This window comes from Microcaecilia unicolor, chromosome 3 (assembly GCF_901765095.1).
Source record: "Microcaecilia unicolor chromosome 3, aMicUni1.1, whole genome shotgun sequence".
NCBI lineage: Eukaryota > Metazoa > Chordata > Amphibia > Gymnophiona > Siphonopidae > Microcaecilia > Microcaecilia unicolor.
The window spans coordinates 254,381,828-254,505,408 of NC_044033.1; the positions used below are offsets into that span (position 1 = coordinate 254,381,828).

General features: G+C 47.3%; 2 protein-coding genes and 1 long non-coding RNA gene across 5 annotated transcripts; 1 reads left to right on the top strand and 2 right to left on the bottom strand.

Moving 5' to 3' along the window:
* Positions 1-1,142: 1,142 nt before the first annotated feature.
* LOC115466570 lies at positions 1,143-32,947 on the bottom strand. The gene is made up of 9 exons (XM_030197900.1): positions 32,851-32,947; positions 12,460-12,510; positions 12,006-12,281; positions 8,137-8,475; positions 6,644-6,745; positions 4,644-4,671; positions 3,286-3,347; positions 3,082-3,116; positions 1,143-1,950 (listed from the first exon to the last, which is right to left on the bottom strand). Exons 3-9 carry the CDS (start codon positions 12,193-12,195, stop codon positions 1,786-1,788), a joined length of 921 nt encoding a protein of 306 aa, XP_030053760.1. The 5' UTR covers positions 12,196-12,281; positions 12,460-12,510; positions 32,851-32,947; the 3' UTR covers positions 1,143-1,785.
* Positions 32,948-35,170: 2,223 nt separating this feature from the next.
* On the bottom strand, positions 35,171-41,651 carry LOC115465022. 2 transcript variants are annotated; one of them, XR_003941304.1, is made up of 5 exons: positions 41,346-41,651; positions 40,858-41,115; positions 40,283-40,605; positions 36,661-36,787; positions 35,171-35,949 (listed from the first exon to the last, which is right to left on the bottom strand). It is a non-coding gene; the product is annotated as an uncharacterized LOC115465022 (long non-coding RNA). The 2 variants fall into 2 exon arrangements; XR_003941303.1 differs by lacking the exon at positions 41,346-41,651 and having other exon boundaries at positions 40,858-41,328.
* Positions 41,652-57,678: 16,027 nt separating this feature from the next.
* On the top strand, positions 57,679-119,777 carry TTYH1 (tweety family member 1). Of its 2 annotated transcripts, none has more exons than XM_030195420.1 (14): positions 57,679-57,985; positions 59,856-60,025; positions 98,312-98,423; positions 99,372-99,592; positions 99,725-99,820; positions 100,285-100,357; positions 102,773-102,848; positions 102,941-102,996; positions 115,501-115,593; positions 115,818-115,910; positions 116,358-116,500; positions 117,797-117,982; positions 118,855-118,933; positions 119,290-119,777. In XM_030195420.1, exons 1-14 carry the CDS (start codon positions 57,860-57,862, stop codon positions 119,353-119,355), a joined length of 1,590 nt encoding a protein of 529 aa, XP_030051280.1. In that variant the 5' UTR covers positions 57,679-57,859; the 3' UTR covers positions 119,356-119,777. The 2 variants fall into 2 exon arrangements, with proteins under 2 accessions (XP_030051280.1, XP_030051281.1); XM_030195421.1 differs by having other exon boundaries at positions 117,797-117,845.
* Positions 119,778-123,581: the final 3,804 nt, after the last annotated feature.

The following is a 123,581-nucleotide window of genomic DNA, read 5'->3' on the forward strand; positions in this document are numbered from 1 at the left end:
TGAGCCCAAAGTGAGTGGGCCTGGGCCCACCCTTGGCTACGCCACTGCTACAGCAAAAGTTGTATCATGAATCTTTTTTTTTAATATTATATAGGAACTTAGGGCTTCTTTTACTAAGCTGCGCTATGAGAGGAAGCCCATTCAGTTCCTACGGGCTTCCTCTCATTTTCTGCGCGGGAATCGCTAGCGTAGCTTAGTAAAAGAAGCCCTTAGTGAAATAGTCTAGTGTTCAAATGCAAATAGCAGTTCTTTGCAAAAAATCATTACTCATTTGTGAAGTCCGGTGTCCCCTATGGTGTCAGACCTCAGACAGATACCTGATTTGTTCCGTCTGTAACACCATTGGTTCTGGAGTTAGTAAGCGCTGGTTAGGACAGGTGGTGTAATGTTCAGTTCACTGAGTATGTGTGTTGTGGGGGGGAGGGGCAGGAAGAAGTGTGGATGCATTTCTGCTTCTCTTTCTCTGGTCAGGCTTCTTGGGGTTTCCAGCTCAGTTGGAGGGTGGCACAAAATTTTGCCTTGCCCTGCCCTACCCCACTCTTTGCCCCTGCCCTGCACTCCATGCCTCCTCCCATGACCCCCAATTCAACCTTTAAATACCTGAGCTGGCAGGAATCCTCAAGCCATGCCAACCCCCTCTCCCCCCTGCATGCTTAATTTTCACGCATGTTCGAAAACTGAGCATGGACTAGGGGTGGCGTATTTGCGGGGCTTATTTATTGGGATTTATTAACCGCCTTTATGAAGAGATTCACCCAAGGCGGTGGACAGCAGGTATAGTTTAATATGAAACTTACAATTTTGTTAACAGCAGAACAATAGTAAAATAACCGAGAATAAACATAAATACAGTAAATGAGGTAAACTTGAAAACAGTAAATTGAAACGTAATAATAGAAATACTGTGAAACAGTATAAAAAATGTACACATTTAACAGCACTGGAATTCAAATACAAGAGATAGAATACAATGTTAGCATAATACTAATGATACACCTAATAAGCATCATTACTACTACTACTACTACTACTTAACATTTCTAGAGCGCTACTAGGGTTACGCAGCGCTGTACAATTTAACAAAGAGAGACAGTCCCTGCTCAAAGAGCTTACAATCTAATAGACAAGTGAACGGTCGGTCCGATAGGGGCAGTCAAATTGGGGCATTCTGGATTCACTGAACGGTAAGAACATGCATTAGAACATGCAACCAACATATAGATATGATACTAAAGATTTTCTACAATACAGTTCACCATATAGCTGAGGAACAAAGAGCAGATATATGATGGGAAGAAGATGCATGGCTTGGGGCTTCCCACCAGCCGTAGCAATGGTGCTGCAGTTTTGGAAGGGAGGGGACCTGAGCTCAAAGTGGGAGGGCCTAGGATCCCCAGGTCCCCCCATGGCTGTGCCACTTGGATGTGTGCCTAGTTCTTATTCTGTGTTTAATGAGTGTCTCTCCATGTCCTGGGTGTATTGGGCCCAGTGTAATATTTACAGTGCTGCCTCTTCATAGGTTTGTGATGCCCTGGGCATCCCTACATGTGAGTATTACACAGCTAATAAACAACGTATTTTATGTGGATTCAAGATATGTCCAGGATCTGAGCTGCAGAAATTAACTAAAAAGATTGTTGGACCAGGAACCATTTCTCCATTCTGCTCAGGGTGCAGGCAGCTGAGTGCTCAGTGATACACATTAATGGCTTGCAAACCCAGCAGTCCACAGTCCTTCCTTACCCCCCAGTATCTTCTGGCCATCCTTCCTTCAGGCCTGCACTCTCACTTCACATTCACTGCTGCATATATATTGGACTCAGGCACTGGGGTAATGGGCGCTGGACTCTTCTTCTTCAGCACCTCAGGATTTAATGTAGCGTATGTCACATCCCCGTGACATCTGTCCTCCTCCTCCTCTGTCTCATTTTCTCTCTCATGCATCGGAACCTGGAAGTTCAAATATCCCCATGCTATGATTGGTACAACTGCCACCTGAGTGAAAGGTTAGTGTCATGGGAGGCAAAGCAAATAGTTTTCTGTGCCTGTGGTTAAAGGGCTAGTCTTCTTTAGAAGGTGGGTGATGTGGTAAAAGCAGTTGGCTTAGCAGGGTTTTAAAAAGGTTTGGCTAATTTCCTAAAAGAAAAGTCCAAAAGCCATTATTAAGATGGACTTGGGAAAATCTACTGCTTCTTTCTAGGATAAGCAGCATAAAATCTGTTTTACTGTTCTGGTATCTTGCCAGGTACTTGTAACCTGGATTGGCCACTGTAGGAAACAAAATACTGGGCTTGATGGATTTTCGGTCTGTCCCAGTTTGTCAATGCTTATGTACTTATAATGTGACTTGTATAACTGTATCATCTGGCGGTATAATATGACTGATGAAATTGTTTGTTATCCTACCATGTAATATGACTGGCATAGCTGACTTTTATCACACTGTTTAGTATGATCAGTATTGCTGTCTGTTATCATACTGTGTGTTTTCACACCATATAATATGACCAATATATATTTGTATTATCACACTATGTAATATGCCTGACATAGCTGAGTGTTATCACAGGGGATAATATGACTGGTATAGTCACACCATATAATATGACCACTATATTTATGTATTATGATACTATTTAATATGATTGGCATAGCTACATAAGAACGTAAGTATTGCCATACTGGGCAGACCGAAGGTCCATCAAGCTCAGCATCCCGTTTCCAACAGTGGCCAATCCAGGTCACAAGTATCTGGCAAGATCTCAGAACAGTAAAACACTAATATAGCTGTCTGTCTGTTAGCACACTGTGTAATATGATTATTATTGCTGTCTGTTAGCACACTGTTTTATATAGCTGTGTGTCACCACATCATATAATATGACCAGTATATTTCTGTATTACGATACTGTGTGATATGATTGGCAGAGCTGTGTGATATCTCACTGTATGATATGAATGGTATAACTGTTTATTATTAAACTGTGTACTGTGGTTTCTGGCAGGGAGCATGCCCTGGGGAGGGGAGGCTGGGTTTGTTTTTGGGCAGGTTTTTAGCAGCCTAGAGGCCATGTTACTTACAGCCAGGTTCTCTCTCTCCTTCTCTGCAGGCACATCTGAAAAGATAAAGGCTGGGGTGAGATTCCTTCGCACAGGTATCACTTGTGTCACAGACCAGACTCGGGTACCCGCCCATCCAGTTCAGAAATGCCACAAACCCAGTCACGATCCGGGATGAATCTTAGTCTGGACACAGGGTGCTCGCAACGTTTGCTTGTTACTTACTCAGGGTTTTGGCAGAAGCGGCTGGTATTGTGGTCACCCCATTTTCCTCCCATGGCATCATCCTGAAAGAGAAGCCAGAGGTAAGTACAGATCTCGGAGAGATTTCATGTTACCCTTGAATAATTATCAGCAACCTTTCCCCCACCCAGCCCCTTGGTAATGGAGAAGTCACTCCATACTGACGACCTAACATTTACACTCTCCCGTCCTCTCATGACCTGCTGGGGCTGGTATTATATGGAATTTTCTTAAGGGAAATTAGAAGTACAGGTCCAAACATGCCTGGGTCAGCATGGGGTGGGGGTTAAATGACATGAGCTGCAACCCTCTATTTAAAACCCAGAACCCCAGATGAGCTAGCTCCTCAAGGGAGACTTCTGGCTTTGAATGTACAATCCAATGCATTGTGCTTTTATCAAGTGAAATCAAGGCTGTGGGTCCCTGAATGTACCAGGGTGGGATTGTTAGAAATCCAGGACTGGCCCACAGTCTCCCTCCAGGAAATTGGTCACTTGGGAGGTCTGTAAAGGGGGTAAAAGCCAAAGACAGACACCATGAAAGCATAGAAAGGTCTTTGTGAAGTGACCATCCTACAGGTTGCCTGGTGGCCCAGCTGAAAGACAACCTTCCCCCCCTTCCCCCATCCCTCACTGCTTCCTTCTTTCCTGCTCAGTTCCGTGGTGGGGGGAGGGGGATTGGTAGATGTTGACAACTCAGCACTGAGGCTTGGTGCTATTTCTGGAGAGGTAACTATGGTAAACAAAGGCTTTAAAAGGAACAAAATCCTATGAGAAGGAGGAAGGAGGTGAAGTCATTTCAGGAAAAGAAGAAGTTGAATGTTGTAAGACAATGTAGTCTTGCTTTCCTTAGGACACTATAGATTTTGCTTCGCTTTTAAATCTCCACTACTACAGAATCAAGCTGGCTGAGAAGATGCAGCTTCTTTCTCTTGAATGTCATTTTCCACCTGTACCATAACCTTGCTGATCAAGTTGGAATCGGAGCCCTGATAATGATATATGAAATGCAGAAAGAGCTTCTTCCACCAGGTTAGCTTTGCAGTAACCAAGAGAGTCACAGAGTGTCTGTGACAACTGCACTGGGGAATTCTGGGTATGACAAGCTCAAAACCAATAATGTTTCATTTCATTGACTCTCTCGTTGAGGAGTTGGTCATCAATGCAAGAGATGAGCAACCCAAGACCAGACCAGACTGGAATCTGAATGGCCAAGAACCATCTTTACAGTGCTGGTGGTGAGAAACCCAGGACTGCAGTCAGGATGGATTATGAATTGGGTTTACACTGCCGGTGGCTGTGTGAAGTCCAGTGGTTGGAAAAGCTCTGACACAGTTTTACCTGGGAGGCTTCTTGGCAGTTGCTTTCTCTGCAGAGAGGAAGAAATAGAGATGCCATAAGAACCTCACAAGAAGTAAACACTCTCTGACGGCTCTCTTACAATCAAAGTAACATATTGGAGGAGATGAGAACAGAAATAGACATTATCCCACTGTCACCCCTCTCCCCCTCCTCCCTTACAAATATTTTTCATAGAAACATAGGAAATGACACAGATAAAGACCATACAGCCTATCCAGTCTGTCCATCCACACCAACTACTAATCTCTACAATCCTTTCCTCACCCTCAGAGATCCTCTGTACATAGAAGCATAGAAAATGACACAGATAGAGACCACACGACCTATCCCTACACCATCCACCCAACTACTAATCTCTACAATCACTTCCTCACCCTCAGAGATCCTCTGTACATAGAAGCATAGAAAATGACACAGATAGAGACCACACGACCTATCCCTACACCATCCACCCAACTACTAATCTCTACAATCACTTCCTCTCCCTCAGAGATCCTCTGTACATAGAAAATGACACAAAGACCATACGTCCTATCCAGTCTGTCCATCTTCCCAACTATTAATCTCTACAATCACTTCCTCTCCCTCAGAGATCCTTTGTACATAGAAACAGAGAAAATGACACAAAGACCATATGACCTATCTAGTCTGTCCATCCACACAACTATTAATCTCTACTATCTTTCAGAGATCCTCTGTACTTCTCCCAAGCTTTCTTGAATTAAAATGCAGTCATCTCCTCCACCTTCACCTGGCTGCCATTCCACACATCCATCACCCATCATAAGGAAATATTTCCTTAGATTACTCCTGTCCTCTTTCACTGCATTCTATGCCCCCTGGTTCCAGCCTTTCTGTCAAATAGAAGAGGCCCACCTCATGTGCTTGAATGTCTTTATGGTATTTCCCGTCTCTCACCTCCTGTGCAATACAGATATAAACAGTGCACCAAATCACGCTTCTCAAATGTGCTAAGTCATGTGGTTTGGGTTATAAAAGTGACCATTCCTGGGATTTTCCAATGAGGGCATCAGGGGCGTAGCTACGGGTGGGCCTGGGTGGGCCCAGGCCCACCCAATCTCGGCCCAGGCCCACCCAGTCTTTTGCGACCTTCTCCACGACGATGACGACAGTCTTCTTCTTGCCCGCAGCGGCGAGCGGGTGGGTGTAAAAGCAGCAGCAAGCAGCCAGGCTCGACTCCGTCCTTCGCTTCCTGCCCGCTCTCTGTGTCCCGCCCGCCCAAAAGGAAATGACATCAAAGGAAGCGAAGGACGGAGTCGAGTTAAGGTTCTCTGTGCCTCCCGGCCACGCTTTTCTTAGAGCAGTAGGAGGAGGGAAGGGACAGGAGATAGACGGTGTTGGCGCTGGTGGCGGGTCTCCTCCTGATCTGCTCTCGGAGTCAGAGCAGATGATCAGGAGAGGGGGTTCCGCGGCCATCAGAGAAGAGGATGGAGCCAGAGCGAACTATGAGCTGCTGCAACCAGTTCATGTTGTGCTTTATTATTTTTATTTAATCTCACTTAGTGCGTGCCCACCCATATTAGCTCTGGGCCCACCCAAAATCTCAGGTCTGGCTATGCCACTGGAGGGCATTACATTTAATGTCCCTTTCCCTCCCCCAGTGCTGCTGGTCTCAGCCTTTGGGTGAGTGAGAAAGGGCAGAGTAAGGAGTCAGGTTTAACCCTGTCTTTACTGGGTGTTTATGGGTTTTTGGAGATCATAAACTGTAGGCCCCCTTTAAATACCCAATGTACCTGAATGTAACTCACCTTGAGCTACTACTGAAAAAGGTGTGAGCAAAACCCAAATAAATACATTTAACACAGTTGTTTGCTTCTAAGATTGTGTTGTGTTGTATCAGGTGTACTGTGTAATATGTGATAACAAACACACACACACGGATGTCCAGCTCATCAGCATGTTATAAGTGAGCCCATGTTATATGGAGCCGCATTATTTGGGGTCTAATTTGTACTTACTCGTTCTGGAGGTGAGGTAGTACATGAGGGTCACCAGGAAGAGGACGAGCAGGACGATGGCACAGGGGATGGATATATAGAGGATGAGCGAGGAACCATCATCTGAAAAAACCGAGAGACAAAGAAACTGATAAACGATCTGACACACGAGAGACTGCCAGTCCTGTTACAGGACCACAGAGCACAGGCCTGGCCTTCGCTTCACTTCATCACCAGCAAGAATTCTCTGTGCTTAACCAGGGCTTCCATTACTACTTCCTCCACCTCTGCTGAGACACTACTGAATGCATTTACCTACATCAACAAGAGAAACCCTAACTGTACTCATGGCCTTTATCAATAAGAGACACCCAGACCCTGCTCACAGCCTCTGTCAATAAGAGAGACACCCTAGCCTTATTAACAGCTTACATGTTTTAAGAGACACCCTCACCCCTCTTGCAGCCTCCATAGATAAGAGACATTCAAACCCTACTCATAGGGGGAAGGGGCTTGATAATACTGCCTTTCTGGGTTACAATCAAAGCAATTAGCAGGTACTTATATTTTACCTGGGGCAATGGAGGGTTAAGTGACTTGGCCAGAATCACAAGGAGCTGCAGTGGGAACTGAACCCAGTTCTCCTGGTTCCCAGGCCACTGCACTAACCATTGGGCTACTCCTCCACAGCCACCATCTACAAGAGAGATCAACGTAAGAGACACCCTTACCCACACTCATAGCCTCCATCAATGAGAGAGATCAGTGTAAGTGACACCTTCCCGCTGCTCACAGTCAACCATTAATGAGGTCAATGAAGTAGAAACAAGCAGCTCACTCTCCATCTCGGTATCATTGACATATTTTCTTACCTTCTTGCCTTCCCACCAACTTTCTTTGAGATATTCGGTGTATCATTCAGCAGCAATACCCAATGGAGAGGCCTAGGGACCACATTACCTGGCCTCTGGAGGAAGCTGAGGTTTGCTCTGGTAAAACACTGTTACCGCACATAGTTGGGTTTAATGGAAGGGGGATATGGATTATGGATGAAGGGTCCTGGTGCCGTAGCCTAACAGAAGATGACCCTGATGAACTGAAGGCTCAGAGGAGCAGAAAGAAACCAGCAGTGGTTGTGGAGAGGACTGGAAATCTGGTGCTGCTTTTACTGAGGCACTGAGCTGTTCCATAGAAACCTTCCTTCAATCACTGAATGTGTCTGTCTCATCTTTCAATATCTAACCTGAGGGGGTGAAAATCTAGATCCAATTGGCTGAAACATTTTCCTTTCTGGTGCATTTATATAATAGCTCTCTAGTTTCACTGGGGAGAAACTTAACCTGCTAACTTGAATTTTTCTCCACTAGGTATTGACCACCAGTCAGTGTCTGAGCACAGGAATTGCAGCCTTACTTCAGCTGTTGCATCAGAGCTGGTGAGGTTGCAGCTGAATTTGTCAACTGGCTATGATGTAACCAGCTATTACTGTAAATGTTCCCTTCATATGCACGTACCTGGAGCAGAATTCTCCGTCGGACCGGCCTGGAGTTGTACATCTTTACCGATGAGCACTGTGTCACTATACGGGGACTCCAGCCTCTCTCCTGTGATTTGATAGGAGCACCTGCACATTCCCTCAGTACCACCTGTATCTCTGGGAAGAATGAAGATCCCATCTTTAATGGGAAAATGTTTGATGCCAGTTTTAACCTTCTGGGGTTTGTTGTTGGGATCTTGTCCGCAGTGTAAAGTAAATTGTTTTTCTGCATTTATCGTAGTCTGTGAGCAGGTTACCCGGTATCCTCCTGTTCCCCCAGGGTCTTTTTCCATGGATATCGTGGGCTTGGGAAGATCTGAAAGAGCATCAGAAGAAGTGAACTGCAAACTCTTTAAATTAAAATAAACAGGAATCAGAACAATCTCCAAATGCAAATTGTTGATGTGGACTGGGGCAGGAGGTTTCACATGGAGAACAGCGTTATGTGCCATGTCAGAATCAATTACCCCTCATAAAATCTTAATATTTTCAACATTAGATTGGAGGAACATGAAATTTGTTCAGAATAACGGACTTCATTGCTTTTCTACCTTAAGAAACCTGCAGAAAGGGACTGTGGTTAAAAGCACATGGATAACCCTTCTTAAAGTCTGCGGCTCACCTGTATTTGCCATTTCAAAACTCCATTCTGCCTCCAGTGCTGCCCACAAAGGGTTAGACACAGCCCTTATTTACTTCCTTGAGGCCTCTGCCTCGAATAGATTTAGTCCCACTTGGACTAAGTCCAGGCATCTTCCCAGCCCCGGCCCTTTCCCAGGGGAAGAAACATAATCTCTGTGAGAAGGACTGGGAGTCAGCCTGTGCCCCCCCCCTATGTCAGCAGAAGAGAGCACTCATGTCACTATCGCTAGCTTACGATAACCTGTGGTGTGTGGGATGGGGGAAGGGGGCCATCACTGAGCACAGCTGAAAGTTGTCAGCAACTCATTTCCCATAATGGGCAGCAGCCTGTATACAAGGGGGGCAAAGAGGGAAGAGTGGTGCCCTCCTTTCCACCTGGTCTAATTCAGATGGGATGGGAATGCACTTGCGATGCTCCTCGGTGGCTCTAAGCTTGTACCTCCTCTTCTGTACACGTTACAGGAGATGCACTGAGTGGGAGAGGAGGGACCTACACTCTATTCCCTAATGACTTTGGGGCTGTCAGGCATGCTCAGGTGGGTTTAGTTACTCTGAGAAACCAAGTAGTCATGTTAAGAGGACTGCAGATAGTACCATAGTCTGAACATCAGGGTCTGCGATCATCTCTTGTTATTATTTATTTACACTAGCTATACCACCTTCATTAACTGGCAGAGCAAGGCAGTTCACAATCTAAAAATTACAAACAAAAACACTGGAAAAGGAACTATAATATTTTGATAGGAAAGAAAATCTCATATGCATGAGAAGAATCATACAGGAGAGAAACCAGGATGGCAGGAAATTCCTGAAAAATGGAAGGGCATAGGGGAGGAAAGGGATAGAAAGGGGGAAATGGGACTTGATATACTGCCTTTCTGAGGTTTTTGCAACTACATTCAAAGCGGTTTACATATATTCAGGTCCTTATTTTGTACCAGGGGCAATGGAGGGTTAAGTGACTTGCCCAGAGTTGCAAGGAGCTGCAGTGGGAATCGAACTCAGTTCCCCAGGATCAAAGTCCACTGCACTAACCAACAGAATTGGTACCACACACCCCTAGGCAGGGTTGAATCCAAGTGTAAAAAGCCAGGTCTTCAAGGCAATTTTGAATTGCTTCAACGATTGTTCAGCATGGATAGCTAAAGGTAATGAATTCCAAAAAAACAGTGCAGTGAAAAAGAAAGCCCAGTGTCCGGTTGAGTCTAAAGTTGCCTGTTTCGGACCTGGGAGGACCAGGCGATGATCATTCACAGATTGGAGGGAATGGGACGGGGAATATGGGATTGTAAGGGAAGATAAATATGCAGGGAGACCAACCAGGAGAGCCTTAAAATTTAGCTACCATGTTTTATAAATGATTTGCTTTTCGACGGGGAGCCAGTGGTAACCCTGGTGCAGAGGGGAAACATGATCAAAATGACGGATGACCTAGAAGTCTTATGGCAATGTTCTGGAGAATGAGTGAAGACAACTGAGATTAAACAATATTGCAATATTCTAATTTGAAAACGAGCAGGAAGAGAATGAGAGAATGGAGGGCGTCATGATCAAAGTACCTGTCCAAAGCAGGTAAATGCCCCAGCATGTGCCATGATGTCCGTAAATGAAGGCTGATTCCCTGATAACTATCCTCATGTTCTGGTCACAGGCTGTCTCTGTTATATGAAAACCAGGAAAGGCTGGACTCAAAGAGGGGTCCAGGGACTAAAATCCGCAGCCCACTTATCTTGCAGTTTTTACTGTCACAGTGCTGCCTCTGTGATTAACCTCTTCTTCCAAAGAAACAGTCCGTGGGGGGATGGGAGTCTGGAAGTCAGCAAAATACTGGTTTAAAGATCCCATCAATTTATAAATGCTACTAGTTACCAGCCACCCTTTATGAAAACTGGCTAAGCCATCAAAATATGTCCGGTCAGGAACTGTAATGGTTTGCATTTTTACACTCATATTTGTTTGTAAAGTTTGCAGCTTATATATTGTAACTTCCAGGACTCCTTCCTCCCTCCGTTCCTTTCACAGAGGCACATTCAAAGCACAATGTTTATAAGTAAGAGCTTTTATTTTCTTGCTTCCACTCAACCTAACCGCCCAGGCACACCTTAACTCCAGGTTGTTTAGGGCTTGCTGCCCAAAGCACAAGTCAGGTTCAAAACAGTCCATATAACTTCACTTTACCTAAAATTACTTCTCTTAGGGAACAGTACATTATCAGAAAACAATAGCGAACTAGATTTTGCATTCTCTCTGTTAGGAGGGGATCAGGGGAGAGGGAAGGATGTAAAGGGTGTTGGAGGGGGTTTGGGGAGTTTTCAAGGGTTCTGTGAAGGGGAGGAAGCAAACGAACTGCAGCCCGGCTCGGTGATGGCGTTGGCAGCAGCAGCTCATTTGCTTCCCCCCTTCACAGATCCTTTGAAAACTCCCCAATCCCCCTCCCAACTCCCTTTACATCCCTCCCTCCACCCCATCCCCTCCTAACAGAAAGAATGCAAAATCTAGTTAGCTATTGTTTTCAATGGTGTTTGCTATTGTTTTGGACAAGCCAAGATGGCGGCTGCTGGGGAAACTGGCTTCAACGTTTTGACATCATGCCCTCTCCTGACATAAAACTTCCTTGGTCTTTGGAGAGAATCAGTGAAATTGGCAGGGAGGGGGAGCAATTAGTGGGGGAAAGGGTGCCATCCTGGTAGAGAGTTTTTTCCTAATTATTCATCATTCTTGTTTTTATAGTACTGTAAACCATTTAGATTCTTTATTGGCCAAAATTTTTAATAAACATAAACCTACCTGTATTCCAACCTAGTTCTCGGGGCAGAAGGATTTCAGGATATCCACAATGAATATACATGAGATAGATTTGCCTGCACTGCCTCCTTGGTATGTAAATCTGTCTCGTATATGTTTATTGTGGCTATCCTGAAAACCTGATGGGATTAGGTGTGCCCCGAGGACTGTGCAGAATGGCTAAGGGCTCAATATAGTGTTAATCTGGTCCCAATTGAAGGTTAACATTTTTTTACGGATGGAAGAGAATTATTTGAAGGTGCTTGAAAGTGGCGCTATTTTATTTTATATGGTTGGGGTTTTTTTTTGTTTTTTTTAAAGAGTGTACTGATATCCTGATGGGAAATTGCAGCCTACATGTGTCCCTATGGTGCACAGGGTCACTGTTTTTTCCAAAGAAAAACGGAGAACAGGACTCACTTCTCACATTTACTGGATTACTGTCTGAAGAGAAGTAATCGTCAGAGCGGTGTTGGTTGCTCCCAAGGTACTGACACGTGTATTGGCCTTCTGCTCGGACACAGAAAGTCGCAGAAGGAGACAACTGATTGGGTTCAGGTGTCAGGTCACCTGGAACTTCAATATTATTTTTTTTTAAGCGAAACCACATCTCATCATACTGAACAGATGCTGAGCACTTGATCCTGTAGCTTCCTGGTTCCTCTGGGTCTCTCCACACAGAGATTGAGGGTTTATCTGCAAAGGAAACAACCCAAAATATAAAACTTCTTTCACAGATCCATGTAATTTGAAGCTGTAGTTTATTTATTAGGATGAGAGGAGAAGCCAGAGATCAGAGACCCTCTTGTGGTATAAGAGATCCTCCATTCCTTTCACTCCCAGAAACTGACAGGTACTGAGGGAAGAGAATTACCAGTGTGGGGAGACACTCCTCCCTGTACTCCGGTCCAATCCAGGATATAGTCTGAGAGAAAAAGAGACAGCAATGGGTTAAACAGTCTAACAGCTTGAAGGCAGGTGAGTGGTGCAGTATACAGATCCGCCAACAGTGGGCAGTGTTGTCATTTTTTAATAACTCTTCCCTTTTCCTCCCCTTCCCCCATGGTTTTCAGGATTTGCTGAGCCTCATAAATAACAGACACTCAGGGAGATTGTTCTGTTCTTTGACAGCCTTGCACTAGTTTATAATGTGACCCTAAAATGTGTTTAATGCCTTTACTGTTATTCTCATTTCTAAGGATTTTCATTGCTGCAGTTCTCACTGCAAAGACACGTGAGCAATGCATTGTGTGTAATGTAGTTCACAGGCAATGCAGCCACACTTGCCTGTCTGTATAAGAACTGTTACCAGTGGTTTGTGCTGCTAACCAGACCTCCTCTCTTTCTCAGCCAAGCTTGGCTCCTTTGTCTACCTGCTATCATTTCCTGGTCAGTCTTACTATCTCTGTCCTGAGAGGTCAGCCAGGTATGACCTTTGCCTCAAAACGAGGGCTGTCCTCTAGGAACACCCCTTGCTACCCCATGGCAGGCTCTGTCCCCATTGGTCTTTACCTCCTCCTCCCTGGACCTGTGTGAGCCTTCTTGACCTCCCTGTCTCTCTCGCCATGAGGCATTCTCCATGTTGCTTCAGACAGCACTTGTCCTGCTTCAAACTCCCTGGAACAAACTTGTTTTTTTACCTTGAATATATCTTCCTAATGAGATATCGCACTCTCCAGTCTCCCAGCTCTGAGCCACTTCTATCTGTTCAACTATTTCTCACCTCTGCAATAAAGCTGCCTCTCTTTGGATTTCTACCTCCAACCACTGCTACAGCTCTCAGAATTACGGAGTCTCTGTGCCCTGGGGCAACACTTCTGAACATTATTATTTATTTCATTTGTATCCCACATTTTCCCACCTATTTGCAGGCTCAATGTGGCTTACAAAGACCTCTTGTGGCATCGCCATAACAGGATAATGTATACATTTGGTGTTACAAAGAAGTCAAGGAAGACAAGAGGATTTGATCAAGCAGCTGTAGAGAGATACATTCTGACTGAAGTTGGAAAGGTGTTGTGTTATAGTTAGCTATGGGTTCTCGTGGTAGGCTTTGTCAAAGAGGTAAGTGTTCAGAGATTTGCGGAAGTTAGTTAATTCATTGATCGTTCTCAGGTGAGTTGGAAGTGCATTCCACAGCTGTGTGCCCATATAAGAAAAGCTGGTCGCATGCGTTACTTTGTATTTTACTCCTTTACAGCTGGGGAAGTGTAGGTTGAGAAAGGAGCGGGAAGATTTTTTAGCGTTTCTGGGTGGTAGGTCCACTAGGTCTAGCATGTAGGTCAGGGCATCTCCATAAATGATTTTATGAACAATCGTGCAGATCTTGAATGCGGTACGTTCTTTAAGTGGGAGCCAGTGTAGTTTCTTTCTCAGGGGTTTTGCACTTTCATATTTTGTTTTCCCAAATATGAGTCTAGCTGCGGTATTCTGGGCTATTTGAAGTTTTTTGATGGTCTGTTCTTTACAGCCAACATAGAGTGCATTGCAATAGTCCAGGTGACTTAATACCATTGACTGTACCAGGTTCCGAAAAATGGCCCTTGGGAAGAAAGGTTTTACTCTTTTGAGTTTCCACATGGAATGGAACATTTTCTTAGTTGTGTTCTTCACGTGGTTTTCAAGTGTGAGATTTCTGTCAATGGTAACACCCAGAATTTTCAGATTGTTTGAGACAGGGAGGGAGAAGTTTGGAGTGGTTATGGTGGTGAATTTATTTGTGTTGTGTTGTGAGGTAATTGTAAGATATTGTGTTTATTCTGCGTTGAGTTTTAGTTGGAATGCATTCGCCCATGAGTGCATGATTTGGAAGCTTTGGCTGATTTCATTGGTGATTTTCTTTAGGTCATGTTTGAATGGGATGTAAATCGTGACATCGTCTGCATATATGTATGGGTTGAGATTTTGGTTGTCTAATAGCTTGGCTAGTGGTGTCATCATTAGGTTAAAGAGGGTTGGTGAGAGGGGGGATCCTTCTGGTATCCATGGGTTTGATATCTCTGCGTTAGTTGTTACTTGGTAGGATCTTGTTGTCAGGAATCCTCTAAACCAATTAAGAACATTGCCTCCCACTCCAAAGTATTCCAGGATGTGTAATAATATGTCATGGTTAACCATGTCGAAGGCACTGGACATGTCAAATTGTAAGAGAAGTATGTTATTGCCAGTTGCAATTGTTTGTTTGAATTTATTCATTAAAGTTACTAGTACTGTTTCTGTGCTGTAGTTCGATCGGAATCCTGATTGCGATTCGTGCAGAATTGAGTGTTTATTTAGGTGGTTAGTGAGTTGTTTCGTCACTACGCCTTCCATAAGTTTGGTTATCAGCGGGATAGACGCTACTGGGCGATAGTTGGTTAAATCATTTGTACTTTTCTTTGCGTCCTTAGGTAAAGGGGTAAGTAGTATATTTCCCTTATCCTTTGGGAAGAAGTCACTTTGTAGCATGTAATTTAGGTGTCTCGTGAGGTCTGTTATGAATTGTTGAGGGGCAGATCTTATCAGATTACTAGGACAGATGTCCAGTTTGCATTGCGATTTGGTGTATCTTTTGAGTGATTAAGAGATGCTTTCAATCGATAGTGAGTCAAAGTTGGTCCATGATCGGTCTGCTGGATATTCCCCATGTGTTGGGTCTAGACATTCAAGGAGGTTTACATAATCAATTGTTGTTAGGTATCATAGTTCGTAGCTTTATGATTTTTTCTTTGAAGTAGTTCGCAAGGTTGTTTGCTGATGGGGTATCACTGTTGTTAGAAGTGACCGGCGTGGTATTTAGTAGGTTATTTACGAGTTGGAAGAGTTTATGTGTATCCTTGTAGCCTGGTCCAATTTTAGTTTTAAAATAAGATCTTTTGGTCTGTCTGATAGTGTATTTGTATTTTCTTTGTAGTTGTTTCCATTCGTTGAGCGCAGAGTCGTCTTTTTTCTTATTCCATGCTCGTTCTAATCTTCTGATTTGTGTTTTTAGCTCTTTCAGTTCTTCATTAAACCATGGTATTGAGTTTTTTCTATGTGAGGTTCTGGTTTGGAGTGGTGCTATGTTGTCTAATATGATTCTGCATCTGTTGTCCCAGTCATGGAGAAATTGGGGTGAATCCGTTGGTGTTGTCCGTTCGTTGTCATAGAATTGTTGTCAAAATTTTATTGGGTCTATTTTGCCTCTTGTGGTATAGGTTGATTGTTCTTGTTTGTGTTGTGAATGTTTTGTTTGCCAGTGAAGGGATATGTTTACTTTGTAGTGATCGGACCATGGTATGGCTGTCCATTTTGTGTCTTTTAGTGTGAAATTTAGTTCCTGTGAGAATTTGTATGTAATTATGTCTAGTGTATGTTCTTTAATATTAGTGGGTTGCATGTTTGGCCAATGGAGCTTCCATAGTTGAAGGAATTCTTTGCATTCATTCACATTTGTTAGGTTGGTATCCTCGAGGTGGAGGTTGATGTCGCCTGCTATAATAAGGTTTTGGGTAGTGACACATGTGTTGGCTATGAAATCCATGAAGTGTGTTTGGCAGTCTTGCCAGTTGCCTGGCGGTCTGTAGAACAGGATAAGGTTTAGGTGGTCTTGTAGGGTTGGGTGGTTGATTCTGACTGAAGCGATTTCAAGTTGGGGAAGTATGGATTCGGCTGTTGTTGTGACAGTGAATTGGGATCTATAGATTATAGCTAATCCACTTTCTCTTTTTCCGTTCCTTGTCCAATGGGTGATTTTGTATCCTGGAGGGCATAGTTCTAGGATTATGGGGTCTTTGAGGTCGTGGATCCAGGTTTCGCTTATAAAGAGAAAGTCAAGATTGTCTGTTGTGATCCAATCGGTTATTGTCATAGTTTTGTTAACTGCAGATCTGGCGTTTATATAACCCATTTGTATTAGTCGATGGGGTTCAATTAGGGTCTGGGATGTGATGATTTTTATTAGCTGTCTGTCTTCTTGGTCTTTGAGTTTGTTGTGTCCTTTTTTTCCTCTATGTTGGTTGTTTCCTTGGGTGGAAGGTTGTCCATTCCATTTCTTAGTCTTTTGGTTGGGTGTATTGTATTTGGGTTGTGTGCATGGTTTGTGTATTGTAGGAAGGGTATTGTCTGCTAGAGGGGTTGTTAGTGCGTGGTAGAGACAGTAGATGATTAGGAGTAGTTTGTTAGTGTTCATGTTAGCGTTAATGTATGCAGTGTTCAGTCGTGTAGTTCAGTGTGTGATACAATGGAGCATAGGAGGTGGTTAGTGTCAGCTTTAGCAGATTACAGTTCTAGATGCAGTGTAATGCTATGATGTATAAAAAGCATTTAAAAGCATTTAGCAGAATACAGTTCTAGAGTCAGCATAGTGGTATGAGTTGCATAATAAGCATTTAAAAAGCATTTGGCAAATTACAGTTCTGGATATAGTATAGTATTATGAGAAGCATAATAGGCATTTAAAAGGCATTTAGCAGAATACAGATCCAGATTCAGTATAGTGCTATGAGATGTATGATGAGCAATTAAAAGCATTTAGCAGATTGCAGTTCTAGATTTAGTATAATGCTGTGAAGTTCAATGCTATAATAATACAATTATTTACCCTACATAAATTGCATAGAAAGAGTACTGAACTAGAAAGTTTTTCCAGGAGGCCACTCTGTCTGCAGCAAGCAAAGAGTTAATTTTGCAATTATTTTTAACCCACTCTCTCCAGTTGGCTCCTGGGACTCTCCTCGGTAGACTGGGCTGCTGTTTTTTGTCTGTTGTACACCGCGCCTTTAAGATGCATTCAGAGGTGCTACTCCCGGTACTGAGGCTTTGTGCTAGTGAGATTTGTGTTAGTGGTCGAGTCAGCTGTTTCGGTCGTGCGGGTCAAACTGGCTGTAGGTTCTCCCTCGTTTCTATTGGGCTGTTCGTGCTGCGGTTTTGGGTAGGTTCCGACGTCCGGTTGTGGTGGCTCTGAGGTCTTAAAGTTGGGAGGGAGTCGCTTTCAGCATCGATCCGTCCGGTGAAGTCTGCAGGGCTCTCTTTGGTGATCTGGGCTCGGGACGTCCTCCCTGTAGTTCTTGGTGAGATCGGGTACGGTGAGAGTTGTGAACCGTTCGGGCTGATCCGTGGCCCTGGAGCATGGAGGTGTTGCGGAGGGACGCCCGGGTGTCCCGGCTTTGGCAGCGCTTTCCACTCTAGCTCCCTGGGAGGTCATCTGCTTGGGTTGGCAGTGACTGACTGTGAGGCTTCCGGATTTTTTGCGCGTGGCCTCTGGGCAGATTGTTGTCGTTCTAGGCTCCTTCCCTATCGGTCCCTGGAGTGGCAGCTCCGTGCCCCACTGGTCAGGGGTCTGTTTCTACCAGCCGCGTGGTTGGGCTCGTCTCTGGCCACGCGGTCGGGTTTACGTGGTTGATGGTCAGATAGTCCCATTCCAGGCTTCTTCTCGATCGGTCCCCGGAGCAGTCCCCTTCTGCTGGCCGCCTGGTTGGGCTCACTGCTGGCCGCATAGCCGAGTTCACCGCTGGCCGCGTGGTCAGGGTTGGTTGCAAGTTGTGCCTGGGGTGGCCGCCCGAAGCTGTGAAACACAGCTATGGCTCACCTCTGTTACTTTCTTGCTGGTGGTCCCTCGGTTCGCTCTGCGGCCGTGGTACGGAGGGCTAGACCGGTGTGGGAGTGCTCCTGGTCTGGGAGCTCCTCACCAGTGCTTCTGTTCGTCGGCCATCATCTGTGAGTAAATTATCTGTGTTTTATTCAATAAAGGAAACTTCAGAAAATATAGAGACTTCAGGTGTGCTGGTGTGCCAAGGTTATACTTCAAGATATTGAGACTTTACAGTTAAACAAGTCTTAAGAGGCTTGACAGAGATCCCTCAGCTTCTTTGTTTCCAGGAGAAAAAGCTCCCACAGCAGCATAGGTTAATGTATATCTAAATCTTCTGGGGACATAGGTTTATGCAATAAGGATTTGTGGAGAGGGCCTGGGTCTTCTGAATGTTTTTAAAGGTGAGGAGGACCCTCAGCACCAGCAGCAGAGAGATTACACAGTTTCCTATCTGATCAATTCTAGGTAAGAGAGGCAGGCAGGGCCAGTGCTGGAGTATTACCTGCCCTTCGCCTCCCTATTAGACTCTACTAATTAAACTCAACAGTTAGGATCATCCCAACACTACCTCTGGCAAAAACATCCTGTAAAAATTCACACAGACATCAGACCTTTCACTGTTAAACTCAGTTGTTGTGATCATTTGCCTAGTGTGACCAGATTGCACAGCGCTTTATAGACACATAAGTGACAGTCCCTGCCCCTCTGAGCTTACCGTCTAGTCAAGGAGGACTGACAAAACAAACATCCAAAAGGCAAATAAAGCTTCAGCTTCAAACAAGGAAACTGACTGAAAACTAGTGGGATTATTCAAGGTAGGATCAGCTTCAAATGAGTGAATTTGCAAGGAATGAGGCCTCTTAGAAGGTGGGAGTCATTTGAAGAGGTTCCTTTGTATGTATGTTAAAAAATGTTATTGTTTTATACACAGGAATCGATGTTTATAAAACTGCCCAGGATTATTCACACACAGAAATCTGTGCTGTCACCATGTGGAGCCCTGTTTTACAGAAAATAGCCATGTCCTGCACATGCAGCGAGAGCAGCTAATCTCTTTCAGGCTCTGGCCTGCTTAAATCACTTGTCTGGAGCTAACGGCGAATATCCAATAGCAAGTAACTGGTTTGCGTCACTGAATATTTGCGGCGGTTGGCTCCTGCACTGAAACTGGCTGTAATGCTATGGATTTACAGACTGTCTCACTAACACAGACTGCTCAATAACTACCGTGGATTCTTTTGGATTCATAACAAGAAAATGAAACCTTTATTAGAGGAGCTAAATTCTACAATGATTAAGGTATATGCAATGATTAGCTATATACACACAATAATGAGAAACAATCATTACATCACTGGTCTCTACATCTAAGCAATGCAAAGAGTTCTTAGACCAGGAAAGAAACAATACATACACTATACATACAACATCACTGGTCTCCGCCATCCAGGCTCTTATCATCAGCTGGGCGGGCCCGGATCACAGCGAGAGCTAGGAGCTTCAGACCAGGAACAGATCCTCTGCATGACACGTCTGCCCACAGATGAACTCCCACTCTGCTGTGACAAGCCCAATACTTGTGGAGGTGAATTTCACCGGTGGGTTCCTTCCACAACCTGATTAATAATTTCAAATACTGCCTTGTGCACTGACCTCTTTTGTTCTGGGCAAATTGTGTATTTTAAGGTAACCAAACAGTGTGTATTATTTGTAATACTGAATTTTGGTTAGTTATTAGTGGCAGCATTATTACTATTTGCCCTTGGATTATCCTTCCTACTAATTTTAGTGTGTTTGTTGAAATTAGTGCTCAGTATATTATCCATTTGTATAATCTGTCTTGTTACTTTTTTTTGGTTGTTTTACTTGATGTAGATGTAGAGTAATAACTTATGTCTGGACTGTCGTTCAGATAGAGTTGAAAATCAAGGACTGATTGTAATGGAAGTGAATTTTAAAGATTGTTTTTCAACCCTGTCTGAACCGACCAGTGCACTCAGGGTCTGTATTGTTGATTAGAAGTAATTCTGTTTAAAAATGATTGTTTAACTTTGATTGTGTGAAAACATGGGCATAGATTTGGGGGGGGGGGCGAGGGGGGGCATTGCCCCCCCCAAACGAGTCTTCTTAAAGGAAGTGCTGACACGGTAAGCGAGGTAAGCAATGCAGGGGGGCGCCACTCACTTGCAAAATCTTTTACCTGAAGTTGTGATTCTCCTCTCTCCCCTGCCCTTCCCGCATCAGGAAGTGAAGGTAGCTCAGCAGTGCTGAGACAGACACGCTGCTCTGCTAAAGCTGCTTCAAAGAGTACAACCAGCAGCTATTTATGGCTTTGGTGTGTGAACAACTTTCATTCAGGGTGAGCTGGAACAACATTCATATTAAAGAGAACAGGTTTGGAGGCAGGTGTGCAAGTGAGACTGGGGAGAAATAAAAAATAAATAGTGTAATTGTTATCTGTAAGTGGTTCAAAGTTTTTGTTTTTTGAGCATGTACACTGAGAGGAGGGCATGACTGCAATGATGTGTACATAATTATCATAGCTACAGCTAAAATCCATTTAATTGGCTGAGGAAGTTTAGCTGACGTATAGTGTAGAATAGCTGGTAAGTAAAAATCTGATTGCTTTTTTTGTGTGTTTGTTTTTATATAAAACATTCTGCTTGGATAGGGAGAGTTTGTGATATTTGAAAATACATTTTGCTTTAATGAAATTGCTAAACTTTAGAATCAGAGACTTATCAATGAGGGATACATACAGTGGAAAGGAAGCCCTGGAAACAGAGTTAAGAGGACAGATACCAGCAACAGAATCAGATACTGGGCCAGCATGATCAGAAAAAGAAAGTCACCAGCCAACAAAGGTAGAAAAAAATCGTTTTATTTTCATTTTAGTGTTTGGAATATGTCCACTTTGAGAATTTACATCTGCTATCTTATTTTGCAATGTATAGCAGTCTCCAAGAGACTGGGCTCCCAGTGAGCCAGGGAGGTCAGACTGTGTAAATGAGATGAAGAGACCCCCCCCCCCCCCCCACACACACACACACACACACTGTAACAAAGACAGGAACATGCATAATCAAAGTTTAGGTCGCTGCAGTTACAAGGGCTGGCCATTCCTAATTAGGCTAATAGTTTTTAATAGGCTAAGTCCCACTGAAAAGCCTCTTTATAAAGGCAGTGCTTTCTCTGGAGAGCAGTGTTAAGAAACAGCAGGAATTGTGTTTATTTTTTTAAACTGCTTTCCTATGTAAGCTAATTTACAGTTTTCTAGTATATGCTTGACATTGAAGGGCGTGGTAGACCCTTTTGTCAGGTCTGGCTGGGCCTGTAGTTTTCAGTCTAAAGGAAAGACAGGTAGCAATGGAGAAACATCTAATGAAGAAGCGAGATGGGGGGGGGGGGCACCAACTGATAGTCTGCAGGGGGGCACCAGAGACCCTTGGCACGGCCCTGGTCGCACCAGCGAACTGGTGGGGCTTAATTGTGTCTTCCCTGCCGGCGCTGCCTCGGTCCCTGACTCCCTGCAGCATTCTTGTGTTGACTCGTACCCGTCGCCGTCAGCGCTGCCATTCATTCTCACAGGCAGCTCCGCTCCCACTCCCCTTTGCCGCGTCCACTCCTCTGGCTCTCTCTGACGCACTTCCTGTTAAACAGGAAGTGCATCAGAGAGAGCCGGAGGACGCGGCAATGCAAAGGGGAGCGGGAATGGAGCTGCCTGTGAGAATGAATGGCACCAGAGGTCAAGACAAGAGGTCATGTGGGGAGCTTAGCTCAGGCCACAATGCAAAATTCTGTCTCCACAGTCAGTTAGATTTCGTTCTTGCTGTATACAGAGAGCACCTGATGCCCCAGCAAATTCCAGTCTGTTAGTGCCTTTGCTGTTGTTCTCTGCATTTTCATTAACATTAAAGGACACTATAGGGATCCGAACTTTTACCCTAGTTTACAAGCTCACGGCAAGATAGGTTGCTGAAAAAAAACAGTCTGCATACTTTATTTATAAGACAGATATGCTGATCTGCTGGTGGAAAGAAAAAGAGAAAGATTACGGTAACAATGTGCGGACGGAATTTGAAGTCTTTAAGACAAAAAGTTCAGCCCTTGACATTTATTGTTGCAAATACTAATTAGAAGAAATCGATTGTTGACCGCAGAGGTGCAGAATCTACGAAACCTTACCCTGTGATGTCCCATTCCTCCCAGTTTTTCAGGATCTGTGTTAGCTTTGACGAATCCAAGTCTAAGAGCTGAAATGTCATGAGGCAGCTGGAAAAACTGTCCACTTGTACTTGGTCCGTCTAGTTGTAATTGCCAGGGGAAAATAAGCAAGAATCTCGTGCTCATATTCTCTATACAGTCGTCCTGTTGACTAAAGGTCCCTCGCATATTTTTAAATTATATTTCTCCTTACCTTGCTTTCATACATTTTTGGATAATATTTTAGGCAAAGATAAGGCTTCTTTTTTTTTTCTTTTTCGCAGCCAGATGAAATAGCTGGTGGTTTCAAACTCCGTCTCAGTGATTCTTTCTGCAGAGACCTGATGTTGGAAAAAGGCCTCGACTTTCACAGAATCTCCCCTGGTCCTAGTTACTCAGAATGAATGGCAGCGCTGACGGTGATGGGTACGGGTGAACACAAGAATGCTGCAGGGAGTCAGGGACCGAGGCAGCGCCGGCAGGGAAGACCGAGGCAGCATGCTGGCTGGTGGCAGGGAGAGACAGGAGGAGCATGACTGTTGGGGTAATGCAGCATTACTAATGCTGCTAGGTAGAGGTGAGAGAGGGAGGTGGGGAATGTTGGTGGGAGGAGATGCATGGGGAGAGAGAGGGAGAAATAGTGCTGGATGTGGAGGAGGAGGGAGGGACAGATGCACAGCAAGAGAAAAGGGGAAATGTTGGAACATGGAAGTGGGAGGGAGGGAGACAGAGAGAGATGCTGTATGGGGATGGGAGGGATGCTAAAAGGGGAAGGAAGAGGATGAAAGAGATAGATGTTGGGCCCAGGGTGCAAGGAAGGGAGATACTAAGAGTGATGTGGGCAGTGAGAGAGAAGAAGGAGGGAAGAGAGGTTGTACATGGGGATGGATGAGAGGGAGGGATAGATATACACTAGAGGGGAAAGAGAAAAAGAGGGAGATTGTGGATCCAGGGACAGAAGGGAGTGAGGGAGAAATGCTGGACAATTGGAGGGAGGGACGAGAGAGAGGAAGAAATGCTGGACCACAGGGAAGGGGGGGGGGGGCTGGAAGATGCTGGGGTGTGTGTGTGTGGAAGGGACAGGGAGATATTAGGCTACAAGGGTGGGAAGGGGAGAAAGGGAGCAGGCGTGCTGGGCTAGAAGGTTGGAGGGAAGAAGATGCTGCAAATGGTGGAACTATTTGGGAGAGGCCAAAGGGGAGGTGGGAAGGAAACAAATGAGAGGATGATAGTGATGGGGGGGGGGCAGAAATGTGGTAATGGAGAGTTGATTAAAGATGAAAGGAAATGGAAGGTTGGAGGAAGGACTGAGAAGAGGAATGGGGCAGCTAGTGGGTGAGAGAAGGAAATGGAATTTGATAGCTGAAAACTAAAAAGGAGAAGGATGAGGACGAGGGTGAAATTTAAGTGAACAGAGAGGCAGTAAAGAAACAAAACAGAGAGGAAAGAGCTAAAAAAGAAATAATGTGTCAAAGGTAGGTGTAGTGAAGGAATGGAATAAGACAGGAGAGAAAAGAAAAGACAAATGGACAGCAAGCAGTTGAAGGAGAATTAGCAGAAAGACAGGAAAAGAGGAAACTGGAACCAGCATGATGGAACAGTACAATGTCCAGACAACAAAGGTACAAAAAAGTATTTTATTTTTAATCTATTAAATGGAATATCAAATGGAAAGAAGACACTGCATAAAACAGAAGACACTGGGACCAAAGTGAATAGAAAGACTAAATGATCAGACAACAAGGTAAAAAAAAGTATTTTATTCAGAATTTATTAATTGGAATATGTCAGCTTTCTGTGAAATTTTGCATGTAAGTTTCAATTTTTCTGGTATTGCTGCATGCTGAGTCTGACTTCTTGAGTTAACTTTCCAGTTCAGTATTTTGCCTTCATATTTTTTGCTTTCTAGTTCCTTGTGTCATGTCTGTTGTGTCATGTGTTTTTTCACGAGGTAGTGTATTGGTGTTTTAGAGCCTGGTGTAATTACAGTTCTGCCTTTTCACGCATAAGGTTGCAGCTCGTCCTGTCCTTGGAATTAGTGCTGTTATGGTTTAGTAAGGTTATGAGTGTGTTTTTGCACAAGTTTGTGTATAGTGTATTGCAGTGGAGAGATTGTGTGTTGGCTTTACTGAGGTGGCACCAAACATCAGAAAGGGTGTAGAGCCTAAATCATGACACACTACCTCTTGAAGGATCTACATATAGAGCTTATGCATTTCTAAGGTCAACACTGGCATGGTATGGGAAAGGGGGTGGGGAAATATTACTGGAGTGGAAGAGGGAGTGCTGGGTAAGGAGGAAAGAAGGAAGGGAGAAAGAGCTGGCTTGATATCTCATACATATTCATTATGGTTATTCCCAAAAAAAGCCAGCTCTTTTTCCCTTCCTTCCTTCCTCCATATTAGCACATTCATTTGCATATGTATATGCAAATGATATGCTAATATGCTCCGCCCCATCCTTTGCCCCCCAAATGAAACAGTCAAACTACGCCCATGTGTGAAAATAAGTTAGAATGCAGAAGATAAGACAAAGCTCTAACTAATTTGGTATGTGAAGGGGAGGATGGCACTTGTTTTTCCAGGCCCAGCTTGGCCACCTGGACTTTGGAAAGCATGCGACCACGTTCCCACAGTCCTAAATAGAGAAGCATTCTGTAACTTTCCATAGCTCTGAATATGCGCTCAAATGCTAATAAAAAGGGAGGGCTTGTCACAGCAGAGTGGGGCTTCATCTGTGGGCAGACGTGTCATGCAGAGGGTCTGTTCCTGGTCTGAAACTCCTAGCTCTAACTGTGAACCAGGTCCCCCCAGCTGATGATAAGAGCCTGGATGACGGAGACCAGTGATGTTGTATGTTTAACTCCTTTTTATTAGAGAATTACAAAGATATAAAACATTCAATAATAATCACGTAATGTAACCAAATATCTCATCATTCTGTAGTTTGACAAATATATATTTTTGTTTTTTCCCCACCTTCCTCCCCGTCCCTTAAACTCCTCCCTCCCCAATCTACCCTATTCCCTCCCCTTTCCCTCCTTACTCCAGTATCTAGCAAATTATCTTCCAGCACGTAAGTTTACAGTCTCAGAAATTTAATAGGTGACTTCTGGCAGCCGGAGTCATTGCATTCCAAAATGTGCTCCATCGTTGCTGAAATGCCTTGCCCGGCCTCGAGTCTAAATCCTTTATAGCCATGCGTTCCATTCGCAGTAGAAGTATCATTCGTGTACGCCACTGTTGCCAAGTAGGTGGCTGATTTGACATCCACTCTGAAAGTATCGCTTGTTTGCCAATCAGAATAGCTCTGAGTACAATGCTTTATAACCTCTTTTAGCTGCCTTCCCAATTGCGGGTGGCCAAATAGCATGCAAGCATCATAATACCAGTGTTGCCCCCAGGTGCGAGTCACATTGGTTATAATCTTTTTCCAAAACTTCTGGACACCCACGCAGTGCCAAAAACATATGACCCACCGTTGCACCGAGAGTACCACATTTTGCGCATTCACCCCAAGGTGAGAGTCCCATGTAGAATGCTCTCTTCGGTGGGATATGTAACGGAGGGCCATCTTGTATTGTAATTCCCCAATGCACAGCAGAATCTGTAACCTTTCTTATATGTAGAATGTGGGCTTGCAGCTGTTGTGCCATGATTGTCATTTGTAAATCCTTAGTCCAGGCCTGCGCTAAACCCTGGTAAGTCCAGCTCCAAGGCTGTGTCTCTTATGTGTCTATGGTGGTATGCCATGGGTACTTTCTGCTGTGACCTCCAGAGAGTAGGCGGAGGAGAGTTCTTCTTGTATGTCCTCTGTCAGCGCTGTCCATTTCAGTGTTGATATATAATGTCTTAGCTGTCCATAAAAGAATTATCGCTTGCTGGCAGTCCATAGTCTTTTTGTAATTCCCCGAAAGGTCTAATGTGGCCTTCCCTATTCACCACGTGAAGGAGATATTTAATACCTTTGGATTCCCATCTCCGAATACGGAATACATTTGCCCTGGCATAAAAGCGTAATTATCACATATAGACAATATGGTGTAGTTTTGGTTGAAAATTGATGTAGTCGGCACACCCATCCCCAAACTGCCCTAGCAGTGGTCAGTATCCCAGAAGTTCTCAAGGCCTGGGGCATGGGCATTCCCGCACCATGTAGATAGTTACTAAAATGTATCCCTCGCATTAGGCCCAGTTCCAAAGACGTGTTAGTGTAATCTTTGGTGTGCCTATACCAATCATTTATATGTCTCATGCCACATGCTATACTCAAGAACTTTATATTCAATAGTCCTAACCCCCCATATTCCACCGGTATACTTAACAGAGAGATAGGGAGCCGTGCCTTTTTCCCTTTCCAAAGAAAATGTTGTAAGTGACGATGCAGTATACGTTCGTCCCCCCTTTTCAGGTATAGTGGTATTGTTTGAAAGATGTATATCCATCTCGGAGCAATAACCATATTAAACAATGCAATCCTACCCAATAGGGATACAGGAAGTGCCTTCCAAGCCTGCAAGGTCTGTTTAGTCTCATATAGTAGTTTACGAATGTTTAGTTCGTAAAGCTGGGACAGATCTGCTGGTACTCGTACTCCTAGATACTTGATAGAAGTCTGTTCCCAGGTAAGGGGAATTTTATCTTTCCAGCCCCTGTGTATGTCCGGTACTATCTCGAGGGCTACTGAGTTAGTTAGGTTTAGTTAAACCCCGAAATCCTACCAAAGTTTTCTATTTCTTTTAATAAGGGGGCCATAGATCTGGGCGGGGTTCTGTCACCGTCAATAACAGGTCATCCGCAAAGGCCAGTACCTTATGATCTGTCCCGCCATCGATACCCCTGGAATTTTTTTTTACTCATCAGTGTGCGGAGCATCGGTTCCAGGGACAGCACAAATAACGCTGGCGAGAGGGGACAACCCTGCCTAGTGCCTCTTTTTATGTCAAACTCACTTCCTTTTATCCCATTAACTAATACTCGAGCGGTAGGTTTACAGTAAAGAGCTCTAACTGCTTGCATAAACCACCCTTTAATTCCCATCACTTTCATAGCCTGGAAAAGGTATCCCCAATCCACTCTATCAAACGCTTTGTCAGCGTCTATACTCACTACTGCTGAGGGGACTTTCTTGTCCTGGCATGATGCCATGGCCAAGAGTAGGCGTCGGACATTATGTGTTGCTTGTCTATTTCTAATAAAGCCGACTTGTTCTGAACTGATCAGTTTAGGTAAACATTTTGCCAATCTTTCTGCCAGCATTCCTGCTAATATTTTAGTGTCCACATTTAACAAAGATATAGGACGGAAGTCCTCTGCTCTATTCAGGGGTTTCCCTGGTTTAGGTATTAGCGTAATTAATGCTGAATTGGCATATTTGGAAATGTCCCTGTCTCTATTACTTCCTCATAATGTGCTAATAATGCTAACTGCGCCTCCAGGGCAGGGCTCTATAATATTCCCCCGTGTAGCCATCGGGGCCCGGTGCGGATCGATATTTTAGTTTTTTTATTGTCTGTTGAAGTTCTTTTAGGGTCAGGGGAGCATTAAGCATTTCGAGGTCCTCTGGGCTTATTGTGACTAGACCTGCCTGTGTTAAGTATTCTTGTATGGATTTTTCGTTTGTTAGCGCCTCATCAGATTACAGCCTTGCAAAATGTTGAGTAAAGATTTTTTCGATTTCCTGTTGTTCTGTTGTTAATTTACCTTGTTCGTCCTGTATTGCTGACACTACCCTGGATCCTCCCCAGTTCTTTATAACTTTAATGAGGAGTCGTCCCGCCTTGTTCCCAAAGCGGTGTAATTTATATTATATATAGACGAGGATCTACGCTCATTTTTGTGTAACAGGGTATTAAGAGTAATTTGTAAAGTCTTCATTTGTTCTAATGTAGTCTGGAGGGTCTGCATATATGGTTACGCTTAGCACCAGCTAGTTGTTTTTCCAACTGTAATATTGTCGCCGGCTCGGCGTTTTTTTTTCAACTACAGTAAGCAAGAATGTCCCCTCTAAGAACTGCTTTGGAGGCCGACCAAAACGGACCGGATCCTCCTGAGCATGTTCCTTATTATACAGGGCGTATTCTCCCCATTTTGCCATCAGATACTCTTGAAATTGAGGTCACTGTCTAAGAATGCTGGATATCTCCATCCCGCACCTCCTGCACTATCCCCTGGGATTTCTAAATCAATCCACACCATAGCATGGTCCGATACTTCCTCTGGTCCTATACAGGCTGCCCTTACCTGATGAAATATAGTTCTTTCTAATAAGATATAGTCTAGCCTCGATAATGTGTCATATGCCCTAGATCTATGCATGTAATCACGCTTTCCTGGGTGGAGCACCCTCCATGCATCTATCAAGCCCAGTGTCTCCATAAACTTTTGTAACTCCCCTGCCCTTTGTCCTGAGTAATGTACCGATTGAGGGTTGGTGATGTCCTCTTTAGGATCGAGAACTAAATAAAATCCCCAAGGATTACCAGTCTAACCTTCGAGTGTTGAAGACATTACTCCCCAGAGTATGATAAAACTCTCTGTCACATTCATTAGGGCCATACACTCCGACCAGCAAAAATTCAAAACCCTGTATCCATACTCGCAATATTATGGAGCGTCCCTCTTTCTACAATTTGTACCTTGCCTGCCAGGCCTTTACGGAAGAGTACTGCTACCCCTCCCTTGCGTCCTGTGGCCTCAGCTGCGTAACACTCACCCACCCACAACCGTTGTAATTTGGCATGTTTCTACTTCATTAAGTCGCGTTTCCTGTAAACAGACAATATCCGCTCGATGTCTTTTTAGGGCCGTTAATATTTTACTCCTTTGATAGGGGATGATATGCCCCCTACATTCCATGTTATTATTCTGAGTGGCATGTCTGTATTAATTTTTTAACTCCTTTTGCCATTAATAAATGACAGTGTGAGAGACCCCTCGTGTTTACCTTGTAATGTTTTCTCCTCGTGTAACCTTAATATCTTTTCCTTTTAATGACTCCTTGCCCATGTCCCAATATTTGTTAGCTGGAGTAGGTCCCTCCCCCCCAATATTCCCGCTCCCCCCTCCCGTCCCTCCATCCTCCACCCATACTTGAACCCTATTTCCAGCCATCTAGCCATGCCAGGCGGATGGTGTGATACCCCAGTGAACTATCGGGGTCCCCAACCCCACATGTCTCCCATACATTACACATTATAACTAAATAAACATTCACTATACAGTGGGGGAAATAAGTATTTGATCCCTTGCTGATTTTGTAAGTTGCCCACTGACAAAGACATGAGCAGCCCATAATTGAAGGGTAGGTTATTGGTAACAGTGAGAGATAGCACATCACAAATTAAATCCGGAAAATCACATTGTGGAAAGTATATGAATTATTTGCATTCTGCAGAGGGAAATAAGTATTTAATCCCTCTGGCAAACAAGAACCTAATACTTGGTGGCAAAACCCTTGTTGGCAAGCACAGCGGTCAGACGTCTTCTGTAGTTGATGATGAGGTTTGCACACATGTCAGGAGGAATTTTGGTCCACTCCTCTTTGCAGATCATCTCTAAATCATTAAGAGTTCTGGGCTGTCGCTTGGCAACTCGCAGCTTCAGCTCCCTCCATAAGTTTTCAATGGGATTAAGGTCTGGTGACTGGCTAGGCCACTCCATGACCTAATGTGCTTCTTCCTGAGCCACTCCTTTGTTGCCTTGGCTGTATGTTTTGGGTCATTGTCGTGCTGGAAGACCCAGCCACGACCCATTTTTAAGGCCCTGGCGGAGGAAGGAGGTTGTCACTCAGAATTGTACGGTACATGGCCCCATCCATTCTCCCATTGATGCGGTGAAGTAGTCCTGTGCCCTTAGCAGAGAACACCCCCAAAACATAACATTTCCACCTCCATGCTTGACAGTGGGGATGGTGTTCTTTGGGTCATAGGCAGCATTTCTCTTCCTCCAACACGGCGAGTTGAGTTCATGCCAAAGAGCTCAATTTTTGTCTCATCTGACCACAGCACCTTCTCCCAATCACTCTCGGCATCATCCAGGTGTTCACTGGCAAACTTCAGACGGGCCGTCACATGTGCCTTCCGGAGCAGGGGGACCCTTGCGGGCACTGCAGGATTGCAATCCGTTATGTCGTAATGTGTTACCAATGGTTTTCGTGGTGACAGTGTCCCAGCTGCCTTGAGATCATTGACAAGTTCCCCCCTTGTAGTTGGTAGGCTGATTCTAACCTTCCTCATGATCAAGGATACCCCACGAGGTGAGATTTTGCGTGGAGCCCCAGATCTTTGTCGATTGACAGTCATTTTGTACTTCTTCCATTTTCTTACTATGGCACCAACAGTTTCTCCTTCTCGCCCAGCGTCTTACTGATGGTTTTGTAGCCCATTCCAGCCTTGTGCAGGTGTATGATCTTGTCCCTGACATCCTTAGACAGCTCCTTGCTCTTGGCCATTTTGTAGAGGTTAGAGTCTGACTGATTCACTGAGTCTGTGGACAGGTGTCTTTCATACAGGTGACCATTGCCGACAGCTGTCCTGTCATGCAGGTAACGAGTTGATTTGGAGCATCTACCTGGTCTGTAGGGGCCAGAATCTCTACTGGTTGGTGGGGGATCAAATACTTATTTCCCTCTGCAGAATGCAAATAAATTCATATACTTTCCACAATGTGAATTTTCCCGGATTTAATTTGTGATGTGCTATCTCTCACTGTTACCAAATAACCTACCCTTCAATTATGGGCTGCTCATGTCTTTGGTCAGTGGGCAAACTTACAAAATCAGCAAGGGAATCAAATACTTAGTTCCCCCACTGTATATGCCTTGCAGTGCGTCTCACCAGTCCTTATAATAAGTTCAGTTCAGGCGTTTTCGAGTATCCTGTTATCAATCAGGTGTTGTCTTGCTTCTGCTTCTGTGAGAAATGTGTGCCATCTCTCCTGCGTGAACACTTTTAAGTGTGCTGGATATTGTAGACGGAACCGCACCTTCTTTTGTGCCATCGCTGAGCACAGGGCGTGGAATTTCTTACGTTTCTCTTGTATAATTGTTGAATAATCCTGGAAGATCAAAATATTCGGTGATTATATTTTAGCGATTCTCGCTTAATTTTGAACCCTTGTAGGATTTCAAGCTTGTGGCGGTAAATTCAGCAGCTTTGCTACCATAACACGTGGTCGGGCCCGATCTTCCGCCTTTCGACCACGCGGTGCGCCCGCTCGATCACAACTGGGCCCATCGTGTCTGGGAGTGCTAGTTCTTTGGATAACCATGACTCTAGCCTGTTTCAAGGTTTCGTTCTGGCAATGGCTTCGTCCAGCCCCACAATGCGGATATTATTCTAAGCGTCCTGTTTTCGTAATCATCGAGGAGGTTGCGTTGATCCGCTAGTTGTTGTCTCAGGGTTACAATATCGGGTCCGTATCCGCGGGAGTCATCCTCGACCGCTGAGAACCCTGGGCTCCAAGTCTCCTAGTCGAATGCCAAATCCATCCAATGTTGTCTGGTAAGCCTCCAGTTTGTTGTTCAAGGCTAGCCACTTTGGTTCCCAAGCCCGTTCAAATCGCCTGCGTGAGCTGTAAAAGTTGAGTCTCTGTAAATGCAGGCCCCTGCATTGCGGTCTCCTCTGTTGTTTAGCGTCTCCGCTGCCCGTTTACTCCCTTTCTTTGCGGATTTGTGCGCCATAGTTAGGGGTGAGGTTTTAAGATACTTTCCATAATTGAAGTCGCACTGCAACGTTTTAATCTGCTCAAATTAATTTTTGTGGGGCTGGGGCCTCGGAGCTTCGGATGCTTGCTGCTCCTCAGCTCATGACATCACCGGAAGTCCCAGTGATGTTGTATGTATAGTGTATGTATTGTTTCTTTCCTGGTCTAAGAACTCTTGCATTGTTTAGGATGTAGAGACCAGTGATGTAATGATTGTTTCTCATTATTGTGTGTATATAGCTAATCATTGTATATACCTTAATCATTGTAGAATTTAGCTCCTCTATAAAGGTTTCATTTACTTGTTATTAATCCAAAAAGATCCACGGTATTATTGAGCAGTCTGTGTTAGTAAGACAGGCTGTAAATCCACAGCATTACACTGGCTAATGTGGGCGTTTCAGTTGCAGAGTTGGTACTTAATGTGGTTAAGAGACAATATTCAGCCCTAAACCACATAAGATAACAGCATTAAATGGGCTGCAGAAAAAAGCTGTCCTACCTTTACGTGGTTATGGACTAAATCATTGGCCAGGAAGAACTCAAAAAGGAAGTGATCATCCCTGGAAACAAGCTGAAAGAACTGGGCCTACATTTCAGATCTTTTGACCACTGTTGGAAAAGGAGGCCTGGGTTTTGACCTGTTATGGCTTTTCTTATGTTCCTACCTGAGTCTCTTATCCATCCAGAAACAGAAGTCCAGAGAGAAAGAGAGGGACAGACCAGAGGGCACATAGTCACAGGTGAGGGGAGGGAGGGGGTACACAATGCTCACAAGTGAGAGAGGTGTGGGCTACAAGGTACTCACAGATGATGAGAGGAGTGGGAGATTCACCGGTGTTTCATGCTCCTGCTACCGGAGAGGCTCACGGCTTATGATGGCTCTTGGTCTCTTCTCCCTTCAAAGGCTGGTATCACTGTATCAGAATTGAGGAACTGATGGGGCTGTGATATGATGTTGAGATGTGGAAATCAAATCACCATTTCCGCCCTGCCGTCTCCTCATTCTCTGATCAGAGATGAGAAGAAAGACTTAAGAATAGAGTTAACAGGGCTTTTTCCTCTCCACAGTTTAACCCTACCAATGAGCTGTACAATGATTCCAGGCCAGTCGGGGCCCAGAGTGACAACCACGGAGCAGAAGGGAGCCAGGGCTGAGCCTCTGCTTTTCAGGGGAACAGGCAGAGAAAACCCAGATCCTCTGTCACCCCAAAGCCACATCACAGGGACTCTACACATTGCACTGACAAAGTGATCTTTTTCTAATTATTTCCCCTGCTTTCAGGTCTTATCTTGTTAAGGATATAAAAAAGAATGAAGCGGTGCAAAGAAAAGCTACGAGAATGGTATGGGATTTGTGTTACAAGACGTATGAGGAGAGACTTGCGGACCTGAACATGTATACTCTGGAGGAAAGGAGAAACGGGTGATATGATACAGACGTTCAAATAGTTGAAAGGTAGTTAATCTGCAAACTAACCTTTTCCCGGAGATGCGAAGGCAGTAGAACGAGAGGACATGAAATGAGATTGAAGGGGGGCAGACTCAAGAAAATGTCAGGAAGTATTTTTTCACGGAGAGAGTAGTGGATGCTTTGAATGCCCTCCCGTGGGAGGTGGTGGAAACGAAAACGGTAACGGAATTCAAACATGCGTGGGATAACATAAAAGGAATTCTGCTCAGAAGGAATGGATCCTAAGGAGCTTAGACTAGATCGGGTTGGCAAAGCTGGTGGCGGGAGACGGAGATGGTGCTGGGCAGACTTATACGGTCTGTGCCAGAGCCGGTGGTGGGAGGCGGGACTGGTTGTTTGGAGGCGGGGCTAGTGCTGGGGCAGACTTATACGGTCTGTGCCCGGAAAAGGACAGGTACAAATCAAAGTAGGGTACACACAAAAAGTAGCACATGTGAGTTTATCTTGTTGGACAGACTGGATGGACCGTGCAGGTCTTTTTCTGCCGTCATCTACTATGTTACTATGTTATTGTAGAGCCATGAATCACTTTATCTTAAATGTTAAAGAGAGGAGATGGGCAGACAGACACTGCTGATACAGGGACTGCGGCTGGGCCTTCATAGATGGGTCTGATGGGAGGCTGGGTTTGGTAAAAGTGGGCTGATGTTGGCATATGGTAGGAGTGGCAGAAGGGGGCTGATCCTAATTCTGGGAAAAGGGGCTTAAAGCCAACACAGGGATGGGAGAAGGGATCTTGTATCCCCTTCAAATGATAATTATACTTATCAACATTAGAAGTCACCGAGCAGGAAAGGGATCTAGGTATCGTCGTTGATAATACATTGAAACCCTCTGCTCAGTGTGCGGCGGCGGCTAAGAAAGCAAATAGAATGTTAGTTATTATTAGGAAAGGAATGGAAAACAAAAATGAGGATGTTATTATGTCTTTGTATCGCTCCATGGTGCAACCACACCTCGAATATTGTGTTCAATTCTGGTCGCCGCATCTAAAAAAAGATATAGTGGAATTAGAAAAGGTACAGGGAAGAGCGACAAGATGATAAAGGGGATGGGACGACTTCCCTATGAGGAAAGGCTAAAGCAGCTAGGGCTCTTCAGCTTGGAGAAATGGCGGCTGAGGGAAGATATGATAGAGGTCTATAAAATAATGAGTGGAGTTGAATGGATAGATGTGAAGCGTCTGTTTACGCTTTCCAAAAATAGGGGGCATGTGATGAAGCTACAATGTAGTAAATTTAAAACGAATCAGAGAAAAATTTTCTTCACACATTGCTTAATTAAACTCTGGAATTCGTTGCCAGAGAATGTGTAAAGGCGTTTAGCTTAGCGGAGTTTAAAAAAAAGGTTTGGATGGCTTCCTAAAGGAAAAGTCCATAGACCATTTTTAAAATTACTTGGGGAAAATCCACTGCTTATTTCTGGGATAAGCAGCATAAAATGTACTGTTTTAGGATCTTGCCAGGTTCTTGTAACCTGGATTGGCCACTGTTGGAAACAGGATACTGGGCTTGATGGCTTTCAGTCTATCCCAGTATGGCAATACTTATGTACTCTCATAATGGATAGTTCCTGCTCCTTAGGTCTTACGATGGTGTCAAACTAACCAGACAGGAAATCATGAAAACCAAATAGGAAAGAGAGTGGTTCAGCAGAGGGTTTGATGGTTCTTTATTTATGAATTACTTACATTATTAATGGCCCGGTGAAAATAAAGCTGCTCTGGGCCATGTACATTTTAAACAATCAATACAATTCAAGCAGTGTAAAAGCAACATTCAAGGACAGACACCAGTGAAATAAAACAAACACACAGCCACAACCCTTAAACATATAACATACACTCAGAATATAAACATAACTAAAAATACCCATGAAATGACCTAAAACCTGCTAAAACCAAGTGCCAACTCTGCCCCCAGAATCCTCCCCAAATAGTTCAAACCCTATATGTTTTGCTACACTTGGAGTTTTGTTTTTCCTGGTTTGAGTGTCTGGTTTCTCCAGACCTGGGCCTGTCTCTTTGGTCACTGTGAGTGACTCTCCAGTCTCTCATGATTGGTACCTACAGTAACACTCTCTCTGGCCGCTTTTTGGACAGTCTTGTGTGCAGACAGAGTGATGGGACAAATTTATTTTGACATTGTTCCTGATGCATCTGGCACTCTGTTTGGTCAGAAGCAATGTCTTTGTGGTATCATAGTGGCTTTTGGTGTCTTCTATCACCTCTGGCCCAGCTGTTTCTGTGCTTCCATTGACTGCAGGTGTGCGGAGGACCTGCCTCTCTGACAGGTGAGATGTCATCAGTAACAGGCAGAAGGGTCTCGCTGTACTGTAGGGGTCTCTCAGTGGGCCTGGAGTTCAGCAACTGGAAGTTATAAGTGCAGGGTCTGGTCGCTGGTTGGCTTCGGTGGCTGTGGGCATTAGTGACACCTGCGAGAGAATCAGAACAACCTTTGTTAAGGAGTCTCTTTAATTTTGCCCTCCCAACAGACAGACCGTGACTGACCCACCTCCCCTCTCAGAGGCCCTGCGCTGCTCTGATTTCCTTCATTTTTGGGCACTGTCAGGGTAGATATACTAATGATTTTCTGCTATATCAAATAAAGTTGATCATGATGTGATGATGGTAGGGTGGCAGCAGTGATGACACTGGCAAGGGGGTTAGGGAAGGAGAGAGGGGCTGATTTAACCCTAACTCCATTCCTGCAGGAGAAGGTTGAGAATGGCTGCTGTATATGAAGCAGCATCTGCAAGTAGCAAGTTAGAACTGAGAGACTTGGAGAAGGAATCCCTGAGTTGAGATCAGGGTCTGTTAATAAACCAAATGTTTCTGAGTGTGAACCAGTGCCCCTATGACCAGCCCTGACCAGTCTGCAGTGGGAGAGGGCCATCCATCCTCACGCCATAAAGGCAGCCACAGACCAGCAGGGGAAGAAGTCAGAGTGACACCCAATACCAGCAAGTTCCCTGGAATAGGGGAGGTGACACCAGCCTGTACTATCAAGTTGGGGGGGGAGGGAAGTTGCTGGAAGATGAGGTTCATATGATGAAAAAACCCTGAAAGCCCCCAATACTATTCAGAACCAGCTGGATTAAAATATGACCCTATCACACACCTGCAATGCTACCTGGTGCTCTCACCTCAATCTGCCGCTTCTTGTTCCAGCCATAAAAAGCTTCAGTGATGAGAAGCAGGAGGAGAATCAGGACCAGCACTGCCAGTGCAATACGCACTTGTTCCCCTGTGTAAAGTCTGTCTCTGGAACTGCTGAGGTGAGCACAGATGATAGAGAAAGAACTAACGTTTGATAAAGGGGGGAAGTAAAACAGCAGTTAAACAGGAAGATAAATGAACTCACCCCCCCCATCAATAAATAAAAGAAAACAATTTAGAAGACTTCCTGACCACACCCACATCCACCATAAACAGAGAGACCAATGTAAGAGACATCCTGACTAACATCGACCATCAACAAGAAAGACCAATGAAATGGGCATCCTACCCCATTCACAGCCACCCATCAACAAGTGAGACCAGTGAGACACCCTGACCCCCCACTCACACCCATCATCGACATGAGAGACCATTATAAGAGACACCTGACTCCATTCACACACATATCAGAGAGACCAATGTAAGAACATCTTGTCCCCACTCATACCCAGTGTCATGACCAATGCAAGAGACACCTTGACCCCACTCATACCATGTCATGAAGGCAGACCAATGTAAGAGACACCCTGACCCCACCCACACTCACCATCATGAGAGGCCAGTGGAAGAGACACTGATCCTCACCCCCATCAACAAAAAAGACCATGAAAGGACACCCTGACCCCACTTAGACCCACTGTCAACAAGAGAGAGTAGTGTCTCAACCTGACCCCACTCACACCCATTATCGACAAGAGAGACCATTATAAGAAACACCCTGACCCCACTGAAACCTAATATGAACAAGACAGACCAACGTGAGACACCCTGACCCCACTCACACCCACCATCAACAAGAGAGGCCAATGAAAGAGACACCCTGACCCCACTCACCCACTATAAAGAGAGGCCAATGGAAGAGACACTCTGACCAACACCCACCATCACAGAAAGACCAATGAAAAGGGACATCCTGACCCCACTCAGTACTACATTAGGATCAGCTGTGTGTGAGTGTAGGAATTGTAGCCTTACTTCAGCCCTGAGGTTGCTGCTGAAGACGTGCCTTACACCTGGCTTACATCCTTCTCCTGGGACAGCTAGCCAACTGGGATTTCAGGGTTACCACAATGAATATGCATGATATTTAATGGAGACTGCATCAAATCTCTCTCATTGCTCATACTTTATGGCAGTGGCGTAGCCAGACAGGCCAATTTTGGATGGGCCTGAGCCCAAAGTGGGTGGGCACAATATTTTCTCTGCCCTGCCCTACCGCAAAATATAAATACATTAGCTAATAAGGATCCTCAAACTCTGTCAGCTGAAGACTCTCTCTGAAGGTAGCCAGAACTCCCTTTTACCAAACTTGACAGGCAGTAGCAACATCCGTAAGCCACTGATGCCAGCACCCTATGCTGTCACTGACTGCAGAGCTTGGTAGAAGGAAGTTATGGCCGTCTTTGGAGGAAGTCCTCAGCTGGGGAGGCTTGGGATCCCTACCAGCTATACAGCAAGGGTCAGAACTGGTGTTAGACATGCTAGGGCCCCCTCCCTGATCCCCTCTCCTCCCTGCCTTCCCTCCAATTTTCCAACCTGCCATTACTGTCACACCAACAGACCCTCACCAAATACAGAACATGGGATCGCGTATCAGAAATAAAAATATTTAGACAAAAATTGAACTCGGAACCCCAAAAAAGTTAAACTTAGCATGTACTTCAACACTGGAGAAATAAAAACAGAAATGTATTTCCTTTCTCCTGAACATGATACAAACACATTTGCTATGTAGATTTCCCAAAGCCAACATATTCCATTTAAAACATTCAAAATACATTGTTTTCTACCTTTGTGGTCTGGACATTGTATTTTTCCATCATGTTGGTTGCAGTTTCTTTTCTGCTTTCCTGTCTGTCGTCTTCTAATTCTCTTTCAAGCGGCTGCTGTCCATTTGTCTTCTTTTACCTTCACTACACATGCTTCTGACATATTGACTTCTTATTTTAGCTCTTTCCTCTCTTTTTTCTTCTTTCTGCCTTGCTGTCAACTCAAATTTCACCCTCTCACTGTTCTCCTCCTTTTTAGTTTACAGCTACCTATCAGATTTTCATCTTTTTCTCTCACCTACTAGCTTTTCCATTTCCCCATCTCACTCCTTCCTCAGCCCTCCATTCCCTTTCATTACCATATTTCTCTCCTCTGCATCACTATCTTTTTATTTATTTCCTTGCCACCCTCTTCCTCTCCTTCCTGGCCTCTCCCACATGGTTCCACCATCTTCCTTCCCTCCACCCTTGTAGCCCAGCATCTGCTCCCTCTTTCTCCCCACCCCACTCTTGTAGCCTTACATCTCTCTTCCCTCCTGCCCTCTCCCCCATGTTCCAACATTTCTCCCTCTCTCTTCCCTCCCTCCCACTGTCCGGCATCTCTCCATCCCCCTTCTGCTCCTGAATCCAACATCTCCTCCTTTCTTTCCCTCTCCACCTCCTGTGTTTTTCTCTCCCTCTCATTCACACCCCAGGTCCAATATAGCTCCCTCTCTCCCACGTTCTACCATTTCTCCCTCTCTTGTGCCATGGGTCCAACACTTCTCTTCCCCCCTCCCCCCATGCAGCATTTTCCTCTCTTCCTCCCTTCCACTGCTGTGCCATGTTCAACATTTCTGCCTCTCCGCCTCCTTGTGCCCCATCCAATATCTCTCGCTTCCCCCTACAAATCTCTTCCTGCCCTTCACCATCATGTCCAATTTTCACCATCTATCTTCTCCCCCTCACCACCCCCTGTCCAACATTTACCATCTCTCCCTCCCCACTACCCCCCTATGTCCAACATTTCTCCTTCTCTTGTCCCTCTCCCCTCCCCATGCAAGATTTTAACTTTCTTACCCCTCTCTACCCTATGTCCCACAATTCTCTCTCTCTTGCCCCTCTCCACCTCATGCCCCCCCCCATGCAGCATCTGTCCTTATGGAGACCTCCCCCCAACTCTCCCACTCTTCAATGGGGCACCACCCTTAAAAGGCTGAGCTCCGATCCTGCATCTCCCTCCCTCTGTCCCACTGCAGCGCTTCCCAGACGCTGCCTACCTACCACCACCATGATCCAGCATGTACCTCCCTTTTCAGCAGCAGCGGTAGTGATTCAGGTAGCGATTCATGCTGCTGCTGCTTCGTGCTAACCCGGAAGCGTCTCCTCTGCCGAGCGCCCGCGTCCTGCCCCAGCAGAAACAGGAAGTTGTAATAATGGGGGCGGGACGCTGTATAGGAGACGCTTCCGGGTTAGCACGAAGCAGCAGCAGCATGAATCGCTACCACTGGTCCACGCTGCTGCTGAAACGGGAGGATCGTGGCGGTGGTAGGTAGGTAGCATCTGGGAAGCGCTGCAGTGGGACACAGGGAGGCAGATGCAGGATCGGGGGAGCGCAGCCTGCTCCCTCTGCTGCCGTTCCAACGAAGGTGCTCTGCTGGGTGGGCCTGAACCCAAACCCCGTGGCTATGCCCCTGCTTTATGGTATTCCTGAAGACAAGCTGTGCTCCCAGGAGAGGGTTGAGAAGCAGTGATGTGACCAGCTATTCCTGACATTGTGCCCCTCATATGGACCACCTACCTGATGGAGATTTCTCTGCCAGATCATTCTGGGACTGTCCATCAGTGATGACTGCTGGGTCACTATACAGGGACTCTTGCCAGTCTCCTGTGATGTGATAGGAACGCCTGTACACCCCCTCAGCACCAGCGTTGTCTCTGGGAAGGATGACAGTCACTTTTTCAGTGCCAGCTCCATCTTTCCAGGCTGTGATGTTCTTGGGATCCTGTCCCCAGTAGAAAGTAAATTGTTTGTTTTCCTGTATCATAGTCTCTGAGCAGTTAACTCTGTAACTTCCTTTTTTCCAGGGTCTTTTTCCACGAAGATTGAGGGCTTGGGCAGATCTGAAAGAATATCAGTATGAGTGAATGCAACCTGAATAAATTAAAATGTACATGAATCAGAGTAAAACAAATCTCAATATAGAAACTACTTCTGTAGAAGACCAGAATCACTTTGCTAGAGCTGCAGGTGATTGTATCCACCAGAAACTTTCAGCCCTGCAGATTGCTAAAAGCAGGTTCAAGCTCTGATTCGTTAACTTTCCCAGTTTGCCTGTTGTGTCAGTCCCGGGACAAGCAGAGGACGGAACTCACCTCTCACAGTCACTGGATCGCTGTCTGCAGAGAAGTAATCACTGAGCCCAAAGTAATGACATGTGTACCAGCCTTCATTCCAGACAGTGACAGAGAGAGGCTGCTGGGACTCAGGTGACAGCTCTTCATACTGAAGTCCATATCTCTCTAAACTAAACCATGCTATGCTGTACCCACTGTACCAGTCAGGTGCTGAACACTTGATCCTGTATCTTCCTGGCTCCTCAGGATCTCTGTCCACAGAGATGGAGGGTTTATCTGCAAAGGAAACAACCCGAAATATAAAACTTCTCCCACAGATCTGTACAATTTTCAGCTGGAGTTTATTTATTAGGAGAAGAGGAGCAGCCAGAGATAAGAGACCCTCTTACAATATAAGATATCCCCATTCCTCTCACTGCCAGAAACTGAGGAAAAAGCACTTTATGTAAAAACTGAGGAAAAAAAAACACTTTTTTCAATGTTTACTATCGATGGAAGATACTCACCGTATCGTGCTTCGATCCATCTCAAGAGGAGACAGTCTGAGAATAAAAGAGACCGTGTGGTTACAGAGACTCCCAGTTACATTCAGGAGGCAGGTGACTGCAGTTTCTTCTCCCCTCTGGTGCAGTGCACAGATCCACCAGCAATGGGCAGTGTATTAACATTTCTACTTGTATTCTAGGGAACAGCCACAGGATGGCGCCATTAAGCACTTCCACTCTTTAATGCTGTGAGCCCTAAGGTAATGGCGCCTTCCTGTGGCCAATGTCTGGAATTCTGAAGGAGATCTATTTGCATACAATGGAAGCAGGACATGTAAATCAACTTCATACATATTCATTGTGGAAATCTTGAAAACCCGACTGGCTTATGGCCCTCAAGGACCATGGTTGTCCACCCCTGCTCTAAACTGTGGGGCCCAGAGCAATATCCCAGCCTCAGCTCTGACCGTCACTGACATGCCTTGTGACCGTCAGCAAAGTGACCTTTTCTTTTGATGCCTCAGGTATCCACACAGATTTTATGTTGTTTAGGGTAGGAACATATTTCACCTGAATTCTAATAGCTCTGTAAGTTCCTTAAGCATCACTTAGGAAGGTGGACTAAAAAGCCAATTATGAATAATAATAATAAAGGTCTTACCTGTATTCTAGGGAATAGCCACAGGATGGCGCCACTAAGCAATTCCACTCTTAAATGCTTTGAGCCCTAAGGTAATGGCGCCCTCCTGTGGCCAATGTCTGGAATTCTGCATCAGGTCTTCACAATTTAATGTCAAAGCAATGAATGAATGAATGCAACTGCAAAATGAATGATCATAGCTTCCCTTCCCAACCCCTTCTCCCATTAACTCTGGGAATCCCGTGATTCACTATGTCTGTTAAATAAGTGGGAGATCCCTTGATCTCCTTCATTTCTACGAGAAAAGGCTCCCGCAGTCTTTAAATACTAAGATCCATAAGCAGCTCACTGTCAATATCAAACTCCTAGAGTATCCCAACCCTCCAGTGAGGACCTGGGTTAATCAATCAGGCTGATACTGTGAGAGTCTGACAGAGCTGAAGAAGAGGAAAATCCTAAAGAAATAACTTTTAAAAACAGAAATGACTGGGATCAGAGAGGACATGAGCAGGATGAGGGAGGAGATGGCAGTGGAAACAGACAGAAAAGGGAGAGGCCAGGTTATTCACTTCAGAGTCACTCATCCATCCAGGAACAGCAGCCAGACAGATGAAAATATCCAGAGTACACAGGGGAAGAAGTGAAGGAAGAGAGGTTCAGGCTGTTCACAGATGAGGAGGAAATACAGGGAACTCATAGGCGAAGAGAGAGGTGCAGAGTACAAGAAGTTGTAGAGAAGGGAGGGATACAGAGTACTCACAAGTGAGGAGGAGGCAGGGTACTGTAGATTCCCCATGGGTGAGGTTTTAAAAGCGGATGGTAAAAGGATTCAATCACGGTGTAAGGTTCCTCGCTAAACACTCACCACATAGGGAATTTACAGGAAAATTGAGGAAATTCAATGCCAGATATACTAAATAAGGTGCAATTGAAGATGTTGAATGAATTTCCCCTGATGATGGTTCAAGTGTAAAGTGATAACAATATTGCACACTATTTTATATTACAATGATTTATTGCACAAGATGTCAATGAGTATTAGCAATAAATAATTAAAAAAAACAGCTGTATTAAAGTTGATATTTAAACATGCAACTGTGTAAAATGCAAATGGTAAGTACAATCAGTTTGACATTACATTACAAGAACAAGCACATATAATCTGCAACAATTTCCTGTTTTAAATCCTAGACATGTATACATCTACTTAGCAACTTTCATCTAACTCGGGTTTTCACTAGAACCAATCAGATAAGTATTTATACTTATTATCTTTACTGTTACTCAAAATCTACTCTAAATGTGTATTTCCAACAAAGAAATTGATTCTTTGTACTAATTATTCTCTTTCAGATATATCAACACTCTTCACCTAGGACTGAAACTGAACCCCAGCATTAACCTTCAGGTAAGTATTTTAGGGGTAAATTTTAAAAGTTCCTGGAATGCTGTAGACAGTGACACTGGGTACTTAGCTGCTGGCGTTGACCTTTCTTGAATATGGAACCTTTGGTCTTTCTTGACGGTGGTGCACGTGTTGTTCAGGCGTTGTTCCTTAGCAGCATGGTATCTGTACTTTAATTAACTGAACAAAAATTGAAACCTTACCTCCCTATTCATTAAGAATCTGATAAGGGTTTTTATTTCCAAAACTTTGGTCAAACTATCTAGTTTAAATCAATAAATAATTATTTTTCCCTAATATAGACCTATCTGTAAACTTGTCCCTATCTAGAGAGGAACACTCTTCAGCGAGGTTGGTGCACACACAATAACCATTCACCCTTTTTCACTGCACTAACAAAATAATTTAGTAAAGGAGTTCATTTCCATTCTTTCATTATTTACTTTATCACTCTGACTCTCCTCTGCCTCTTCACTACTCACAGGTGTTACCAATCCCAATGGATTGTATGGCAGTGAACTTATTTAACCTGAGAAAGCTTTGGTATAACAATCTCTCTCACCCAATCAAACACCTTGTCCCTCAAAAGAAGCTTTACTGTGATACCAATATTTAAAATGGGATAAAAAAACTTATCAATTCAGACACCCTCTCACTGTCTGATACTTCAAAACTTCAATGTCCCTTCACAGGTCAAAAACTCTATTTTCCATCAGTCAGCTTTCTCTCTCAGCCTCTCTTGTGTCTCTCTCTATCAAACAATTTTATTAAACTTTTCCTCTTTATACAAATCACTTTTCCTCTTTATACAAATCAATTCTATTCTCTCACACAGGCAGAACCTCTCAAGTACGTCCTGTCTCACTCAAATCTTCAGCTCCTCTGCCACTGACAGCAAGCCGTTGCCGCTCAGCTGTTCTCCCAGTGATGTCACTTTAGAACCCTCTCCCTAGCTCTAACCCTCAGCACACACACCCAGGTAAAACCCCTTTTAAAGGGACACACTCTATTTTTTTTATTTTTTTCCAACCCTTTACAGTACTCAGGGTGGAGGGGGGAGAGAGGGGGTGCAGGGTACTCACAGGTGAGGGGGAGAGAGGGGTGCAGGGTACTCAAGGGTGAGGGGGAGAGAGGGTGCAGGGTAAAGGGTGAGGGGGGAGAGAGGGGGTGCAGGGTACAGGTGAGGGGAGAGAGGGTGCAGGGTAAAGGGTGAGGGGGGAGAGAGGGGGTGCAGGGTACAGGTGAGGGGGGAGAGAGGGGTGCAGGGTACTCAAGGGTAAGGGGAAGAGAGGGTGCAGGGTAAAGGGTGAGGGGTGTGCAGGGTACAGGTGAGGGGGAGAGAGGGGTTGCAGGGTACTCAAGGGTGAGGGGGAGAGAGGGGTGCAGGGTATTCAGGTGAGAGATGGAGGGTACTCACAGATGAGGAGGAGGAGGAGTGGGAGATTTGCAGATGACTTCATGCTCCTGGTACCAGGGAGTGTGTGGGGTGGGGTGGGGGGTTGGGCACAGTTTAGGATTGGTCTCAGTCTCTTCTCCTTTCTGAGACCAGGTTTGCGGAACTGATAGTGGCAGTGAAGTGATTCTGAGATATGGAAATCACCACTTCTGCCTTCCTCCAGGCTCCTGATTCTTAGTATTATCTGATCAGAGATGAGACTTATGAATAGATTGGTAGAGCTTATTAGTAAAATAATTTTTGTCCAACCCACCATTACCTGCCTCCAGTGCATTGTTTCTAGCAAAAAAGGTGCCAAGTACTCAAATGCTAGGCCACCCTTCAGGGGTGTGGGGATCGTTGAGGGGACTCACCCCACAATAGCCATGTCCCCTGCAACCAGTCACAGAATCTTGACAAGGCAGAATTGGTGTGTAGAGCCTGAGCTTTTTCATTAAAGCTTGGGGTCCATGGGTCCATTTTAGCAGACAGTACCCCCAAGTACCCCCTCAAAAAAAAGCCCTGCCTGCCTCTCTATTAAGAACTACCAAAAAGAATCAACGATTGGAACATACGCTGGAGGAAATGTCTCTAGTAAGACCAAACTCATGCCCACCTCTGGAGGTGCACATTGTCTTTAACCTTTTCCCCCACCCTCTCCCCACTTCAAAGGTGAGTTTTACTATGTTTTTTAATTCTTTTGTACCCCTGTTATTTGACTTGTATAAGAACATAAGAATATCCAGATCTAGCCCAGTATCCTGCTTCCACAGTAGCCGATCCAGTACGTTTTATATTCCTAAGCTTTGGCCCCTCTGTGTTCACATATCTGGCAGTTTCCTCGCTGCCAGCATCACTTTATTTACTAGCCGTTAAGCCCGTAAAAACGGGCGAGTATTGCAGCCCTCCTCTCTCCCCTGGCCTCACCCCATCCACCGATCCTCCCCCCCATATCCAGCAACCCTCCTCTTTCCCTTGGCCTCCCCCCTCCCCCCATGTCCAGCAACCCTCCTCTCTGCCCTGCTCTCACCCCAAGTCCAGCAACCATTGCCCTCTCCCCCCTGCCCTCTACCCCCCTGTCCAGCTACCCTCGTCGGCCCCCGGCACTCCCTCCCCCTCCGTGCCGGGCCCCTGTATTGCAGCGCTTCTACACGGAGGTGAGAGGCGCTGTCAGGTCAGTGCAGAGGGCCTGATACGGAGGGGGGCGGGAGCGGCGGCGGGGATGGGGGGGAGGTGGAGGTTGATTCGCGCGATGTTCGTTACTTTCCAGGTGGCAGCGGCGGCAGCGGTGGCCGACAGTCCGACTTCCGTTTCCCCTCTCTGTTCCGCCTCTGACGTCATGACGTCTTGATGCAAGGGCGGGACAGAGAGGGAAGTCTGTACTGTGCATTTGCAGGTGAGTTGGTCACTTGCCGTTTATATGTTTGACTAGTAAAAAAAGCCCGTTTCTCATTGAAATGAAACGGGCGCTAGCAAGATAATCACCTTCTGCCATTAATGTTTTAAGGGAAGTTTCTCAGCATCCCCCCCTCCCATTCCAGGGTCCCCCTCCCTCCCAATTCCTGTGTCCCCCCTCCCTCCCTCCCAGTTCCAGGGTCCCCCCTCCCTTCTTCCCAGTTCCAGGGTCGTCGTCCCTCCCTCTGAGTTCCATGTTCGTCATCCCTCCCCCCCTTCCAGTTCCAGGCCCCCTCCCTCCGAATTTTAAAAGTCATCCTGACTTACCTCGTCGGGTTACGGTGGCCAGCAGCAGCGCTAAAAAGCGTGCAGGCTCGTCACTTACTTCAGTTTTCCCTTCTCTGTCTCTCAGCTCTGGTCCCCGCCCTCATTTCCTGTTCTGCAAGGGTAGGACCAGAGCTGAGTGACAGAGAAGGGAAAACTGAAGTAAGTGCTGAGCCTGCACGCTTTTACTACCGCGCGAGGTAAGTCCAGGATGACTTTTAAAAATTCGGAGGGAGGGCGCCTGGAACTCGAAGGGAGGGAGGGAGGGACAACGACCCTGGAACTGGGAGGGTAGGGAGGGGGACGCTGGAACTGGGAGGGAGGGGGGATGGACGATGACCCTGGAACTCGGAGGGAGGGAACGAACTTCCAGTGGGTGAATATTATATGCAGCCTTTCCTTCCCTCCAAGGGCGGGGCATTGAGAGCGAGTGCGAGGCCTGTGGTTGCTCCCTTCTCCTTCTGACGTCATGTATCTTTCCCTGGCAACTATACAGAGTTCCCTCGAGGGCGGGGCGATTACGAACCCTACGAACACTACACGGCTTCACTGTCACGGAGTCAGCTTCAGAACGTTGGAGTTGTGAATTATTATATTAGAAGATTTGTTTATAGAATTTGATAGTGGATGAGTGGCCTAGTGGTTAGAGTGGTGGACTTGGTCCTGGCAAACTGGGTTCGATTCCCACTGCAGGCACAGGCAGCTCCTTGTGACTCTGGGCAAGTCACTTAACCCTCCATCGCCCCAGGTACAAATAAGTACCTAAGCCACATTGAACCTGCCATGAGTAGGAAAGCACGGGGTACAAAAAAAAAAATACAGACCACTTATGAGTTCAGAAAGAGAAAATGTCCAAGATGTGACTCCATCCAAAGGTATAAGGAGGGGAAATCTACCATCCTGCTGGTCTTATTCCTAATTCCCCCTGCTGCTCTGTGGTTCCCGCTCATATCTGCCTCAGTTTACTGGTTAAAAATTCACTGCCTCCTACTCTCAGTTACTGCAGGATGGTGTCCTGTCCTGACCAGACCAATTTGATGGCCACAGACACAGCACCATCTAATTTTTAACAAGGGGACAGTGTGTGACCCTTCCTCTGTCTCCTGCTCTGTATAACAGTGAGGAAGTGCCATCATCCCATCTCTCTGTAGTGCAGAGGGTAGAAAGAGTACCAACCTCAGCTGGTTTTCAGCTCTTTCTCCACTCTGGAATTGTCCCTTTTCTGGCAGGGAGTGTCCCTGAAGGATATAAATCAGTCTATCTCAGTCCTTTTTCTAGCGTTGAGAGTAGAGGAGTAGCTTAATGGTTAGTAGAAGTGACGTGGAGGGGCATAATCGAACGTCACCGGCGAAATTGGTCGCTGGCAATCTATTTTGGCAGCGGCGCAACAGCTGGCCGGAACCGTATTTTCGAAAAGATAGCCAGCTATCTTTTTTTCGATAATACGGTTTAGCCCAGCCAAAATGCCAGAGTTTGCTGGGTTGAGTTCGCCGGTTTTAGTTTTCAGCGATAATGGAAAAAACTGCTGGCCATCTCAAACCTGGCGAAATCCAAGGCATTTGGTCATGGGACGAGCCAGCATTTGTAGTGCACTGGTCTCCCTGACATGCCAGGACACCAACCGGGCACCCTAGGGGGCACTTCTAAAAATGTTCAAAAAATACACAAATAGCTCCCAGGTGCATAGCTCCCTTCCCTTGGGTGCTGAGCCCCCCCAAACCCACTCCCCACAACTCTACACCATTACCATAGCCCTTATGGGTGAAGGGGGCACCTACATGTGGGTACAGTGGGCTTTGGGGGGGTTTGGAGGGCTCAACACTTAGCACCATAAGTGTAACAGGTAGGAGGGGGGGATGGACCTGGGTGTGCCTAACTGAAGTGCACTGCACCCATTAAAAACTGCTCCAGGGACTTGCATGCTGCTGTCAGGGAGCTGAGTATGACATTTGAGGCTGGCATACAGGCTGGTAAAAAAAGGTTTTTATTTGTATTTTTTTTAGTGTGGGAGGGGGTTGGTGACCACTGGGGGCTATGGGGAGGTCATCCCCCATTCCCTCCGGTGGTCATATGGTCAGTTGGGGCACCTTTTTGAAGCTTGGTCGTGAAAATAAAAGGACCAAGTAAACCTGGCGAAATACTGATGAACGCTGCTTTTTTTTCCATTATCCGTGAAAGCCGGCCATCTGTTAGCCATGCCCATGCCCGCCCATGTCCCTCCTTCGCTACGCCGCCGATATGCCCCCTTGAACTTTCACTGGTGCGGCAACGGGAAAGTAGCGATGGTGTCAAATATGCCGCTTTCGATCATACCGTTGCTTTTGAGGGATCGCTGGAGATCTCCCGATTTATGTCGGAAGATCGCCGGCGATCACTTTAGAAAATAAGCCTGATAGTAACATAGTAAATGACAGCAGATAAAGACCTGTATGGTTCATCCAGTCTGCCCAACAAGATAAACTAATTTTACATGAGTGGGTTAAGAATCATGGAAATTAGGGTTCAAATCCCAGCATTGCTCTTTGTGATGGTGGGACAAACATTTAGCCCTATATTATTTTAGTTACTGACTTAGAGTGTAAGCTGTCCTATACCTGAATGTAACCCACCTTGAGCTAAATCCAATTCCATTTCCCCTGTAGCTGATCCAGCCTCTGTTTCCCCCCTCATTAGATGCACAGAGTTGTAGCTCTGAGCTTCCCAATCCTGTTCTTACAGCCAGCTCGGTTTTCAGAATATCCATAATGAATATGCACAAGATACACTTACATCTGTCTGGTTTCCAATGCATCTCTTTGCACATTCATTGTGGATATCCTGAAAACCCAACGGTCTCTAAATAGGGACAAACTACAAGTCCCAGGCTGCAGTGGGAGAAAACTAGGTTAACTGAATTGCCATCAGGTGAAGTGGTCATCTTCCTTTCCTCCAGTCCAGACGGCCACCTTCCAGCTATTCTCATTTTATCTTTGTTGCATCAAACCTGGAGAAGAGTGAGTTTCTACCTTCCAGTGTTTATAAATCTTCAATAGAAATGTTTATTTTTCCGCTAATTAGGGACTTCCATTGGTACAAAAAATGGTGTTTATTGCTGTTTTCATGCCATAGCTACTACTGTTTGGGGTCCCTTTCCAGCAAAATCAAATGTATATTGTTTATTTCACTTATGAGTGGTTGCACTCAAAAGCACATAAACAGAGTGTGTGGGGTGGGGTCCAAGGCAGACAAGGAGAGGGGTGAAAGAGTACCAGGGGAACTTAAACACCAGTTTTAATGTTTTTGTATTGGGAGTGCTTTACTGGTGGTGTTTACAATGTTTTTAGGGCTTCTAAAAACATTGTAAACATTTCGTTTTTTTAATAGTTAAAGTTAATGCTGGAATGAATCCTTCATGTGCTGTATTGCAGAAAGCCACCAGGTGGCAGCATGGAATACAAGTATTGATGTATGGAGCAATGCTGCCACCATGTGGTTCTATTTAGGAAATACAAATAATAGTATTGTTGCAGGGAGCAATGCTACCACCATGTGGTTATATTTAGGAAATACAGATAGTAGAAATATTGTATGGAGCAATTCTATATTTAAGAAATACAAGTAAAGTCCCTTTCCCTATATTCAGCTATGCAGAAATTTTCTGAGAACGTTTTAATTGCAGAGACAGGTGAGGCTGCAGGGTCGGTATAACCACTAGACAAGACCAGTAGAGATGTCAAGTTACCCAGTTCCAAGATGGAGATTATAGTAACATAGTAACATAGTAGATGATGGCAGAAAAAGACCTGCACGGTCCATCCAGTCTGCCCAACAAGATAAACTCATATGTGCTACGTTTTGTGTATACCTTACCTTGATTTGTATCTGCCATTGTCAGGGCACAGACCGTATAAGTCTGCCCAGCACTAGCCCCGCCTCCCAACCACCAGCCCCGCCTCCCCCCACCGGCTCTACTACTACTACTACTACTATTACTCAACATTTCCAAAGCGCTACCAGACTCACGCAGTGCCAAAAGCTGGGTGTGATCCCGATATACATAGGCAGCTATAGAAATGCTAAGTAGTAGTAGTAGTAGTAGCCTAACTGATTGAGCCAAATAACATCAACAATTGGACCCTAATATTCAATTATTGACCTAAATTGGCACCAATTGATACAGCATATCTGGGTTTAAAAAAAGTATGGACATGGGCGTAGTTTGGGGGGGGCGGGGGCATTGCCCCCCCTAAACGCAGGGCCGGCACAATGCTGCAGGCAGCTCTCAGATGGTCCCTCCTTCCCACCCTCAGCTCCCCAACCGACAGACCTCCTCTCCGTGCAGCGTATGTCTAGTAGCGCTATAGAAATAAATAGTAGTAGTAGTAGTTTCGCACGCTGGTTGATGAACATTGGGGAGGAATAGGTTTAGCATGCATTTGTATGCTATTTGTGCTAAGAGCCCTGTTTTCCATGCTAGTTGCATTCAGAGCCTGCGCGCGCATTGTTTCATGAGCTTGGGGGATCTGATCATGGGGCGGTAGCATGTGCTAGTATGGCACTAACAGCCTCTAGCACCTGCGTTTGCTTCTGATCATCGGCCCATTAGTAATTTAGTTATCCCTTATGCTCCAGCAAGTGGATGCTTGTGTAGAGCTGGTATGTCTGAATCTTGGCTGCGAGCATAGCAGCCTGATACGCCTGTCTCCCAAAAGAATCCAAGGTCCTAGACTCTCTGCCTGTGGGCGCCGAGGCATAGTCTCTAGTACTCTTGGCTCTTTTGAGAGCAGAATCCACCACCATGGAATCGTGAGTTAGTTGGGCCTTCACCATTACTGGCTCTGCATGGACTCTGTACTGGGACTCAGCTTTTTTGGTGACCACTGAATTAGAGAGAGGGAACGACCAGTTTCGCATAAGAACTTCCCTGAGTGTATTATGCAAAGGGGCTGTTGCAACCTCTGTAGATGGAGAAGGATAATCCAAGACCTTGAGCATCTCGGCCCTGGGCTCATCCACAACCTCCATAGGGAAGAGAATGTCCTTAGACATTTCACGAACAAAGGAGGAAAAAGAAAGACTCTCAGGTGAAGACATCCTTCTCTCAATAGGCGGAATAGGATCAGAGGGGACACCATAGGACTCTTCTTCAGAAAAGTATCTGGGATCTTCCTCCCACGAACGCTCATCCTCGGAATCGGACAAAAGCTCTCTAAGAGCAGCCCGAACCCGAGCCTGTCTTGACGTCAAGGAACAGCGACCTCGAGGGGGATGTCAAGAAGTCGACCCCTGCCTGGACTGCGGCAAAGCTTCCTCCGCCGATGTCGAAGGAGAGTCGACCAGGGTGGCAACCGACGCCGATGCCGCAAGCGGCACCGAGGTCGGAGACCTCACCACAGGCGAAGGACCAGATGCCGCTTCAATGGAGGGTGCAGGAGGCGCAAGCACCCCTGGCACCAAAGTAGATTGGCACAGCAATCACTCCAGAAGCTCTGGAAGAAGGGCCCTGATGCGCTCATCGAGAGCCTCCATCGGAAAAGGCTGTGGGGCCGGTGCAGAATCTGTGCAGGCTCGAGACCGACGCATCGGTACCTCTTGTATAGAGGGTGAGCGGTCCTCTCAGCGCCGACACTTCTCAGGTGCCAAATCCCTCGGCTCCCCGGAGCTCTCAGTACCACGCATGGAAGGAGATCGATGACGGTCATTCTTAGCCTTCGCTCGACGCCCATCATCGAGACTCCTCGGTACCGAAGAGGAGGACGTGGAATCCTCACGTCTTCTCGGGCCCAGGTCCAACGAAAGTTGGTCCTGGGGGGCCCCTTGAGACAGATGGTGACCCACTCAATGCCTCGCTGCTCCCAGCGTGATGTGGTTGTTCGGCAGCTATTACCTGTGCTCTCGATGTCAATGCCGCCGACCTCAGTACGGTTGTCGATGCCGACATCGAAAGACTGGACCGATCAGCAAAATGTTTTTCTCGCTGAGCCTCCCGAGACACTTGGGTCCGTTTTTTCATCAACGGACACAGCTTACAAGCAGCTGGCAGATGATTGGGCCCAAGGCCCTGGAGACACCACGCGTGAGGGTTGGTACCCGAGATGGTCCTGTTACACAGAGTGCAACGCTTGAAGCCGCTGGGTGTCTTCGATGACATGGAAGGAAAAACGGCGGCTGTGAAATTAAAGGCACAAAAAAGGGAAACAAAGACGGCCGCGGCGAAAAGAAAGAAAACTTAAACTTAATGACAAAAACTAGGAAAATAAGGGAAAAAACCTTTTTTTGTAGTAAAATAAAAAGAGAAAAAGAGAAAAAAAAAGTGGTAACGCGAAGATTCTTTTGCTGGGGGTGAGAGAAAACACAGTCAGTAGGAAACTGTGTCTCCTCGGACACGGAGAAAAAAGCACTTAGGGACTTACTTGTGCGGTGGGCGGGAAACTGATCCGCGCATGTGCAGTGCGCGACACTCACGCACCAGAAGACTCTGGAAGATTTTTTGATATTTTGCTGGCAAAACTTCTGTTCCTGGGGCCGACGTGGACGTCGACCCAACCATGAAAACAAGCAGCCTGCTTGTCCTCGGAGAATCTGAGGTATGGAGGGAAAGCAAAGCTCTGTTTTAGTTCAGCAGGAACCCCACAGGACCTGGGTCCATCCCCGCAGACCTGGAGGGGAACCCCACGGATATCTCACTATCCCCGTTCCCGTGCAGCTCTCTACTTCCTGCGTCTGCTCCTCCCTCAGTCTGTCACTCTCCCACTCCTGTGTGCCAGGACTGGGTTATCGCAATCACCCGGGTCCCAACACACAGGAGAGAGAAGAGACCCCATCACCGGGCCCCCCCTTTGGAGGCCAGGCCCAGGGAATCTAGCACCCTTCTTAGCGGCCCTGGCCAGCAGTCCACTGGAGGGGTCACACATTTCCTCTACTTCCCCCCACATTAGGTATCATACCTTTTCTGGTGGGGATGCTGAACTCCCACCAGCTGAAGAAATCCACTGCCAAAGCAGTTCTCTTCCTCGTGAAGTCGCTGGGGTGCCTCCAGCTGCCGATGATGGCACTCCTCAAGTATGCTCAGGTTCATGCATGAACTTGAGGCATACCACTGACTTCCTCTCTCTTGAAGCAGAAGGAGGAGGAAGAAGGTGACTCAGGCAGATTTCTGTGGCTTGTGGAGCTTCAGCTACCCCACTACCCTATCCATTATCTCTCTCCTTCCTCCCTCCCTCTGAGCTCAACATCACTCTCTTCCCTCTGTCCCAATCCCCCCACCCCCTAATCCATTCTCTCTCTCTCCCCTCTCTCCCAATTGCCCCCCACCCCTGGTCTATTATCTCTCTCCCTCCCCCCCCCCCCCTCCACAGCCAACACCTCTTTCTTTTTCTTCCCCTCCACCCAAGATCCATTATCTTTTTCTCTTCCCTCTGAGCCCAACATCTCTCGCTCTCCTCCTGCAGCTCCTTGTGACTCTGGGCAAGTCACTTAACCCTCCGTTGCCCCTGGTACAAAATAAGTACCTGAATATATGTAAACCGCTTTGAATGTAGTTGCAAAAACCTGAGAAAGGCAATATATCAAGTCCCATTTCCCTTTCCCTCTTTTATTTTCCCTGTCTTCCGCATCCTCCTTTCTTTTATTAATAAAACTTTACCGTGGATGTGTTTTGTGCTGCTGCTTCAGGGGCCAAAGTATCTTTTTCAGGTCCTGGTGGTAGGATGTGGAATTTGAACCCGGGTTCTCAGCCCAGGATTTGAACTGCTCACTCACCACACAGAGAAATGAAAGGAGCGAACTGGAAGCGGACAGCATGAAAGCAGATTTCTAGAGGTAAACATGTCCTTTCACTTCCTGGGGAAGTTCTCAACGATGGCAGGAAAGTACAGAAATGCCCATCTCTGCTACTGATAAAATTGTGACTGCTTTTTTTTATAGATGTATTTAATTAAAAATCACAATGCAGTAAATAATGTATCCGTGAATATTTCTAGTTCGCTTTCTCCTAAAAGCTCCAAAGCAGATAACTTAAAAGAAACCAGTTCAACACTGGGATGAGTGACAGTAAAAGCATAAAATGACAAATAAGGCAAAAGGGTCCCTTAATTTCTTATTACAGGTGCACTAGAATCTGGGTTTGGCACATCCTAATGTGCGACTTTCCCACACGCTGATTTTTCAAAACATTTTCCTTTTTCGTTTCTTCTTTATCTTCTTTTATGGATGTCGCATCAGCACGTGGTACCTGCAGAAAGTTAACACAGGAGAACTTAGGGGGTTCTCCCCCTGTTTTACGTAGGCATGCTGGCATTTTTAGTGTGCGTTAAAAATAGGTGTGCGCTAAATGCTAAAGACGCCTATGTATTCCTATGGGCGTCTTTAGCCTATTTTTAACGCGTGCTAAAAATGCCAGCATGCCTATGTGAAAGACCCCCTTACTGCTTCCTGTTTAGGAAGCACTAACATTAACCCTGCATTAACCAGTCAGCATGTGGTAATCCTAACCTTTCTGAGCACGCTACCAGAACCCTCATCCACACTCTCATCACCTTTCGCTTGGATTACTGCAACTTGCTTCTCACAGGTCTTCCACTCAGCCATCTCTCTTCTCTTCAATCTGTTCAAAACTCTGCAGCACGATTAATATTTCGCCAGAGTCGCTATGCCCATATCAGCCCTCTTCTGAAGTCACTTCACTGGCTCCCTATCCGTTTCCGTATAGCTCCTCTTATTAACCTATAAGTGCGTTCACTCTGCTGCCCCTCACTACCTCTCCACCCTCGTCTCTCCCTACACTCCTTCCCAGGAACTCCGTTCACTAGGCAAATCTCTCCTAGTTGTATCCTTCTCCTCCATCGCTAACTCCAGACTCCGTTCCTTTTATCTTGCCGCACCTTATGCCTGGAATAAACTCCCTGAGCCATTACGTCAAGCTCCATCCCTGGCCGCCTTCAAATCTGGGCTAAAGGCCTATCTGTTTGATGCTGCTTTTAATTCCTAGCTTGTCACCTGCTCGTAACGTGTCCTATCTGTCTGTCCTACCCTTATCCCTTATTTATCCTGTCTGTCTCTCCTGATTTAGATTGTAAACTCTTTTAAGCAGGGACTGTCTTTTCTTCATGTTAAATTGTGAAGCGCTGTGTATGACTGGTAGCACTATAGAAATTTGTAGTAGTAGTAGTTAACGCTTTCATGCCCATTCTCCACCCAAGACCAACCCCCTGAAAAACATTTTTTAAGGCGATTTACGCTAACTCTGCATTAGGGGCTTAACGTTATCTTTTTTGAACTAAATATTTGTACAATGAAAAAGTCTTGCATTGCCTACGAAAGGAATAGTAAGGCTGATAAATTAAGGGCAAGCAGTTCCAAATATGAGTGGCCTGATAATGGCAAAGAATTTTGTAGAACACACTTAACTCCTACACCACTCCTAGGAGAAGGATATTTAAGCAAAAAGCAATTATCTGATAAGCGATCAGATGCCAGCAGTCCCTATAGAATGGGACAGACATTTGACCTTTTCATCTTGCAAACTTTTACAGACCAGGCGGGACACTTTAAAAACAGCTTGAGAACATTAGTGGGGTACCAACTGTCCTTGAAGGCCGCTCTAATCATTCCAGCTTCTGTGTCAGTCAGACCTCCTGCTCCCTGAAGGGACTTTCTGGATCAATTAGATTGATTTATCTATTTATGACATTTATATCCCACATTATTCCAAACAAGTTTGAGTTCAATGTGGCTCACATTATAACAGAAACAACTGATAACCATTCTTAGTTACACAGAACATGCAAAATCCAGATAACATCAGTTATTTATTTATTAGGATTTATTTGCCGCCTTTTTGAAGGAATTCACTTAAGGTGGTGTACAGTAAGAATAAATCAGACATGAGCAGTAGACAATGAGATGGTTAAATATTATCTCAGCTAGGGTAGGAGTGGATGAACATGCCCTGCTGCAGTATGTGAAGCCCGTGTCACTCCCTGGTTGAAGAGCCAAGCTTTCACCTGCTTCCTGAAGTAGAGAGAGTCTTTTGTTAAGCGGAGCCTTTCAGACAATGCATTCCAGAGTGTGGGAGCTACTCCGGAGAAGGCTCGCTTGCGGGTATCACATCTGTATAATGTCTTTTGGAGAGGGTGTGGTTAATGATAGTCCTTGAGAGGACCTTAGTGTCCTTGGAGGTGTGTAGAGGATCTCTTCAGTCACATGCACAACTTAATATGATAATTAGCTGCTAATTGGCATTAACAACTAATAATTGGCTAAAATTGGTGTTTTAACCAGCATTAATTGCCATTAATTTGCCGTTACTAATGGAACTGCGCTTAGTTGGTTTCTGCAAATTTTGCAAAATCTTTAGTGCGCATCTGCAAGGGAATTGGACTTGGGGGGGGGGGGGCTGAGTGGCTTAGGGGCATGTCAAGCACTTATGCGCACAGGCTGAAGCATACTCTTACCGGTTATACATGAGTATCTACACCAGCCACTGAGCTTGCATAGGTGCAAAACTGCAGACTTAAGCATAAATTCTATATCAGCATCATCCCAGAGCCTCTGAAGATAATCTATTCCGAATTATCTTGATATAGGGCTGGGATCAGTGTGTGCAGTGTGCAAAGGAGACCTGCCTCTTCCTCAGGGCTGGGATCAGTGTATAAAGGAGATCTGCTCCTTCCTCAACCTGGAAGCAGTGTGTGGAGGGTGTGTGTGGGGGGGGGGGAGGGGGGCATATGTGTATTGGGTGTATGAGATGTATATATTGTGATGTGTGTTGGGTTTGTGAGGTGTGTGTGTTGGGGGGGGGTACACATGTCCTTTCGTGGATGGAGTCACACGGAGTCCAATTATTTTTCAGTCTCTGCTCCTCACATTCATTTGAATTTTTAAGCTGTTCAGGTGCAGAGAGGGTTATTTTCCTCCTCACGCTGCTGTTTCCTCTCAGAAACAGGCTGTCATGCCATGGGGTGCCTGTGGCAGGATGCCTAGAAGAGAGCAGCTCAGGGCAGGGGTATCCCTGGGACTTCAGCCTAAAGAGGCACCTGGGAACACTTCATCAGCACTGTGGGCACAGGGACCACCAGGGGGCACCATTGCTCCCTCCATCTCTCCATCGGAGCCTCAGAGATGCCAGTAGATGTTTTGCCTCTCACCCTCAGTCCCCTCTCTGCATAGACCCCATCTCAGCATGCCAAGCCGCTACCAGGCTTTCTTTGCTGGCACAATGTGTCCTCAGTCCTGAGAACCGGGCAGCTCCCATGCCACATCCAGCGCTGCCCACCAGCCAGCATCCTTCAGCACAGCCCCGAGTTAGCAGGTCCCTCCTGTGCCCTGTCAGAGGCTGAAGAGGGCAGGACGGAGGAATGAGTGGCTCTCAGGGCTACAGAGCGTCCTGGTGGACCTTCCTCCTGCACCAGGTCCCACACACCAACTTCCAGTTCGAGGTGGTGGACAATACCTTCGCCCCCCAGGACTGGGAGTACCAGCAGGTAAGAGATAAATTGACACCCTCAACATTTGCTTTGATTTGATTTATTTACTACATATACTAATAGTTACAAAAAATGGATATTGCTTCTTGCAGTTTTCCTCCTGCCTCTCTCTTCCCCCTCAGCAGTTCCTGTATCTCTGGTTACTGTCCCTACTTTTCCCCCTTCTTGCCTCTCTCTCTCCCCCCTCAGCAGTTCTAGTATCTCTGGTTATTGCCCCTGTGTTTCCCCTCCTGCCCCCCCCCCTCTCTCTCCCCCCTCAGCAGTTCCTGTATCTCTGGTTACTGCCCCTGCTTTCCCCTTCCTGCCCCTCTCTCTCTTCCCTCAGCAGTTATCTTTGGTTATTACCCCTGCTTTTTCCCTTCTGCCCCTCTCACCCCTCAGTATTTCCTATACCTCTGGTTATTGCTCCTGTTTTTCTCCTCTTGCCGCTTTCCCCCTCCTGCCCCTTTCTTGCCTCAGCAGTTCCTGTACCTCTGGTGATTGGTTGTTGCCCCTGCTTTCATCCCCCCCCCCCCCCAGGAATATTTAGCAGTGGAACTATCATTGCCTTGCTGGGTTAGGGGAGATGTAATACAGGTGTTATTACACCAGTGTGGTGTATGGGAGGGGACAGGGGTAGTGTTATTTGGGGCATGACTGGCAATGATGTGAGCAGTTCCAAAATAGCCAGGAAGAGTAGGGGATAAAAAGTGAGATTGAAATCTCCCCCCCCCCCCCCCCCGAGTTCTTCCCTCTGTCACCTGTTGCTGTATATGTGGAGTGACAAAGGGAGATCAGGACCCAGAGAGGGGACCAGAGGACACATCTCTATCCCAGATTAATTCAGTGGAGCAACAGAGCTAAGAGAAAATTTATTTTAATGACTGTTCCTTTTGATATAGTTCTATTACAAATCCCCCCCCCCCCCCCAGCTGTTATGCAGATCAGAGCAAAGATTCATAGCTGTGTCTGACCCAGATCGCTCCCTCTTTCACCGGGATGGACACACGGACACAGACCAGTCAATCTTTCTGAAGATCCCCCCACCCCAAGCGCTGTTACCACTCTGCAGCTGCCCCTAATGATATAACATTGAGAGAATTTTGGGGGTGTCTTAGGGAGGGGAGGGGTCAGTTTTAGGTTTCTTAGGTTATTTCCACCCCACCCAACCCCCATTTTCCCAGGCTGCCTCACCTCTTCTCTGTTAACTCCTAGGTTAATACTGCCTCCCCCCCATGACCTGTCTGTCTCAACCCTTCTTTCTCTCTTTTCCTGCTCTTTCCCATGCTGTCTCCCCCCCCCCCCCCCCCCCCCCCCGTTCTATCAGGCTCTGGGCTCCCATTGTTCAAGGCCACGGTCAAAAGGTGACTGACCTTTCGATTTTCCAAGACCAGGGTCAGACACTTCTGCCAGGACTCCCCTCCCACTCCAATTTCCCTTTCTCTCTTCTAACTACCCAATAGTAGTTCAGAGGAAAGAAATGTTTTCATAGGCTGAAGTCCCTTCTGATCACCCCCTTCTCCCCCATTGCAGTTAAGAGAGAACTCCTGCTGCTCTTCCCCTCCTAAGCTCTAGGGGGTAGGGTCTCCACTATCACTCCCCCTAGTGGCTAAAGTATTTGGAGAGGGTTTCTGGGTATAGAGGGAGAGCATCCAGCTTGCAGAATGGATCCTACTGTTCTGATCCAGCAAGTCCATTTTATTTTAGGTGGGCACATTTTTCTGGGGGAAGCTGACCATGTGAAAAACCTCCGCCTGGTCCACTCCTTCAATTAATTTTAACCATCAGATGCAGCGAAAGGCTGGCAGACTCCCGGTAACAGGGTTCTGGAGCCACAGTGGGGGCTCAGCCCACCTTCTAATTTGTGTCTCATTCTCCACCCCCCCAGGCCTTGCTGTTCTTGGCTGCCTTTGCTGGGCTCTGCCTGGCCATCAGCTTGGTTCTTGTCTGTGTGTACCTGATCCGTCTCTTCTGCTGCGGCCTGGAAGAGGAGGACACGAAAGGTCATCGCTTGTGCTGCGTGACATGGAGCTGTGTGGTCGCTGTCATCGTGTGCTGGTGAGCAGAGCAGGGCTGGCTTCACAGTTAGACATAGAAGGGGGGGGGGTCACCTAGGGGGGCAAAGGGCAGATGCACTCAAAGCAAAAGAACAGATCCTGCCAACGACACAAGAAGCATCAGTGCAAACTTCTACCTGCAGAGGAAGGGGGGTAATTTTCAAACGGCACTTCTGAAAATCGCCCTCACTGGAGGGTATTTTCTGAGTGACTAGAGTGTGTAGAACAGAGTGTTGTGCCTTAAAAATGACCCCCAGAAACACAGCAGCAAAGTTCAGCTGACGGCACTTGGTGTTTTTCTAAAATGCTGACCGAATTAGAGGCTGATATTCACAGCTGTCTCCTCTCTGGGTCTGGTTACCTGGGTACCCCGATATTCTATGGCGGTACCCGGACAGTGACCCATTTAACGTCTGATAGCCTTTTTGCCCTGACTCCGCTCCCTGGTTCTAACTGAAGACTGCCACGGTGGTGAGAGCAGTCAGTGGCAGAGGGAGGAGAAAATGTGTAGCGGGGGTTGGGACTGGCACTTATGGGTTTTTTTCTTTAAATAAAATGCACACATATGGATTGATTTCCACTGGCATCCACACACACAGAGCTGCTTCTGCCTCGAGCAGGTGTAGAAACACAGAGATGCCTCCATTTCCATATAAAAGAGATGTGCCCTTCTGGTATAAAAATTACCCTCAGTGTGTACATTTATATATACAAAACAAGATTTTCACATTTATAAGTACAAAGTACAATTCTGCATTTTCTCTGGGTTGTTTTCAGCATAGTGGTGTTGGATTGCTTATGGCTGACTTTAATTTAGCCACATGTCAAAGGGGGAACCAGGAGTGTAGAAGTGAATTGAGAGGGGGGCTCAGGGCTGAGGTTTACCCGAGGCACATAATACCCCAGGAACAGGGCGGGCACTGCCGGATCAGCACCTTGGTGGGAAATCGGTGAGTCATGGGATAATGGGAGACCCTGCCCACCCCTGGCAACACTACCCAAACCAGAGAAAGTGGCAGGAAGCCCCCATCCAGCCTCCAAAGCACGGTGAGGGAGAAAGTGATCGAGGGGGAAAGAAGCTGCTAAAGAGGGCACTGAGAGAGGATAGAGAAGGATGCGCTCAGATGCACCAGCGCCCACGCCTGCTGGCATCACGTGTCTGCCGAAGCGTTGGCACTCGCAACGCACAGCCTCCTCCGGCTACCATCAACGTGGGCAGACAGGAATGAGACACACACACAGCATTATTACACCCCTCCCTTCCCTTCTCCCTGGCACTGAGAAGAAAGCTGCATTTTTTTCCCTGGCTTTGCGATATGTTTTCAGTTTTCCCAGAAGCCCAGCAGCTGTGACCATCAACCCTTTTCTACCCAGCCCTGCCCGTGGAAGAGCGATTTCAGCTCCAGTTGCTCCAAGGGTACTGGGCAGCTGGGAACAGGTGGAAGTGTCTACATAGGAACATCTCAGCCTTCGGCCACTGAATGAGAAATGCCACGTGGCCTCTGATGCCCCCATATCCTGTACTGGGGATATAAGGGACTGTGTTTTGTTGGTGCATCACAACTCCAGTGATTTTCAAATCAGTAAATCGTGAGGCCAGGGACTGAAGGGATAAGACCTGCTATTTCCAGAATGTTAGGGGCCCTCCCCACCCCATCTAGAGACCACTCTGTGCTCTGCTGTCAGGGCAGGTCAAGTGGTTATCACTTTCTCCTCTTCCTGCAGTCCTTGATGCCCCTACAAGGTCCCAGATGGCACTTGTTTATCTGAGCCTTGGAGCCACTGGGAACATCCCGGCCTCACCCCCTCCCCTCCCCAGTTCAGGGACAGCCACAAAGATGGCCTTGTTCTGCTCCTCAGAAATGGAAAGTGTTTCATCTGACTGCGGTGCATCTTGTTCCCAGGCTGTTCTGTACCAGTCCTCCACCACTGTCCCCCCCTCACTCCCTCCCCAGGCTCTGCTTGGGTCACCCAGCATCACCCTGCCCTGAACTTCACTTCATTTCATGGGGTGCTGCAGGGAGTCCTATAGAGCACCCCTACCTGCTCCCTTCCAGGGAGTCAAATTAGGTCCATCTGTATCATTGAAAAAGATTCATTCCTGACCCCCAGATATGGTGCCCAGCTCTCAGTCCCCTGACGTGCAGTAGCTGCAATTTCTGACTCACAATATTCTTCCTTGTTCTGGATCTCTCTCGCTGTGCTAAATGTCTCTCTTCCTCTCCCTTGATCTCTGCTACTGTATCCGTCTCTTTCCTGCTTATCATCTCTTTGTCTTGTATATTTCTCTCCCTCTTTCTCTATCCTGGATATGTCTACTACTGTATCCGTGTCTGTATCCTGGATGTCTCTCTCTCTCTCACTTTCTTTCTCTGTTCTGTATGTCTCTCTTTCTCTCACTCACTGTATCTCTCTATTTATCCTGGATGTCTCTTTTACTGTATCCCTGTCTCTCTCCTGGATGTCTCTATCACTGTATCTCTGTCTGTATCCTGGATATCACTCTCTCTCTGACTGTCTCTCTCTGTTTTCTCATACCTGCATTACCCTCGGAAAGGGAAGCTGGTTTAGCAGTACAAGCAGGGTTCAGTGCTATGGACACGCATGTGCTACAGAGCAAGTTCTCTGTGAAGTTCTGGTCCACTGGCTAGTCCAGGGTGGGACGGGGGAAAGAGAAGGGGGCAGGAGTGGGTCAGACACCGCACAGCTTGAAGCTGCTGCTACAGAGGGCTCTTAGAATTGCCATCTTTATAGAAACAAGCATAGCCTTTCATCCCAGCACAGGGCATTCACAGGCCCAAACAAAGCCAGCTCTGTGCAGTAGGCTTGGATGGGAAAGGGTGGGGGGGGGTAGCATGGAGGGGATGGGGAGGAGTGAACATTGTCTCTAACACATTCATATCCAGAATTGCTCCTTTGTGAAAAGAAAGCTGGCCCTTCCCCCCCCCCCCCCCCCCCCCGCACCCAGGAACACAGTGGGCAGGGGTGTGCATGGGTTTTTGCTGGGAAATTCACATGAATGTCCACCAGCACAAGTAGCATCAGAGAGAGCAGTGTCAAAGTGGACTGTGTCATATGCCAAATTGTGATTACCACGGGCCACTGAGATCCAATAAGCTTGTCCAAAGGTAGCTCAATAATCTTTTTTACCTGGAAAGGTCTGCAGAGCGCTGAAAGCCTCCAGCACAGAGGAGGTTCATCTATCTCATTAAAACTTCTCTGCTGGGCCTCCGGATCGCTAAGACAGCCACTGCAACACTCATCACTTTCAAGAGGCAGAATTATATTATCCAGTTCATTCTCCAGTAAACACATACTGGAGCTAAGATCGGTGGCATGTTTTACACTTAAATACCTTCTCACCTTGGATCTGTGTTGGGCTTACTGGGTACTGGAACCCCTTTTGTACCTCTCTGTTAACACAGAATGGACGACTCCTTGATTTGACAGCATACTGTTCTCTTAGAGTTATCTTTAGAGCACATTCTCAATGAGGTGGTGCTGAATGGACAGCACCTACCTGCTCTAGACCTGTGGTTCTGAGGACCCCCTGCCACTTTGGTTTTCAAAATACCTAGGATGAATTTGTATGGGATGAATGCAGAGCTCTCCACCCCCTCCATCCCACGAGTCTTTCATAATTCCCCTGCTTTGATGAGTGCCACCAATTTTGGCCTTTTCTATAAAATCACATGGAAAACCAGGGTCCAGGATCCAATCACAACTTGAATGGTGGCAACAGCAAGGCAACACATTCTCACTCTCCTTTCTCCCTCATTGACCCTCCCATACCTCCAAGGGGCAGTGCAGTGTCTCAGTCTGCAACAAAGTGTGACAGTCTGGTTTTAGCATCAGAGAACAATATGGCTTGAGGTGTTGTGTGCTGCTGTCTTTCTCTGAGCCACAAACACACAGTGAAAGGATGATGAAAAGAGAGGTGGTGGTCACTTGGGGAAATAGGGGGTGAAGAACAAAAGTGACTGGTGGAATATGGAGGGGTGAAAGTGACATAGTGGTAGTGAGGGGATTGGAGGGGCTTTGACACATGAGGATCTCATGGGAGCTGCAAAGTATGAGAGGGGTTGGATGGAGTTCAAGGGGAGTGAGAGAGAGGCTCAACATCACAAGGAGATGTGTAAGGGTAGATCCTCTCCCTTCCCTTCCCTTCCCACAATACCTCATCATCCTTTTTTCCTACCATTTTCCTCATCTCATAACCCTCCTCCCTTCTCTCTGTTCCTCAATCTCCTATCCTCCTTCATTTCTCTTTCAGATCCCTTCCCCATCTTCCTTCCCCTTCTCACTCCCTAGCACTGACCACTATGATCCATTATTCCCTCAAAAATAAGCAAGTAAATTAACCAGACAGACAAAAAATGTTGGAAAATAAAATAATTAAAAAATATATATTTTAATATACAGATATATACACATTTTTGTAAACATGCTGCACAATTGCCACTTAATTTTGAAAACCATGCCACTGGAAATGGGGTGCTGTATATAAATGTGTACGTCCCATGCCTCATTTTTCCACATATTCTGAAAGCCCAGTTAGATGAGGATCCCACAGGACAGGTTTGGGAACCACTGATCTAGAAATCATTTTATAATGGTGTCGAATGGACAGCTTCAACTGGTATCTAGAGCTGTATTCTCTGTGGATAACACTGAATAGACAGCTCATGTCTGTGTGGGGAAAACACGCTTTATGTCACATTTGGTACTGAATGGATCACTCTTAGTTGCCTCCAGAACCTGTGCTTTTGTGGTGCTGAATGGACAGCTCCAACCTGTATCTAGAGCCTATTCTCAATAGATAACGCTGAATGGACAGCTCATGCATCTTTCTGAAGCACATTTTATGCCTCAGGTTTGGGAGACTTTGGATTGCACTTAGTTGCCTACAGAACCCATTATGTATTATTCTGGTGCTGAATGGACAGCTCTTACTTTTGGATTATCTGTACATGACACTGTCTGGGCATCTGATATCTGTGTCTGGAGCACACTTTTTGCCTCAGGTTTGGTACTGAATGGATTGCTGTTAGTTGTCTCCAGAACCTGTGCTATCATGGTGCTGGACAGCTCCAACCTGTATCTAGAGCCTATTCTCCGTAGATGACAATGAATTGACAGCTCATGCCTCTTTTTGAAGCACACTCTTTGCCTCAGTTTTGGTACTGAATGGATCATTCTTAGTTGCCTCCAGAACCTGTGCTTTTCTGGTGCTCAATGAACAGCTCCAACCTGTATCTAGAGCCTAGTCTCAATAGATAACGCTGAATGGACAGCTCATGCCTCTTTCTGAAACACACTCTACGCCTCAGGTTTGGGAGACTGAATGGATTGCTGTTAGTTGCCTCCAGAACCTGTGCTGGACAGCTCCAACCTGTATCTAGAGCCCATTCTCCATAGATAACAATGAATGAACAGCTCATGCCTGTTTTTGAAGCACACTCTATGCCTCAGGTTTGGGAGACTGAATTTATTGCTCTTAATTGCCTCTAGAACCCGTTCTGTATATCCTGGTGCTGAATGGACAGCTCTTCTTTGAATTCTCTGTAGATAACACTGCCTGGGCATCTCATTTCTGTGTCTGAAGTACACTGTTTGCCTCAGGATTGGTACTGAATGGATTACTCTTAGTTGCCTCCAGAACCTGTGCTGTCTGTTGTGGTGCTGAATGGACAGCTCCAACCCATGGAGCCCATGCTACCCCAGGTTTGGTCACTGTTTGCTATTGCTATTACCGTATAATGTACTCTATCCAGCTTATAATCGAAAAAGAAAAACGCCTATATTTCGACCAAATCGGGAGATGGGTATTTTTCTCGCAAAGGTGCCCAAATCGGTATAATCGAAAGCCGATTTTGGGCGTTTCCAACTGCACTCCGTTGCGGAAACGAATAAAGTTGATGGGGTGTGTCGGAGGCGTGGTGGAGGCGGGCCTGGGGCATGGTTATCAGCTGAGGAGAGATGGGCATCTTTAGCTGATAATAAAAAAAAAAAAGGGTGTTTTGACCGCAATTTTGGGTCACTTTTTTTGGACCCTTTTTTCTCACGAACAAGTCCCAAAAAAGTGCCCCAACTGCCCAGATGACCACTGGAGGGAATCAGGGATGGACTCCCCCAGTGGTCACTAACCCCCTCCCACCAAAAAACCCCCACTTTAAAAACTTTTTTTCCAGCCTGTATGCCAGCCTCAAATGCCGTACCCACCTCCATGACAGCAGAATGTGTTCGATCCTGTCACAGCCTTTCCATGGGTCAGATGTGGCTCTCGGGTGCAGTACAGGGTCACATCAGCATTGCATTGTGGTGGGTGTAGGGTATTGGGCTCCGTGATTTCATTAGCTTGTGTTACAGTCTCACGATGTTGGTAGTTGGTAGGCTCTTCTCCCATGGTGCTTTCCCCCCTGCCTACTGGGTCAGAGTGTGCCTTGTTGTGTTTCCTGTTGTAGTCCATGCGGTAGTGGCCATTTTTGTAAGCCAGTTTTAGTTCCCTTTCCTGTGTTAGCCACGTTACACAACTTAGTTCTTACCTTGAATGTGGCTGAAAGAGGGCATTGTACAGCATTCTGACAGCTCTGACCTACTGCTAATCTCAGTACCAGGGAGACTCGTTGCCAGTGGGGCACAACCTCTGATTTGCAGTTAACTGTGAGTAAATGCAGTTATTCCAATAAAGGACGTTTTCGGAGAGATTAGTCTTCAGGTGTCAACTGGTGTGCCAATGTTATACAGCAGCAACAAGTCCTAGAGGCCTGCGTGTATGCAGGTCCCTGGCGCACTTTTAGTGGGTACCGCAATGCACTTCAGCCAGGTGGACCCAGGCCCATCCCCCCCACCTGTAACACTTGTGCTGGTAAATGGGAGGCCTCCAAAACCCGCTGTACCCACATGTAGGTACACCTACACCCCTAAGAGCTATGGTAGTGTTGTACATTTGTGGGTAGTGGGTTTTGGGGGAGGGGGGTTGGGAGCTCAGCAGCCGTGGTAAGGGAGCTATGCATGTGGGAGCTTTTTCTGAAGTCCACCGCACTGACCTAGAGTGCCCAGTTGGTGTCCTGGCATATCAGGGGGGCCAGTGTACTACGAATCCTGGCCCCTCCCACGACCAAATGGCTCGGATTAGGACGTTTTTGAGCTGGGCGTTTTTAGTTTCCATTATTGCTAAAAAAAACAAACGCCCAGCTCAAAAACATCCATTTTTTCGAAAATACGGTTCGGCCCGCCCCTTCACGGACCCGTTCTCGGAGATAAACGCCCATGGAGATAGGCGTTTGCATTCGATTATGCCCCTTCACATATCCTACAGGATAAAATGGTGATATACATTCTTATTGCTATGCTGGGCCAGACAAAAGGACCATCTAGCCCAGTTTCGTCTTTCTACCAGTGGCCAATCCAGATCACAAGTACCTGGCAAAATCCTCAAATTACTGAACGAATCACTCTCAGTCACCTCCAGAACTCGTGTTCTATCATAGTGCTGAATGGATAGGTCTTCCCTTTCGATAGAGCCCATTCTCTCTAGTTTAATGATGATTGGGCAATTCATGCCTCTGTCTGGAGCATGTTCTCTTTGCCTCTGGTTTGGGACTGAATGGATCACTTTTAGCTACCTCCAGAACTTGTGCTATCAAGTTGCTGAACAGACATTTCTTCTTTTTGTCTAGAGCCCTTTCTAGAGAAGTAGCCTATTGGTTAGTGCAGTGGACTGGGGAACTGAGTTCGATTCCCACTGCAGCTCCTTGTGACTCTGGGCAAGTCACTTAACCCTCCATTGCCCCTGGTACAAAATAAGTACCTGAATATATGTAAATCGCTTTGAATGTAGTTGCAAAAACCTCAGAAAGGCGGTATATTTATTTATTTATTTTATTTGTAGCATCTGCATCCCACATTTTCCCACCAGTTTGCAGGCTCAATGTGGCTTACATTATGCCGTAATGGCGATCGCCATTTCCAGGTAGAGAATTACAAATGATGTTGTATTAAGGCGCATACATGGTAAAGTAGAAAGCAAAGTGGTAGTGCATAGAGTTCCTGAGTGAAAGAGTAAATGATAACATCAGTTAGATGGTCAGCTATAGAAAGTTCATTTCCGACATGAGAGATAAAGTGACTTTCATTAATAGCAGCAAGGTTTTCAGTCAAGTATAAAGAGTTCGGTTTTGTCTAGTTCATGTAAAGTCTAGTTGTCTAGTATTTAGGATACATCGTTGTGGTATGCCTTCTTGAATAGGTCAGTTTTCAGTAGTTTTCGGAAGATAGTTAGGTCGTGCATTGTTTTTATGGCCTTTGGTAGTGCGTTCCATAGTTGCGCGCTTATGTAGGAGAAGCTGGATGCATATGTGGATTTATATTTAAGTCCTTTGCAGCTGGGGTAGTGGAGATTCAAGAATGTGTGTGCTGATCTTTTTGTGTTCCTAGTTGGCAGGTCTATGAGGTCTGACATATAGATCGGGGCTTCACCATGAACGATTTTGTGGACCAGGGTACAAACTTTGAACGCAATTCGTTCTTTTAGTGGGAGCCAGTGTAGTTTTCTCTTAGGGGTTTTGCGCTCTCGTATTTTGTTTTACCAAATATGAGTCTGGCTGCTGTATTTTGGGCAGTTTGAAGTTTCTTAATGATTTGTTCTTTGCATCCGGCATAGATGGCATTGCAGTAATCTAGGTGGCTTAGCACCATTGATTGTACCAGGTTGCGGAATATTTCCCTTGGGAAGAAAGGTTTGATTCTTTTGAGTTTCCACATTGAGTGGAACATTTTCTTTGCTGTGTTTCTCGCATGGCTTTCGAGTGTGAGATTTTGGTCAATTGTAACTCCAAGAGTTTTCAGGCTATCTGAGATGGGAAGAGTGTAGTCTGGGGTGTTTATGGTGGTGGGTTTGTTCATGTTGTATTGTGAGGAGAGAATGAGACATTGTGTTTTTTTCTGCGTTTAGCTTTAGTTGTAATGCATCCGCCCATGAATTCATTATTTGGAGACTGAGTTTAATTTCATTAGTGATTTTGTTTAGATCGTGTTTGAACGGGTTGTAGATCGTGACATCGTCTGCATAGATGTACGGGTTGAGTCCTTGGTTGGATAGCAATTTGGCTAAAGGTGTCATCATTAAATTAAAAAGGGTTGGTGAGAGTGGTGATCCTTGGGGTACTCCGCATTCAGGTTTCCATGGTGGTGACGTTTTTGAGTTTGATCTCACTTGATATGTTCTTGCGGTTAGAAAGCCATTAAACCATCTAAGTACGTTTCCTCCAATCCAGAAGTACTCTAGGATGTTCGATAGTATTTGGTGGCTGACCATATCGAACGCGCTGGACATGTCAAATTGTAGGAGAAGTACATTATTGCCGGTTGCAATTATTTGTTTGAATTTGGTTAGGAGAGTGATTAGCACTGTTTCGGTGCTGTGGTTGGATCGAAATCCTGACTGTGATCCATGTAGTATTGTGAATTTGTTTAAGTATTCGGTAAGTTGTTTGGTTACCATACTTTCCATAAGTTCGACTGCCAGAGGGATGGATGCTACTGGGCGGTAGTTGGTTGTGTCATTTGTTTTTTTTCTTTAAATCTTTGGGTATAGGGGTAAGTAGTATATTTCCTTTGTCCTTGGGGAAAAGTCCATGTTGTAGCATATAGTTCAGGTGTGACGTGAGGTCTGTTATGAAGCGTTGGGGGGCGAATTTTATTAGGTTGTTGGGACATATCCAGTTTGCAGTAGGATTTGGTGAATTTGCCAACTGCTTGAGTGATGGTTTCTTCGGTTAGAAGATTGAAGTTTGTCCAGGTTCAATCTGCTGGGTATTCATCGGGCGTTGGGTCCAGGCAGTCAATGAATTTTTCATGATCGGTGGTATTTAGTGGTAGTGTGGATCGTAGTTTTATAATTTTCTCATTAAAGTATTTGGCAAGGTTATCTGCTGATGGGGTGTCTGTGCTGGTTGTGGTAACCGGTGTGGTGTCTAGTAGTTTATTCACAAGTTGGTAAAGTTTATGTTCGTCTTTGTAGTCTGGCCCTATTTTGGTTTTGTAGTATGCTCTTTTGGTTTGTCTTATTGTATATTTATATTTTCTTTGCATTTGTTTCCATGCGTTAAGTGTGTGTTCATCTTTCATGTTTTTCCATGCTCGTTCAAGACTCCTAACTTGTGTTTTTAGTATTTTCAGCTCATCATTAAACCAAGGTATTGAGGTGTGTCTTCGTGTGGTTTTTGTTTGTAGTGGAGTGATTTTGTCTAGTGTGCTCCTGCATCTGTCGCCCCAATTTGATAGATAATGTTTGCAGTCTGTTTGTGCTATCCATTTGTTATTGTAAATCTGTCGCCAGAATGTTTCAGGGTCTATTTGGCCTCTCGTGGTGTAGGTTGTGCGTTCTTGTTTGAGGTCCGTGCCTTTTTTTTGCCACTGTAGAGTTAGGTTTAGTTTGTGGTGATCTGACCATGGTATGTCTGTCCATTTTGTATCAGTTAGTAAAAGGTTTGAGTCTGAGGATAGTTTGTGTGTGATGAGGTCAATTGTGTGACCTTTGACATGGGTAGCTTGCATATTGGGCCAGTTAAGGTCCCATAGTTTTGGAGGAAGTCCTTGCATTCATGTGCATTGGTTGCATTAGGGTCTTCTAGGTGTATGTTTATGTCCCCTACTATAAGTATATTGGAGTTAGTTACACAGGTATTCGATATGAAATCCATGAAGTGTGATTGGCATTCTTGCCAATTACCTGGTGGTCTATAAAACAAGACAATGTTTAGGTAGTCAAGCAGGGTAGTATGGTTAATTCTAACTGAGGCGATTTCAAGTTTTGGTGTTATAGACTTGGCAGTTGTTGTTACAGTGAAGTGAGATCTTTGGATTAATGCTAAACCTCCTCCTCTTTTTCTTTCCTTGTCCAGTGAGTAATTTTGTAGCCTGGGGGGCAGAGTTCTAAAATTACGGGATCCTTGTGGTCATGGATCCAGGTTTCGCTGATGCATAGTAGATCAAGATTGTCTGCTGTGATCCAGTCTGTTATTGTTGTTTTATTGACTACAGATCTGGCGTTTATGTATCCCACTTGAATTGTTTGGTAGGGGTCCGTGTTTGATGTGCGGATTTTTATTGTTCCTTTATTTTAGTAGGACCTTTCCTTCCCTTCTGTTGTGGTTGTCCGCATGTTGGTGATTTTCCGTTGTTTGAGATGTTGTCAGTTTGATAAGGTGTATTGTATCCAATCAATCTTTGGTGTATGTGTAGTATGGGTATCATGTTATTTTCGATGAGTGGAGTGGTTAGAGTTATGTTAATCAGTGTTATGGTGTAAATTAATATGAGGAGTTTGAAGGTATTAATTTTGATATTGGGTCCCTGTGGTTCCTGAAGGCAGTGTTCTGGTGAGGCGCTATGCAGTAGACAGTTGGTCCTGTCCCGTTGTTTACTGGAGCAGTCCAGTACTCAGAGCTATTCCCACAATACTCATTCCCACTCTCTCACAGGGTTTGTCAGTCTTGTTCTGTCTCGGCTCCGCTGCTATGATATTCAACGCGGGTTTCTGAGAGCTAAATTATTGGTCGCAGGTAGGGGTCTTATTGATTACTTAAAAAGATTTAATCACAGTCAGTGTTCAGCCATGGTGCCCCAGGGCACTGAGGTTCTTATTGCTGTATCGCCGGTCAGAGGTAGGGATTTCGGTAAGACGGCTTCACTGCAGGTTGAGGGCGGTCGATGCAGGTAGGCGCGGGGAACTGGCTTCTCCCGAAGTGGGTATGGGCCTCTCATTCCGCAATCGCCGCGATCGGTGTGGGGTGGTGATGGTCGGGTAGGGGTTTAGGTCGGCTACAGAGTCTCCGTCAGGGTCCTAGTTCACATTATCCTTCCGACGCACGGAATTTCTCTCCGCTGTTCCGTGAAGTCACAGTGGGTGGTCGGTTGCTCGGTGCTCCCTCGCATCCCCAAGTGCAGAGGGGCTCACCTCTAGCCTGTGATGTCGGGGCAAAGGAGAGTGCTGTTGTCCGAGTCACACCACGATCTCGGCTGGGAGGAAGTAGTCTCTGGCGACGGCCCGCCTGGGGAGGGCCATCGGAATAAGTTTGAGGCTGCTCGACCCACGGTCTGCAGGTGAGGCCTTCTGTCTGAAGGGCGGGTGAGGGTCAAGTCCACCTAGGGCAGCGTCTCGACCATGAGGCAGGGCTGGAGCTGCGATCAAGCCTCAATGCCGGACCTCTCATGCCGGAAGCCCGCGATATGCCCTGGAGGTGTCCCGCGCTCAGCGGCACCCTTCGTGTGTGGGCCTGGCAGCCGTGCGGTCCCGTTTGGAGCTGGATCCCAACTCGGGTCATTGGAGCAGCAACTCCATGACCCTCTTATCGGCGGCCATCTTAAATATCAAGTCCCATTTCCCTTTCCCTTCCCTTTCTCTCTGTTTCAAGGACAGTTACTGAATGAACAGCTCCTTCTTGTTTATTGCTCATGTTTTTCAGCTCTGTGACAATTCATCTTAGCACTAATTACTGTAATCCCATTATGTTGTTAAGGATATATTAGCCTGTCCCTGTCATCTTCCAGTTTCATAGTGTCTGTATCTCACTACTGATCTCACACTGCCAGCTTGGTTTTGTGCAAACTCTCTGAAGTTTCCATTTTAGGACCCCTCTCTCCCACAGGTTTTAACACAAAACAAATATTTTTTCTTGTTGGGCTTCTTTGATTTTCTGGATTTGATTATTTGCCTTCCTAAATCTAAGCTCAAAGCAAGTTACATTCTGTTACAGTTGGAAGGTTCCTGGCCCAGATGGTTTACAATCTAAATGTTTGTTCCAGAGGCAATATAAGGGGTTGAACAGATTTGCCCACGGTTACAAGGAGAAAAAGGATTTGAAACCTGGCTTCCTGGATAGGATCCGCAAGTTACCAAGGCCCTCATGATCAAAAGCAAACTCCGGCGCTAGAGGCTGTTAACGCTATACTAGCGCCGGAGTTTGCAGCCGACCCATGATCAGAGCCCTCGAGCGCCTGAAACAACGTACTCGAGGGCTCTTAGTGCAATTAGCTTGCAAATGCATGCTAATCAGTGCTTAATGCAGCGTTCTTTCAATCACTGGCAGTAGCCCCGTCCAGCACATCCCAGGATGCAATGGGTGGGGCTGGGTGCCGCCATTTCACGGCGGTGGCGACTGGAAGAGGAGGGAGGCAGGCTGCGACCCTCCTCCAACGAAAGGTAGGGGGGCTGGGAGGGGGGGTTGTCACCCACCACGGACCACCAGGGATTGAAAGAACGCTGGGGGGGGAGGATTTGGGGTGGGCTGGAGGTCCACCGGACCTCCAGCCCCCCCCCTCCCCCGTCACTGGGTGGGAGGGTGGGAGAGCGTTTGGTTGGCGACGGCCACAACATTTTCTGGGGGGTTGGGGGGGCTGGAGACCCACCGGACCTCCAGCCCCTGTTGTTCGGGCCTTGGGGCAGGCTGTTTGACAGGTTTGGGCTTTTGACAGCCCAGACCTGTCAAACAAGTGCGGGAGGCGTTCAGCACAATTCTCCCGCACTTCTACATGATAATCAAAGATAATAGCGCTGCTTAGATTTGCATGCATTATCTTTGATCATCGATGCAGAAAAGCCCTGCGCTGTTCCAGCGCTATTTTTAGAGCGCTGTTCGGAACAGCGTGGGGCTTTGGATCATCTGGGCCCAAGTCAATACAGCTGTACTTGGGGAAGATTCAAAAGACCACTGCTTACACAAGACCTTCCAAACTTCTGAAAAGCATGAGATGCAGGATTCTTTTCTACTGTTGAATCTTCTATCTCCAGGAGGCATTTACAGGCACCAAACATGACACAACAACATTCAGTAACGCTCTGGGAAGAAGGTGAGAAGTACAAGCTGAGCACTAGATTTACTCTCAAAACCATTTGGGCCTTCGTGGGTGTGGTAGTTACCGCTTCTCTCAACACTGCACAATGTTGTATGGGAGAGAAATGCTGACAACTGTCCACTGTCCAACTTCCCCTCAGTGGTGGGAAAAGACACTGCTGAAGGAAAGGATAGTGAACTTTCTAGAATCGAGTGGGTTGCAAGATCTGAGGTAACATGGGTTTACCAATAGAGTCTAATTGATTTCTTCTACCGGGTGACCAGAGAACTCAAGTGACGGCATGTACTGAATATGATCTAATTAGATTTCAGTAAAGCCATTGATACTCTTCCACTGAGAATAAACTGAGCAGCTTGGGAATGGAACCCAAGGTGGTCAACTGGATGAGAAATTGGTTGACTGACAGACAATGGAAGGTAAATGGAATTTGCTCAAACGAAAGAAAGGTAGGTAGTGGAGTACCTCAGGGATCCATTTTCATGCCAATTCTGTTCAATATATTTGTGAGTGATATTGCCGAAGGGTTAGAAGGAAAAGTATACCATTGCAGATGACACAAAGATTGGCAACAGAGTGGAAAGCATGAGATGTGATCTACAAAAAGTAAAAGCATGGGCTAAAGACTGATGAGAAGAAGTACAGAATGATGCATTTTGGGTGCAGAAATCCAATGATGATGTATGTGGTAGGAAGGGCTGATGTGCACAGATTAGGAAGGGGACCTCAGGGTAACATTTAAAGATGGCTGACCAGGATGGTCGCATGAGCGGTTAGCTCCGTGAACCGGGGTCACCAATCGGCAGGAACGCAAGTCTGCCCGATGGCCAACCCAAGCTGGAACCGGACCGGAATCGAGTGGAGTCCGGGTTGAGTCTGACGACCCCACCGGGGCACAGATTTGACAAACAGGAGACCTGCAGGCGGCCACACCTGAGACGGATGACCTGGACCTGCCCCAAATCCATCACTGCCTGGTCCCCAACCGACTCGCCCCCACTCCCAACCTCGCAGAACGGAGATTGGCATCCCTGACCTAACGACCGCCAAGCCCAGCGCCAGGTGGTGAGAGGCCTGACCAGCTCGCCCAAACTCCTAAGTGCTCCTGAATGGAGATCGGAACCCCGGCCCCAACGACCCACCAAGTGGAATAACAAGTGGCGCCAACGATCGCCCAAGACCAAATGGGACCGAAGCAAGGTGCACCCACAGGGAAAACCCTACCCCGAGGAGGCACCCGAAGAAGCAAGAGCCAAGCATGGGAGGCGCTGTGAGACCTCCCCCAAACGGCAGAGCTTTATACCGTGTGCTCGCACACTGTAGCTTGCGTGCAACACACAAAAGGATTAAACGGACCAGTGGACCGACCGGACTGGAGACCGTGTGACCAGACCGACGGAGGACGAGAGCCGACAGACCTCCCGACCGCCAACCTGCCCCAGTCCAACCAGACCACACCGGAGACAATATTCAGGTGAGCAGAAGAAACGCTCTGACTGAAAGAGGACAAATCTAACGTTTGCTTCCATAAATAAGAATCCTAACTATAGCACATCTCACTCTATTGTCCCATAGCATGCAGACATTAACAGCACACCACATGACAACTTAAAATACCGCTTAGCCCAAACCAAAGTACTAGGGGTTATACAAAAAAAAAAACTGACTTAACTAAATAGGTACTGTGTACTGAATTGCTGCTATATCGTACTTTGGAAGGAGTCTTATAATACAACGCACAAAGCCACATTTAGGAATTGACTTACCTAAACAGGTACTGCACACTGAATGCTGCTACCTCTAACCTGGAGGAGTTAAAAGATGATGTCCATAGCCATATCTAGGAACTGACTAACCTAAATAGCTACTGTGTAATGTATTCTACTATCCCTAACCTTGAAGCAATTATACAATACGATGTACAAAGCCACATTGCCCTTCACCCACGACAGCAATCACGCCCATCGGACTGTCTTCGCCTTATTCAGCACATTGTCTACTACAATGTCTACTACATTGTCTACATTGTCTACTACATTGTCTACTACAACGACAACTAGTTCTTTTCCTAAACGGACACTGGCATCAGCCGGTATTTTCTCATAGTGCCAAAGACCAACACCACAATTAACCCCAAAATTAACACCGCCAAGCTGCTACTAATAATCTACTCCCTGTCCCTAATTCACCACGCACTAACCACCCCTCTCACAGATACCAACAATATACCCACAATACACAAACCCTACAGAATACCCAGACACAATACACCTCAGCGAAAGAACAACAACCAAATCAATGGAAGAATTACTACACATGGACAAAATCATCACAGAGGAAAGAAAGGGCATAACAAACCCAGATTCCAAGAGAATAGACAACTAACAAAAATTAACACAACTTTGAACCTAACTGAACCCTACCAAACAATTCAAGTGGGATACATAAACGCCAGATCAGTAGTCAATAAAACTACTACTGCTACTATTTGACATTTCTAAAGCGCTACTAGGGTTACGCAGCGCTGTACAATTTAACATAGAAGGACAGTCCCTGCTCAAAGAGCTTACAATCTAAAGGACAAATATACAAACAGTCAAATAGAGGTCGTCAGATTGGGGCAGTCTAGATTTCCTGAAAGGTATAAAGGTTAGGTGCCAAAAGCAACATTGAAGAGGTGGGCTTTGAGTAAGGATTTGAAGATGGGTAGGGAGGGGGCTTGGTTTAAGGGCTCGGGAAGTTTATTCCAAGCATAGGGTGAGGCAAGGCAGAATGGGCGGAGCCTGGAGTTGGCGGTGGTGGAGAAGGGTACTGAGAGGAGGGATTTGTCCTATGAGCGGAGGTTTCGGGCGGGAACGTAAGGGGAGATGAGGGTAGAGAGGTAATGAGGGACTGCAGACTGAATGCATTTGTAGGTAAGAAGGAGAAGCTTGAACTGTATGCGATATCTGATCGGAAGCCAGTGAAGTGACCTGAGGAGAGGGGTGATATGAGTATATTGGTTCAGGCGGAATATAAGATGTGCAGCAGAGTTCTGAATGGATTGAAGAGGGGATAGATGATTAAGTGGGAGGCCAGTGAGGAGTAGGTTGCAGTAGTCAAGGCGAGAGGTAATGAGAGCGTGGATGAGAGTTCGGGTGGTGTGCTCAGCGAGGAAAGGGCGAATTTTGCTGATGTTGAAGAGGAAGAAGCGACAGGTCTTGGCTGTCTGCTGGATATGCGCAGAGAAGGAGAGGGAGGAGTCGAAGATGACTCCGAGGTTGCGGGCGGATGAGACGGGGAGGATGAGGGTGTTATCAACTGAGATCGAGAGCGGAGGAAGAGAAGTAGGTGGAAAGACGATAAGCTCGGTCTTGGACATGTTCAGTTTCAGGTGGCGGTTGGACATCCATGCAGCAATGTCGGATAAGCAGGCCGATACCTTGGCCTGGGTTTCCGCAGTGATGTCTGGTGTGGAGAGATACAGCTGGATGTCGTCAGTGTAAAGATGATACTGGAAACCATGAGATGAGATCAGTGAGCCCAGGGAAGAGGTGTAGATTGAAAAAAGAAGGGGTTCAAGGACAGATCCCTGGGGAACTCCAACAGAGAGCGAGATGGGGGTGGAGGAAGATCCATGAGAGTGTACTCTGAAGGTTCGGTGGGAGAGATAGGAGGAGAACCAGGAGAGGACAGAGCCCTGAAACCCAAATGAGGACAGTGTGGCAAGAAGTAAATCATGATTGACAGTGTCAAAAGCGGCGGATAGATCGAGGAGGATGAGGATGGAGTAGTGGCCTCTGGATTTGGCAAGGAACAGGTCATTACAGACTTTAGAGAGTGCTGTTTCTGTCGAGTGTAGAGGGCGAAAACCGGATTGAAGCGGATCGAGGATTGCCTGAGAGGAGAGAAAATCAAGGCAGCGGCTGTGAACGGCGCATTCAAGTATTTTGGAGAGGAAGGGTAGGAGGGAGATGGGGCGGTAGTTGGAGGGACAGGTAGGGTCAAGTGATGGTTTTTGTTTTTTTTTTTTATTATATCTTTATTAATAAATTCAATTTTCACAACAAAGTGTAAATATGAAATCGGCATTATTTTACAAATGAAATTCAAAATACAATTTAACAGTTGAAAGAAAAATTCTTAAGTGCCTATTTGTCCACAAATTAAGAAATTAGGTACCAAGATTTAAAGAATTAAGATGAAATTAAAGAATATTAACGGCTGCCGCCTCGGGTTATCAACCCAAGCCTGCTTATTATGGTGGGCATACTACATTCACTTCGGCTCTAGTATCTAGAAATTCTTTAAACTGTTTTGGGTCTACAAACTGAAACTGTTTACCCTCAAGCAATATATTACAAATACAAGGAAAACGTAATACAAAATTAACTCCCAATGCCAACGCTCTAGGGCGCTGCTCCAAAAAAGCCTTGCGCCTTATTTGTGTAGGCCTCGAGAGATCTGGAAAAATTCGAACCTTTGAGCCCAAAAACAAGTTTTCTAAGTGTCTTAAGGAAAGTCTTAGAACAGCATTGCGGTCAGGCTCCAATGCAAAAGTGACCAGCATAGTTGACCTCTGTGTAATTATTTCCAGTGAATTTTCCAGGAAGGAGGTAAGATTCATCCCATCCCCCACCTCTAGGGGATTTCCAATAGTCCCCTTCGGATTCCAGATGTAATAGGCCCGAGTAATGGGAGGTAGTGAGTCTCTATCCATTCCAAGAATTTCAACCATATATTTTTTTGCCATCTCAGTAGGAGAAATTAAAGGAGATTTGGGGAAATTTAGAAACCTAAGGTTAAGTTTCCTAACCTGGTTTTCCAGGTATTCCATTCGTTTATGCATGTAATTGTTGTCTTTAACCAATACAGTTTCCAAATTCCCCATTTCTTGAAGCTCTTTATTCACTTTATCTAGTTTCAAGGTCTGCTGTGCAGTCACTTGCGCTTGGAGCAGCGCAGCTTCAGACAAAACTTTAATATCTCCAGTATGTTCTTTCAATGTACTCTGCATAGAGACCTGAATGCTATACACCATGTCCCACAGTGACTCAAGTGTCACTACTGCTGGTCTAACTACGCCACTTAAAGCTGGGAGAGATTGAGACTGGACTTCAGCTCGAGATAGTTTTAAAACAATATCTTGAGGTAATACCTGTGAGGCTGAATGAATTAACTGCTCTCGTTCGTAGAATCCAGTCTCTGTGGCTGCAGACCTTCCCTCAGATAGGTTCGGTTGAGCCCCTTCGGCTTCCGTCGCTATTCGGGTTGCAAACAACTCTCTCCCAGGCTGAGGCGGGGCAGTACGATCCACAGGGCTCAGGGAAGCCCCGTTAGGACTCTCGATCGACGGCAACGCGTCGAGAGTTGCAGTGGGGGTCGAAGTTCCCCGAGGCCCCGATTGTTGTTTTGAGAATTGCAGGGTCGTCTGCTTCAAAGTTGGGATGGTCTCTGGAACCGAGGGAAGTTCCCTGACCTTTCCCCTCCGCTTCCCCATCTGAAAAAACGAGGCGGCAGAGGCACCAACGGAGCTGAAAACCGGAGCTTCCTCAAAAACAAGTTCAGGTTCGTCCGTTTAAAACGCCATCTTGGCACCTAAGTGATGGTTTTTTGAGGAGAGGTGTGACTACGGTGTGCTTGAAGGTGTCAGGGACAGTTGCAGTGGAGAGAGAGAGGTTGAGGATATGACAGATGGAGGGGGTGACAGTATGAGAGATGGTGTTAAGTAAGTTGGTGGGGATGGGATCAGAGGAACAAGTGGTGCATTTCGAGGAGGAAAGAAGGCGGGCGGTTTCCTCCTCTGTGATCTCAGGGAAGGAGGAGAAAGAGGCCAGGGTTGGTTGGTTGAGGGGTGAAGGTGGGGAGGTGGCTTGGTAGTGAACTCAAGGTTGATCTTTTGCACCTTGTCGCGGAAGTAGTCAGCCAGTGATTGAGGAGAGAGTGAGGGGGGGGGGGTATGGAAGCGGAGGGCACTTTGAGGAGGGAGTTGAGGGTGGCAAAGAGACGACGAGAGTTGGAGCTGAGGGAATTGGTCAATTGGGTGTAGTAGTCCTGTTTGGCAAGGAATAGGGAGGTCTGGAAGGAGGATAGCATGAATTTGTAATGAAGGAAATCTGAGTAGGTGCGAGATTTCCTCCAGAGGCGTTCAGTGGATCGGGCACAGGAGCGAAGGTGACGGATGCAAGGGGTCAGACCGGATTACAACAGACAATCTCGATCTTCTATTCATTAGTGAAACCTGGATACACGATCAGAAGGACCCCATAATATTAGATATTAGCCCCCCAGGATATAAAATCACTCACTGGACAAGGAAAGAAAAAAGAGGAGGCGGCATAGCTTTAATCCACAGATCCCACTTCACCGTAACAACAACAACAACCAAATCCATAACCCCCCAACTTGAAATCGCCTCAGTGAGAATTCACCACACTAACTTGCTCGATCACCTAAATGCTGTCCTGTTTTATAGACCACCAGGTAACTGGTATGAATGCCAACCACATTTCATGGACTTCATATCGAGCACATGCGTATCCAACTCCAATCTACTTATAATAGGGGACATAAACCTACACCTAGAAGACCCTAACTCAACTAATGCACATGAATGCAAGGATTTCCTCCAACTATGGGACCTCAATTGGCCAAGTATGCAAACAACCCATGTCAAAGGACACACACTTGACCTCATCACATACAAATTGTCCTTAGACTTAAACCTCGTACTAACAGACACAAAATGGACAGACATACCGTGGTCAGACCACTACAAATTAAACCTATTCATACAATGGCGAAAAAAAGGCCCACACCCTAATCAAGAACACACAACCTATACCACGAGAGGCCAAATTGACCCTGTAACATTTTGGCAACAAATCTACAAGAACGAATGGACAGCACAAACAGACTCAATACACTATCACCTAGAATGGGACAACAGAAGTAGAAGCACAGTAGACAACATAGCACCACTACAAACTAGAACCTCATGAAGACACAATTCAATACCATGGTTCAACGAAGTACTGAAAAAACTAAAAACACAAGTTAGGAGGCTTGAACGAGCATGGAATAAAAAGAAAGATGAATTTACACTCAACGCATGGAAACAAATGCAAAGAAAATACAAATATGCAATTAGACAAACCAAAAGATCACACTACAAAACCAAAATAGGGCCAGAATACAAAGACATGCATAAACTTTTCCAACTCTTGAACAAACTACTAGATACCACACCGGTTACTACAACCAGCACAGACACCCCTTCAGCAGACAACCTTGCAAAATACTTCAATGAGAAAATCTTAAAGCTACGACTCACGATACCACTCAATATCACCGACCACGAAAAATTCATTGATTGTTTGCACCCAACCCCCAATGAATATCCAACAGACCGAATCTGAACAAACTTCGCCATACGCACAGACAACACCATCACCCAAGCGATCAACAGGTCTGCTAAGTCCCACTGCAAACTGGACATATGCCCCAATAACCTAATAAAATTTGCCCCTCAACGATTCATAACAGACCTTACATCGCACCTGAACCATATATTCCCAATGGACAAAGGAAACATTCTACTTACCCCAATACCAAAGGATTCAAAGAAAAAAACAAGTGACATAACCAATTACCGCCCAGTAGCATCTATCCCTCTAGCAACCAAACTAATGGAAAAGTATGGTAACCAAGCAGCTTACCGACTACTTAAACAAATTCTCGATACTACACAAATCTCAATCAGGATTCCAATCCAACCACAGCACTGAAACAGTACTAATCACTCTTCTAACCAAATTCAAACAAACAATTGCAACTGGCAACAATGTACTTCTCCTACAATTTGACATGTCCAGCACGTTTGACATGGTAAGCCATAAAATATTATTAAATATCCTAGAATACTTTGGGATCGTTGAAACGTTCTCAGTTGGTTCGAAGGCTTCCTAACCACAAGAACATACCAAGTGATATCTAATTCGAAAACTTCGGCACCATGGAAACCAGAATGCGGAGTACCCCGAGGATCACCGCTTTCACCGACCCTTTTCAACCTAATGATGATACCTCTGGCCAAATCGTTATCCAACCAAGGCCTCAACCCACACATCTACGCAGATGATGTCACGATCTACATCCTGTTCAAACACGATCTAAAAGAAATCACAAATGAAATTAATCACAGCTTTCAAATCATGAACTCATGGGCAGATGTATTTCAATTAAAACTGAATGCAGAAAAAACACAATGTCTCATCCTCTCATCACAACACAACACGAACAAACCCGCCACTATAAACACCCCAAACTTTACTCTTCCTGTCTCAGATAGCCTGAAAATACTTGGAGCTACAATTGACCGAAATCTCACACTAGAAAGCCATGTGAAAAATACAACAAAGAAAATGTTCCACTCAATGTGGAAACTCAAAAGAATAAAACCTTTCTTCCCAAGGGAAATATTTCTCAGCCTAGTACAATCAATGGTGCTGAGTCACCTAGATTACTGCAATGCAATCTATGCCGGATGTAAAGAACAAATCATTAAGAAGCTCCAAACAGCACAAAACACAGCAGCCAGACTCATATTTGGAAAAACGAAATACGAAAGTGCGAAACCCCTAAGAAAAAAATTACACTGGCTTCCACTTAAAGAACGCATTACGTACAAAGTTTGCACTCTGGTACATAAAATCATTTACGGCGAAGCCCCGATCTTCATGTCAGACCTCATAGACTTACCACCCAGGAACACTAAAAGTTCAGCACGCACATTCCTGAACCTCCACTTCGCCAGCTGCAAAGGACTAAAATATAAATTAACACATGCATCCAGCTTCTCATACATAAGCACACAGCTATGGAATGCATTACCACTCACTGTGAAAAAAATACACGACCTAACTAACTTTCAGAGATCACTGAAGACCAGCCTGTTCAACAACGCATACCACATTGATCCATCTTAACACCAGACAATGAAACTCAAGCCAGAACTAGACAAAACCTAACTCTCTATACTCGACTACCAAGGTCTACTCTATCATGAATGAACCTTAACGCACGACCACTTTGTCCCTCAATCCGACTATGTACTCTTTATTCTTGACTGCCTAATCTACTATGTCAATCGTGATCTTTAATGTAATACCACTTGTATCTATCACTCCGGAAATGGCGATCGCCATGATGGAACAATGTAAGCCACATTGAGCCTGCAAATAGGTGGGAAAATGTGGGATACAAATACAACAAATAAATAAATAAATAAATAAATAAAAACAGTGTCCAAGGATGTCAAGGTGGTGAAAGTGTGACAAGTTGATGGCCGTAGCCAGAAGGATGCTGGGCTGCATAGAGAGAGTCATAACCAGCAGAAAGGAGGAGTTAATTTCCCTGTACAAGTCATTGGTGAGGCCCCACTTGGAGTACTGTGTTAATTTTTGGAGGCCGTCATTGGAGCTGACTCTGTGGGTGCTGTGGGTTCTTGAGCACCCCCAATATTGAGAAAATTCTTTGTATGTGTCCAGGGAGGGGTCATTTCCATTGGGCTTAGCATCCCCAATAATTTTGAAAAGTTGGCTCTTATGCTAAGGACATCACATGACTTGAGGTGGTTCAGAGAAAGGTGACAAAAATGGCACAGGACTTGCACCAAAAGAAGTAGAAGAAGAAACTTGAGGACCCGAATACGTATACCCTGGAGGAAACGAGGGGTAAGGGAAATATGATACAGACTTTTCAATACTTGAAAGGTATTAATATACAAACAAATCTCTTCCAGAGAGAGGGAAGTGGTAGAACTAGTGAACATGAAATGAAGCAGGGTAAGGAGGGAATCTTAAGAACAAGATCAGGAAATACTCTTTCATGGAAAGGGTGGTAGAAGCCTGGGATTGCCCTCCTGGTGGGGATAAAACAGTATCAAGAGGATGGAATCACAGTTACTTCTTTCACACTTCAAAAAAGGTATCGAGAGGCTACACGGAGCACCAGCTACCTTACTGGGTAGACTAGATAAACCATCCTGGTCTTATCTGCTGTCATTTACTGTGTTACCATATTGTCCTTTCCTATGCAGTACATTGGGTAAAATGGAGTCCTCTCTCCCCCTACTTCTGCAGTCTCAGCCAGTCTGGTTACTGTATGGTCAACCTAGCTGCAAGGGCTCAAGCTGTGTCATCCCTTTCTCTCTTCCTGTTTGTACCATACCTGATCTTTTCCCCTGATCCTCTGGAGATAAAATCGTTTCTGATATGTGACACTACTGAGCCTTCATCAGCCTCACTGCATCTGCAACAACCAAGACCAGATCCAAAAAAAATCAAAGAAGTGTTGGGCAAAACCTTGTGGCACAGTTCATGCCATGATAAGCACACAGAAAGCCCACCCAATGAACCCACTTTGGGTTGACCTTATGGCATTCTCCTAGGTGAACACAGGGGCTTCCTGCCCCAGACCAGCCAGGGGACCAGGTAATGAACACGGCAGTTCTTTGAGCTCTGTTTATTGAGTCTAGCAGTCTTCCCAGCCTGATGCCAGGGCTTCACATTGTTTTTCTACTACTCAGCATAGCTTCCGCCAAGAGACCAAAAATCCATCACTTTCGTCTGGTGCTAGTGAACTGCAGTGAGGTGAGAATCGAGACCTGTGCCTGGGTGTTCAAGGGTATGCTGGCATTGTGATTGAAGATAGACATATCTACAAGCCCTAATCACCATCTTAAAAGAAATCTTGATCTGGGGGGGGGGGGGGGGGGGGGGGAAGCAGAGAAATGCAGAGAATGTATAAAAGAGTGCATGGAAGCACCTCAGCCTGTTCACAAAGACCCTTTCTCTCCTCATGCCTTGCAAGGGGTTAAAAGCTGGCTGGCTGGGAGATGCAAAGGCCTGTAGGGTGGGGGGGGGGGGGGGTCTGCCCACTCTCTTTCTCAGAGAGGGCTATGATTTTCCCACCAGTTCTATTAACATGAGAATGCCCCCTCCCTCCCCTCCCTCCTCTCCTTCATTGTGAGTTTGCAGAGCAGCTTGTCACCAAGGCAACTTGGATCTGAATGTGTTTGGGGGAAGGAGGGATGAGAAAGCCTGAATGAGAAACATTGGGGGGGGGGGGGAGAGAGCAGGAGGGCACAGGTCAGCTCCCACCATTTCACCCAGCAAGGGAACATTCTTTATCTTTTGGGTTTTCCCACCCTAGCCTTGATGGAGTCACCACTTGGCAGAGGGACATATGGGGGGGGGGGGGGGGGGGGGGAATGCTTAGCAAAGTCACTGCATTTGCACACAGTAAGGAGGCCACTGGTTCATCCAGGGCTGAGCATCTCCAAAATGTTGACTCACCTGAGAAATAGCACAAGGCAGAGGTGGTAGAGTTTGAAATATCCTCAAACCACAGTTAACCCTGCAACCAAATGCTGAGCCTTGTGCCTGGCGGCTCAAGACCAGCTCCAAACCCTGTGGAAAAATGTGTGTTCTGGGAGTTCCATTGTACTATACGGACCAATGGACCAGCTATAGCCAAGGCCGCCTCTGTCTGGACCAGCTCCAGTGTCCCCATTCCATGGTAAAAAAGATCAGCCATGGTGTGCCAGTCGGTGAGGGACAGCAGGGCTGGGGGTGCAGCGTACAATACCAGCCCAGATATTTCTCATACCCTCCTCCACCTCTTTCAAACTGACAGTCTCCCTTAGCCGCAGTGCATTCCCACTCAGCCCACCCTTTAATGATAGGGTGACGCTGTCACATTCCGTGGAAAGAAAATTACTGGGCTGAAGATGAAAAGCAGAAAAGGCATTTGTGCCAATGTTTTCCTTTCCTGTCATCTCCTCGGTGAAATTGAGGGAGCTCTGAGGACCACTTCCCCTACTTCATAGAGATGCTTGAACATTTTCCTGGGGGGGGGGAGCTTTTCACCCCTATTTCCTTGACCACCTGGATGGATTTAAAGTGCTTGCCCCCTCCCCCCTGCCTCGTGCTCACTAAATCCGGGACAAGGAGAAAATATGGTGTTTATTATAGGATACTAGGTGCAATAACAAACAAACAAACATGTGTCCGGACTGGATACTAGGTGTTAAAATTCCGGCTAGTGTTCAAAATATTTAAACGTCTGAGTATTCTGTTCACAGTAAATCTTCACACACTATACTACTACTACTTAACATTTCTAAAGCGCTACTAGGGTTACGCAGCGCTGTACAATTTAACATAGAAGGACAGTCCCTGCTCAAAGAGCTTATAATCTAAAGGACAAATATACAAACAGTCAAGTAGGGGTCGTCAGATTGGGGCAGTCTAGATTTCCTGAAAGAGTTAGGTGCCGAACGCAGCATTGAAGAGGTGGGCTTTAAGCAAAGACTTGAAGATGGGCAGGGAGGAGACTTGGCTTAAGGGCTCGGGAAGGTTGTTCCAAGCATAGGGTGAGGCGAGGCAGAATGAGCGGAGCCTGGAGTTGGCGGTGGTGGAGAAGGGTAATGAGAGGAGGGATTCATCCTGTGAACGGAGGTTTCGGGCGGGAACATAAGGGGAGATGAGGGTAGAGAGGTAGTGGGGGACAGCAGACTGAGTGCATTTGTAGGTAAGAAAGAGAAGCTTGAACTGAATGTGGTATCTGATTGGAAGGCAGTGAAGTGACCTGAGGAGAGGGGTGATATCGGTATATCGGTTCTGGCGGAATATAAGACGTGCAGCAGAGTTCTGAACAGATTGAAGGGGGGATAGGTGGCTAAGTGGGAGGCCGGTGAGGAGTAAGTTGCAGTAGTCAAGGCGAGAGGTAATGAGAGCGTGGACGAGAGTTCAGGTGGTGTGTTCAGAGAGGAAAGGGCGAATTTTGCTGATGTTGAAGAGGAAGAAGCGACAGGTCTTGGCTATCTGCTGGATATGCGCAGAGAAGGAGAGGGAGGAGGCAAAGATGACTCCGAGGTTGCAGGCAGATGAGACGGGGAGGATGAGAGTGTTATCAACTGAGATAGAAAGTGGAGGAAGAGGAGAAGCGGGTTTTGGTGGAAAGACGATGAGCTCGGTCTTGGACATGTTCAGTTTCAGGTGGCGGTTGGACATCCAGGCAGCAATGTCGGATAAGCAGGCTGATACCTTTGCCTGGGTCTCCGCGGTGATGTGTGGAGAGATACAGCTGGGTGACGTCAGCATAGAGATGATACTGGAAACCATGAGATGAGATCAGGGAGCCCAGGGAAGAGGTGTAGATTGAGAAGAGAAGGGGTCCAAGGACAGATCCCTGGGGAACCCCAACAGATAGCGGGATGGGGGTGGAGGAGGATCCATGAGAGTGGACTCTGAAGGTGCGGTGGGAGAGATAGGAGGAGAACCAGGAGAGGACAGAGCCCTGGAACCCAAATGAGGACAGTGTGGCAAGAAGTAAGTCATGATTGACAGTGTCAAAAGCGGCGGATAGATCGAGGAGGATGAGGATGGAGTAGTGGCCTCTGGATTTGGCAAGGAACAGGTCATTACAGACTTTAGAGAGTGCTGTTTCTGTCGAGTGTAGAGGGCAAAAACCGGATTGAAGTGGATTGAGGATAGCATGAGAGGAGAGAAAATCAAGGCAGCGGCTGTGAACGGCGCGCTCAAGTATTTTGGAGAGGAAGGGTAGGAGGGAGATGGGGCGGTAGTTGGAGGGACAGGTAGGGTCAAGTGATGGTTTTTTGAGGAGAGGTGTGACTACGGTGTGCTTGAAGGTGTCAGGGACAGTTGCAGTGGAGAGAGAGAGGTTGAGGATATGACAGATGGAGGGGGTGACCGTATGAGAGATGATGTTGAGTAGGTTGGTGGGGATGGGATCAGAAGAGCAGGTGGTGGATTTCAAGGAGGAAAGAAGGCGAGCGGTTTCCTCCTCGGTGATGTCGGGAAAGGAGAAGAAGGAGGCCTGGGTTGATTGGTTGAGGGAGAGGGTTGAATGGTGAAGAGGAGGAGATGGCTTGGTAGTGAATTCAAGGTTGATCTATTGCACCTTGTTGCAGAAGTAATCGGCCAGTGATTGAGGAGAGAGCGAGGGGGGGTGGGAGCGGAGGGCACTTTGAGGAGGGAGTTAAGGGTGGCGAAGAGACGGTGGGGGTTGGAGCTGAGAGAATTGGTCAATTGGGTATAGTAATCCTGTTTGGCAAGGAATAGGGAGGAGTGGAAGGAGGATAGCATGAATTTGTAGTGAAGGAAATCGGAATGGGTGTGGGATTTCCTCCAGAGGCGTTCAGCAGATCAGGCGCAGGAGCGAAGGATGCAAGGGGTCAGCCATGGCTGGGGAATAATACGCTTAGTGGGACGGGAGGTGGATGGTGCAAGGGTGTCCAGAGTAGAGGAGAGAGTGGCATTGTAAGCGGAGACAGCCTTGTCGATGGACTCGGAGGACATGATGGAGGGGAGATTAGAAATACTAGAGGATAGGGTGGGAGGGTCAATAGCCTGAAGATTCCTGGAGGTAGTGGTTAGAGTTGGACGGGGCTGGGGGGGGGGGGGGTGAAGAAGTGTGAAGGTGATCAGGTGATGATCGGAGAAAGGAAGAGCTGAAGCGTGGAAACTGGAGGGAGAGCCACAAGAGGAGAGGACGAAGTCAAGACAATGGCCGTCACGGTGAGTAGGGGTGGTGGAGCAAAGCTGGAGGTTGAAGGAGGATGTTAGAGTGAGGAACTGAGAAGCGTGAGGGTCGGATTGGTCATCAACGTGTATGTTAAAGTCTCCGAGAATGAGGGACGGAGATGAGGGTTCGAGAAAAACGGAAAGCCAGGCATCAAAGTCGGTGAGGAAGGAAGAGAGGGATTTATTAGGGGGGCGGTAAATGACTGCCACTCTGAGTGGCAATGGGTAGAATAGCCGGATGGAGTGTGCTTCAAAGGATGAGAAGCAGTGAGACTGCGGTAGGAGGAGGGGTTGGAAACTACAGGATGGCGAGAGTAGAAGCCCGACGCCTCCACCGTGGCCAGCTGGGCGGGGAGTGTGGGAGAAGAGATAACCTCCATGGCAGAGGGCCGCTACTGAGGCAGAGTCATCAGGGGAGAGCCAGGTTTCAGTTAGGGCGAGCAGTTGAAGGGAACGAGAGATGAAGAGATCGTGGGTGAAGGGCAGTTTGTTGCAGACCGAGTGGGCATTCCATAGGGCACATGAGAAGGGGAGGGAGGAGGGGGGAAGGAGGGGAATAGAGACGAGATTGGAGACATCATGGAATCGTTTGCATGGATAGGAGGAGGACAGGTGAGGGGGGCCAGGATTAGGATTAATGTCTCCCGCAGATAGCAAGAGGAGGAGCAAGAGAGTGCGGAGGAGGGTGGGGGAGGTCGGGCGATGAAGACGGGATGCACTTAGGAGGAATGGTGATGGGTTAATGGCAGGAAGGGTTGAAGGTTAAGAGCTAGGAAGGAGGAGGGGGACAAGAGAGCTGGTGAGGTGGTGAAGGATGGGGGTGAATAGGGTATTGCCGTAGCGAGCAGGACGGGAGGGGACATGTGTGGGCAATGATTTCCAGCGGTAGACAGCGGTAGGGGGAGGGGAAAAAGATTAGGAAGGGACAGGGCAAGGAAGAGAATGTGGACAGGGGCCATAAGTAATGATTGAGGTGTAACAGGTGTATGTGTAGTGACTGGGGTGTGAGGCAGATGGAGCAGAAAAGCCGGGTTGGAGGCTTGGAATTGGTGGAATTGATGGACTGGAGAGCAGGTAAGTCAATGGCTGACAAGCTGGCAGGCAGGCTGGGACAAGCTAGTGCAGATGGATAGGAACGAGCAGTACAGCATGAGTATGAGTATTACTCTTGATTAGGCTCCCCTCCTGTAATGGGATTCTAACTTATACTCCACTGGAATTCGTTGCTAGAGAATGTGGTAAAGGCAGTTAGGGTGGATTAAAAAAAAGGTTTGGATGGCTTCCTAAAAAAAAAAGTCCATAGACCATTATTAAAATGGCTTGGGGAAAATCCACTGCTTATCTCTGGGATAAGCAGCATAAAATGTATTGAACTTTTTTGGGATCTTGCCAGGTATTTGTGACCTGGATTGGCCAATTTTGGAAACAGGATGATGAACCTTTGGTCTGTGCCAGTGTGGCAATACTTATGAACTTATGACAAATAAGGTATTTTATTACTGTTAATCTGTGTGTAAACACAGTGTAGAAGAGGTAGTACCTATCTTCGCTAGCTCGCCACTCTCTTGCATTGGTTACCTTTGGTGGTTGGTCTCTGCCCTGTCTCTTCTTGAAGATGGTCAGCTGTTTGGTGCATGAACCTACTACACTAACTCAACAAACTCAAAAAAGGAAAACCATGACTCCCTCTTCTCGTGTGTGCACTTTACTCTTAGTGTCTTTGGTAGGAAAAGCCATGTATAGCTAACTAGATTTAAATAAAAGGATAAGTAAGGGAATCCCTGTCTATTCCCCTGGCATGCACCTCTTTCCCTTGTTTCATTATGCATGTGCTGCTAAACCCCACAGCTCATACTGGCAGGCACTTAAGACTAGGCTTCTCGGAGGCAGGCACATATGTACAGGCACTCAGACTGGGTCTTCCTTTCAAGGCAGGCTCTTTCTCATCAGGGATGGCACTCTTGATTGGCTTCTCTCTTCTTCTAGGCAAGGGCTCAGATGCAGGCACGCTCTCTCTTCAGGGCAGGCACTCACGGTCAGACTTTTGGGTGCAGGCACTCACAGTCAGGCTATCTCTCTTAGGGTTTGGGCTTTCTTTCCTGGATATGGGGCCCTAGCCGCACAGCTCCCCTCTAGCTTCTCTTTAGCCCAGCACACCTTGCCGCATTCTGCACAGCTCAGACTGGCTCCCTCTCTCTTTTTGGAGCCTGGACCCCCATCTCTGCACCTGTTGTCTCCCTCCAGGCCCTGTTTAGCACTCCTTGCCCTGCACAGCTCACACACCAGCACTCTTCTCTTCCCAGCCCTGTCCCAGTTAACAGCCCCTCTCTCAAGCTCATCCACAGCTCTCTCTCTCTCTCTCCAAGGGGTCCAGCCCACAGCTCTCTCTTTTCTTCTGCCCAGGGGACCTAGCTGCTGTCTTCCTCTCTCTTCTCTGCCTGACTTGCCTGGGCTGTCCCGCTGCTGTTGCCCCTTTCTGCTCAGGGGCCTGCCTGGAGCTTCTTGGGCTTGCCTGCAGCCCTCTCTCCACCTGTGCCCACCTGGATCTGCAATCTGGGCTGCTTGAATTTGCCCGGCATGGAGCCAGGACCTGCCCACTTCTGGGGCTGCTCCTCTGCTTGGGACCCCATGATTGATGCAGTTTTTGCACCGATCCAGGGCTCATGCCTCCTCTCCCCTCTATTGGCTGCCTCTATGATCTTCCTGTCCATGGCTGCCTGCTCAACCATGGCACTGGAAGTGCCACGGTTCTCCCTGCCAGCCCACCTCCTGCTTTCTCCATGGCACCCTGACTCCTGCCCTTTCTACCCCCACCCTCCGTGGCCTGAAGCCCTTCCAGGCTCATGGGGGGCAGCTGCTCTCCCTCCACTCTCTTCACTGCTGGCAACAGCCCCCTTCCCCCAGGAGGGGGGAAGGTAAAGCGAATGCTACATACCTGTAGAAGGTATTCTCCGAGGACAGCAGGCTGATTGTTCTCACTGATGGGTGACGTCCACGGCAGCCCCTCCAATCGGAAACTTCTCTAGCAAAGTCCTTTGCTAGTCCTCGCGCGCATGCGCGGCCGTCTTCCCGCCCGAAACCGGCTCGAGCCGGCCAGTCCAGTATGAGCAAGACAATACACTTCAAGGGAAGACACAACTCCAAAGGGGAGGCGGGCGGGTTTGTGAGAACAATCAGCCTGCTGTCCTCGGAGAATACCTTCTACAGGTATGTAGCATTCGCTTTCTCCGAGGACAAGCAGGCTGCTTGTTCTCACTGATGGGGTATCCCTAGCCCCCAGGCTCACTCAAAACAACAACCATGGTCAATTGGGCCTCGCAACGGCGAGGACATAACTGAGATTGACCTAACAATTTATCCAACTAACAGAGAGTGTAGCCTGGAACAGAACAAACAGGGCCCTCGGGGGGTGGAGTTGGATCCTAAAGCCCAAACAGGTTCTGAAGAACTGACTGCCCGAACCGACTGTCGCGTCGGGTATCCTGCTGCAGGCAGTAATGAGATGTGAATGTGTGGACAGATGACCACGTCGCAGCTTTGCAAATTTCTTCAATAGAGGCTGACTTCAAGTGGGCTACCGACGCAGCCATGGCTCTAACATTATGAGCCGTGACATGACCCTCAAGAGCCAGCCCCGCCTGGGCGTAAGTGAAGGAAATGCAATCTGCTAGCCAATTGGAAATGGTGCGTTTCCCTACAGCCACTCCCCTCCTATTGGGATCAAAAGAAACAAACAATTGGGCGGACTGTCTGTGGGGCTGTGTCCGCTCCAGATAGAAAGCCAATGCTCTTTTGCAGTCCAATGTGTGCAGCTGACGTTCAACAGGGCAGGAATGAGGACGGGGAAAGAATGTTGGCAAGACAATTGACTGGTTCAGATGGAACTCCGACACAACCTTTGGCAGGAACTTAGGGTGAGTGCGGAGGACTACTCTGTTATGATGAAATTTGGTGTAAGGGGCCTGGGCTACCAGGGCCTGAAGCTCACTGACCCTACGAGCTGAAGTAACTGCCACCAAGAAAATGACCTTCCAAGTCAAGTACTTCAGATGGCAGGAATTCAGTGGCTCAAAAGGAGGTTTCATCAGCTGGGTGAGAACGACATTGAGATCCCATGACACTGTGGGAGGCTTGACAGGGGGCTTTGACAAAAGCAAACCTCTCATGAAGCGAACAACTAAAGGCTGTCCCGAGATCGGCTTACCTTCCACACGGTAATGGTATGCACTGATCGCACTAAGGTGAACCCTTACCGAGTTGGTCTTGAGACCAGACTCAGACAAGTGCAGAAGGTATTCAAGCAGGGTCTGTGTAGGACAAGAACGAGGATCTAGGGCCTTGCTGTCACACCAGACGGCAAACCTCCTCCATTGGAAGAAGTAACTCCTCTTAGTGGAATCTTTCCTGGAAGCAAGCAAGACGCGGGAGACACCCTCTGACAGACCCAAAGAGGCAAAGTCTACGCCCTCAACATCCAGGCCGTGAGAGCCAGAGACTGGAGGTTGGGATGCAGAAGGGCCCCCTCGTCCTGAGTGATGAGGGTCGGAAAACACTCCAATCTCCACGGTTCTTCGGAGGACAACTCCAGAAGAAGAGGGAACCAGATCTGACGCGGCCAAAAGGGAGCAATCAGAATCATGGTGCCTCGGTCCTGCTTGAGTTTCAACAAAGTCTTCCCCACCAGAGGTATGGGAGGATAAGCATACAGCAGACCCTCCCCCCAGTCCAGGAGGAAGGCATCCGATGCCAGTCTGCCGTGGGCCTGAAGCCTGGAACAGAACTGAGGGACTTTGTGGTTCACTCGAGTTGCAAAGAGATCCACCAAGGGGGTGCCCCACACCTGGAAGATCTGTCGCACCACGCGAGAATTGAGCGACCACTCGTGGGGTTGCATAATCCTGCTCAACCTGTCGGCCAGACTGTTGTTTACGCCTGCCAAGTATGTGGCTTGGAGCACCATGCCGTGACGGCGAGCCCAGAGCCACATGCTGACGGCTTCCTGACACAGGGGGCGAGATCCGGTGCCCCCCTGCTTGTTGACGTAATACATGGCAACCTGGTTGTCTGTCTGAATTTGGATAATTTGGTGGGACAGCCGATCTCTGAAAGCCTTCAGAGCGTTCCAGATCGCTCGCAACTCCAGAAGATTGATCTGCAGATCGCGTTCCTGGAGGGACCAACTTCCTTGGGTGTGAAGCCCATCCACATGAGCTCCCCACCCCAGGAGAGACGCATCCGTTGTCAGCACTTTTTGTGGCTGAGGGATTTGGAAAGGACGTCCCAGAGTCAAATTGGACCAGATTGTCCACCAATACAGGGATTCGAGAAAACTCGTGGACAGGTGGATCACGTCTTCTAGACCCCCAGTAGCCTGATACCACTGGGAGGCTAGGGTCCATTGAGCAGATCTCATGTGAAGGCGGGCCATGGGAGTCACATGAACTATGGAGGCCATGTGGCCCAGTAATCTCAACATCTGCCGAGCTGTGATCTGCTGAGACGCTCGCACCCGCGAGACGAGGGACAACAAGTTGTTGGCTCTCGTCTCTGGGAGGTAGGCGCGAGCCATCCGAGAATCCAGCAGAGCTCCTATGAATTCGAGTTTCTGCACTGGGAGAAGATGGGACTTTGGATAATTTATCACAAACCCCAGTAGCTCCAGGAGGCGAATAGTCATCTGCATGGACTGCAGGGCTCCTGCCTCGGATGTGTTCTTCACCAGCCAATCGTCGAGATATGGGAACACGTGCACCCCCAGCCTGCGAAGTGCCGCTGCTACCACAGCTAGGCACTTTGTGAACACCCTGGGCGCAGAGGCGAGCCCAAAGGGTAGCACACAGTACTGGAAGTGGCGTGTGCCCAACTGAAATCGCAGATACTGTCTGTGAGCTGGCAGTATCGGGATGTGTGTATAGGCATCCTTCAAGTCCAGAGAGCATAGCCAATCGTTTTGCTGAATCATGGGGAGAAGGGTGCCCAGGGAAAGCATCCTGAACTTTTCTTTTACGAGATATTTGTTCAGGGCCCTTAGGTCTAGGATGGGACGCATCCCCCCTGTTTTCTTTTCCACAAGGAAGTACCTGGAATAGAATCCCAGCCCTTCTTGCCCGGATGGCACGGGCTCGACCGCATTGGCGCTGAGAAGGGCGGAGAGTTCCTCTGCAAGTACCTGCTTGTGCTGGAAGCTGTAAGACTGAGCTCCCGGTGGACAATTTGGAGGTTTTGAGGCCAAATTGAGGGTGTATCCTTGCCGGACTATTTGAAGAACCCACTGGTCGGAGGTTATGAGAGGCCACCTTTGGTGAAAAGCTTTCAACCTCCCCCCGACTGGCAGGTCGCCCGGCACTGACACTTGGATGTCGGCTATGCTCTGCTGGAGCCAGTCAAAGCTCGCCCCTTGCTTTTGCTGGGGAGCCGCGGGGCCTTGCTGAGGCGCACGCTGCTGACGAGAGCGAGCGCGCTGGGGCTTAGCCTGGGCCGCAGGCTGTCGAGAAGGAGGATTGTACCTACGCTTACCAGAAGCATAGGGAACAGTCTTCCTTCCCCCAAAAAATCTTCTACCTGTAGAGGTAGATGCTGAAGGCTGCCGGCGGGAGAACTTGTCGAATGCGGTGTCCCGCTGGTGGAGATGCTCTACCACCTGTTCGACCTTCTCTCCAAAAATGTTATCCGCACGGCAAGGCGAGTCCGCAATCCGCTGCTGGAGTCTATTCTCCAGGTCGGCGGCACGCAGCCATGAGAGCCTGCGCATCACCACACCTTGAGCAGCGGCCCTGGACGCAACATCAAAGGTGTCATATACCCCTCTGGCCAGGAATTTTCTGCATGCCTTCAGCTGCCTGACCACCTCCTGAAAAGGCTTGGCCTGCTCAGGGGGAAGAGCATCAACCAAGCCCGCCAACTGCCGCACATTGTTCCGCATATGTATGCTCGTGTAGAGCTGGTAAGACTGGATTTTGGCCACGAGCATAGAAGAATGGTAGGCCTTCCTCCCAAAGGAGTCTAAGGTCCTAGGGTCTCTGCCCGGGGGCGCCGAAGCATGCTCCCTAGAACTCTTAGCCTTCTTTAGGGCCAAATCCACAACTCCAGAGTCGTGAGGCAACTGAGTGCGCATCAGCTCTGGGTCCCCATGGATTCGGTACTGGGACTCAATTTTCTTGGGGATGTGGGGATTAGTTAAGGGTTTTGTCCAGTTCGCAAGCAATGTCTTTTTTAGGACATGGTGCAAGGGAACAGTGGACGCTTCCTTAGGTGGAGAAGGATAGTCCAGGAGCCCAAACATTTCAGCCCTGGGCTCGTCCTCCACAACCACCGGGAAGGGGATGGCCGTAGACATCTCCCGGACAAAGGAAGCGAAAGACAGACTCTCAGGAGGAGAAAGCTGCCTTTCAGGAGAGGGAGTAGGATCAGAAGGAAGACCCTCAGACTCCTCGTCCGAGAAATATCTGGGGTCTTCCTCTTCCTCCCACGAGGCCTCACCCTCGGTGTCAGACACAAGTTCACGAACCTGTGTCTGCAACCTCGCCCGGCTCGACTCCGTGGAGCCATGTCCACGATGGGGGCGTCGAGAGGTAGACTCCCTCGCCCGCATCGGCGAAGCTCCCTCCGCCAACGTAGTCGGGGAGCCCTCCTGGGAGGTGGCCGCAGTCGGCACCGCACGCGGTACCGACGTCGGGGACCTCACCCCGGGCGATGGGCCAGCCGGCGCCACGCTCGACGGTACCGGAGGCGCAAGCACCGCCGGTACCGGAGGGGTAGGGCGCAACAGCTCTCCCAGAATCTCTGGGAGAACGGCCCGGAGGCTCTCGTTCAGAGCGGCTGCAGAGAAAGGCAAAGAGGTCGATGCAGGCGTCGACGTCAGAACCTGTTCCGGGCGAGGAGGCTGTTCCGGGCTGTCCAGAGTGGAGCGCATCGACACCTCCTGAACAGAGGGTGAGCGGTCCTCTCGGTGCCGATGCCTGCTGGGTGCCGACTCCCTCGGCGACCCAGAGCTCTCGGTGCCGACGCGGGGAGGCGACCGGTGTCGATGCTTCTTCGACTTCTTCCGAAGCATGTCACCGGAGCTCCCCGGCACCGACGAGGAGGACGTAGAATCCAGCCGTCGCTTCCTCGGGGCCGAGGCCGAAGGAGGTCGGTCTCGGGGGGGCTGTACCGCAGGAGCCCTCAGGGTAGGAGGAGACCCACCCGAAGGCTCACCGCCACCAGCAGGGGAATGGACAGCCCTCACCTGCACTCCTGACGATGCACCACCGTCCGACGACATCAGCAGACGAGGTCCCGGTACCACCGACGTCGATGCAGTCGCCCGATACCTTGGCGCCGATGCAGAGGCCCGATGCCTCGATGCAGTGGCGGCCGAGGAAGATGGTCTGGACGCTGACGACGTCGATGCACTCGAAGATCCCGGTGCCGATGCCGACGAAGAGCCCGAGAACAACACGTTCCACTGGGCTAATCTCGCTACCTGAGTCCGCCTTTGAAGCAGGGAACACAGACTACAGTTCTGAGGGCGGTGCTCGGCCCCCAGACACTGAAGACACGACGAGTGTCTATCAGTGAGCGAGATTACCCGGGCGCACTGGGTGCACTTCTTGAAGCCGCTGGAAGGCTTCGATGTCATGGGCGGAAAAAATCACACCGGCGAAATCAAAATCCGAAATGACGGAAAAAGAGCACCAAAAAAATTTTTAGGGAGAAAATCTCGACCGAGGCCGAAAAGAGGCCTACCCCGACGACGAAAGAAAACTTATTGGGGCAAAAAGCTGGAAGTACGGGAAGGGGTTGGCCCGAAACCCGGGGGGGGGTTTCCGGAGCACTTCCCGACACTTTTAAAGACTTTTCCGAAGAAAAAGAACACGTCAAAATAAATTTGGACGCGCGAGGTCGACTTTCCGGGGCTCGACACGGCGAAACACGACCGTACCGAGTGCGGACAAAAGAAGACTGGCCGGCTCGAGCCGGTTTCGGGCGGGAAGACGGCCGCGCGGGCGCGCGAGGACTAGCAAAGGACTTTGCTAGAGAAGTTTCCGATTGGAGGGGCTGCCGTGGACGTCACCCATCAGTGAGAACAAGCAGCCTGCTTGTCCTCGGAGAATTTAAATTACATTTTTTTTCTATATTTACATATATTTCCAAGTAAATTAACTGGACCTGTTTAAATCTGCCTCCAATGTACCTCTTAGAATTTTTTAAGGGGGGGGGGGGGGACTGTTACATAGTAACATCGTAACATAGTAGATGACGGCAGAAAAAGACCTGCACAGTCCACCCAGTCTGCCCAACAAGATAAACTCATGTGTCATTTTTTGTGTATACCTTACCTTGATTTGTACCTGTCTTTTTCAGGGCACAGACCGTATAAGTCTGCCCAGCACTATCCCCACCTCCCAACCACCTGCCCCGCCTCCCATCACTGGCTCTGGCACAGACCGTATAAGTCTGCCCAGCACTATCCCCACCTCCCACCACCGGCTAAGCTTCTGGAGATCCCTTCCTTCTGAGGAGGATTCCTTTATGTTTATCCCACGCATGTTTGAATTCCGTTACCATTTTCCTCTCCACCACCTCCCGTGGGAGGGCATTCCAAGCATCCACCACTCTCTCCATGAAAAAATACTTCCTGACATTTTTCTTGAGTCTGCCTGCCTTATCCCTAGGGCTGGGTCTTTTGGGCTGGGTTTGATAGCAGAAATGGAGAGGGAAAAGGCAGAGCAGCCCACGGTACATTCAAGGTCACCATCCAATTACAGATGCTCACTTCCCAATTAGAGATGGTTATGTTGCGGGGAAATTTGGGACAGAAAGGAATTTCTCTCTTTTTTTTTCTCTTTGGCCCTTTTCAGTGCTGCTATTGGTGTCGGTTTCTATGGGAACAGCGAAACTAATGATGGTACCTATCAGGTGGCCCATTCCCTCATGAACGCCAACCACACGCTGACAGCCATCGACCTACTGGTGAGTGGACACACCACACCTGGGAGAGATCACAGACCAGCCCTAGGGATAAGGCGGGTCACCTTTATACACTGATCCCAGCCCTCAGCAAGAGCAGGTCTCCTCTGCACACTGCTCTCTGAAAGAATGAATCCAAACATCCTCTGTGGCCTTCCTCTCCCGCAGTGGCTCAATCTGGTCCTCTGGATGTGCAAAGTTTTCTATCTATCTATCTATCTATCTATCTATCTATCTATCGTGTTAATCTGTTCACTCCTCCCAGCAGAGCCTCTGACTTAGCTAAGGGTGGGCCTGGGTGAGCACAGGCCCACCCATTCTTGCCTCAGGCCCACCCAGTCAGCAGCCCTTGAGGCCTCACTACTCTCTTTCCCTCTTCTCCACTCGTGGCCTGGCATCTGCCCGTCTCTCTCTAGAACCCCCCCCCTCCAGGTCTACCTCAGAGCTACTGCCGGCAGCAATTCCTATAGGCATCCTGTGCCAGCCCTGCAGGTATCTCTCTATCATGTCCTGCCCTCAATGATGTCACTTCTTGTTTCTTTGGTGGGGACGTGGTAGAGAGAAGCCTGCAGAGCCAGAGTAGGTTGCCTATAGGAATTGAGATGGGCAACAGCTCTGAGGTAGAACCGGGGGAGAAGGTTCAGAGAGAAATGGGCAGACGCTGGGTCATTTAAAAAAACATTATATTGTATGTATGTACAAGGGTAAGGGTGGGGGTGGGAATGGCCCACCCAGGTTAACTCTGGGCCCACCCAAAATGTCAGGTCTGCCTATGTCCCTGGAGCATCAGAAGCTCCACTCTGATGCTGCACTCCCATCTGAAGTCAGCCCATCTGTTCCATGCCTGGTTGTAACCCTAATACACCCACAAGGAGAATTCTGTCCTTTGTGTGGAGACCCACAAACTGCCCTGGGGTGTCATGAGGTTTCTCCTCCCTCTTGTCTCCTCAGGTCTCGGACACAGTGGAGCTGCTGGGCACAGTGGTGAGGACTGATCTGACCCGGCTGGAGGATGTCTTCTCCCGACGTACCGAGTTCCTGGTCACCGTTAGGAACACCCGACGGCAGATGGAAGCTGTTGCCCACCACCTCAGCCATATCCCCTTCTGGAGGAGTGCCAGCCTCAGCCCCGCCGAGCTGGCGGAGCAGATCACCTTCATGGAGGATTACAGGTGAGACTAGAGGTGATGCGGCAGGGCCAGTACCAAACCCACAGTGCCACCGGGGCACCTATCGCTGGTTGGGGGTCTCAGGAGGAGGTAGTCCCAGTTCTGGATCTCACGTTCTGATGCTTCTCCCTGCAGGTGGCTGGCGTACGTGCTCCTCCTCCTCCTGGACCTCATTATCACCCTCTTCACCTTACTGGGACTTGCCAAGCAGATGAAGTGGCTGGTGATAGTGTAAGTGCGGCACCTGCTGGCATGGTGGGGAACTGCAACACTGTGCAGATGTGTTAATACTACGGGAATGGGACTTGATATACTGCCTTTTTGTGGCTACAATCAAAGCAGTTTACAACAGGTACTTATTTTGTACCTGGGGCAATGGAGGGTTAAGTGACTCACCCAGAGTCACAAGGAGCTGCAGTGGCAATCGACCCCAATTGCCCAGGCTCTCAGGCCGCTGCACTAATACACAGAGATGCCCGGGAAAGGGGGTATGGAGAAGAAGAGGCTGTGCTCAATGAGTCCCTGATAAGGACCAGAGACGAGGGGTAAGGAGAAAGGCTGGTGGCTCACGCATTAAAGGGGTAACCAGAAAGACCACTTATGATGGCTCCTGATGGGAATTTTGGGCAAAGTGGAGGGAAAAGATTCACCTGATTGCAATTCCTTTTGACCTGTTTTTCCCTCTGACACTGCAGGATGACCGTGATGAGTTTTTTTGTGCTCATCCTGAGTTGGGGGTCCATGGGGTTGGAGACGGCTGCTGTGGTGGTAAGTTCTGTGCTGAAAGAGAAAAGTCAAATTTCTATAGTCCCAGATTTTCACTTTTCTCTTGTCTCCCCCTAATTTCTTCACCAAAACAGTTCTTAAATCATATTCTTAGAAAGCTTTTTCCACCCTTGCCTCAGTAGTGCTTAATTGTTCAACAATGACTTTTGGCAATCATATTAGCACTCAAATCTTCATAGGCTTAATCTTTATATTTAAATATATTTAATGTACTTATCTTTTCAGCATTTTCAAACATGGGGACTCAAACACTGCCCGACATGCATGTTTCGCCACCTGCCTGTATCAAGGGCTTCCCCTATAAAACAATAAGCAATTAACGTCTCAGCCATAGAGTGGGAAAGATAACAATTCTACCTCCCCTCCCCAAAGCATTTTCTACCCCAACATAAATATACCATTGTTCACGATAGTTTAAGATTTTCTTCACAGACCCTCCCTCGCTTTATTTATTGGTTAAATACTGTAAGTCCACGAGGTCTAAATGCTGAATTAAAGTGGAGTTCCTTAATTTAAAGGTCTCCTATTATAGTTTTCGATTCTGTCCAATGGGAGCTAGGGTTCTTGGATACGTCATGATGACGATCCTTTAAATAGGTTTAGATAAGACGCCGTGGCCATCTTGACAGGAAGTTTTCCTAAGTAATGTTGTCGAGGTGACGGTTGAATGGCATAAAGGGTAATAATGATATGTTGGGGTAGAAAATGCTTTGGGGAGGGGAGGTAGAATTGTTATCTTTCCCACTATATGGCTGAGACGTTAATTGCTTATTGTTTTATAGGGGAAGCCCTTGATACAGGCAGGTGGCGAAACATGCATGTCGGGCAGTGTTTGAGTCCCCATGTTTGAAAATGCCGAAAAGATAAGTACATTAAATATATTTAAATATAAAGATTAAGCCTATGACGATTTGAGTGCTAATATGATTGCCAAAAGTCATTGTTGGACAATTAAGCACTACTGAGGCAAGGGTGGAAAAAGCTTTCTAAGAATATGATTTAAGAACTGTTTTGGTGAAGAAATTAGGGGGAGACAAGAGAAAAGTGAAAATCTGGGAATGTAAAAATTTGATTTAGCTGATATATGGTCCTTAGAAAAGTGATTGTGATCTGCCTTCATAGTTGTTGACTGAAAGAGAAAAGGTCAGCTCTTCAGGTGTCTGTGCTGTATTCATGCTTTATGTGTGTCAGTGTAACCACCAGGGCCACCCACACGCGCGCGCGAGGACTCGGGGGAGGGGGGCATGACCACCCCTCTCCCACTTGGGCTGCCCACCCCACTTCCTGTGTCTTCTGCTCCTCCCTCTGTCTGTTGTCTCCTGCTTCCTTTGTCCTGGGACACAGGTTATTGCCATGCAGGAGACAGACAGACCCAGAAACAGGCAGGCAGGAAGAAGGTGTCCTTCTGTTCCCTTGAGACCTTTTCGGCACTGGGTCCGCCCTTAGAGGCTTGGCCTGGGGAATCTTGCCCCCCCCCCCCCCGCCACCCCCTCTCAGAAGCCCAGAGTGTGACACCTGCATAGGACCCTGATAACGATGTGCTGTTCAGCTGTCTGTGCTGTATTCATGCTTTATGTGTGTCTCTGGGTCGCCTGTAGGAGGTTCTGTTAACCTGCTGTTCAGCTGTCTGTGCTGTATTCATCATACTTGTAACACTGACACCTGCATGGGGCTCTGATGAAGATCTGCTCTCTAGATGTCTGTGCTGTATTTATGCTGTATATATTTGTGAGAGAGAGAGATACTTGCATGGGGCTCTGATGAAGATCTGCTCTTCAGTTGTCTGCTGTTTTCATGTCATGTGTGTGTGACTATGACCAGTGCAGTACTAATCATATGTGAGGGATCAGTACAGTGAGCTCAGAAATCAGTTTTCCCTCCTCACTTTCTCCAGTTGAGTAGCCAGAGAGGTTTAATTGCTCAGCACTGGGTCAGTGATTTTCTCATCACTTCTGTGAGCTGTAATTAGTTTTCCAAACCAGTCAGTCCCAGCAGGGTGAAAGCCAGGGAAGGGGGGGGGGGGGGATGTCAGATTCCATTCTAAAGTTTTATTTTTTAATTCTCCAAAATCAAGACCATATATTTCCTGGTGCGAAATCATATCTGTAACAAAAATTAGCATAATATTCATGCTGTGCATTACACAAATTCTATGTTTAGTAAATCGAACCATTTGAAAAGCTTTTGCCTCACTCCACAACCTTTGCACATTTGGTGGATTTCGGTGATCTTCTCCCTGGGGCTGCGGGCAGCAGTGTTTACGATGAGATACACTAGGCTGTGGAAAACAGATGATACAGCAGCATCACCCCGGAGGTGGCCTGCATCTTTGTACAAAAATAAGTTATTCTTGAGCTGCACGAATGGCTGCTGTGCTGTTTCCCTTCTCCTTCCCAGGGTCTGAGCGACTTCTGCTCCAGTCCGGACACTTACGTGCTGAACACGACACACCTGAGGACGGGGGTCAGGCCGGGTAAGGCTCACCTAGTGTTGCAGACCCTGTGCACAGTAACACATTACCACAATCATCTCTAGCAGCTGACAACCTCTTTCTTTTTCTCCTAGAGGTGCTTCAGTACTACCTGGAGTGTAACCAGGACGTGGCCAGCCCCTTCCAACAGGTATGAAAAGTCACCCTTAATGCCTAGGGCCCTCACCTCTGCCCTCTCATGCAGTCTCTAGAGAAAAGGAGAGTGAAACAGGCAGGCAGGACCAGTGGCGTAGCCAGACAACCAATTTTGGGTGGGTCCCCGGGAACCATGCATACTGTCCTGGAGATCAGAACTGTGAGTAGCGGAGGATTAATATAAGACCAAATGTGGTGACTATGGATTCACTATGGGACGCCATCCAGGGCATGAACAGTACATTACTTTTGATGAATGCTTCTTTCAAGAATGAAATAACGGATTTTAAAAAATCTAATCAGATATTGAACGCTCAACTTCAAGAACAGAGTGTTAAGAATTTGAAAACAGGAGGAGATATTGCTAAACTTCAAAATACAATGGAAGCTTTAATCAAAGAATGAGAAATTCAGGAAAGAAAGATGGAATTTTTAGAAAATAATGTACGAAGAAACAACTTAAGGTTCCTTAACTTTCCAAAATCTCCTTTGATTAATGCCCTTGATATGCTTAAGAAATACTTTAAAGATGTTTTGGGGATACTAGAGGAGGCTTACCCCCCTATAACACGGATACAATATATAACGGGTATATCTGGTTTACCTAAATGTTAAAAACCAACCAACCAACCACATCTAAAGACTTAAATTTAACAGAATTTCTGGAGTCTTCTCTTGAATTGATCTCGGAACGGACAACATTACTGGTCACATTTGTGCTTGAATATGATCGTAACAATATCTTAAGGTCTTACTTTAGACATATTATGAGTTATTTTTGGGACAAAAAATACAAGTTTTTCTGGACTTAGCGCGTACCACTTAAAAGAAAAGGAAGGAATTCTTAACTTATAAACCTAGAGTTTTGAAGTTAGGTGGTTCCTTCACTTTAAAATTTCCTCGTCGATGTTGTATTTCTTATGAATTGGTTAATTGAAGCCACTGACGCCATTGCTCCGCCCTCGACGTCATCATGTTTGATGCGAGGGCGGGGCCCAGCGACTTGGTGCTTTCGGTGGCTTCACCACCACGAACCCTTCATTACGGAAGTGACGTCAGTGTCCTCAGAACATTGAGGGTGAGTTTTATTATATTAGATTCCTTAGGCTTTGTTAGCTCTTCATTCATTTGATTGTGGACAAAATGAAAAAAATTATTTTTCCTTGTCTTTATGAGGTATCTTGTAATCCCGTATGTTTATTTCTGATATTGCCATACATTTATGTTCTGTTATTAATATAAATGTGAAATGAATAAATAAAGTATAAAAAAAAATTTGGGTGGGCCTGAGCACAAAGTGGGTGGGCACAAAATTTTCTCTCTCCCCCCCCCTCTCCCCCAGCACTTCCCAACTCAAAATATAAATACTTTAGCTGATGAGGATCCCCAATTTCCCTCAGCTGGGGACCTCCACCAGAGATGGCCAGAACTCCTCCCCACCAAGCCCAGCAGGCAGTAGCAACTCCTCGAGCCACTGATGCCAGCACCCCATACATGCTTAGTTGTCAGGGGCTCCAGGATGCTGCCCCCATCTGCCAAGCTCGACGGAAGGCAGCTCCGGAAGAGATCCCCAGCTGGCAGGGCTTGGGGATCCCCACTAGCCACAGCAAGGGTCAGGGCTGCTGTTAACCATGCTGGTGACAGAGCAGAAAATAGAGAAGCCCCTCCCCCAATTCCCTCTCCTCTCCAATCTCTTCATCTGCCATTACAGTCACACTGTCAGACCCTCACAAATTACAGAACAAGGGATCACAAATTAGAAATAAAAATATGTAGACAAAATTGAACTGCGCTTTCGGTATGGTTGACCACAGTATTCTACTACATCTCCTCAAATACTTCGGAATCGGAGGCAATGTTCTTAATTGGTTCAAAGGATTCCTAACCACAAGATCGTACCAAGTGACATCCAACTCGACTATATCTGCCACATGGACACCTGAATGCGGAGTTCCACAGGGATCCCCCCTCTCACCGACTCTATTCAATTTAATGATGATACCACTGGCTAAACTACTATCCAACCAACACCTCAACCCATACATATACGCAGACGACGTAACGATTTACATCCCATTCAAACAGGATCTACAGGAAATCTCCAACGATATTAACCAAAGTCTGCACATCATGCATTCATGGGCAGACGCATTCAAGCTCAAACTCAATGCAGAAAAAACCCAATGCTTAATACTCACCTCTCAACACAATACGAACAAATTCACCACCATAAAAACACCAAATCTGACACTCCCTATCTCGGACACCCTAAAAATCCTAGGAGTGACTATCGATTGTCATCTAACACTTGAGAATCATATGAACAACACAACCAAGAAGATGTTCCACTCAATGTGGAAATTAAAAAGAGTAAAACAATTCTTCCCAATGACAGTCTTCCGTAACTTGGTACAATCAATGGTGCTTAGTCACCTAGACTACTGTAATGCACTATACTCTGGCTGTAAAGAACAAACAATCAAGAAACTCCAGACAGCCCAAAACACCGCAGCCAGACATATTCGGAAAAGCAAAATATGAAAGTGCTAAATCACTAAGAGCAAAGCTACACTGGCTCCCACTCAAAGAACGTATCACGTTTAAGATTTGTACACTGGTTCTTAAAATCATCCATGGAGATGCCCCAGCGTATATGTCAGACATGATAGACTTACTGACAAGGAACGCCAAAAGATCAGCCCGCACATTCCTCAATCTTCATCTCCCAAGCTGCAAAGGTTTAAAATACAAACTTACGCATGCAGCAAACTTCACCTACTTGAGTGCCAAGTTATGGAACGCACTGCCGCACAACCTGAGAGGGATCTACGAACTAACAAACTTTCGAACATCACTGAAGACACATCTTTTTAAAAAGGCATACCACATAGAATAACAAATACAAATGTATACATCTCCCACACCTTTACTTAGAACTATTTTTATGATACCTGCTTGCTTTAAACTCTAATATGTTATTCAACATCTCTATGTAACAATAAGTGATTACGTTCTAATCTATTACCACCAAGAACGATACATTGTAAGCCACATTGAGCCTGCAAAGAGGTGGGATAATGTGGGATACAAATGCAATAAATAAATAATAATAGCATGCACTGCAACACTGGAGAAAAAAAAAACCCCAAAGCACATTTCCTTTTCTACTTAACACAATAAAAAGACATCCACTATGCACATTTCCCAAAACTAACATATTCCATTTAAAACATTCAAAATAAAATGATTTTTCTACCTTTATTGTCTGGACATTTTAGTTTTCCATCATGTTGGTTCCAATTTCTCTTTCCTGCTTTCCTGTCTGTTTTCTGCTAATTCTTCAAGCGGCTGTCCATTTGTCTTTTTTCTCCTGTCATTTCATTTCCTCACTACACCTGCCTCTGAAATATTGATCTTTCCACTTTAGCTCTTTCCTTTCTTTTCTCTTTTCTGCCTCTGTACATTCAAATTTCATCCTCTTTCTAAATCTTTTCCTTCTTTTTACTTTTAAGATATCTATCACATTTCCATTTCCTTTCATTCACTAGCTCTCCCATTCCTCATCTCTCTCCTTCCCAGCCTATCATTCCTTTCCATCTTCAATCTATGCACCATTATCATATTTCTAACCCTGTAATAATTGTTCTCTCATTTATTTCCTTGCCATCTCCACTCCCTAGGCCTCTCCCCCATGCTTTCCACCATTCCCAGTGTCTCCCTCCCTCCACCCTTCCAGCCCAGCATCTGTTCCCTCTTTCTTCCATCCTCACCTTCTAGCCTGATATCTCCCTATCCCTTTTACCTCCCACCACCAGCATCTTCCTGTCCCATCTATCTCCCCTCCCCCATTGTTCAGCATTTTTCCATTTCTCTTCCCTACCATCCATTGTCCATCTTCTCTCCCTGGACCATCTTCCCTCTTCCTCTCCTCCACCTTCATGTCCAACTTTTCTCCCTCTCCCCCGCCACACAGCATCTCTCCATCCTTCCTTCCCCTCACCTCAATGCCATGTTCATTTCCCCTCTCATATCTCCCTCCTTTCCTTCCACTTCCATGTCCAACACTTTTTTTCTCTGATCCTTTACCAATCCTTTACCCCTCCCTACCCATCTTCAAATCTCTGCTTAAAACTCACCTCTTCAATGCTGCCTTCGGCACCTAACCTTCGAGAAATATAGTATGCCCTATCAGATTGACTCTACACTTGTCTTTTAGATTGTACACTTGTCTCTAGATTGTACACCTGTCTTTTAGATTGTAAGCTCCTTGAGCAGGGACTGTCCTTCCATGTTAAATTGTACAGCGCTGCGTAACCCTAGTAGCGCTTTAGAAATGTTAAGTAGTAGTAGTAGTAGTACTATGCAGCCTTTCCCTCCCTCTCCCCATCCCACCCCACCCATATCCAACAATTCTCCCTCTCTTTCCCCTTGCAGCATCTCTCTACCCCTCCCCCACATCGGACATGAAGGTGGAGGAGAGGAAGAGGGAAAATGGATCCAGGGAGAGAAGATGGACAATGGATGGTAGGGAAGAGAAAGGGGAAAATGCTGAACAATGGGGGAGGGGAGAGAGATGGGACAGGAAGATGCTGGTGGTGGGAGGTAAAAGGGATAGGGAGATATCAGGCTAGAGGGTGAGGATGGGAGAAAGAGGGAACAGATGCTTGGCTGGAAAGGTGGCGGGAGGGAGACACTGGGAATGGTGGAAAGCATGGGGGAGAGGCCTAGGGAGTGGAGATGGCAAGGAAATAAATGAGAGAACAATGATTACAGGGGTAGAAATATGGTAATGGTGCGTAGATTGAAGATGGAAAGGAATGATAGGCTGGGAAGGAGAGAGATGAGGAATGGGAGAGCTAGTGGATGAAAGGAAATGGAAATGTGATAGATATCTTAAAAGTAAAAAGAAGGAAAAGATTTAGAAAGAGGATGAAATTTGAGTGTACAGAGGCAGAAAAGAGAAGAGAAAGGAAAGAGCTAAAGTGGAAAGATCAATATTTCAGAGGCAGGTGTAGTGAGGAAATGAAATGACAGGAGAAAAAAGACAAATGGACAGCCGCTTGAAGAATTAGCAGAAAACAGACAGGAAAGCAGGAAAGAGAAATTGGAACCAACATGATGGAAAACTAAAATGTCCAGACAATAAAGGTAGAAAAATCATTTTATTTTGAATGTTTTAAATGGAATATGTTAGTTTTGGGAAATGTGCATAGTGGATGTCTTTTTATTGTGTTAAGTAGAAAAGGAAATGTGCTTTTGTTTTTTTTTTTTCTCCAGTGTTGCAGTGCATAGCTGATCAATCCATAGACTGGTGGGTTGTGTCCATCTACCAGCAGGTGGAGATAGAGAGCAAAGCTTTTGCCTCCCTATATGTGGTCATGTGCTGCCGGAAACTCCTCAGTATGTCGATATCAAAGCTCCATCCGCAGGACTCAGCACTTAGAGAATTACACCCACAAAGGGACACTCTGCCCAGCTCACCACCGCCGAAACGGGGGAGGGGAATTAACCCAGCTCATCCCCACACAAGTGGGGGAGGGGAATCCGTCCAGCTCATCCCCGCGGAGTGGGGGAGGGACACCACCCCGCCGATGCGGGGGGATCTGGCTTATCCTGCAACCGCAACCGCGGGAGGAGCTGACTGACCCTAACACCGCCGAAGCGGGAGGGGTACAAAGCTGCCCTACAGCCGCACGAAGCGGGAGGGAGCGCCGGCAGAATTTATGTCTCAATCCAGCCCCGTAAAACGGAGGGGAGAGGAATGCAGCAGCTCACTGTAACACAAACTCGTCTCAACTCTTGAAGAATCCAATTGAAAAAACTTGAACACGAAGTCCTCCTGAACAGGAACTGAAGACTAAACTTGAACCTGAAATGCAACCAGAATATAAACAGTACAGATATCTGGGAGGGGCTATGGATTGATCAGCTATGATTAATGGAAAGAAAATTATCAGGTATGATACATAATTTTACCTTCCATATCATCATGCTGATCAATCCATAGACTGGTGGGATGTACCGAAGCAGTACTCACCCAGGGCGGGACATAGAAATCCCTGACCGCAACACTGAAGCTCCAAACCGGGCCTCCGCCCGAGCAGCCACAGTCAAGCGGTAATGCCTGGAGAAGGTATGGGCCGATGCCCAAGTTGCCGCCTTGCAAATCTCTTCCAAGGAGACGGACCCGGCCTCTGCCATCGAGGCCGCCTGAGCTCTAGTGGAGTGAGCCTTCAGCTGGATAGGCGGCACCTTCCCCGCGGCCACATAAGCCGCTGCAATGGCTTCCTTGACCCATCTTGCCACTGTAGGCTTAGCAGCCTGCAGACCCTTACGAGGACCTGCAAACAGGACAAACAGATGATCCGATTTCCGGAAATCATTGGTCACTTCCAAGTATCTGATGATGACTCGTCTCACATCCAGATATTTGAGAGCAGAGTATTCCTCTGGGTAGTCCTCCCTACGAAAGGAAGGGAGACAGAGCTGCTGATTCACATGGAAGCGAGAAACAATCTTGGGCAGGAAGGAAGGCACTGTGCGAATTGACACTCCTGCCTCAGTGAACTGCAGAAAGGGCTCTCGACATGATAGCGCCTGGAGCTCGGAAACTCTTCTGGCTGAAGTGATAGCCACCAAAAAGACTGCTTTCAACGTCAGGTCTTTCAGAGATGCCCTCGACAAGGGTTCAAAAGGCGGCTTCTGCAAGGCTCTTAGCACCAGGTTGAGATTCCACGCAGGCACCACTGAGCGCAGAGGAGGGCGCAGGTGATTAACTCCCTTGAGAAAACGTACCACATCTGGCTGCGAAGCCAGGGAAGCACCCTTCAGGCGGCCCCTGAAGCAAGCCAGAGCCGCTACCTGGACTTTAAGGGAACTGAGCGACAGGCCTTTCTCCAGACCTTCTTGCAGGAACGCCAGCACTGAAGAAATTGGAGCAGTGAAGGGAGAAAGTGAGCCTGCTTCACACCACGCTGCAAAGGTACGCCAAACCCTGGCGTAAGCAGTAGAAGTAGAGCGCTTCCTCGCTCTCAGCATAGTGGCGATGACCTTGTCTGAGAAGCCCTTCTTCCTCAGACGCTGCCGCTCAATAGCCAGGCCGTAAGACCAAAGGGGGAGGGATCCTCCATCACCACGGGACCCTGATGCAACAGGCCCTGCTCCACTGGCAGCCGCAGAGGTTCGTCCACTGAGAGCCTGATCAAGTCCGCATATCAGGGTTGTCTGGGCCAGTCCGGACCCACCAGGATTATCCGGCCCGGATGCTTTGCCACCCGGTCTAGTACCTTGCCCAACATGGGCCAGGGCGGGAACACATAGAGAAGCTCTTGTGTTGGCCACTGTTGGAGAAGAGCATCTACTCCCAGAGATCGAGGGTCCCGTCCTCTGCTGAAAAAGCGCGGCACTTGGCAATTGGCCGATGACGCCATCAGATCTAGGCTCGGCTGGCCCCAGCGCTTCGTGATGTCCAAGAACGCATGAGCCGATAACTGCCACTCTCCGGGATCCAAGGTATGGCGACTGAGAAAGTCCGCCTTGACATTCATGACTCCGGCAATGTGGGCCGCTGACAGCTGTTCCAGGTTCGCTTCCGCCCACTGGCATAGATTCATGGCTTCCTTGGCTAGAGGGGCGCTCTTGGTACCTCCCTGGCGGTTGACATAGGCCACAGCCGTGGCATTGTCCGACAGGACCCGTACTGGCTTCAACGCCAGTACCGGGAGGAACTCCAAAAGCGCCAACCGAATGGCTCTGAGTTCCAGGAGGTTGATAGACCACTTTGCCTCTGCAGGAGACCAGAGCCCCTGCGCTGTCCTTCCCATGCAGTGGGCTCCCCAGCCCTTCAAAGAGGCATCCGTCGTGACGACAATCCACTCCGGGGTCACAAGAGGCATCCCTGCAGACAACTTGTCTGTCTTCAGCCACCAGCTCAGCGCCTTGCGCACTGCTGGGTCCAAGGGAAGGCGCACAGCATAATCCTCCGACATCGGAGTCCAGCGCTGCAGCAGAGAGTGTTGTAGTGGTCTCATATGAGCCCTGGCCCAGGGCACTACTTCCATCGTGGCCGTCATAGAGCCCAACAGCTGCACATAGTCCCAAGCCCAAAGCGGAGAGGCTACTAGGAACTGGTCCACCTGAGCCTGAAGTTTGACAATCCGATTGTCCGGCAGGAACACTCTGCCCACTTGGGTGTCGAATCGAACTCCCAGATACTCCAGGGACTGAGTCGGGCGCAGCTGGCTTTTCTCCCAGTTGATGATCCACCCCAGGGAGCTCAAAAGAGCAATCACCCGGTCCACAGCTTTGCCGCACTCTGCATAAGAGGGGGCTCGGATCAACCAGTCGTCCAGATAAGGATGGACTTGTACTCCTTCCTTTCGCAGGAAGGCCACGATGACCACCATTACTTTGGAGAAGGTCCGCGGAGCAGTAGCCAACCCGAACGGGAGGGCTCTGAACTGGAAGTGTCGGCCCAGGACTGCAAAACGCAGAAAGCGTTGATGAGGAGGCCAGATGGGAATATGCAAGTACGCTTCCTTGATGTCCAAGGATGCCAGGAACTCCCCTGCCTTCACTGCCGCTATAACAGAGCGGAGAATCTCCATGCGAAAGTGCCGAACTTTCAAGGCCCGATTGACCCCTTTGAGGTCGAGGATAGGCCGTACAGAACCTCCTTTCTTTAGTACCACAAAGTAAATGGAGTAACGTCCCTTGCCAAGCTGATTTTCTGGCACCGGAACGACCGCACCCAGGCGGATCAGATTGTCCAAGGTCTGCTGCACTGCCACTGCTTTGACCGGAGACTTGCAGGGCGAGAGTACAAACCCGTCTCTTAAGGATCGGCAGAACTCTAGCTTGTAGCCGTCTCTGATGACTTCCAGCACCCAAGCGTCTGAAGTTACCCTGGTCCACTCGCCCAGAAACGAGGACAGGCGTCCTCCAATCTGCACTGGGCCATGGACCAGGGCCCCGTCATTGGGTACGAGACCCTGGGGGAGGACCGGAGGGCGCACCTCCGGGACGGCGGTCTCTGCGAAAGGAATGCTGCTTGGGGGAGAAGTTCCTCTTGAAGGAAGAGGGGGCAGAGGAGCCCGACTTGCCCGGGCGGTACCGACGGGCTTCCTGAAACCGTCCTCTGGAGTTACCGGGGCGAGCACTGGCCCGAGCCCTGACCTCTGGTAACCTCTTGCCCTTAGACGTGCCGAGATCGGTCACAATCTTGTCCAGCTCGACCCCAAAGAGCAGCTTGCCTTTAAAAGGCAACTTAGCCAGGCGGGACTTAGAGGCGTGGTCAGCAGACCAATGTTTCAGCCAAAGCCAGCGCCGCGCAGAGATTGTCTGAGCCATACCTTTAGCCGAGGCTCTCAAGACATCATACAGTAAGTCTGCCAAATAAGCCAAGCCCGATTCCAGGGCCGGCCAATCAGCCCTCAAGGAAGGATCCGAGGGGGAAGCCCGCTGCACAATCGTCAGGCAAGCCCTGGCCACATAGGAGCCGCAAACTGAGGCCTGCAAACTTAAGGCAGCCGCCTCGAAGGACGACCTTAAGGCCGCCTCCAATCTTCTGTCTTGGGCGTCTTTTAGGGCCGTGCCACCTTCCACCGGCAACACCGTTTTCTTAAGTCACCGCAGTGATTAAAGAATCCACGGTAGGCCAAAGAAAGGCCTCACGTTCACTTTCAGGCAAAGGATAGAGGCGGGACATAGCCCTAGCCACTTTGAGGCTCGCTTCCGGGACATCCCATTGAGCCGAAATTAAGGTGTGCATGGCATCATGCACGTGGAAGGTTCTAGGCGGGCGCTTCATCCCCAGCATAATGGCGGAGCCAACAGGGGCTGAGGGAGAGACGTCCTCTGGAGAGGAAATCTTCAAAATGCTCATGGCCTGCACTAACAGGTTGGGCAAATCCTCTGAGCGAAAGATCCGCGCTGCAGAGGGGTCATCCGCTCCATCCGAGCGGGAATCCGTCTCCTCCAAGGAATCCCCAAAGGACCGTTGGGAGAACTCAGATATGCTGCCCTCATCTACATCAGAGGAGACAGAGTCCTCTAAGCCCTGGGAATCCACCCGAGGGTGTTTACTTCCGGGGGCCTCAACCCCTTTGTCGGACAAGGGAGAAGGGGCAGCGTTTTGCATAAGGAAGGCCTGATGCAGCAGCAAAATAAACTAGGGGGAGAAACCCCCCAGACTGTGTATTTTAGCAGCCTGGGCCACAGCCCTAGACGCACCCTCAACCGGTGCTCGCAAGAGCGGGGGAGAAACATGCTGCGCATCCAAGATGGCGTCCGGCGCAACACTCCGTGAAGGAGCCGCGCGGGAAGAACGGCGCTTAACTTTAGCCGCTTTTTTGCCGTCGCCCAAATCAAGGGCGGCCATGGCATGAACGTCTCCCAGCTCAAGGGCGGCCCAAGAAGAAGCCGTCCGAGCAGAGTGGCCGGCCAAGATGGCGGAGGCGAGCAGCGGGGGATGGGCGTTTATGGCGGGAAAAACCGCCGCACCGGAGGAAGACCCGGGACACTGACCGGCCTCCAAACTGACACCCAACAAGGGCGAATCAGACTTTAACACCCCCGCATCCCCGCTAGAAGCGCACACGCGGTCCGGGGAGCGATTCTTCGCGCCCTCGCCCTCCGACGCCATAGGCCACGTGGAGATTGATCGGGGAACCCCCTGCCCGCTATAAAAAGGTAAAAATTACCTGCTTCTCGCTCCGAGCTGTAACGACCTGGTGTCCCAGTGAGTAGCTGCAATAAACGTTTAAATAAACGTCGAAATAAACTCCCTTAAGGACGTCCAAAATTTTTTTTTTTTTTTTTTTAACGGAGCCAGCGGGAGGAGGGGAGAAAAGGAGGGACCTGGCGCCACCAGGTTTGCACTTGCTCAAGGAGAGCCCTCAACCCCAGGTACTCAACAAAACCTAAAAATTAGGCTTGGAGACCTAGCCACAGCTGCTGCTGTGTGTGACCACCACCTGCTGAGATAGAGAACATACTGAGGAGTTTCCGGCAGCACATGACCACATATAGGGAGGCAAAAGCTTTGCTCTCTATCTCCACCTGCTGGTAGATGGACACAACCCACCAGTCTATGGATTGATCAGCATGATGATATGGAAGCTGAGGTTCCCAGTTCAATTTTGTCTACATATTTTTATTTCTAATTTGTGATCCCTTGTTCTGTAATTTGTGAGGGTCTGTCAGTGTGACTGTAATGGCAGATGAAGAGATAGGAGAGGGAATTGGGGGAGGGGCTTCTTTGTTTTCAGCCCTGGTCACCAGCATGGTTAACAGCAGCCCTGAACCTTGCTGTGGCTAGTGGGGATCCCCAAGCCCTGCCAGCTGGGGATCTCTTCTGGGGCTGGCCGGAGCTGCCTTCCGTCGAGCTTGGCAGATGGGGGCAGCATCCTGGAGCCACTGACAACTAAGCATGTATGGGGTGCTGGCATCAGTGGCTCGAGGAGTTGCTACTGCCTGCTGGGCTTGGTGGGGAGGAGTTCTGGCCATCTCTGGTGGAGGTCCCCAGCTGAGGGAGATTGGGGATCCTCCAGCTAAAGTATTTATATTTTGAGTTGGGAAGTGCTGGGGGAGAGGGGGAGAGGGGGGAGAGAGAAATGTTTGTGCCCACCCACTTTGTGCTCAGGCCCACCCAAAATTGGTTGTCTGGCTACGTCACTGTCTCTGATACTCTTTCTGAAGAGGCGGGGCCAGCGCAGAGGAAGCACTCGTAGCAGCGTGCGGACGGACCCGGTGCCGCTGCAGACGTTCAGAGCTGGACGGCGGGGATGGAAGGGGAGGGAGGGCCTGCGGCGCACCGGCGGGTGGCTGGGAGAGAACAAAAACCGCAGGAGATAACACCGCTGCAGGATGGGGATGACAGGGGAGGGAGCAGGAAGGGAACAAAACCTGTGGCGTGCCAGCGTGTGGCTGGGAGGAGGGAAAGCTGAAGGCACGGTTTGGTTGTCTGAGGTGCACCATTGCTGGGTGGGTCTGAGCCCAAAGTGGGTGGGCCCAGGCCCACCTGTGGCTACGCCCCTGGGCAAGACACCCTCTTATTATCATAAAAGGGTCACTCCAGGGAATACTTTCAGTGGCTCTGTGCCAGTTCACATCCAATTGGTTTACCTTCCAAAGCCTTTGTTCTTCCTTGCTCAGTTATTGCAGAGTGGAAGTGGACTACAAAGCTCGGGTTGTGTTCTGTAGTGATCCAGTATATCAACTCAAAATGAATACATCCTGAGCTTCCTAACACTGCAGTAGCCACGTATGAACACACAAAAAAGGAGGTTTTAGACAAAGCAGCAAGGCTAATGTGGGCTAGGAGCTACAGGGGCAGGAACACACGGGTTCTAGCTGTGGGGATCCTCAATGCATACTGCCACAGCGGGGTGGTGGAGGGGCTCAGTGAAACCAGATTATGTACTGGTTGTGACCTCTTTCAGAATAAGAGGGCCTGTTTTGTATGTGCCCGAAGCTAATCTCTGCTTTTCTCGATCCCTAGAGGCTGACCATGTCACAGAGGGCACTGTCCAACATTCACTCCCAGCTGCACGGCCTGGAGCAGGAAGCTGTGCCACAGTTCCCAGCAGCAGAGGTAACAGTTGATGTGGTCAGCGATGGCTCCTTGCAAAGTGCTTCTTGGAGAATCACAGCTCAAATGCTGCTGTTAAATATCAGGCAGAATGGCCACAGGATCAAGGACATCTCATTGCAGTGATAAGAGGCCACCAACGCTGTGATGGTTACGGGGACAGGGACACTGTAGAATAAACTTCTGTTGTAACGTCAATTTCATTTGCTTCCCTCTCTTCATAACAGAAGAACCTAATGGTGGTGCAGGGGGTACTCAACTCTACCGAGGGCAGCTTCCATCACCTTGTGGCGCTGCTCAACTGCCGAGGTCTTCACAAGGTAACCAGAGAGATGTGGAGGGTCTTCCTGATACAGCACTGTAGAGCCCATCCACATCCTAGACTTTACTCCTCACATTTCAAGTTCCTCTATGCTAATCCCAAATTTTAATCCTCACACCTAAGATTCTGTGTTTATCCCAGACTTTAATCCTCATACCTAAGACTCCTCTGTGCTAATCCCAGACTACCCCTTACACCTAAGACTCCTCTGTGCTAATCTCAGACTTTAACCCTCACACAACTCCTCTGTGCTTGTCCCAGACTTTAATCCTCACATCAAAAACTCCTCTGTGCTTCTCCCAAACTTTACCGCTCACACTAATACTCCTCTGTGACAAAGGTTAAGTCTGGCTTAGCTGCCTGTGGTCTCTCCATCCTCACACTGTCACTGGAAGCCCGGACAGACTTGACTCCCTGATGGCATGGGATCTCTGCTCTCTTGTAGGATTATGTTGATGCCCTGAAGGGCCTCTGCTATGATGGCATGGAGGGGCTTCTCTTCCTCCTCCTCTTCTCTTTCCTGTCTGCTCTGGCCTTCACCACCTCCATCTGCAGCCTGCCTCGTGCCTGTAAACGCTTCCAGAACAGGTAAGGGAGGGCGAGGATGCTCACAAAGGTCTGTACTGACCCCTCTGCCAGGAACTTACCTTTCCCAAAATATTTCCTTTCAATGTCTTAGCTATTTTCATTGCAAAAGGGAAAAAAAAAACCAAAGTTCTCAGCCATTATGCTCATGGCTCATGCCTGGGTCATATCCAGGCTGCAGCATTGAATTTCCAGGTTTATGGAGGCAGTACAGTCAGATGTCAGAACATATAATCTGGGAAAGATCTTTCCAATGCAATTATAAGTCTCTGCCGGTCCATTAAAAGATATCACAGCCCGCAGAGTTCTCCAGCACCAGGATGGCAGTTAAGCCTTTCGGGTACAAGATAGCAAGTGGGTACTTCCGCTCGTCAAGGCCTCTGGTCTTCTTGTAGGTTTCTAGCTCACAGTTGGAGAGAAAGAGTAGGGGTAAATTCATTATAGGTCGCTAGAGGTTACGTGCCAAGAAACTGGTCGCTAAATTGGTATTCCCTAAAGGTGAAATACGCTGACATTCTGTAACAGATTTGGAGCTAAGTCTGCAGTTACACAAAAAACTTTAGCTGCGACCTGCTTACGCCATGACTACAGCCTGCGTCAATGTGAATATTCTATGAAGTGCTCGCAAACGCCCAGGCCCCTCCCCGTTAACGCTTCCTTTGCATTAGCACGCGAGAGAAGTTAGGTGTGCTGTGAATAAAATGGGGCGTGTCGGTTACACGCACAGTGGCAAATTAGCCTCAGATACTGCTTATTAATGCCAATAATTGTCCTCTATTGCCAATTAATTATGTAACACGTGTAACTGGTCCTTTTCTATAACTTGGCACCATTTATAAAATGAGATTTTTGAATATGTCCTGTGTTCAGTCCACCTCGGCCTTTTATATCAGGGGGGTCCTACTGTGCTGTTTGTAATCAGGTTGCAGGAATAGAGGAGGGACTGTTGCAGAATTGGCTCAGAGAAGCCCTCTCGAGCATTCTTGCAGATTTTTATTTCACAATTGAGGAGAAGTTTGTGCTTTTCAATATATCCTATGTTGAGTCCACCTCAGCCTTTTATATCAGGAGCTCCTACTGTGCTGTTTGTAATCCAGGACACAGGAATAGAGGAGGGACTTTTGCAGAACTGGCTCAGAGAAGAAGACTTTTTCAAAGTGGAGGGGGTTTGGCTAGAATAAAAGGCACTCATCTCTTTGTTCCTTCTACAAACGTTGATGCACAAAAGAAAGAAAAATGAATCTAGTGAGGTCATTCAGTCCCTGACATGCCTGTGCTTCTCTTTCCTCTCCTCTGCAGGGACTTGGATTACGACGACATGGATGAGGACGACCCCTTTAACCCTCAGGCACGTAGGCAGGCGCAGCGCGTGGTGGGCAGGCCACACCTGCCCAGCTCCCATAGTTATCGCAGTAGCTGCGGCAGCCGCAACAGCCTGCAGGGAATGGCCTTGCCCATTTCCAACGCCCCCGTCTCACAGTACATGTGAGTAGCTGCCGCACACATCCGGTGGGCAACAGGGGCTACTCCCCCCTCGCTCCCCCTCCAGGTCTTTTCTCTTCTGTGCCTGGCACCTGCACCCCTTACTCCAAGCCCAGCAGCATGGGGGGTCTTGGTGTTGCCCAGGGTGATAGTGGGTTGCAGTGTCCAGGACCTGAGCTGTTCTGCCTCTCTGCTCTGGGTTTTCCTCTCCATCTGGGACCCCTGTGGCTCTCAATCTTGCCACGTTGTCTGTTTGTGGCAAGATTCATCTCCATCCTCCGAGATAGGAGTTTTTCAGAGTTTAAAATGTGATGCATGTCACTCAGGGCTGCTGGGACCTTCGGGGACAGTGGAAAGCAGGGTCTCATATTCTGGTATGGCGCCCTCAAAGTCATCTCGACTTTGTCACATAGCATGAGGGTGGCCTTCAGAGACTCAAATGTTCATGGTCCTGTGAGACCCTGATTTCAATCCTGCTGAAACCTAGATCACTCCTTATGGCCAGCTTTCTCTAACAGCAGCACTGAGATTGAAAGGTGACAGTCGGCCCAGGGAAAGATGCAGTCAGACGGCATTGTACCCCAGCCCTGAGCTGTTTACCAGCCATGTATCGGGTGTGGAAGTGTTACTTATCAGCGCACATGCCCTCAAAGCCATGCCAAGGGAGCAGGGGGACAAAATCAGATGCAACAGAAAGCATTGCAGGAACGTTAATGGCTTTAAACTCACCGACTGCTATCAGTGGCTCCTCTCCACTCACTAGAGTCCCACAGAGCATCTGTGACCAGCCATGGGAGTTCATCGGGCCTGAGAGGGGCTTTTTTTTCTAGGATCTGAGTGACAGCTCTATCAGTTTCTCCTTCTCTTCTCTGCAGGAATCAAAGCGCTTCGTTCAGTGGCAGTCCTCGATATGAAAATGTGACCCTCGCAGAGCGACACTCCCCACCCCCTTCGGTAAGTCCCAGCAGGCCTTGATTTCATCTCTACGTCTTCTGTTTTTACTAAGGCTGTGCATGAATTGCCATAAATGCGCCATTTATTAATAGCAATTATAGGTCTGTCTTCAGCTGTCCATGCTGTAGTCATACTCTGGATGGATGCCTGTGTGCTGTTGTCCCCTTCCCAAAGTTTCTTTTCAATTATCTGTGCTGTAGTCATACTCTGGATGCTTGTGTTGTTGTCCCCTTCCCTGAGGTCTGTCTTCAGTTGTCCCTGCTGTGTGTATACTTTGAGCATAAGGAACACTTAACAAGCTGACTTCTTTTTCTCTCTTCCCTTCCTCATGGATGCTGCTTACTGGGGACCACCAGTATTCTCCCAGCATGCGAACGTCTTACATCTGTGCCACCCACTGCCCACCTGAATCTGTATCTTAGAGCGATTCCTTCTCCGCTCTGCCAGCCTCCTACATCCTCTGTGCTCGCAGCAGACCAACAGAAAGGCGGACAAAGGGACTGAGACACCCTGCCCCCCTCCCAAGTGCAGCTGGCCTATCTGCCTCTGCCGTCAGCAGTTTACTGCCCCCTCCTCCCAGATCCCTCCTGTACTACACTTCCTCAGATCGCTCTCTTTCACTTTTGTTAGAGCTGAAGCCCCAGTATCTTATGGAGGAATATTGTACGAAAGCAGAAAACAAGAAACAGCACTAGCAAAACACACGGGATATGACCAGAACAGGCGAAGCAAAGATACAGACTTGAGTGACGGACAGTGGCAGGTGACTTTGCCCCCCCCCCTCGTATTGATCACTGAGCCACACCGGCAGGGAGATGAGTCCATGAAAGCCACAATTGGGTTATGGAACTGAGAGGCCCTGCAGCTGCTGGAGGTACGAGCAGCCCCCCTACCTCCCCCCCCCCCCCAAAAAAAAAAAAAAGTTTTGCAAAATGTGAGAGGAGATGACAGCTGGTGCTAAGATTGAGGCCTCAAAGCTCTTCTGTCTTCACAAACTGATTTGTTCCTGAGTAGGGTGTAATTCGCTAATTTGGACTTATTATGTATGCGTCAACTTGAAATAAAATGGAAAATCGGAAGCTTTTGATTCTTACAGGGGTGACACCAGCCCAAATTTCCTATGACAGTCAGAACTTGCAGCATTAATAATGCTTGACAGCAGAGCCTGGCACAGCACGGAAGCCCTCTAGAGGTGGCAAAGATGCTAAGTAACCCACTTCCAGGCTGGAGATTTGAGGCCATTCCTGGATGTCTGACCACCCCATCCTGGTGCATTATAGCACCTGCAGCACTGATTTCAATGAGCTGGATCAGGCACTACAAATCCCACACTGCTTTGGGATGTGACTGTCCCAAAGTCTCCAGCCTGGAACTGGGTAATCTCTGAGGCAGCCCGTCGCCAAGGCACCGCTGTAACCGTGATATCAACTATGCCAGTGCTTCATAGTAATGGGATGGCTCCCATCATGCCTAGAGCTGACCCCTGGCTCTGTGTCCTGAACCAGCTCACCCAATCCTGGTTTTCCTGACAGTGCATACTGGGAGCTGTAGTCCAGATGCATGGTCTAGCACAAGATTGATGGCTTAATTAAAATTTGACACACCACTCTTCCTACAAGCATAGCAGAGAGAAAGGGAAAAGGAACTCCATTGTCTGAAAAGGTTCTTAATCCAGTCCTTGGGCTGCACCTAGCCAGTCAGTTTTCAGGATACAATGAATATGCAAGAAATAGATTTACATACATACAATGGAGGTAATGTATGCCAGTCTATCGCATGCATATTCATTGTGCGTATCCTGAAAACCTGACTGGCTGGGTGTATCCTGAGGATTGGACTGAGGACCCCTGATCTAACAATTCTGTAAAACTTGGATCTTCACTCCCAGTCCTCAAGGGCCACCCACAGGTATGTATGAAGAAGATTGGCATCCTCTCTCATGCATATTCATTAAGGATATCCTGAAAACCTAGCACCCAAGGACTGGGAGTAAAAGGAGGTGCTGGCAGTCTCTGCATTTCTTATGGCACTGCTACTCCCTGCCAGTCCTTGAGAAACACGAGAGAGATTTTCATACAAGGAACGGTGAATACATTGAAATCTCTCTCATATATATTTATTCTGGGTACCTTGACAACCAAGCCTGCGAGTGGCCTTCAAGGACTGTCATAGACTAGCACTGTCTCAGTGCCAATGAGGAATACATCTCCCAGCATGCAGTGGGAAGCCAGAAAACCTGGCAGTAAACAGCTTCTCCAGGGTGTTCGGGGGGGGGGGGGGGGGGGGGAGAGAGGTGCCCACCCCACTCCTCCATTAAGCATTTTTTTTCCTCTTAACTGTAAGCCTCCTGCTCTCACAGAAACTATTTTACTGATGATCTTCTTGGTTTTCCTGTGCACAGCTGGACTTACTGAGCCAAGAGTCCCCATCCCTTAGCCCTGGCAGAAAACCTGGCAGTCAATAAACTGTGTTTATAAATCACAAATAGGAAACAATAATAATAATGAGAACTTATAATAACCCCCCCACCCTTCCAACCCAACAATAGCTGACTTCTACTACCCCAAGGAACCCTAATCCACCCAGGGGTACAAAATACAACCCGCTTTGTGTGCCCTAGCTGAGAGAAATATGTCTTACGAAGCATTTTTATGATTTTTTTAAATCTGTGGATGAATAAGTCATCACAATCTCAGGATTCAGTCCAGCTCTCCTGTCTTCCACAGTCCTTCCCACACTAGAAAATATCCTCTCAGAATATGTGCTGGTAGCAGGAATGCAGAGGATCCCATGTAAGTTCTGCTAGTTTTGGCCTGCACTTTTGCTTGTTTTTCGAATATATTAAAACATCATTGTCTGCGTCACTAGAATATAAATAACTGTCCAGTTCATAACAGCCTTCAAAGTAGAGAATGACCCGGGGACAGTCATTCTCTAAGGTGCACAATTTATGCACGGTCTGCACATCTGCACCTGCCATCAACATGGTGTAAATGGTTGTGTCAATTCAGGTTTACAAAGGCACACCAAAAACTGTCCTGTGGCTTCAAAATACAGGAAATTATAGAGTTTTACAAAACTCTTGGCTTTTAAAGACATTATTTGAAAATCTCTTGTAATGTCTTATTCTCGCTCAGATGAAGAAGCCTCTCTGTTTGATTTTCTTATCTCCTTAGCTTTAAAATTGGTTATTCAACATTGATAAAGGTGAGCCGGTCAATATTGTGTATTTGGATTTTCAAACGGCATTTGAAAGACTCCAGAGGAAATTGGAGAGTCATGGGATAGGAGGTAGTGTCCTATTGAGTATTAAGAACTGGTTAAAAGATGGAAAACAGAGTAGGGTTAAATGGTCAGTAGATAGTAGGATTCCCCAGGGGTCTGCTGCTTTTTAACATATTTATAAATAATCTAGAGATGGAAGTGAGGTAATTAAATTTGCTATTAGGAAAGGAATGGAAAACAAAAATGAGGACATTAAAATGCTGTTATATTGCTCCATGATGCGACCGCACCTTGAATATTGTGTTCAATTCTGGTCAACGCATCTCAAAAAAGATATAGTGGAATTAGAAAATGTACAGAGAAGGGCGATGAAAATAATAAAGGGGATGAGACGACTTCCTTATGAAGAAAGAACAGACCAAAGCAGCTGGGGCTCTTCAGTTTGGAGAAAAGACGGCTGAGGGGAGAGATGACAGAGGTCTACAAAATAATGAGTGGAGTGGAACAGGTAGACTGCTTGTTTACTCTTTCCAAAAATAGTAGGATAGGGGGCATGCAATGAAGCTACAAAGCAGTAAATGTAAAATAAATTGGAGAAAATATTTCTTCACGCAATGTGTAATTGAACTCTGGAATTTGTTGCCTGAGTCTGTAGTAAAAGCAGTTAGTTTAGCGGGGGTTTAAAAAAAGGGTTTGGATGGCTTCCTAAAGGAAAAGTCCATAGACCATTATTAAAATGGACTTGAAAAAAATCCACTGCTTATTTCTAGGATAAGCAGCATAGAATGCATTGTACTGTTTTGGGATCTTGGTGGTACTTCGGCCACTGTTGGCAATACTTGACTTATGGGTCTATATGATTTTGTACTGTTAAAACCTCAATAAAGCTTTTATTTAATAAAAAAAACCTGAGTGGCCTGCAGCTGTGTTAATTTTTTGGCACGTGTCGTGGCCGGACCCTTATTCCGCATCTATTATGAAACGGAAAATGGACATGTGGCAAAATGAAAACCAGCTTGCATTCATTTTCGGCCTGATAGCAGTAAAGTCTCACGCGCGCAACGCAGTAGAAAATATTTTCTACCGCATGTGTTCTGCGTGCACCAATTAATGCTGAGTTGGCAAAGGCTAGCCTTTGGCGCACGGCGTCAAGTTATAGAACTACCCACCCCACCACCACCATAGCATTTATAAAATCTGATGAGAACTCGTAATCTACAGCCCGCTGTAGTTACAAACCAGAAGCTAGTTCCAAAATATTGTCAATCAGCCCTCGCTGCGTCCTAGTGGCCAGATCTGACGTCCATCTAAATGCCCTGATTACATCTTACGAGAAGGTGTTACCCCACGCTCCTCTCCGCTCCTTCGATTGGTGCAGAACGAGACGACTCCCTCAAAGAGATGAAAACGCTAGGAGCGAGGA

Bases quoted from the DNA above. Each gene is read 5' to 3' on its own strand.
- TTYH1 (XM_030195420.1), top strand. From the start codon at position 57,860: ATGAGTGGCTCTCAGGGCTACAGAGCGTCCTGGTGGACCTTCCTCCTG. The intron at 102,849-102,940 runs GTAAGGCTCACC...TTTTTCTCCTAG, and splicing joins GAGGACGGGGGTCAGGCCGG to AGGTGCTTCAGTACTACCTG. The intron at 115,594-115,817 runs GTAACAGTTGAT...TCTTCATAACAG, and splicing joins CACAGTTCCCAGCAGCAGAG to AAGAACCTAATGGTGGTGCA.
- LOC115466570 (XM_030197900.1), bottom strand. From the start codon at position 12,195: ATGTGGTTTCGCTTAAAAAAAAATAATATTGAAGTTCCAGGTGACCTG. The intron at 6,746-8,136 runs GTACGTGCATAT...CGGTTTTTTCAG, and splicing joins GACGGAGAATTCTGCTCCAG to ATGATGGTTCCTCGCTCATC. The intron at 4,672-6,643 runs GTAAGTACAAAT...TCCTCTCTGCAG, and splicing joins CTACCTCACCTCCAGAACGA to AGAAAGCAACTGCCAAGAAG.